Genomic DNA, 144,179 nt, shown 5'->3' on the forward strand with positions numbered 1-144,179 from the left:
GTGGGATGTATATTCTACCCACACACATTTGGAACTCTACTCGGGTACCCTCACACATATTATTCCCTCATTTAGTGGATATTTTCACAAAAAAGGGAAATTTTCAAAAATTCAGAAAATTGGCTGAAAACAACTAAATATCAAAGACTCATCGGGCGAATCGCTCTGGAACTGAAATCGGAAGGCTCACTGACATTTCCCCTATCTGAAAGTCTGATAAACACCGGAAAAATGACTAAGTCCCAAAAAAATTTTTTTTAAACTTGTTTCAATTTTACCCCCGTGGGATGTATATTCTACCCACACACATTTGGAACTCTACTCGGGTACCCTCACACATATTATTCCCTCATTTAGTGGATATTTTCACAAAAAAGTGAAATTTTCAAAAATTCTGAAAATTGGCTAAAAACGCCTAAATATGAAGGACTCATCGGGCGAATCGCTCTGGAACTGAAATCGGAATGCTCACTGACATTTCGCCTATCTGAAAGCCTGATAAACGCCGGAAAAATGACTAAGTCGAAAAAAAAATATTTTTCAGCTTTTTTCAATTTTACCCCCGTGGGATAAATATTCTACCCACACACATTTGGAACTCTCCTGGGGTACCCTCACAAATATTATTCCCTCATTTAGTGGATATTTTCACAAAAAAGTGAAATTTTCAAAATTTCTGAAAATTGGCTGAAGACGCATAAATATGAAGCACTCGTCGGGCGAATCGCTCGGGAACTGAAATCGGAACGCTCACTGACATTTCCCCTATCTGAAGGTCTGATAAACGCCGGAAAAATGACTAAGTCCAAACAAAATATTTTTTCAACTTTTTTCAATTTTACCCCCGTGGGATAAATATTCTACCCACACACATTTGGAACTCTCCTGGGGAACCCTCACACATATTATTCCCTCATTTAGTGGATATTTTCACAAAAAAGGGAAATTTTCAAAAATTCTGAAATATGGCTGAAAACGACTAAATATCAAAGACTCATCGGGCGAATCGCTCTGGAACTGAAATCGGAATGCTCAATGACATTTCCCCTTTCTGAAAGTCTGATAAACGTCGGAAAAATGACTAAGTCCAAAAAAAAATTTTTTTTAACTTTTTTAAATTTTACCCACGTGGGATAAATATTCTACCCACACACATTTGGAACTCTCCTGGGGTACGCTCACACATATTATTCCCTCATTTAGTGGATAATTTCACTTAAAAGTGAAATTTTCAAAAATTCAGAAAATTTGCTAAAAACGACTAAATATGAAGGACTAATCGGTCGAATCGCTCTGGAACTGAAATTAGAATGCTCACTGACATTTCCCCTATCTGAAAGCCTGATAAACGCCGGAAAAATGACTAAGTCCAAACAAAATATTTTTTCAACTTTTTTCAGTTTTACCCCCGTGGGATATATATTCTACCCACACACATTTGGAACTCTCCTGGGGTACACTCACACATATTATTCCCTCATTTAGTGGATATTTTCACAAAAAAGGGAAATTTTCAAAAATTCAGAAAATTGGCTGAAAACAACTAAATATCAAAGACTCATCGGGCGAATCGCTCTGGAACTGAAATCGGAAGGCTCACTGACATTTCCCCTATCTGAAAGTCTGATAAACACCGGAAAAATGACTAAGTCCCAAAAAAATTTTTTTTAAACTTGTTTCAATTTTACCCCCGTGGGATGTATATTCTACCCACACACATTTGGAACTCTACTCGGGTACCCTCACACATATTATTCCCTCATTTAGTGGATATTTTCACAAAAAAGTGAAATTTTCAAAAATTCTGAAAATTGGCTAAAAACGCCTAAATATGAAGGACTCATCGGGCGAATCGCTCTGGAACTGAAATCGGAATGCTCACTGACATTTCGCCTATCTGAAAGCCTGATAAACGCCGGAAAAATGACTAAGTCGAAAAAAAAATATTTTTCAGCTTTTTTCAATTTTACCCCCGTGGGATAAATATTCTACCCACACACATTTGGAACTCTCCTGGGGTACCCTCACAAATATTATTCCCTCATTTAGTGGATATTTTCACAAAAAAGTGAAATTTTCAAAATTTCTGAAAATTGGCTGAAGACGCATAAATATGAAGCACTCGTCGGGCGAATCGCTCGGGAACTGAAATCGGAACGCTCACTGACATTTCCCCTATCTGAAGGTCTGATAAACGCCGGAAAAATGACTAAGTCCAAACAAAATATTTTTTCAACTTTTTTCAATTTTACCCCCGTGGGATAAATATTCTACCCACACACATTTGGAACTCTCCTGGGGAACCCTCACACATATTATTCCCTCATTTAGTGGATATTTTCACAAAAAAGGGAAATTTTCAAAAATTCTGAAATATGGCTGAAAACGACTAAATATCAAAGACTCATCGGGCGAATCGCTCTGGAACTGAAATCGGAATGCTCAATGACATTTCCCCTTTCTGAAAGTCTGATAAACGTCGGAAAAATGACTAAGTCCAAAAAAAAATTTTTTTTAACTTTTTTAAATTTTACCCACGTGGGATAAATATTCTACCCACACACATTTGGAACTCTCCTGGGGTACGCTCACACATATTATTCCCTCATTTAGTGGATAATTTCACTTAAAAGTGAAATTTTCAAAAATTCAGAAAATTTGCTAAAAACGACTAAATATGAAGGACTAATCGGTCGAATCGCTCTGGAACTGAAATTAGAATGCTCACTGACATTTCCCCTATCTGAAAGCCTGATAAACGCCGGAAAAATGACTAAGTCCAAACAAAATATTTTTTCAACTTTTTTCAGTTTTACCCCCGTGGGATATATATTCTACCCACACACATTTGGAACTCTCCTGGGGTACACTCACACATATTATTCCCTCATTTAGTGGATATTTTCACAAAAAAGTGAAATTTACAAAAATTCTGAAAATTGGCTGAAAACAACTAAATATCAAAGACTCATCGGGCGAATCGCTCTGGAACTGAAATCGGAACGCTCACTGACATTTCCCCTATCTGAAAGCCTGATAAACGCTGGAAAAATGACTAAGTCCAAAAAAAAATTTTTTTAAACTTTTTTCAATTTTACCCCCGTGGGATATATATTCTACCCACACACATTTGGAACTCTCCTGGGGTACCCTCACACTTATTATTCCCTCATTTAGTGGATATTTTCACAAAAAAGTGAAATTTTCAATAATTCTAAAAATTGGCTGAAAACGACTAAATATCAAATACTCATCGGGCGAATCGCTCTGGAACTGAAATCGGAACGCTCACCGACATTTCCCCTATCTGAAAGTCTGATAAACGCCGGAAAAATGACTAAGTCCAAAAAAAAAATTTTTTTGACTTTTTTAAATTTTACCCCCGTGGGATAAATATTCTACCCACACACATTTGGAACTCTCCTGGGGTACCCTCACACATATTTTTCCCTCATTTAGTGGATATTTTCACAAAAAAGTGAAATTTTCAAAAATTCTGAAAATTGGCTGATAACGACTAAATATGAAGGACTAATCGGTCGAATCGCTCTGGAACTGAAATCGGAATGCTCACTGACATTTCCACTATCTGAAAGTCTGATAAACGTCGGAAAAATGACTAAGTCCCCAAAAAAAATTTTTCAACTTTTTTCACTTTTACCCCCGTGGGATATATATTCTACCCACACACATTTGGAACTCTCCTGGGGTACACTCACACATATTATTCCCTCATTTAGTGGATATTTTCACAAAAAAGTGAAATTTTCAAGAAATCTAAAAATTGGCTGAAAACGACTAAATATCAAGGACTAATCGGGCAAATCACTCTGAAACTGAAATCGGAATGCTCACTGACATTTCCACTATCTGAAAGTCTGATAAACGTCGGAAAAATGACTAAGTCCCCAAAAAAAATGTTCAACTTTTTTCACTTTTACCCCCGTGGGATATATATTCTACCCACACACATTTGGAACTCTCCTGGGGTACACTCACACATATTATTCCCTCATTTAGTGGATATTTTCACAAAAAAATGAAATTTACAAAAATTCTGAAAATTGGCTGAAAACGACTAAATATCAAAGACTCATCGGGCGAATCGCTCTGGAACTGAAATCGGAACGCTCACTGACATTTCCCCTCTCTGAAAGTCTGATAAACGCCGGAAAAATGAATCAGTCCCCAAAAAATTTTTTTTCAACTTTTTTCAATTTTACCCCCGTGGGATAAATATTCTACCCACACACATTTGGGGTACCCTCTCACATATTATTCCTTCATTTAGTGGATATTTTCACAAAAAAGTGAAATTTTCAAAAATTCAGAACATTTGCTGAATACGACTAAATATCAAGGTCTAATCGGGCGAATCGCTCTGGAACTGAAATCGGAATGTTCACTGACATTTCCCCTATCTGAAAGTCTGATAAACGCCGGAAAAATGACTAAGTCCCAAAAAATTTTTTTTTCAACTTTTTTCAATTTTATCCCCGTGGGATATACATTCTACCTACACACATTTGGTACTCTCCTGGGGTACCCTCTCACATATTATTCCCTCATTTAGTGGATATTTTCACAAAAAATAAAATTTTCAAAAATTCAGAAAATTGGCTGAAAACGACTAAATATCAAGGACTAATCGGGCGAATCGCTCTATAACTGAAATCGGAACGCTCACTGACATTTCCCCTATCTGAAAGTCTGATAAACGCCGGAAAAATGACTAAGTCCAAAAAAAATTTTTTCAACTTTTTTAAATTTTACCCCCTTGGGATAAATATTCTACCCACACACATTTGGAACTCTCCTGGGGTACCATCACACATGTTATTCCCTCATTTAGTGGATATTTTCACAAAAAAGCGAAATTTTCAAAAATTCTGAAAATTTGATGATAGTGACTAAATATCAAGGACTAATCGGGCGAATCGCTCTGGAACTGAAATCAGAATGCTCACTGACATTTCCCCTATCTGAAAGTCTGATAAACGTCGGAAAAATGACTAAGTCCACAAAAAAAAATTTTTCAACTTTTTTAAATTTTACCCCCGTGGGATAAATATTCTACCCACACACATTTGGAACTCTCCTGGGGTACCCTCTCACATATTATTCCTTCATTGAGTGAATATTTTCATAAAAAAAGTGACATTTTCAAGAATTCTAAAAATTGGCTGAAAATGACTAAATATCAAAGACTCATCGGGCGAATCGCTCTGGAACTGAAATCGGAATGCTCACTGACATTTCCCCTATCTGAAAGTCTGATAAACGCCGGAAAAATGACTCAGTCCCAAAAAAATAATTTTTCAACTTTTTTCAATTTTACCCCCGTGGGATAAATATTCTACCCACACACATTTGGAACTCTCCTGGGGTACCCTCTCACATATTATTCCTTCATTGAGTGAATATTTTCATAAAAAAAGTGAAATTTTCAAGAATTCTAAAAATTGGCTGAAAACGACTAAATATCAAAGACTCATCGGGCAAATCGCTCTTTAACTGAAATCGGAATGCTCACTGACATTTCCCCTATCTGAAAGTCTGATAAACGCCGGAAAAATGACTAAGTCCCCAAAAAATTTTTTTTCAACTTTTTTCAATTTTCCCCCGTGGGATAAATATTCTACCCACACACATTTGAAACTCTCCTGGGGTACCCTCTCACATATTATTCCTTCATTTAGTGAATATTTTCACAAAAAAAGTGAAATTTTCAAGAATTCTAAAAATTGGCCGAAAACGACTAAATATCAAGGAGTAATCGGGCGAATCGCTCGGGAACTGAAATCGGAATGCTCACTGATATCTCCCATATCTGAAAGTCTGATAAAATTCGGAAAAATGACTAAGGCCAAAAAAAAAATTTTTTCAACTTTTTTAAATTTTACCCCCGTGGGATAAATATTCTACCCACACACATTTGGAACTCTCCTGGGGTACCCTCACACATATTATTCGCTCATTTAGTGGATATTTTCACAAAAAAGTGAAATTTTCAAAAACTCTGAAAGTTGGCTGAAAATGACTAAATATCAAGGACTAATCGAGCGAATCGTTCTGGAACTGAAATGGGAATGCTCACTGACATTTCCCCGATCTGAAAGTCTGATAAACGCCGGAAAAATGACTAAGTCCAAAAAAATTTTTTTTCCACTTTTTTCACTTTTACCCCTGTGGGAAATATATTCTACCCACACACATTTGGAACTCTCCTGGGGTACCCTCACACATATTATTCCCTCATTTAGTGGATATTTTCACAAAAAAGTAAAATTGTCAAAAATTCAGAAAATTTGCTGAAAATGACTAAATATCAAGGACTAATCGGGCGAATCGCTCTGGAACTGAAATCGGAATGCTCACTGACATTTCCCCTATCTGAAAGTCTGATAAACGCCGGAAAAATGACTAAGTCCAAAAAAAATTTTTTTTCAACTTTTTTCAATTTTACCCCCGTGGGATATACATTCTACCTACACATTTGGTACTCTCCTGGGGTACCCTCTCACATATTATTCCCTCATTTAGTGGATATTTTCCCAAAAAAGCGAAATTTTCAAAAATTCTGAAAATTTGATGATAGTGACTAAATATCAAGGACTAATCGGGCGAATCGCTCTGGAACTGAAATCGGAATACTCACTGACATTTCCCCTATCTGAAAGTTTGATAAACGTCAGAAAAATGACTAAGTTCCCCAAAAAATTTTTTTCAACTTTTTTCAATTTTACCCCTTGTGGGATATACATTCTACCCACACACATTTGATACTCTCCTGGGGTACACTCACACATATTATTCCCTCATTTAGAGGATATTTTCACAAAAAAGTGAAATTTTCAAGAATTCTAAAAATTGGCTGAAAACGACTAAATATCAAAGACTCATCGGGCGAATCGCTCTGGAACTGAAATCGGAATGCTCACTGACATTTCCCCTATCTGAAAGTCTGATAAACGCTGGAAAAATGACTAAGTCCAAAAAAAATTTTTTTTAAACTTCTTTCAATTTTACCCCCGTGGGATATATATTCTACCCACACACATTTGCAACTCTCCTGGGGTACCCTCACACATATTATTCCCTCATTTAGTGGATATTTTCACAAAAAAAGTGAAATTTTCAAAAATTCAGAAAATTGGCTGAAAAAAATTAAATATGAAGAACTCATCGGGTGAATCGCTCTGGAACTGAAATCAGAACGCTCACTGACATTTCCCCTATCTGAAAGTCTGATAAACGCTGGAAAAATGACTAAGTCCAAAAAAAATTTTTTTAAAACTTTTTTCAATTTTACCCCCGTGGGATATATATTCTACCCACACACATTTGTAACTCTCCTGGGGTACCCTCACACATATTATTCCCTCATTTAGTGGATATTTTCACAAAAAAGTGAAATTTTCAAAAATTCTGAAAATTGGCTGAAAACAACTAAATATCAAAGACTCATCGGGATAATCGCTCTGGTAATGAAATCGGAATGCTCACTGACATTTCCTCTATCTGAAAGACTGATAAACGCCGGAACAATGACTTGTCCAAAAAAACTTTTTTTTCAACTTTTTTCAATTTTACCCCCCTGGGATATATATTCTACCCACACAAATTTGGAACTCTCCAGGGGGACTCTCACACATATTATTACCTCATTTAGTGGATATTTTCACAAAAAAGTGAAATTTTCAAAAATTCTGAAAATTGGCTGAAAAGAACTAAATATCACGGACCTATCGGGCGAATCGCTGTGAAACTGAAATCAGAATGCTCACTGACATTTCCCCTATCTGAAAGTCTGATAAACGCTGGAAAAATGACTAAGTCCAAAAAAAAATTTTTTTAAACTCTTTTCAATTTTACACCCGTGGGATATATATTCTACCCACACACATTTGGAACTCTCCTGGGGTACCCTCACACATATTATTCCCTCATTTAGTGGATATTTTCACAAAAAAGTGAAATTTTCAAAAATTCAGAAAATTGGCTGAAAATGACTAAATATGAAGTACTCATCGGGCGAATCGCTCTGGAACTGAAATCGGAACGCTCACTGACATTTCCCCTATCTGAAAGTCTGATAAACGCCGGAGAAATGACTAAGTCAAAAAAAAAATTTTTTTCAATTTTTTTCAATTTTACCCCCGTGGGATATATATTCTACCCACACACATTTTGAACTCTCCATGGGGGACCCTCACACATATTATTCCCTCATTTAGTGGATATTTTCCCAAAAAAGTGAAATTTTCAAAAATTCTGAAAATTGGCTGAAAACAACTAAATATCAAAGAGTCATCGGGCTAATCACTGTGGAACTGAAATCGGAATGCTCACTGACATTTCCCCTATCTGAAAGTCTGATAAAAGCCGGAACAATGACTAAGTCCAAAAAAAAAAATTTTTTCAACTTTTTTCAATTTTACCCCCGTGGGATATAAATTCTACCCACACACATTTTGAACTCTCCAGGGGGACCCTCACACATATTATTCCCTCATTTAGTGGATATTTTCCCAAAAAAGTGAAATTTTCAAAAATTCTGAAAATTGGCTGAAAACAACAAAATATCAAAGAGTCATCGGGCTAATCACTCTGGAACTGAAATCGGAATGCTCACTGACATTTCCCCTATCTGAAAGTCTGATAAACGCCGGAACAATGACTAAGTCCAAAAAAAATTTTTTTCAACTTTTTTCAATTTTACCCCCGTGGGATATATATTCTACCCACACACATTTGGAACTCTCCTGGGGTACCCTCACACACATTATTCCCTCATTTAGTGGATATTTTCCCAAAAAAGTGAAATTTTCAAAAATTCTGAAAATTGGCTGAAAACGACTAAATATGAAGGACTCATCGGGCGATTCGCTCTGGAACTGAAATCGGAACGCTCACTGACATTTCTCCTATCTGAAAGTCTGATAAACACTGGAAAAATGACTAAGTCCAAAAAAAATTTTTTTCAACTTTTTTCAATTTTACCCCCGTGGGATATATATTCTACCCACACACATTTGGAACTCTCCTGGGGTACCCTCACACACATTATTCCCTCATTTAGTGGATATTTTCACAAAAAAGGGAAATTTTCAAAAATTCTGAAAATTGGCTGAAAACTATTAAATATGAAGGACTCATCAGGCGAATCGCTCTGGAAGTGAAATCGGAACACTCACTGACATTTCCCATATCTGAAAGTCCGATAAACGCCGGAAAAAAGACTAAGTCCCAAAAAAAATTTTTTTCAACTTTTTTCAATTTTACCCCCGTGGGATATATATTCTACCCACACACATTTGGAACTCTCCCGAGGTACCCTCACACATATTATTCCCTCATTTAGTGGATATTTTCACAAAAAAGTGAAATTTTCAAAAATTCTGAAAATTTGCTGAAAACGCCAAAATATGAAGGACTCATCGGGCGAATCGCTCTGGAACTGAAATCGGAATGCTCACTGACATTTCTCCTATCTGAAAGACTGATAAACACTGGAAAAATGACTAAGTCCAAAAAAAATTTTTTTCAACTTTTTTCAATTTTACCCCCGTGGGATATATATTCTACCCACACACATTTGGAACTCTCCCGAGGTACCCTCACACATATTATTCCCTCATTTAGTGGATATTTTCACAAAAAAAGTGAAATTTTCAAAAATTCTGAAAATTTGCTGAAAACGCCAAAATATGAAGGACTCATCGGGCGAATCGCTCTGGAACTGAAATCGGAATGCTCACTGACATTTCCCCTATCTGAAAGTCTGATAAACGCCGGAACAATGACTAAGTCCAAAAAAAAAATTTTTTTCAACTTTTTTCAATTTTACCCCCGTAGGATATATATTCTACCCACACACATTTGGAACTCTCCTGGGGTACCCTCACACATATTATTCCCCCATTTAGTGGATATTTTCACAAAAAAGTGAAATTTTCAAAAATTCAGAAAATTGGCTGAAAACGACTAAATATGAAGTACTCATTGGGCGAATCGCTCTGGAACTGAAATCGGAACGCTCACTGACATTTCCCCTATCTGAAAGTCTGATAAACGCCGGAGAAATGACTAAGTCCAAAAAAAAAAAAATTTTTCAACTTTTTTCAATTTTACCCCCGTGGGATATATATTCTACCCACACACATTTTGAACTCTCCAGGGGGACCCTCACACATATTATTCCCTCATTGAGTGGATATTTTCCCAAAAAAGTGAAATTTTCAAAAATTCTGAAAATTGGCTGAAAACAACTAAATATCAAAGAGTCATCGGGCTAATCACTGTGGAACTGAAATCGGAATGCTCACTGACATTTCCCCTATCTGAAAGTCTGATAAAAGCCGGAACAATGACAAAGTCCAAAAAAAAAATTTTTTTCAACTTTTTTCAATTTTACCCCCGTGGGATATAAATTCTACCCACACACATTTTGAACTCTCCAGGGGGACCCTCACACATATTATTCCTTCATTTAGTGGATATTTTCCCAAAAAAGTGAAATTTTCAAAAATTCTGAAAATTGGCTGAAAACAACTAAATATCAAAGAGTCATCGGGCTAATCACTCTGGAACTGAAATCGGAATGCTCACTGACATTTCCCCTATCTGAAAGTCTGATAAACGCCGGAACAATGACTAAGTCCAAAAAAAAAAATTTTTTCAACTTTTTTCAATTTTACCCCCGTAGGATATATATTCTACCCACACGCATTTTGAACTCTCCTGGGGTACCCTCACACATTTTATTCCCTCATTTAGTGGATATTTTCACAAAAAAAGTGAAATTTTCAAAAATTCTGAAAATTGGCTGAAAACAACTAAATATGAAGGACTCATCGGGCGATTCGCTCTGGAACTGAAATCGGAACGCTCACTGACATTTCTCCTATCTGAAAGTCTGATAAACACTGGAAAAATGACTAAGTTCAAAAAAAAATTTTTTCAACTTTTTTCAATTTTACCCCCGTGGGATATATATTCTACCCACACACATTTGGAACTCTCCTGGGGTACCCTCACACACATTATTCCCTCATTTAGTGGATATTTTCACAAAAAAGGGAAATTTTCAAAAATTCTGAAAATTGGCTGAAAACTATTAAATATGAAGGACTCATCAGGCGAATCGCTCTGGAAGTGAAATCGGAACACTCACTGACATTTCCCATATCTGAAAGTCCGATAAACACTGGAAAAATGACTAAGTTCAAAAAAAAATTTTTTCAACTTTTTTCAATTTTACCCCCGTGGGATATATATTCCACCCACACACATTTGGAACTCTCCTGGGGTACCCTCACACACATTATTCCCTCATTTAGTGGATATTTTCACAAAAAAGTGAAATTTTCAAAAATTCAGAAAATTGGCTGAAAACGACTAAATATGAAGTACTCATCGGGCGAATCGCTCTGGAACTGAAATCGGAACGCTCACTGACATTTCCCCTATCTAAAAGTCTGATAAACGCCGGAGAAATGACTAAGTCCAAAAAAAAAAAATTTTTCAACTTTTTTCAATTTTACCCCCATGGGATATATATTCTACCCACACACATTTTGAACTCTCCAGGGGGACCCTCACACATATTATTCCCTCATTTAGTGGATATTTTCCCAAAAAAGTAAAATTTTCAAAAATTCTGAAAATTGGCTGAAAACAACTAAATATCAAAGAGTCATCGGGCTAATCACTCTGGAACTGAAATCGGAATGCTCACTGACATTTCCCCTATCTGAAAGTCTGATAAATGCCGGAACAATGACTAAGTCCAAAAAAAAAAATTTTTTCAACTTTTTTCAATTTTACCCCCGTACGATATATATTCTACCCACACGCATTTGGAACTCTCCTGGGGTACCCTCACACATATTATTCCCTCATTTAGTGGATATTTTCACAAAAAAAGTGAAATCTTCAAAAATTCTGAAAATTTGCTGAAAACGCCAAAATATGAAGGACTCATCGGGCGAATCGCTCTGGAACTGAAATCGGAACGCTCACTGACATTTCCCCTATATGAAAGTCTGATAAACGCTGGAAAAATTACTAAGTCCAAAAACAAATTTTTTTCAACTCTTTTCAATTTTACCCCCGTGGGATATATATTCTACCCACACACATTTGGAACTCTCCTGGGGTACCCTCACACACATTATTCCCTCATTTAGTGGATATTTTCACAAAAAAGGGAAATTTTCAAAAATTCTGAAAATTGGCTGAAAAGTATTAAATATGAAGGACTCATCAGGCGAATCGCTCTGGAAGTGAAATCGGAACGCTCACTGACATTTCCCATATCTGAAAGTCCGATAAACGCCGGAAAAAAGACTAAGTCCCAAAAAGAAATTTTTTCAACTTTTTTCAATTTTACCCCTGTGGGATATATATTCTACCCACACACATTTGGAACTCTCCTGGGGTACCCTCACACACATTATTCCCTCATTTAGTGGATATTTTCACAAAAAAGTGAAATTTTCAAAAATTCTGAAAATTGGCTGAAAACGACTAAATATGAAGGACTCATCGGGAGAATTGCTCTGGAACTGAAATCGAAACGCTCACTGACATTTCCCCTATCTGAAAGTCTGATAAACGCCGGAAAAATGACTAAGTCCAAAAAAACTATTTTTCAGCTTTTTTCAATTTTACCTCCATGGGATATATATTCTACCCACACAAATTTGGAACTCTCCAGGGGGACTCTCACACATATTATTCCCTCATTTAGTGGATATTTTCACAAAAAAGTGAAATTTTCAAAAATTCTGAAAATTGGCTGAAAACGACTAAATATGTAGTTTTCATCGGGCGAATCGCTCTGGAACTGAAATCGGAATGCTCACTGACATTTCCCCTATCTGAAAGTCTGATAAACGTCGGAACAATGACTAAGTCCAAAAAAAATTTTTTTTCAACTTTTTTCAATTTTACCCCCGTGGGATATATATTCTACCCACACACATTTGGAACTTTCCTGTGGTACCCTCACACATATTATTCCCTCATTTAGTGGATATTTTCACAAAAAAGTGAAATTTTCAAAAATTCTGAAAATAGGCTGAAAACGACTAAATATGAAGGACTCATCGGGCGAATCGCTCTGGAACTGAAATCGGTACGCTCACTGACATTTCCCCTATCTGAAAGTCTGATAAACGGCGGAAAAATGACTTGTCCAAAAAAAAAATTTTTTTCAACTTTTTTCAATTTTACCCCCGTGGGATATATAATCTACCCTCACACATTTGGAGCTCTCCTGGGGTACCCTCACACATATTATTCCCTCATTTGGTGGATATTTTCACAAAAAAAGTGAAATTTTCAAAAATTCTGAAAATTGGCTGAAAACGACTAAATATGAAGGACTCATCAGGCGAATCACTCTGGAACTGAAATCGGAAAGCTCACTGACATTTCCCCTCTCTGAAAGTCTGATAAACGGCGGAAAAATGACTTGTCCAAAAAAAATAATTTTTTCAACTTTTTTCAATTTTACCCCCGTGGGATATATATTCTACCCACACGCATTTGGAACTCTCCTGGGGTACCCTCACACATATTATTCCCTCATTTAGTGGATATTTTCACAAAAAAAGTGAAATTTTCAAAAATTCTGAAAATTGGCTGAAAATGACTAAATATGAAGGACTCATCGGGCGAATCGCTCTGGAACTGAAATCGGAACGCTCACTGACATTTCCCTTATCTCAAATTCTGATAAACGCCGGAAAAATGACTAAGTCAAAAAAAAAAATTTTTTTCAACTTTTTTCAATTTTACCCCCATGGGACATATATTGTACCCACACACATTTGAAACTCTCCTGGTGTACCCTCACACATGTTTATCCGTCATTTAGTGGATATTTTCACAAAAAAGTGAAATTTTCAAAAATTCTGAAAATTTGCTGAAAACGACTAAATATGAAGGACTTATCGGGCGAATCACTCTGGAACTGAAATCAGAACGCTCACTGACATTTCCCCTATCTGAAAGTCTGATAAACGCCGGAACAATGACTAAGTCCAAAAAAAAAAATGTTTCAACTTTTTTCAATTTTACCCCCATGGGATATATATTCTACCCACATACATTTGGAACTCTCCTGGGGTACCCTCACACATATTATTCCCTCATTTAGTGGATATTTTCACAAAAAAGTGAAATTTTCAAAAATTCAGAAAATTGGCTGAAAACGACTAAATATGAAGTACTCATCGGGCGAATCACTCTGGAACTGAAATCGGAATGCTCACTGACATTTCCCCTATCTGAAAGTCTGATAAACGCCGGAACAATGACTAAGTCGAAAAAAAAATTTTTTTCAACTTTTTTCAATTTTACCCCTGTGGGATATATATTCTACCCACACACATTTGGAACTTTCCTGGGGTACCCTCACACGTATTATTCCCTCATTTAGTGGATATTTTCACAAAAAAGTGAAATTTTCAAAAATTCTGAAAATTGGCTGAAAACGACTAAATATGAAGGACTCATCGGGAGAATTGCTCTGGAACTGAAATCGAAACGCTCACTGACATTTCCCCTATCTGAAAGTCTGATAAACGCCGGAAAAATGACTAAGTCCAAAAAAACTTTTTTTCAGCTTTTTTCAATTTTACCTCCGTGGGATATATATTCTACCCACACAAATTTGGAACTCTCCAGGGGGACTCTCACACATATTATTCCCTCATTTAGTGGATATTTTCACAAAAAAGTGAAATTTTCAAAAATTCTGAAAATAGGCTGAAAACGACTAAATATGAAGGACTCATCGGGCGAATCGCTCTGGAACTGAAATCGGTATGCTCACTGACATTTCCCCTATCTGAAAGTCTGATAAACGGCGGAAAAATGACTTGTCCAAAAAAAAAATTTTTTTCAACTTTTTTCAATTTTACCCCCGTGGGATATATAATCTACCCTCACACATTTGGAGCTCTCCTGGGGTACCCTCACACATATTATTCCCTTATTTGGTGGATATTTTCACAAAAAAAGTGAAATTTTCAAAAATTCAGAAAATTGGCTGAAAACGACTAAATATGAAGGACTCATCAGGCGAATCGCTCTGGAACTGAAATCGGAAAGCTCACTGACATTTCCCCTCTCTGAAAGTCTGATAAACGGTGGAAAAATGACTTGTCCAAAAAAAATAATTTTTTCAACTTTTTTCAATTTCACCCCCGTGGGATATATATTCTACCCACACGCATTTGGAACTCTCCTGGGGTACCCTCACACATATTATTCCCTCATTTAGTGGATATTTTCACAAAAAAAGTGAAATTTTCAAAAATTCTGAAAATTGGCTGAAAATGACTAAATATGAAGGACTCATCGGGCGAATCGCTCTGGAACTGAAATCGGAACGCTCACTGACATTTCCCTTATCTCAAATTCTGATAAACGCCGGAAAAATGACTAAGTCAAAAAAAAAAAATTTTTTCAACTTTTTTCAATTTTACCCCCATGGGACATATATTGTACCCACACACATTTGAAACTCTCCTGGTGTACCCTCACACATGTTTATCCGTCATTTAGTGGATATTTTCACAAAAAAGTGAAATTTTCAAAAATTCTGAAAATTTGCTGAAAACGACTAAATATGAAGGACTTATCGGGCGAATCACTCTGGAACTGAAATCGGAACGCTCACTGACATTTCCCCTATCTGAAAGTCTGATAAACGCCGGAACAATGACTAAGTCCAAAAAAAATTTTTTTTCAACTTTTTTCAATTTTACCCCTGTGGGATATATATTCTACCCACACACATTTGGAACTTTCCTGGGGTACCCTCACATGTATTATTCCCTCATTTAGTGGATATTTTCACAAAAAAGTGAAATTTTCAAAAATTCTGAAAATTGGCTGAAAACGACTAAATATGAAGGACTCATCGGGAGAATTGCTCTGGAATTGAAATCGAAACGCTCACTGACATTTCCCCTATCTGAAAGTCTGATAAACGCCGGAAAAATGACTAAGTCCAAAAAAACTTTTTTTCAGCTTTTTTCAATTTTACCTCCGTGGGATATATATTCTACCCACACAAATTTGGAACTCTCCAGGGGGACTCTCACACATATTATTCCCTCATTTAGTGGATATTTTCACAAAAAAGTGAAATTTTCAAAAATTCTGAAAATTGGCTGAAAACGACTAAATATGTAGTACTCATCGGGCGAATCGCTCTGGAACTGAAATCGGAATGCTCACTGACATTTCCCCTATCTGAAAGTCTGATAAACGTCGGAACAATGACTAAGTCCAAAAAAAATTTTTTTTCAACTTTTTTCAATTTTACCCCCGTGGGATATATATTCTACCCACACACATTTGGAACTCTCCTGGGGTACCCTCACACATATTATTCCCTCATTTAGTGGATATTTTCACAAAAAAGTGAAATTTTCAAAAATTCTGAAAATAGGCTGAAAACGACTAAATATGAAGGACTCATCGGGCGAATCGCTCTGGAACTGAAATCGGTATGCTCACTGACATTTCCCCTATCTGAAAGTCTGATAAACGGCGGAAAAATGACTTGTCCAAAAAAAAAATTTTTTTCAACTTTTTTCAATTTTACCCCCGTGGGATATATAATCTACCCTCACACATTTGGAGCTCTCCTGGGGTACCCTCACACATATTATTCCCTTATTTGGTGGATATTTTCACAAAAAAAGTGAAATTTTCAAAAATTCAGAAAATTGGCTGAAAACGACTAAATATGAAGGACTCATCAGGCGAATCGCTCTGGAACTGAAATCGGAAAGCTCACTGACATTTCCCCTCTCTGAAAGTCTGATAAACGGTGGAAAAATGACTTGTCCAAAAAAAATAATTTTTTCAACTTTTTTCAATTTCACCCCCGTGGGATATATATTCTACCCACACGCATTTGGAACTCTCCTGGGGTACCCTCACACATATTATTCCCTCATTTAGTGGATATTTTCACAAAAAAAGTGAAATTTTCAAAAATTCTGAAAATTGGCTGAAAATGAATAAATATGAAGGACTCATCGGGCGAATCGCTCTGGAACTGAAATCGGAACGCTCACTGACATTTCCCTTATCTCAAATTCTGATAAACGCCGGAAAAATGACTAAGTCAAAAAAAAAAAATTTTTTCAACTTTTTTCAATTTTACCCCCATGGGACATATATTGTACCCACACACATTTGAAACTCTCCTGGTGTACCCTCACACATGTTTATCCGTCATTTAGTGGATATTTTCACAAAAAAGTGAAATTTTCAAAAATTCTGAAAATTTGCTGAAAACGACTAAATATGAAGGACTTATCGGGCGAATCACTCTGGAACTGAAATCGGAACGCTCACTGACATTTCCCCTATCTGAAAGTCTGATAAACGCCGGAACAATGACTAAGTCCAAAAAAAATTTTTTTTCAACTTTTTTCAATTTTACCCCTGTGGGATATATATTCTACCCACACACATTTGGAACTTTCCTGGGGTACCCTCACACGTATTATTCCCTCATTTAGTGGATATTTTCACAAAAAAGTGAAATTTTCAAAAATTCTGAAAATTGGCTGAAAACGACTAAATATGAAGGACTCATCGGGAGAATTGCTCTGGAACTGAAATCGAAACGCTCACTGACATTTCCCCTATCTGAAAGTCTGATAAACGCCGGAAAAATGACTAAGTCCAAAAAAACTTTTTTTCAGCTTTTTTCAATTTTACCTCCGTGGGATATATATTCTACCCACACAAATTTGGAACTCTCCAGGGGGACTCTCACACATATTATTCCCTCATTTAGTGGATATTTTCACAAAAAAGTGAAATTTTCAAAAATTCTGAAAATTGGCTGAAAACGACTAAATATGTAGTACTCATCGGGCGAATCGCTCTGGAACTGAAATCGGAATGCTCACTGACATTTCCCCTATCTGAAAGTCTGATAAACGTCGGAACAATGACTAAGTCCAAAAAAAATTTTTTTTCAACTTTTTTCAATTTTACCCCCGTGGGATATATATTCTACCCACACACATTTGGAACTCTCCTGGGGTACCCTCACACATGTTTATCCGTCATTTAGTGGATATTTTCACAAAAAAGTGAAATTTTCAAAAATTCTGAAAATTTGCTGAAAACGACTAAATATGAAGGACTTATCGGGCGAATCACTCTGGAACTGAAATCGGAACGCTCACTGACATTTCCCCTATCTGAAAGTCTGATAAACGCCGGAACAATGACTAAGTCCAAAAAAAAAAATTTTTCAACTTTTTTCAATTTTACCCCCATGGGATATATATTCTACCCACACACATTTTGAACTCTCCTGGGGTACCCTCACACATATTATTCCCTCATTTAGTGGATATTTTCACAAAAAAGTGAAATTTTCAAAAATTCTGAAAATTGGCTGAAAATGACTAAATATGAAGGACTAATCGGGCGAATCACTCTGGAACTGAAATCGGAATGCTCACTGACATTTCCCCAATCTGAAAGTCTGATAAACGTCGGAAAAATTACTAAGTCCAAAAAAAAATTTTTAAGACCAAGCCATTTTCCCCGTCGCCACCATTTTCTCACTGCTGCAGCTGCGTGTTAGACGGCACCGCTGTTGCTGTGTGCTCTATACTTTGTTAATTTCAAGCCAATTTTCGCACAAATCTACAGATAGCTTTGGAGTAGGGAATAGTTGTGATTGCAGTCCTTTTAAGTACTAGGTTACAGCATTTCCTACGACTTTTATCAGGCAGGTCTGTGCTCTTAGATAGATAGGTTGTGGGAGTAAAGACTAATTGTAATTGCAGTCCTTTTCAGGACTAGGTTACATCAGTTCCTATCAGTTTTTGCCAGGCAGGTCTGTGCCAGTGCTGTGCAAGTTTTTTTCACAGCATTTGGCTGAATCTAGCAAAGCTAATCCTTTTTGGCCTATTGCAGAGTGTGTTAGTCAGTGGAGTAGCCTATCTGTGTTGCAATATATACCACCTGTGTATAGAATACCAATTTTTTTACTGCACCTAGTGAAGCAAAATCTTTTGGGCATAGCATCATTCTATTAGTCCATCTATACTGACCTCCATCTGGTTGCAAATTGAATATATTTTTTTTCTGCATCTAGCTCTGAAAAAATATTTGGGCTTCTAGCAGTGTGTGTGACTTGCTCTATTAGTCCATCTATACTGACCTCCATCAGGTTGCAAACTGAATATAATTTTTTTCTGCTTCTAGCTCTGAAAAAATATTTGGGCTTCTAACAGTGTGTGGGACTTGTTCTATTAGTCCATCTATACTGACCTCCATCAGGTTGCAAACTGAATATAATTTTTTTCTGCATCTAGCTCTGAAAAAATATTTGGCCTTCTAGCAGTGTGTGGGACTTTCTCTATTAGTCCATCTATACTGACCTCCATCAGGTTGCAAACTGAATATAATTTTTTTCTGCATCTAGCTCTGAAAAAATATTTGGCCTTCTAGCAGTGTGTGGGACTTTCTCTATTAGTCCATCTATGCTGACCTCCATCAGGTTGCAAATTAAAAATAATTTTTTGTCTGCATCTAGCTCTGAAAAAATATTTGGCCTTCTAGCAGTGTGTGGGACTTTCTCTATTAGTCCATCTATACTGACCTCCATCAGGTTGCAAATTAAAAATAATTTTTTGTCTGCATCTAGCTCTGAAAAAATATTTGGCCTTCCAGCAGTGTGTGGTTCTTTCTCTATTAGTCCATCTATACTGACCTCCATCAGGTTGCAAACTGAATATAATGTTTTTCTGCATCTAGCTCTGAAAAAATATTTGGCCTTCTAGCAGTGTGTGGGACTTGTTCTATTAGTCCTTCTATACTGACCTCCATCAGGTTGCAAATTCAAAATAATTTTTTGTCTGCATCTAGCTCTGAAAAAATATTTGGCCTTCTAGCAGTGTGTGGGACTTTCTCTATTAGTCCATCTATACTGACCTCCATCAAGTTGCAAACTGAATATAATTTTTTTCTGCATCTAGCTCTGAAAAAATATTTGGCCTTCTAGCAGTGTGTGGGACTTTCTCTATTAGTCCATCTATACTGACCTCCATCAGGTTGCAAAGTGAATATATTTTTTTTCTGCATCTAACCCAGCCAATAGTTTTGGCCTAATACCACAGTTTGGCCACTCAGCTCTGCTCGGTTCCCATCCATTGTTTTTTTGTGCAAACAACTCCAGAGTTGTGAATTAGTTAACCACCAAAATGAGTGGAAAAAGGCCTGCTGCTGGTGGAAAGGGGAATAGGCGTGTTGGGAAGGGGAAAAAAGGTTGTGTCCGTGGGGTAGGTGTTAAAGCAACAGTAACATCTGCAGAAGAAAGGCCATCTTCCAGCCAAACTAAAATGTCTACTTCTTTTAGCGGACAATGTGATAAGATCCCTTTCTTACGGCCACGCCAATCGCTACAAATTCCAGATGAGGCACAAAAACAGCAGGTGCTTCAACGGATATCAAGTGTTCCTTTAAGTGGGCTCTCCTCCACATCAACTTCAACATCACAAATACTCCAGTCCTCAAAGGTGTCACCCCAATCGCACTTGCTTCCTCACAGCTCCCAAATCTCCAGCTGCCCGTCTGAGTATGAGGTAGAACAGATGGTTGAGTCTGCAGAGCTGTTTACTCATACTATAGCCTGGGAATCAGAAGGTCGACTCCAGCGCTTCTGTGAATCCAGACGAGGAAATGATCTGCACTGATGCCCAGAATCTTTATGAGTCGGATCCAGGACCAGACGCAGAAGGTTCTGACCATAATGTGGACCCTCATTCCCAAACTGTAACTCCTGTTGGTGGAGACAATGAGGAAGACGATGATGAGACTCAAATACCTGATTGGAGCGACAACTTTAGTTTTTTGTCAGGGCAGGAACAGGTTGGCTCTGAGGACGACGGGTGTGATAACGCACAGGGTGATGATGATGAGGTTGGAGATCCCACTTACTGTCAACACACAGTCAGCCAGTCGATGAGGTCAGCAGAGGAGGTGGAGGAGGATGCTAGTGACGACGAGGTCAGGTTGCGCCTTCCTGGACAGAGACGTAGTACTGGAAGCACGTCAACAACTGCATCCTCAAACACAACTCTGCCTCTCACCACAAGTCGAGGTGGCTTTTCAGGTCACATGGGTGCTAAGCCTTGCATAGCCTGGGCATTTTTTCAGATCGATAAAGATAACCCAACTCGTGTAATCTGTAACATTTGTCAGCAAAAGCTAAGTAGAGGCCAAAAAATACATAGTTTGAGTACTTCATGCATGAACCGGCACATGGACATGAAGCATAAGTTGCAGTGGGAAGCTCACTGTGCTACAATGCGGCCTAGCCGGCCGGGCCAACCACCGTCTGCAATATCTTGTGCATTCGCGGCCTCTTCATCCTCTGTGACTGGGGGGACAGCAGTCACACCTGTTTTGGGGCGCAGACCTGCCACCTCTTTACCCGCAACAGCCAGCGTGATTGGCAGGTCATCATTTTCTTTGGAGGTGGTAACACCAGCTGGTGTTGAGCGCTGTCCGACATCGATAGCACCACCTTTGGATCAAGTCAACCTAACATGTCCGCCTGCATCTTCCTCACAGACCGGCAGTTTGCCGGGGACACCCTTATCAACCCCGTCTAAGCACAATAGCCAGCCCTTGGTCCCTCAGATGTGGACAAGTAAAAGACCATTTCCTCCTAGCCATGAGAAAGCTAAGAGGTTGAATTTCACTATCTGCAAGCTCCTGGCTACAGAAATGCTGCCTTTCCGCCTGGTGGACTTTCGAGACCTTATGTCCGTCGCAGTGCCCCAGTACCAGATGCCCAGTCGGCACTACTTCTCAAAGAAAGGTGTGCCTGCGCTCCACCAGCATGTCGCACACAACATCACCGCTTCTTTGAGAAACTCTGTGTGTGACAGGGTGCATTTCACCACAGACACTTGGACGATTAGGCATGGACAGGGGCGTTACATGTCGCTGACTGGGCACTGGGTAACTATAGTGACAGCAGTACAAGGGGCTGCTGTCCAAGTCTTGCCGTCCCCACGAGTTATGCGTCAATCCTCTTTATCTCAAAGTTTCTCCACTGCTTCTGCCTCCTCAACCTCCTCTCGGTCCTCCACCTGCACCCAAAGCCTGTCTGGTCATGCCACAAGCTTTCTAACTGCGCAGAAGGGATCCTGCACTTTTCCTTACTATGCTGGCAGTAGGGCTCAACGTCATCAGGCGGTTTTTACTTTGAAATGTCTGGGAAATGTGAGTCACACAGCTGAGGAGTTGTGGTCAGCTCTGGAGAACCAATTTCATGAATGGTTGTCTCCACTGGACCTGAAACCAGGGAAGGCCGTGTGCGACAATGCTGCAAACCTGGGTGCGGCCCTTCGCCGGGGCAGTGTCACACACGTGCCTTGTATGGCTCAAGTGTTGTACCTGGTTGTCCAGCAATTTTTAGCCCACTATCCCGGACTAGATGGCCTTCTGCAGAGGGCACAGTCGCTGTGTGCTCACTTCCGCCGTTCGCATCCCGCAGCTCAGCGACTTACATCTCTACAGAAGTCGTTGGGCCTGCCACTTCACCGGCTAAAATACGATGTGCCTACCCGGTGGAATTCAACTCTGCACATGTTGCAGCGACTGTGGCAGCACCGACAAGCCCTGGTGCAATATGTTCTGACGTATAGCCTGGGCCAACGAGATCCAGAGGTGGGGCAAATCACGCTGGAGGAGTGGTCTCAGATCAGGGACCTATGCACCCTTCTGCACAGTTTTGAAATGGCGACGAAGATGTTTAGTGCTGATGATGCCATTATCAGCATGACTATTCCGGTGATTTACATGCTGGAGCACATGTTAAACAGAATTCGGAGTCAGGTGGTGGCACAAGAGGAGGTGGAGGAAGTAGAGGAGGAGGAGTTGTATGCGGAAGGGCTAACATCTGCAAGCTCCAGACGGTCGGCAGCACCAAGGCGGCAGGCATGTGAGGGTGGGGGAGATGGTTTTACCAGGGCGCATGGTAGCAGCCAAACAAGTGAGGAAGGTGCAGGAGCCCAGGAAGAAGTGGAGGGCGAACTGATGGATGACTCATCAGATGAGGGAGACCTTGATCACATTTCTGTTGAGCGAGGTTGGGGGGAGAGGACAGAGGAAGGAAGCATGATTGTTACCTCGCCACCAACACAACAGGGACTTGGTGCTCCTGGATGCGCAAGACACATGAGTGCCTTCTTGCTGCACTACCTGCAACATGACCCTCGAATTGTGAAAATTAGAAATAATCCTGACTACTGGGTTGCCACACTGTTAGATCCCCGGTACAAAAGTAAATTTGCAGAAATTATTCCTGCCATAGAAAGGGATGCACGCATGCAGGAGTATCAGCAGAGACTGTTGCAGAATCTTACATGTGCTTTTCCACAAAACACCAGTGGTGCACGTAGTGAATCTCACAGTTCCAACTTGCCAACCGTGGGACCGTCGAGTGTTCAGCACTCAAACCGTAACAGAACCACAGTATCTGCTGGTAACATCAATTTTGTGGAATCATTTCACCACTTTTTTAGCCCATCCTTTGCAAGGCCACAGGAGACAAGAAGTCTGACACACAGTCAATGCCTAGAGACGATGGTACAGGAGTATCTCCAAGTAAACATTGAAGCCATGACTGTGTCACTGGACCCTTGCTTTTTTTGGGCTTCCAATCTGGATAAATGGCCGGAGCTAGCCACTTACGCCTTGGAGATCTTGTCATGCCCCGCAGCCAGCGTTCTGTCTGAACGTGTGTTCAGCGCTGCTGGTGGTGTGCTGACAGATAAGCGCACACGGCTCTCCACTGATAATGTAGACAGACTCATGTTCATAAAGATGAACAAATCATGGATCCGAAACTACTTTTCTACCCCTGGGTCATCCTTGGGAGAGTAAAAGCTTGATGATTGGTTAAAATCACCTCACCAACCGTTTTAAGCTTTCAAATTACTAATCATGTTTATCTGTATCTTGGCTGGAAAATATTTTGGGCTTTGTAGCAGTGTGCAGCACTGATTCTATTAGGCCATCTATAATAAGCTCCACCAGATTTAAAATTACTAATCATGTTTATCTGTTTCTTGGCTGGAAAATAATTTGGGCTTTGCAGCAGTGTGCAGTACTGATTCTATTAGGCCATCTACACTAAGCTCCACCAGATTTAAAATTATTAATAATTTTTAGCTGCATCTAGCCCGGAAAATAATTTTGGGGCTCCGAGATGCGCAAGACACATAAGTGCCTACTTGCTGCACTACCTGCAACATGACCCTCATATTGTCAGAATTTAAAGTAATCCTGACTACTGGGTTGCCACACTCTTAGATCCCCCAAACTTTTCGATCAACCTTTTCATTTTAATAAAGACCAAAAAAATGGTCATTTTTGAAATTATAAGCATTAGCAGGTTATTAGAAACTGAAATCAAACAGTTTTCAACTCAAAACTTTATTCTAGGTGATGTTACATTTTCACATAGGACCCCTTGTTCGAAAGGAGCTTCTGAACTCTCTCGTCCATTGAATTTGTCAGGTTTTGGATGGTTTCTGCTTCAATTGTTTTGCATGAGGACAGAATACCCTCCCAGAGCTGTTGCTTAGATGTGAACTGCCTCCCGCCATCATAGACACTCCTTTTGATGATGCTCCAGAGGTTCTGAATGGGGTACAGGTCAGGGGAGCATGGGGGTCACACCATAAGTTTGTCCCCTTTTATGCCCATATCAGCCAGAGATGCAGATCTTTTATGTGCAGCATGAGATGGTGCATTATCATGCATAAAAATGATCTTGCTGTGGAATACATGGTTCTTCTTCTTGAACCATGGCAGGAAGTGCTGTTTGAGAAACTCCACATACATTATGGAGTTCATCTTTACCCCTTCAGGGATCCTAAAGGGGCCGACAATCTCTCTCCCCATGATTCCAGCCCAAAACATTACTCCACCTCCTCCTTGTTGGCACTGTAGCCGTGTTTGCGGTGGGGTGTCCATCAACCAGCCATCCTCCACTCCATCCATCTGGACCATCGAGCGTTGCACGGCACTCATCCGTGAACAAAACAGTTTTAAAATCAGTCTTCATGTAATGTTTGGCCCACTGGAGCCGTTTCTGCTTGCGTGAAGTGGATAGAGGAGGTCGACAGGATGGCGTATGCACAGCTGCAAACCTCTGAAGGACCCTGCATCTTGTTGTTCGGGGGACGTTGGAGGCACCAGCAGCTTCAAAAACTTGTCTGCTGCTATGACAAGGCTTTTTTGCCGCTGCTCTTTTAACCTGACGTAATTGCCTGTAGGAAAGAGTCCTCAATTTGCCCTTATCAGCACGCACACGTGTGTACTGTGAATCAGCTACATACTTCTTGATTGCCAAGACACTTCATCCTGATCATCGCACCATGTTGATTGTAGTCATGCCTTGACCTAAACACTCCACAATTTGTTGCTTCTCAGCAGCCGACACATCCTTTTTCTTTCCCATTTTGGCAGAAAATGTAGGCTGCTTAATAATGTGGGACAGCCTTATTAAGTAGTCTTGCCTTCATTGGACACACCTGCCAAACTAATTAGCACAGGTGTCTGCAATTACTTACAGTGATATAAAGAGCCCTGACACACATCACCATCAATGAGTTTAACTGACAAACAAACAAATTCTTCCCTTATCACTCCTAAACACTTTTTGCATAATAATTTGGAACACAGTGTACATGTGCTTTTCCACAAAACACCAGTGGTTCACGTAGTGAATCTTACAGTTCTAACTTGCCAACCGTGGTCTGTATGGAGTTGTTCAATAAAGGGCCCAAAATTAAGATAACATAGATGGGAGAGGTCTCTATGAATAGGAATTCCTAAGTATTTGATACCCTGTGAGGGCCAGGCAAAAGGAAAGTTGGACTGGATGGAATCCTGTATGGATTTGGGGAGGGAGACATCGAGGGCCTCAGACTTCGCTGCATTGATTTTAAAATTTGACCATGTAACAAAGTGATCTATTTCAGCCATAACAGCATGGATGGATATATGTGATTGAGTGATATATACTTGGACATCATCAGCAAATAGAGAGCACTTGTACTCGGTGCCTCCCACCTCAATCCACCTAATATTGGGGTTATGACGAATTGATGAGAGCAGGTGCTCCGTCACTAGGATGTATAAGAGAGGGGACAGAGGACATCCTTGCCTTGTCCCATTGGTGATTGTGAAAGGTGATGAAAATGTTCTGATGCACCCCCTGGGCCTTGGGACACCCGGAGCCGGACCCTTTTTGGTGAATGCTGGTGGTTGTAGTCTCCGTGGCGGCGACCCGGTTCTGTGGCTCAGGGCGGTCAAACCAGTGGCGGAACTATTTATGTGGTTTTGATGTTTAAATGTCCGACTACGCCACCCGTGGATTTCGGTCAGAGTGAACCGCCGCTGCAGGCAGACCGCTGAGGCTGGTGTTGTGGGTGCAGCAGAGCATAGCATAACTCCCCACGGGAGGAGTATAGCCTCAGGGCAGTGTATGCGGAGGATGGGGGTGATGGTGCAGGGCAGCAGCAGTAACGACACGGAGTCAGTGATGCAGTCCAGGGCCTTTACTCACAGTTCTTATTATCCAGACCACGTCTGCAGGTAACGGCTGCCCACGTCGTACTGTGCTCACCAGGTGAGGGGCTCAGACAACACCCAGATAACTTTGGAGCGCTTCACAGGACCCCCTTTGTGTGTCCTTTGTCTGGCCTTTCTTACCAACCCTTCTGTCCCGCTGCCTCGGGCCTCCTCTTGGTAAACTTTGCGCCAGTTTCCCTGACCCTATGTGGTGCCTTCCTAGCGGGTGTAGCGAGGGGCTGCGCCACATAAAATGTCACAGCCTCCGGTTTCAAGCTGAGGGTCGTTTCCTGCCTCCACTAGTTTCGGGGACCGGTCTCCCCCTTTGGCCTGACCCCTCCACGCAGGTGGATTCGGGCGTGCGGTGGCGACTCGCCCGTCCGCACCCCTGGGATCCCTTCGTTCCTCGTTCCTGGAGCCTTCTCCACTCCTCTTCCTTCTTTCTCCCTCTTCCAGGCCTGGGCCTCTGTTACTAGGCCCGCCTCCGGAGCAGAGCTCATGCAGAGCCCCTGCTCCCTGTCACTTCTGCTCAGACTTCTCTGCACTGAACTAAGGTGGTGCCCACCTTTTATACTCCCTTCTCAATGTACCCAGGAACTGCTTCCTCCCTGCTCCTGCACTATAGGGTTCCCCTTCCTCAGTGTTCCCTCCCCCCACTCCAGCCAGGGACAGGGACTGTCGTGCCCATCTCAGGGGCATATTGGTCGCCCTGCCCCACGGCAATGTGGTGTAATGCATGCAGGTGTCGGGTCCTGATCCACACTCCATCCTTACCTGAGAGTGAGATATCACACCTCTGGGTGAGGTGCAATACCTCTGTAGCAACCGAGCCCTCAGGGTGCTACAGTTCCATTTATCTTCAGCCTAGGTGACGTATTGCAATACAGGGCCGTGATTTTGGCTATAAAAGGGTCCCCTAGACCCCTACCCCAAGCTTTTTAAGAGAATCATATATGGCGTGCCAGGAGACTCTATGGAATGCTTTCTCAGCATCCAACGAGAGTATCTAATTGCAAATTTTTAACTGCATCTAGCCCAGGAAATACTTTGTGCCTAGTAGCAGTGTCTGCTAGTCAGCGGATTATCCCGGCTGTTAAGCAAGCTACACCACCTGTAGTTTGGACACTTCATTTTTTCAAAGGAAATGCTTCGGGACCACGGGATACTCAGTGAAGAGCATCAGGAGGCACCCCAAGGCATAGGGGCTGGGACTGGCAGTAGGATGCCTTGCGGTGGACAGCCGGGCTCGATCCTTATAAAATCTTTTTAACTGCAGCAGCTTTAGTGGACGCTACTGGAGCTGGAATTACGCGGCTGCTGGCATGAGACTTGCCCTCCAATAGATCCTTGTAAATGGATTTAAAGTGTATTCATTCAAATTAGAGAGACAATTTAAATTAAAAAGCTTAGAGCTGCCTCCACCACAGGGGGGCTCGCTCGACCCACCAGCGGACAGGCACCAGTATTGGGAGAGGGGGGCTGGCCGTCAGGGTTCACCGCGGCTCTGGCACAAACCCCGCGACACGGAGGTGGCACGGGCAGGAGCGGACTGGCCGTGTCGGCTTCTCACTTTTTGGATTTTAGAAGGGCATGACATGCCTATATCTGTGTCTCCCCCTCCTTTTACTCCTCCACCCATGACTATATGTACTTGTCACTTTTCCATGTGTTAGTTGTGTCTTCTGACCAGTTTGTCAGCTTTTGGACACCTTTGAAGGTGTTTTCTATGTGTTTCTATGTGTTTTTGTTTGCCTGCCATTGGTTTTAACGGTGTTCGAAGGTGTTCGACGAACAGTTCGACGAACAGCTCGGCGAACACACGGGTGTTCGACGAACCGAACCGAACCCGAACACTACGGGGGTGGCTCAACACTAATATTTATCCCTCATTTAGTGGATATTTTCACAAAAAAGTGAAATTTTCAAAAATTCAGAAAATTTGCTGAAAGTGACTAAATATCAAGGACTAATCGGGCGAATCGCTCTGGAACTGAAATCGGAATGCTCACTGACATTTCCCCTATCTGAAAGTCTGATAAACGCCGGAAAAATGACAGTCCAAAAAAAAAAATGTTTTCAACTTTTTTCAATTTTAACCCCGTGGGATATATATTCTACCCATACACATGTGGAACTCTCCTGGGGTACCCTCACACATATTATTCCCTCATTTAGTGGATATTTTCACAAAAAAGTGAAATTTTCAAAAATTCTGAAAATTGGCTGAAAATGCCTAAATATGAAGGACTCATCGGGCGAATCGCTCTGGAACTGAAATCGGAACGCTCAATGACATTTCCCCTATCTAACAGTCTGATAAACGGCGGAAAAATGACTAAGTCCAAAAAAAAATTTTTTTAAACTTTTTTCAATTTTACCCCCGTGGGATATATATTCTACCCACACACATTTGGAACTCTCCTGGGGTACCCTCGCATATATTATTCCCTCATTTAGTGGATATTTTCACAAAAAAGTGAAATTTTCAAAAATTCTGAAAATTGGCTGAAAACAACTAAATATCAAAGACTCATCGGGTGAATCGCACTGGAACTGAAATTGGAATGCTCACTGACATTTCCCCTATCTGAAAGTCTGATAAACGTCGGAAAAATGACTAAGTCCAAAAAAAAATTTTTTTCAACTTTTTTAAATTTTACCCCCGTGGTATATATATTCTACCCACACACATTTGGATCTTTCCTGGGGTGCCCTCACACATATTATTCCCTCATTTAGTGGATATTTTCACAAAAAAGTGAAATTTTCAAAAATTCTGAAAATTGGCTGAAAACGACTAAATATCAAAGACTCATTGGGCGAATCGCTCTGGAACTGAAATCGGAACGCTCACTGACATTTCCCCTATCTGAAAGTCTGATAAACGCCGGAAAAATGACTTAGTCCAAAAAAAAACTTTTTTCAATTTTACCCCCGTGGGATATATATTCTACCCACACACATTTGGAACTCTCCTGGGGTACCCTCGCATATATTATTCCCTCATTTAGTGGATATTTTCACAAAAAAGTGAAATTTTCAAAAATTCTGAAAATTGGCTGAAAACAACTAAATATCAAAGACTCATCGGGTGAATCGCACTGGAACTGAAATTGGAATGCTCACTGACATTTCCCCTATCTGAAAGTCTGATAAACGTCGGAAAAATGACTAAGTCCAAAAAAAAATTTTTTTCAACTTTTTTAAATTTTACCCCCGTGGTATATATATTCTACCCACACACATTTGGATCTTTCCTGGGGTGCCCTCACACATATTATTCCCTCATTTAGTGGATATTTTCACAAAAAAGTGAAATTTTCAAAAATTCTGAAAATTGGCTGAAAACGACTAAATATCAAAGACTCATTGGGCGAATCGCTCTGGAACTGAAATCGGAACGCTCACTGACATTTCCCCTATCTGAAAGTCTGATAAACGCCGGAAAAATGACTTAGTCCAAAAAAAAATTTTTTTCAACTTTTTTCAATTTTACCCCTGTGGGATATATATTCTACCCAAACACATTTGGAACTCTCCTGGGGTACCCTCACACATATTATTCCCTCATTTAGTGGATATTTTCACAAAAAAGTTAAATTTTCAAAAATTCAGAAAATTGGCTGAAAACGACTAAATAACAAGGACTAATCGGGCGAATCGCTCTGGAACTGAAATCGGAATGCTCACTGACATTTCCCCTATCTGAAAGTCTGAAAAACGCTGGAAAAATGACTAAGTCCCCAAAAGAATATTTTTTTCAACTTTTTTCAATTTTACCCCCGTGGGATATATATTCTACCCACACACATTTGTATCTCTCCTGGGGTACCCTCACAAATATTATTTCCTCATTTAATGGATATTTTCACAAAAAAGTGAAAATTTCAAAAATTCTGAAAATTGGCTGAAAAAGACTAAATATCAAAGACTCATCAGGCCAATCGCTCTGGAACTGAAATCGGAACGCTCACTGCCATTTCCCCTATCTGAAAGTCTGATAAGCGCCGGAAGAATGACTATGTCCCAAAAAAAATGTTTTCAACTTTTTTCAATTTTACCCCCGTGGGATATATATTCTACCCACACACATTTGGAACACTCCAGGGGTACCCTCACACATATTATTCCCTCATTTAATGGATATTTTCACAAAAAAGTGAAATTTTCAAATATTCTGAAAATTGGCTGAAAACGACTAAATATCAAAGACTCATCGGGTGAATCGCTCTGGAACTGAAATCGGAACGCTCACTGACATTTCCCCTATCTGAAAGTGTGATAAACGCCGGAAAAATGACTAAGTCAAAAAAAAATTTTTTTTCAACTTTTTTCAATTTTACCCCCGTGGGATATATATTCTACCCACACACATTTGGAACTCTCCAGGGGTACCCTCACACATATTATTCCCTCATTTAGTGGATATTTTCACAAAAAAAGTGAAATTTTCAAAAATTCAGAAAATTGGCTGAAAACGCCTAAATATGAAGGACTCATCCGGCGAATCGCTCTGGAACTGAAATCGGAACGCTCACTGACATTTCCCCTATCTGAAAGTCTGATATACGCCGGAAAAATGACTAAGTCCCCTAAAAAATTTTTTTTAAAACTTTTTTCAATTTTACCACCGTGGGAAATATATTCTACCCACACACATTTGAAACTTTCCTGGGGTACCCTCACACATATTATTCCCTTATTTAGTGGATATTTTCACAAAAAAGTGAAATTTTCAAAAATTCAGAAAATTGGCTGAAAACGACTAAATATCAAAGACACATCGGGCCAATCGCTCTGGAACTGAAATCGGAACGCTCACTGACATTTCCCCTATCTGAAAGGTTGATAAACGCTGGAAAAATGACTAAGTCCCCCAAAAAATTTTGTAAAACTTTTTTCTACTTTACCACCGTGGGATATATATTCTACCCACACACATTTGGAACTCTCCTGGGGTACCCTCACACATATTATTCCCACATTTAGTGGATATTTTCACAAAAAAGTGAAATTTTCAAAAATTCTGAAAATTGGCTAAAAACGACTAAATATCAAAGAGTCATCGGGCGAATCGCTCTGGAACTGAAATCGGAATGCTCACTGACATTTCCCCTATCTGAAAGTCTGATAAACGCCGGAAAAATGACTAAGTCTAAAAAAAAATTTTTTTCAACTTTTTTAAATTTTACCCCCGTGGGATATATATTCTACCCACACACATTTGGAACTTTCCTGGGGTACTCTCACCCATATTATTCCCTCATTTAGTGGATATTTTCACAAAAAAGTAACATTTTCAAAAATTCAGAAAATTGTCTGAAAACGACTAAATATCAAGGACTCATCAGGCGAATCGCTCTGGAACTGAAATCGGAACGCTCACTGACATTTCCCCTATCTGAAAGTCTGGTAAACGCCTGAAAAATGACTAAGTCCAAAAAAAAAAGTATTTCAACTTTTTTCAAGTTTACCCCCATGGGATATATATTCTACCCACACACATTTGGAACTTTCCTGGGGTACCCTCACACATATTATTCCCTCATTTAGTGGATATTTTCACAAAATAGCGAAATTTTCAAAAATTCTGAAAATTGGCTGAAAACGCCTAAATATGAAGGACTCATCGGGCAAACCGCTCTGGAACTGAAATCGGAACGCTCACTGACATTTCCCCTATCTGAAAGTCTGATAAACGCCGGAAAAACGACTAAGTCCCAAAAATTTTTTTTTCAACTTTTTTCTATTTTACCCACGTGTGATAAATATTCTACCCACACACATTTGTAACTCTCCTGGGGTACCCTCAACACATATTATTCCCTCATTTAGTGGATATTTTCACAAAAAAGTGAAATTTTCAAAAATTCTGAAAATTGCCTGAAAACGACTAAATATCAAAGACTCATCAGGCGAATCGCTCTGGAACTGAAATCGGAATGCTCACTGACATTTCCCCTATCTGAAAGTCTGATAAACGCCGGAAAAATGACGAAGTCCAAAAAAATTTTTTTCAACTTTTTTAAATTTTACCCCGTGGGATAAATATTCTACCCACACACATTTGGAGCTTTCCTTTGGTACCCTCACACATATTATTCCCTCATTTAGTGGATATTTTCACAAAAAAGTGAAATTTTCAAAAATTCTGAAAATTGGCTGAAAACGACTAAATATCATGGACTGATCGGGCGAATCGCTCTGGAACTGAAATCGAAATGCTCACTGACATTTCCCCTATCTGAAAGTCTGATAAACGCCGGAAAAATGACTAAGTCCAAAAAAAATAATTTTTCAACTTTTTTCAAGTTTACCCCCGTGGGATATATATTTTACCCACACACATTTGGAACTTTCCTGGGGTACCCTCACACATACTATTCCCTCATTTAGTGGATATTTTCACAAAAAAATGAAATTTTCAAAAATTCTGAAAATTGGCTGAAAACGACTAAATATCAAGGACTAATCGGGCGAATCGCTCTGGAACTGAAATCGGAATGCTCACTGACATTTCCCCTATCTGAAAGTCTGATAAACGTCGGAAAAATGACTAAGTCCAAAAAAAAAATTTTTTTTAACTTTTTTAAATTTTACCCCGAGGGATAAATATTCTACCCACACACATTTGGAGCTTTCTTGAGGTACCCTCACACATATTATTCCCTCATTTAGTGGATATTTTCACAAAAAAGTGAAATTTTCAAAAATTCTGAAAATTGGCTAAAAACGCCTAAATATGAAGGACTCATCGTGCGAATCGCTCTGGAACTGAAATCGGAACGCTCACTGACATTTCCCCTATCTGAAAGTCTGATAAACGCCGGAAAAATGACTAAGTTCAAAAAAAATTTTTTTTCAACTTTTTTCAATTTTACTCCCGTGGGATATATATTCTACCCACACACATTTAGAACTTTCCTGGGGTACCCTCACACATATTATTCCCTCATTTAGTGGATATTTTCACAAAAAAATGAAATTTTCAAAAATTCTGAAAATTGGCTGAACACGACTAAATATCAAGGACTCATCGGGCGAATCGCTCTGGAACTGAAATCGGAACGCTCACTGACATTTCCCCTATCTGAAAGCCTGATAAACGCCGGAAAAATGACAAAGTCCAAAAAAAAATAATTTTTCAACTTTTTTCAAGTTTACATCCCGAGGGATATATATTCTACCCAAACACATTTAGAACTTTCCTGGGGTACCCTCACACATATTGTTCCCTCATTTAGTGGATATTTTCACAAAAAAAGTGAAATTTTCAAAAATTCTGAAAATTGGCTGAAAACGACTAAATATCAAAGACTCATCGGGCGAATCACTCTGGAACTGAAATCGGAATGCTCACTGACATTTCCCCTATCTGAAAGTCTGATAAACGCCGGAAAAATGACTAAGTCCAAAAAAAATTTTTTTTCAACTTTTTTCAATTTTACCCCCGTGGGATATATATTCTACCCACACACATTTGGATATCTCCTGGGGTACCCTCACACATATTATTCCCTCATTTAATGGAATTTTTCGCAAAATTAAAATTTTCAAAAATTCAGAAAATTGGCTGAAAACGACTAAATATCAATGACTCATCGGGCGAATCGCTCTGGAACTGAAATCGGAACGCTCACTGACATTTCCCCTATCTGAAAGTCTGATAAACGCCGGAAAAATGACTACGTTTAAAAAAAATATATTTTTCAACTTTTTTCAATTTTACCCCCGTGGGATATATATTCTACACACACACATTTGGAACTCTCCTGGGGTACCCTCACACATATCATTCCCTCATTTAGTGGATATTTTCACAAAAAAATGACATTTTCAAAAATTCTGAAAATTGGCTGAAAACGACTAAATATCAAGGACTAATCGGGCGAATCGCTCTGGAACTGAAATCGGAATGCTCATTGACATTTCCCCTATCTGAAAGTCTGATGAACGCCGGAAGAATGAATAAGTCCCCCCAAAAAAATTTTTCAACTTTTTTCAATTTTACCCCCGTGGGATATATATTCAACCCACACACATTTGGAACTCTCATGGGGTACCCTCACACATATTATTCCCTCATTTAGTGGATATTTTCACAAAAAAGTGAAATTTTCAAAAAATTCTGTAAATTGGCTGAAAACGACTAAATATCAAAGACTCATCGGGCGAATCGCTCTTGAACTGAAATCGGAACACTCACTGACATTTCCCCTATCTGAAAGTCTGATAAACGCCGGAAAAATGACTAAGTCCAAAAAAACTTTTTTTTAAACTCTTTTCAATTTTACCCCGGTGGGATATATGTTCTTCCCACACACATTTGTAACTCTCCTAGGGTACCCTCACATATATTATTCCCTCATTTAGTGGATATTTTCACAAAAAAGTGAAATTTTCAAAAATTCAGAAAATTGGCTGAAAACGACTAAATATGAAGGACTCATCAGGTGAATCGCTCTGGAACTGAAATCGGAACGCTCACTGACATTTCCCCTATCTGAAAGTCTGATAAAAACCGGAAGAATGACTAACTCCCAAAAAAAAATGTTTCAATTTTTTTCAATTTTACCCCCATGGGATATATATTCTATCCACACACATTTGGAACTCTCCTGGGGTACCCTCACACATATTATTCCCTCATTTAGTGGATATTTTCACAAAAAAGTGCAATTTTCAAAAAATTCGGAAAATTGGCTGAAAACGACTAAATATCAAAGAATCATTGGGCGAATCACTCTGGAACTGAAATTGGAATGCTCACTGACATTTCCCCTATCTGAAAGTCTGATAAACGTCGGAAAAATGACTAAGTCAAAAAATTTTTTTTTTTAACTTTTTCCAATTTTTCCCCTGTGGGATATATATTCTACCCACACACATTTGGAACTCTCCTGGCGTACCCTCAGACATATTATTCCCTCATTTAGTGGATATTTTCACAATAAAGTGAAATTTTCAAAAATTCTGAAAATTGTCTGAAAACGACTAAATATCAAAGACTCATCGGGCGAATGGCTCTGGAACTGAAATCGGAACGCTCACTGACATTTCCCCTCTCTGAAAGTCTGATAAACGTCGGAAAAATGACTAAGTCCCAAAAAAAAACATTTTTTCAACTTTTTTCAATTTTACCCCCGTAGTATATATATTCTACCCACACACATTTGGAACTCTCCTGGGGTACCCTCACACATTTTTTTCCCTCATTTAGTGGATATTTTCACAAAAAAGTGAAATTTTCAAAAATTCAGAAAATTGGCTGAAAACGACTAAATATGAAGGACTCATCAGGCGAATCGCTCTGGAACTGAAATCGGAACGCTCACTGACATTTCCCCTATCTGAAAGTCTGATAAAAACCGGAAGAATGACTAACTCCAAAAAAAAAATGTTTCAATTTTTTTCAATTTTACCCCCATGGGATATATATTCTATCCACACACATTTGAAACTGTCCTGGGGTACCCTCACACATATTATTCCCTCATTTAGTGGATATTTTCACAAAAAAGTGAAATTTTCAAAAATTCTGAAAATTGTCGGAAAATGACTAAATATCAAAGACTCTTTGGGCGAATTGCTCTGGAACTGAAATTGGGATGCTCACTGACATTTCCCCTATCTGAAAGTCTGATAAACGTCGGAAAAATGACTAAGTCCAAAAAAAAAATTTTTTTTAACTTTTTTAAATTTTACCCTTGTGGCATAAATATTCTACCCACACACATTTGGAACTCTCCTGCGGTACCCTCACATATTATTCCCTAATTTAGTGGATATTTTCACAAAAAAGTGAAATTTTCAAAAATTCTGAAAATTGGCTGAAAACGCCTAAATATGAAGGACACATCGGGCGAATCGTTCTGGAACTGAAATCGGAATGCTCACTGAAATTTCCCCTATCTGAAAGTCTGATAAACGCCGGAAAAATGACTAAGTCCAAAAAAAAATTTATTTTACTTTTTTAAATTTTACCCACGTGGGATAAATATTCTACTCACACACATTTGGAACTCTCCTGGGGTACCCTCACACATATTATTCCCTCATTTAGTGGATATTTTCACAAAAAAGTGAAATTTTCAAAAATTCTGAAAATTGTCTGAAAACGACTAAATATCAAAGACTCATCGGGCGAATCGCTCTGAAACTAAAATTGGAACGCTCACTGACATTTCCCCTATCTGAAAGTCTGATAAACATCGGAAAAAATGAGTGAGTACAAAAAAATTTTTATTTCAACTTTTTAAATTTTACCCCCGTGGGCTAAATATTCTACCCACACACATTTGGAACTCTCCTGGGGTGCCCTCACACATATTATTCCCTCATTTAGTGGATATTTTCACAAAAAAGTGAAAATTTCAAAAATTCTGAAAATGGGCTGAAAACGAATAGATATCAAGGAATAATCGGGCGAATCGCTCTGGAACTGAAATCGGAATGCTCACTGACATTTTCCCTATCTGAAAGTCTGATAAACGCCGGAAAAATGACTAAGTCCAAAAAAATATATTTTTTAACTTGTTTAAATTTTACCCCCGTGGGATAAATATTCTAACCACACACATTTGGAACTCGCCTGGCGTACCCTCACATATTATTCCCTAATTTAATGGATATTTTCACAAAAAAGTGAAATTTTCAAAAATTCTGAAAATTGGCTGAAAACGCCTAAATATGAACGACTCATCGGACGAATCGTTCTGGAACTGAAATCGGAATGCTCACTGACATTTCCCCAATCTGAAAGTCTGATAAACACCGGAAAAATGACTAAGTCCAAAAAAAAATATTTTTTTACTTTTTTAAATTTTACCCACGTGGGATAAATATTCTACTCACACACATTTGGAACTCTCCTGGGATACCCTCACACATATTATTCCCTCATTTAGTGGATATTTTCACAAAAAAGTGAAATTTTCAAAAATTCTGAAAATTGTCTGAAAGAGACTAAATATCAAAGAATAATCGGGGGAATCGCTCTGGAACTGAAATCGGAATGCTCACTGACATTTCCCCAATCTGAAAGTCTGATAAACACTGGAAAAATGAATAAGTCCAAAAAAAATTTTTTTTTTACTTTTTTCAATTTTACCCCCGTGGGATATATATTCTACCCACACACATTTGGAACTCTCCTGGGGTACCCTCACACATATTATTCCCTCATTTAGTGGATATTTTCACAAAAAAGTGAAATTCTCCAAAATTCTGAAAATTGGCTGAAAACGCCTAAATATGAAGGACTCATTGGGCGAGTCACTCTGGAACTGAAATCGGAACGCTCACTGACATTTCCCCTATCTGAAAGTCTGATAAACGCCGGAAAAATGACTAAGTCCAAAAAAAAATTTTTTTTAACTTGTTTAAATTTTACCCCCGTGGGATAAATATTCTAACCACACACATTTGGAATTCTCCTGGGGTACCCTCACATATTATTCCCTAATTTAGTGGATATTTTCACAAAAAAGTGAAATTTTCAAAAATTCTGAAAATTGGCTGAAAATGCCTAAATATAAGCACCTAAACAAAATATCACATGAGGGGCCTAATAAATAGAGACAACCAGCAGACACATAGCCCCCCTAAAAAATAACTTTTATTAATAATCTCTAAAAAGGACCTAAAAGTCCATAGACAAACAACAATAATACTCTAAATGATAGGACATATAGAATCAGGTAATACACCGACCGGGAGGGAATACAGATTCAAGCTGTCCCTGTTATGTCCCTAAATCCTGTCCCTACCTGACAGCGGAGGTTGGCACCCTAATTTGTACTTCGTGGCGCCCCCGCTCAACGTCGGTATCCCTAATGTCCCTACAAGGACCCTTGTCTTAAATTAAACAAAACCACAATAGTGAGAAAGGGTAGAAAAAGTGAACGTATAAATACAGAAGCCGATAATAGGTCAATGATTATAGATGGCCAAATTCATTTGGTCGGGTAAACATAAATGCTCTAGGGTAGAGGAGCACAGTGCTTGTTTCTCCATAGCCAAAACAAATCAAATAGCAGCCAGAGCAATCAAATATGGACAAATGCTACACTTTGATAGTCCAGCTATATACCTCAAAAGGGGGCTCAGAAAGCAAAATCCCACCCAGGTAGATGGAATTTAAGTATTGGTATTTGAAAAAGCATAATATCTATATCAAAGTATCAGGTCCAGACTCTGTCTGTCATAGATGTACATAATAGTAGACAGAAAGAAGGACACTTATCATTATTAGTCCCTATACCTTTTCAAAGAGAGACACTCATCATTATTAGTCCCTATTCCTTTTCAAAAGACCAGAAAATGGCAATCAGAATATACATTTTCATTAGTAAAAAAAAAAAAAACAATAACACTAAAACCTTAATGGTCCCCAATTCCAGCAGTCAGAAAGTAGATATCATTAGTAAGTAAAAAAATGACACTTATCCTTAGTAGTCCCAACGCGTTTCCCCCTAGTTTCCACCAGGGTTCATCAGGGGATCTGGGGAAGACCTCAATCCCTCACCCCAGATTGCCAGACAATGCTGCATGTGTAGGAAATTCTTGCACATATACCTCCCTTATAAACTCAGCTCAGCCCCATAATTAGTGATAATCGCAAACGCCTGTGTACTGCTGTCATCGTACACATGCCCGGCGTCCACCGCCAAATGTAAGTCCGTGGACCGCACATGGAACGCACGCACCCGGAAATGACGATATGCTAATGACGCCCACCGGAAATGACGTCACCAGACTGCATCAGAGTATCTGAAGCGCATCTGGAACGCACACACCCGGAAGTAACGGTGTCTAACTAGCGTCCATCGGGATATGATGTCATCCAAATGTGGCGGTACATGGTTAGGAGGCAAAGTCTACACCCATCCCCATATACGTTTGTCAGTAATTATCATGGTAGCCAGCAATGCAAACACCGGCCAGACGGGCATACCTCCCACCAACATACCCCATATATTTAAAGTGCCATAGACGGACAGGTCGGCACCAGGGCTAAGATGTCCAAAAGTTATTCAGCGCAAAATAAATGTACACGCTGTACACCGGAGGACAAAGGCATTCAGTATATAATAAATAGGAAGGTTGGAGTCTGACTATTATATAATTAAAGTGTTATCCACATATTACAATGTTGTTTATCATCCACAGAGTATTTAACGCTGTTAGAATAGGAGAAAAATAAGTCCCAAACATATAAATACATATTTAGCCACAATGGGTATATACATATGGTGATCATTAGTCCAATACCATATAGGCTGGTTCTATTCGGCCCCTAATATCACATTCTTGGAATCAGATAAAACTCGAGAAGCTCAACTGTTCATTAATGCCCCCAGGGGCCATTGACTCCATCCAAAAGATCCAACGGGCCTCCCGTTGGAGTATTTTTTTATTCCAGTCACCCTGCCTGATTGACCGTGCCACAACCTCCAAAACCCTAAATGAAATGCATCTCACATCACCCCCATGTTTAGATATTATATGTCTGGCGAGTGGTGTATCCCTGCCATGCCTAACGTCTCCAAGGTGCTCGCCTATCCGGACGCGTAATTCACGTTTCGTTTTCCCGATATAATCCATTGGACACGTACACGTGCAGAGGTACACCACTCCTGACGTTTTGCAGTTGGCGAAATCTTTCATCTCGTATGTGCGTTTAGTCACTGCACTCACAAAACTCTTTGAAGGTGTGACAAATTTACAGAAGGAGCAGTGACCACATCTGAACGTACCCTTAGACCTACTTCTCAACCATGTGATCTCCTTCATCTGAGGCGTAAAGTGACTATGTACGACTGTATCCTTCACGGATCTCCCCCTCCTATATGTAACCGAAGGTGTTTTTGGGACCAAGCCCACCACATCCGGATCTGTTCGTAGGATCCCCCAGTATTTTTCAAGAATGCCCATTACTTTTCTTGACTGATCATCATAGGTGCCTATCAGTCGTGTGATGGACTCAGAGTTACATCTATCTCTTGGAGTGAGGAGGGACGATCTATCTGTCATCCTTGCCTGTTGATATGCCTTGTCTATTACTCCTTCAGGATAACCCCTAGTTCTAAGCCTATGAGATAGATTACACGACTCAGATTGAAAGTCATTCCACGAGGAACAGTTCCTCCGCACCCTAAGGAACTGTCCCTTAGGAATGCCTCTTTTTAGAGGCGGAGGATGGAAACTCCCCCACTCTAGAAGGCTATTGGTCGCAGAAGGTTTACGATACAGTGAAGTTTTTAAAGTACCATCACCATTTCTTGAGATTTTTAAATCCAGGAAGGAGATCTCGTCCACTCCCACCTCACAAGTGAAGGATAGTCCAAAAGGGTTAACATTCAGATGTGCCACGAACGTCCGAAAAGATGCCTCATCCCCTGCCCACAGGACGAGGATGTCGTCAATATATCTGCCCCAGAAAAGTATCCGTGGGGCCCAGACGACATCCTCGTCTCTGAACATAACAGTATCCTCCCACCAACCCAGGAGTAAATTGGCCTACGTAGGGGCACAAGGGCTCCCCATCGCTTTGCCCCTGAGTTGGTGGTAGTATCTCCCATTGTATAGAAAATAATTATGTCGTAATACAAAATCCAAAGGTTCCAGGAGAAATTTATTGTGTGGCCTCAGGTGTGTCCCTCTACTTTTCAAATAGTATTCGACGGCTGTTAAACCCACTTCGTGTCGAATACTACTATATAGAGCCTCAACATCAATTGAGGCCAAAATCGTATTGGAATCAATGGACACACCTTCTAATTTGTTCAAAAGGTCCATAGTATCCCTCAGATATGATGGGAGGGCTAGGACAAATGGTCTCAAGACCTTATCCAAATACACACTCGAATTTTGGCATAGGGCATCAATCCCTGCAACAATAGGTCTTCCCTTGAGGGGGCTGATGCCCTTGTGTATCTTGGGAAGTGCATAGAAAGTCGCTGTTACAGGCCATTTCGGAATGAGGAAATCATATTCATTTTTCGAGAGCAGATTCATTGTCAGTGCACATGACAGAATCTTAGATAGTCCCACCATATATTCACTGCTGGGATCCTTCCGTAAGACTTCGTATGTTTACACATCTGATAGGAGACCCTGACACATTTCAATATACTGGGTGTCGTCCAAGACAACAATGTTGCCGCCCTTATCAGAGGGCTTCAGCACTACTGCATAATTAGCACCCAGGGATTCCAACGCCCTTTTTTCCCCCAAAGACAAATTAGTGTTAGAACCTTGCTGTTAGGTTTTTTTTCCTTTGCTGGTCACATGACCTTGTTGGCCTATTTAGTCCTGCTCCGCCCTTCTGGCTTTGCTGGACTTCATTGTATATCTACTTTCTAGCTAGCCTGTGCTCTGTATCTAACTCTGTTAGTTTGCTTGGTCTACGGACCTCTATGTTCTATCTATTTTGTTTGTTCGTCTGTCTGCTACTATTTCTGTTAGGAGGTGTCCCATATTCCTCCCAGTCCTTAGTACTTGTAGGGATTCCCTCCCCACATCTATAGGTCTTCGTACAGACTAGATTAGGACTTTAGCAGGTCTGATCGCAGGATCAGGTTCCCTGTTTCATCGTAGGGATTCAGCTGAGTCTCATAGTAGGGACAGATCTCCTCTCTTTCCTTAGCTTTGGTAGCAGAACATAACAGTAAGTCCAGACAGCAAATTCTCTAAGGAAAGATTTTTCTGTTCCATCATGGTGTCGGTTCAGGATTTGGCTCATCGCCTGCAGGGACTCTCTCTGGAGGTGGCCGAGCTCCGTCAGCACGTGAGTAACTGTCCTGGAGCACATTTCTTGGAGCCTAAGGTATGTTTGCCGGATTTGTTTTTTGGTGAACACCGAGAATTTTTTTCATTTAAAAATGCTTGCTTATTGTATTTTCGTTTGAGACCTAAGTCCTCTGGGGATGAATCCCAGCGCGTAGGGTTCATAATGTCACTTTTGCGCAAAGAGCCTCAGGAGTGGGCCTTTTCTTTGCAACCTAGTGATTCATGCTTCAGATCAGTGGATAGTTTTTTTTCTGCTTTGGGACTATTATATGATGATCCTGACCGTGTCGCATCAGCTGAGACTGAGTTGAGACGTCTAAAACAAGGATCGGGTAATGTGGAAAAATATTGTACACATTTTCGTCGTTGGTCCACTCAAACAGGGTGGAACGATTCTGCTCTGAAAAGTCTATTTCTTGCTGGGCTCAGTGAAAGGGTTAAAGACCTGCTAATTGCTTATCCTACACCTGAAGATTTGCAACAGGCTATGCAATTAGCTATACGGGTGGATAGAAGACTGCGTGCTAGGGTTAATGAGAGCAAATCCTCTGCTATGTCAGTTTCTGGTTATGATAATGTGTGTACTAACAGTGGTGAACCGATGGAGATTGGATCGGTGGCACCTCGCTCTCAAGAAAAAGACCGTCGTTTTTCGCAAGGCTTGTGTTTCTACTGCGGAAAATCTGGTCATTTGATTAAAGGCTGTGAGCTTCGTATGAAGAAAGAAAAAAAAATGGTCAGTCACGCCCGTATTGCCTGTTTAAATTCCAAGGGTATATTTTTAGCTGCTTCCACGATTGCTCAGGAAAAATTAATGGAATTTCGGGTGTTTGTTGATTGCGGGTCTACACTGAATGTAATTGATGGGGGATTCGTGGAAAAACTCAATTTAAAACCTGAACCTTTGTCATCCCCCATTGCTGTGGTTTCTGTGGATGGCTCCCCTTTGAAGAATATTACTCTCAAGGTCAGTGAATTTCCTCTCACTATTAATGGTGTTCACCATGAGAAATTGGATTTGGTAGTGTTGAATAACTTGCCTTCTCCAGTAATATTGGGTTTGCCCTGGTTAAAATTTCACAATCCTGTACTGGATTGGTCTACCAGTGAAATTAAATCCTGGAGCCATAAATGTTATGACAAGTGTTGTAACGGGCGTATTGCAGCTGTGGATAGGGGGGAATTGCCTGTTCCTATTCAGGATTTTTGGAGAGTTTTTTCTGAGAAGGAATCGCAGGTTTTGCCTCCCCATAGAGACTATGATTGTTCTATTGAATTTGTCCCTGGAGCGACTCTTCCTAAGAGTCGTTTATTTAACCTTACTATTCCTGAGAGGAAGGCTTTGGAGGAATACATACAGACAAGCTTGGCCGCCGGTCACATTAGGCCCTCTAAGTCTCCTGTGGCGGTTGGATTTTTTTTTGTAAAAAAAAAGGACGGCGGTTTACGTCCTTGTCTGGATTTTCGTGAGATTAACAAAATTACGGTACGCAATCCTTACCCACTGCCATTGATTCCTGATCTGTTTAACCAGTTATTGGGGGCCAAGTGGTTCTCTAAAATTGACCTTAAGGGGGCATACAATCTGTTGCGCATGAAGGAGGGTGATGAATGGAAGACTGCTTTTAACACTCCTGTGGGTCATTTTGAGAATCTGGTTATGCCTTTTGGTCTCACTAATGCTCCTGCATTTTTTCAGAATCTGATTAATGACATCCTTAGACCTTTGATCGGTAAAAATGTGGTTGTGTATTTGGATGACATTTTGATTTATTCGCCAGATCTGGAGTCTCATTGGCGGAGCGTGCGTGAGGTATTACAGTTATTAATGGACAATTCGCTTTTTGCTAAGCTGGAGAAATGTGAGTTCGCTGTACAGAGAATTAGTTTTTTGGGCTACATTATCTCCAGCAAAGGTTTTGAGATGGATCCGGTTAAGGTTCAGGCTGTGCAGGAATGGCCTAGGCCTATTGGTTTGAAATCGATACAGAGGTTTTTGGGTTTCGCCAATTACTATAGAAAGTTCATAAAAAATTTTTCTAGTATTGTCAAACCTCTGACTGATCTCACCAGGAAAGGTGCTGATGCGGTTCAGTGGTCTTCTGAGGCCATTGAAGCTTTTGTGTATCTCAAGGAGAGGTTCACCTCTGCTCCCATCCTTATGCAGCCTGATGTTACTAGGCCGTTTTTGGTTGAGGTTGATGCTTCCTCTGTGGGGGTTGGCGCAGTATTGTCTCAGGATAACGGGGATGGATTACATCCCTGTGCCTTTTTTTCAAAAAAATTTTCGGAGACTGAATTGAATTACGATATTGGTAATCGGGAATTATTGGCTATTAAACTCGCATTTGAACACTGGCGCCACTTCTTGGAAGGTGCGGAATTTCCCGTTCAGGTTCTTACGGATCATAAAAATCTGATATATCTTGATGCTGCCAAGCGCCTGAATGCCCGTCAGGCTAGGTGGGCACTGTTTTTCTCGCGGTTTAATTTCTCCGTTACTTACATCCCTGGTACTAAGAATGTTAAGGCGGATGCCTTGTCTCGCAGTTTTTCTCCCATAGTCGGTGCTGAGAAAGAGGAAAACATTTTACAAGAAGGTGTTGTGATAGCTGCTTTAGACTCCGTTTTGGAAGATGAGATTCTTAAAGCTCAGGAGAATGCCCCATCTAACACTCCTCATGGGAGGTTGTTTGTGCCTGAGACCTTTAGGAGAGATTTGTTTGTTGAGTGTCACGAATCTCGGTTGGCAGGTCATCCCGGAATCTCTGAGACCAAGAGACTGGTGGGTCGCAGTTTTTGGTGGCCTGGATGGCAGAAGGAAGTCATTAAGTGGGTGCGCCAATGTACTATATGTGCTAGATCTAAGTCCTCACATACTCCTGCTGCGGGGTTGCTTTGTCCTTTGGAGGTCCCCAGTGCTCCTTGGACACATTTGGCTATGGACTTTATAACTGACCTTCCCCCCTCTGAGGGTTTTACTGTCATCTGGGTGGTCGTGGACCGCTTTAGCAAGATGTGTCACTTGGTTCCCTTCGTCAAACTGCCCTGCGCTAAAACTCTCGCTAAGGCCTTTGTCAAGGAAATTGTCAGACTTCATGGCGTTCCTACTGACATTGTTTCTGATAGGGGTCCTCAGTTCGTGGCTCGTTTTTGGCGTGCCTTTTGTGACAGGTTGGGAATTCATTTGTCGTTTTCGTCCGGATATCATCCTGAATCTAATGGCCAGACAGAAAGGAAAAACCAGGATGTTGAGCAGTTCTTGCGTTGTTTTGTGGCAGACAATCAAGAGGGGTGGTCTGAGTTTCTGCCACTTGCCGAATTTGCTCTGAACAATCATACATCTTCTTCTGCTGGTTGTTCGCCTTTTTTTTGTTGTTCTGGGAGACATCCGTCGTTTGGGTCGTTCTCCAAGTTGGGATCTGCCGTGCCTGAGGAGGAGAATTTTTCCGGTGATTTGGAAAGAGTTTGGACGGATGTGCGTGGTAATCTTCAGGAGGCCAACAGAAAATCTAAAGACTACTTTGATAGGAAACGACAGGAGGTTTTGTTCGCTGTTGGTGACATGGTTTGGTTGTCCTCTAGGAATCTGCGGTTGAGGATTCCTTCTAAGAAATTGGGTCCCAAGTTTGTAGGGCCCTTTAAGGTGCTTCAGGTTGTCAACCAATCTGCTGTTAGGTTGGAGGTTCCTACCTCCTGGAGAATTAATCCGGTCTTTCATGTCTCTCTGTTAAAAAAAGCTGTTGTGTCGGATGGTGACGCCTCTGCCTCTGTTCCTCCGGTGGTGGAGGACGGGGAATATGAAATTTCTCGCATCCTTGACTCTAGACGGTATAGAGGTAGTTTGCAGTATCTTGTGGCCTGGAAAGGTTTCGGACCCGAGGATAACTCTTGGGTGAGGTCAGATGATGTTTCCGCGTCCAGACTTATCAGAGCGTTTCACAGGAGATTTCCTGATAAGCCTGGTCCTAGGGGATCCGGAGGATCCTCTTAGAAGGGGGGGTACTGTTAGAACCTTGCTGTTAGTTTTTTTTTCCTTTGCTGGTCACATGACCTTGTTGGCCTATTTAGTCCTGCTCCGCCCTTCTGGCTTTGCTGGACTTCATTGTATATCTACTTTCTACCTAGCCTGTGCTCTGTATCTAACTCTGTTAGTTTGCTTGGTCTACGGACCTCTATGTTCTATCTATTTTGTTTGTTCGTCTGTCTGCTACTATTTCTGTTAGGAGGTGTCCCATATTCCTCCCAGTCCTTAGTACTTGTAGGGATTCCCTCCCCACATCTATAGGTCTTCGTACAGACTAGATTAGGACTTTAGCAGGTCTGATCGCAGGATCAGGTTCCCTGTTACATCGTAGGGATTCAGCTGAGTCTCATAGTAGGGACAGATCTCCTCTCTTTCCTTAGCTTTGGTAGCAGAACATAACAATTAGAACGTGCTGGTTCATGTCTTGGGTTAATATTACGGATATCTTCAGAAACCAATTTAAGGAAGATATCTATGCCCCCTATGTCACCGACTGGGGGCATCCTAGAGCTCCTAGGTTTCAGATCAGAGAAGGGTCCGAGGCCAGGACTCCTCTGTCCCTCCTCTGATAATTCTGATAATGTTAACACATCCGGGAGATCCTCCAGGGATATGCCCAAATGTTGGCACTTCAATCTGTCATTGTGCAGAAAAAACTTTCTCCATTTTAATTTTCTGGTAAAGAGGTTAATATCTTTTATCCAAGAAAAAGGGTCAAATCTCGTTGTTGGAACAAATGTGAGGCCTTTCCGGAGGACAGACCTCTCGCAATCAGACAAAGCATAAGAAGATATATTAATTATCGGGTTTTCATTATCCTCTGGAAGATCATTTGTCCTATAGCCCATTACCTGTGTGTTTGGGGCCCAGTGCGTATTTTACCCACACACATTTGGAACTCTCCTGGAGTACCCTCACACATATTATTCCCTCATTTAGTGGATATTTTCACAAAAAAAGCGAAATTTTCAATAATTCTGAAAAGTAGCTGAAAATGCCTAAATATGAAGGACTCATCAGGTGAATCGTTCTGGAACTGAAATCGGAACGCTCACTGACATTTCCCCTATCTGAAAGTCTGAAAAACTCCGGAAAAATGAATAAGTCCAAAAAAAATTTTTTTTTTACTTTTTTCAATTTTACCCCCGTGGGATATATATTCTACCCACACACATTTGGAACTCTCCTGGGGTACCCTTACACATATTATTCCCTCATTTAGTGGATATTTTCACAAAAAAGTGAAATTTTCAAAAATTCTAAAAATTGGCTGAAAATGACTAAATATCAAAGACTCATCGGGCGAATCGCTATGGAACTAAAATTGGAACGCTCATTGACATTTCCTCTACCTGAAAGTCTGATAAACGCAGGAAAAATTACTAAGCCCCAAAAAAAATTTTTTTTAACTTTTTTCAATTTTACCCCCGTGGTATATATATTCTACCCACACACATTTGGTACTCTCCTGGGGTACCCTCACACATATTATTCCCTCATTTAGTGGATATTTTAACAAAAAAGTGAAATTTTCAAAAATTCTAAAAATTGGCTGAAAACGACTAAATATCAAAGACTCATCGGGCGAATCGCTATGGAACTAAAATTGGAACGCTCACTGACATTTCCTCTATCTGAAAGTCTGATAAACGACGGAAAAATGACTAAGCCCCCAAAAAAATTTTTATTAACTTTTTTCAATTTTACACTTGTGGGATAAATATTCTACCCACACACATTTGGAACTCTCCTGGGGTACCCTCACACATATTATTCCCTCATTTAGTGGATATTTTCACAAAAAAGTGAAATTTTCAAAAATTCTGAAAATAGTCTGAAAAAGACTAAATATCAAAGACTCATCGGGCGAATCGCTGTGGAACTAAAACTGGAACGCTCACTGACATTTCCCCTATCTGAAAATCTGATAAACGGCGGAAAAATGACTAAGTCCAAAAAAATTTTTTTTAACTTTTTTCAATTTTACCCCCGTGGGATATATATTCTACCCACACACATTTATAACTCTCCTGGGGTACCCTAACACATATTATTCCCTCATTTAGTGGATATTTTCACAAAAAAGTGAAAATTTCAAAAATTCTGATAATTGGCTGAAAACGCCTAAATATGAAGGACGCATCGGTCGAATCGCTCTGGAACTGACATCGGAACGCTCACTGACATTTCCCCTATCTGAAAGTCTGATAAACACCGGAAAAATGACTAAGTCCAAAAAAAAATTTTTTTTAACTTGTTTAAATTTTACCCCCGTGGGATAAATATTCTAACCACACACATTTGGAATTCTCCTGGGGTACCCTCACATATTATTCCCTAATTTAGTGGATATTTTCACAAAAAAGTGAAATTTTCAAAAATTCTGAAAATTGGCTGAAAATGCCTAAATATGAAGGACTCATCGGGTGAATCGTTCTGGAACTGAAATCGGAACGCTCACTGACATTTCCCCTATCTGAAAGTCTGAAAAACTTAGGAAAAATGAATAAGTCCCAAAAAAATTTTTTTTTAACTTTTTTCAATTTTACCCCCGTGGGATATATATTCTACCCACACACATTTGGAACTCTCCTGGGGTACTCTCATACATATTATTCCCTCATTTAGTGGATATTTTCACAAAAAAAGGAAATTTTCAAAAATTCTGAAAATTGCCTGAAAATGACTAAATATCAAAGACTCATCGTGCGAATCGCTCTCAAACTGAAATCGGAACGCTCATTGACATTTCCCCTATCTGAAAGTCTGATAAACGCCGGAAAAATGACTAAGTCCAAAAAAAAATTTTTTTTTACTTTTTTAAATTTTACCCCCGTGGGATAAATATTCTACCCACACACATTTGGAACTCTCCTGGGGTACCCTCACACATATTATTCCCTCATTTAGTGGATATTTTCACAAAAAAGTGAAATTTTCAAAAATTCTCAAAAATTTGCTGAAAACGAATAAATATCAAAGACTCATCGGGCGAATCGCTCTGGAACTAAAATTGGAACGCTCACTGACATTTCTCCTATCTGAAAGTCTGATAAATGCTGTAAAAATTAATAAGTCCCGTAAAACAATTTTTCAACTTTTTTCAATTTTACCCACGTGGGATAAATATTCTAACCACACACATTTGGAACTCTCCTGGGGTACCCTCACACATATTATTCCCTCATTTAGTGGATATTTTCACAAAAAAGTGAAATTTTCAAAAATTCTCAAAAATTGGCTGAAAACGAATAAATATCAAAGACTCATCGGGCGAATCGCTCTGGAACTAAAATTGAAACGCTCACTGACATTTCCCCTATCTGAAAGTCTGATAAATGCTGTAAAAATTAATAAGTCCCGTAAAACAATTTTTCAACTTTTTTCAAGTTTACCCACGTGGGATAAATATTCTAACCACACACATTTGGAACTCTCCTGGGGTACCCTCACACATATTATTCCCTCATTTAGTGGATATTTTCACAAAAAAGTGAAATTTTCAAAAATTCTCAAAAATTGGCTGAAAACGAATAAATATCAAAGACTCATCAGGCGAATCGCTCTGGAACTAAAATTGGAACGCTCACTGACATTTCCCCTATCTGAAAGTCTGATAAATGCTGTAAAAATTAATAAGTCCCGTAAAACAATTTTTCAACTTTTTTCAATTTTACCCACGTGGGATAAATATTCTAACCACACACATTTGGAACTCTCCTGGGGTACCCTCACACATATTATTCCCTCATTTAGTGGATATTTTCACAAAAAAGTGAAATTTTCAAAAATTCTGAAAATTGGCTGAAAACGCCTAAATATGAAGGACTCATCGGGCGTATCACTCTGGAACTGAAATCGGAACTCTCACTGACATTTCCCCTATCTGAAAGTCTGATAAACGCCGGAAAAATGACTAAGTCCAAAAAATTTTTTTTTTTACTTTTTTCAATTTTACCCACGTGGGATAAATATTCTAACCAAACACGTTTGGAACTCCCCTGGGGTACCCTCACACATATTATTCCCTCATTTAGTGGATATTTTCACAGAAAAGTGATATTTACAAAAATTCTGAAAATTGTCTGAAAACGACTAAATATCAAAGACTCATCGGGTGAATCGCTCTGGAACTAAAATTGGAACGCTCACTGACATTTCCCCTATCTGAAAGTCTGATAAACGCCGGAAATATGACTAAGTCCCAAAAAAATCTTTTTTCAACTTTTTTCAATTTTACCCACGTGGGATAAATATTCTACCCACACACATTTGGAACTCTCCTGGGGTACCCTCACACATATTATTCCCTCATTTAGTGGATATTTTCACAAAAAAAAGAAATTTTAAAAAATTCAGAAAATTGGCTGAAAACGACTAAATATGAAGGACTGATCGGGCGAATCGCTCTGGAACTGAAATCGTAACTCTCACTGACATTTTCCCTATCTGAAAGTCTGATAAAGGCCGTAAAAATGACTAAGTCCCAAAAAAACATTTTTTAACTTTTTTCAATTTTACCCCCGTGGGATATATATTCTACCCACACACATTTGGAACTCTCCTGGGGTACCCTCACACATATTATTCCCTCATTTAGTGGATATTTTCACAAAAAAGTGAAATTTTCAAAAATTCTGAAAATTTTCTGAAAACGACTAAATATCAAAGACTCATCGGGCGAATCGCTCTTTAACTAAAATTGGAATGCTCACTGACATTTCCCCTATCTGAAAGTCTGATAAACATCGGAAAAATGACTAAGTCCAAAAAAAAATTTTTTAAAACTTTTTAAAATTTTACCCCCGTGGGCTAAATATTGTACCCATACACATTTGGAACTCTCCTGGGGTACCCTCACACATATTATTCCCTCATTTAGTGGATATTTTCACAAAAAAGTAAAATTTTCAAAAATTCTAAAAATTGGCTGAAAACGACTAAATATCAAAGACTCATCGGGCAAATCGCTCTGGAACTAAAATTGGAACGCTCACTGACATTTCCCCTATCTGAAAGTCTGATAAATGCCGTAAAAATTAATAAGTCCCGAAAAACAATTTTTCAACTTTTTTCAATTTTACCCCCGTGGGATATATATTCTACCCACACACATTTGGAACTCTCCTGGGGTACCCTCACACATATTATTCCCTCATTTAGTGGATATTTTCAGAAAAAAGTGAAATTTTCAAAAATTCTGAAAATTGTCTGAAAACGACTAAATATCAAAGACTCATCGGGCGAATCGCTCTTGAAAAAAAATTGGAACGCTCACTGACATTTCCCCTATCTGAAAGTCTGATAAACGCCGTAAAAATGACTAAGTCCCAAAAAAACATTTTTTAACTTTTTTCAATTTTACCCCCGTGGGATATATATTCTACCCACACACATTTGGAACTCTCCTGGGGTACCCTCACACATATTATTCCCTCATTTAGTGGATATTTTCACAAAAAAGTGAAATTTTCAAAAATTCAGAAAATTGGCTGAAAACGACTAAATATGAACGACTGATCGGGCGAATCATTCTGGAACTGAAATTGGAACTCTCACTGACATTTCCCCTATCTGAAAGTCTGATAAACGCCGGAAAAATGACTAAGTCCAAAAAAATTTTTTTTTTTACTTTTTTCAATTTTACCCACGTGGGATAAATATTCTAACCACACACATTTGGAACTCTCCTGGGGTACCCTCACACATATTATTTCCTCATTTAGTGGATATTTTCACAAAAAAGTGAAATGTTCAAAAATTCGGAAAATTGGCTGAAAACGACTAAATATGAAGGACTCATCGGGCGAATCGGTCTGGAACTGAAATCGGAACGCTCACTGACATTTCCCCTATCTGTAAGTCTGATAAACGGCGGAAAAATGATTAAGTCCAAAAAAAAATTTTTTTCAAATTTTTTAAATTTTACACCCGTGGGATAAATATTCTACCCACACACATTTAGAACTCTCCTGGGGTACGCTCACACATATTATTCTCTCATTTAGTGAATATTTTCACAAAAAAGTGAAATTTTCAAAAATTCCGAAAATTGGCTGAAAACGACTAAATATGAAGGACTCATCGGGTGAATCGCTCTGGAACTGAAATCGGAATGCTCACTGACATTTCCCCTATCTGAAAGTGTGATAAACGCCGGAAAAATGACTAAGTCCAAAAAAAAATTTTTTTTCACCTTTTTTCAATTTTACCCACTTAGGATATATATTCTACCCACACACATTTGGAACGCTCCTGGGTTACCCTCACACATATTATTCCCTCATTTAGTGGATATTTTTAAAAAAAAGTGAAATTTTCAAAAATCTGAAAATTGGCTGAAAACGCCTAAATATGAAGGACTCATTGGGCGAATAGCTCTGGAACTGAAATCGGAACACTCGCTAACTTTTCCCCTATCTGAAAGTCTGAAAAACGCCGGAAAAATGACTAAGTCCAAAAAAATATTTTTTTCAACTTTTTTCAATTTTACCCACGTGGGATATATATTCTACCCACACACATTTGGAACCCTCCTGGTGTACCCTCACATATTATTCCCTCATTTAGTGGATATTTTCACAAAAAAGTGAAATTTTCAAAAATTCTGAAAATTGGCTGAAGACGCCTAAATATGAAGGACTCATCGGGCGAATCGCTCTGGAACTGAAATCCGAACGCTCACTGACATTTCCCCTATCTGAAAGTCTGATAAACGCCGGAAAAATGACTAAGTCCAAAAAAATATTTTTTTCAACTTTTTTCAATTTTACCCACGTGGGATAAATATTCTACCCACACACATTTGGAACCCTCCTGGTGTACCCTCACATACTATTCCCTCATTTAGTGGATATTTTCACAAAAAAGTGAAATTTTCAAAAATTCTGAAAATTGGCTGAAAACGCCAAAATATGAAGGACTCATCGGGCGAATCGCTCTGGAACAGAAATCGGAATGCTCACTGACATTTCCCCTATCTGAAAGTCTGATAAACGCCGGAAAAATGACTAAGTCCAAAAAAAAATTTTTTTCAACTTTTTGCAATTTTACCCACGTGGGATAAATATTCTACCCACACACATTTGGAACTCTCCTGGGGTACCCTCACACATATTATTCCCTCATTTAGTGGATATTTTCACAAAAAAAGTGACATTTTCAAAAATTCTGAAAATTGGCTGAAAACGCCTAAATATGAAGGACTCAATGGGTGAATCACTCTGGAACTGAAATCGGAACGCTCACTGACATTTCCCCTATCTGAAAGTCTGATAAACGGCGGAAAAATGACTAAATCCAAATAAAAAATTTTTTTCAACTTTTTTCAATTTTACACCCGTGGGATAAATATTCTACCCACACACATTTGGAACTCTCCTGGGGTACCCTCACACATATTATTCCCTCATTTAGTGGATATTTTCACAAAAAAGTGAAATTTTCAAAAATTCTCAAAAATTGGCTGAAAACGAATAAATATCAAAGACTCATCGGGCGAATCGCTCTGGAACTAAAATTGGAACGCTCACTGACATTTCTCCTATCTGAAAGTCTGATAAATGCTGTAAAAATTAATAAGTCCCGTAAAACAATTTTTCAACTTTTTTCAATTTTACCCACGTGGGATAAATATTCTACCCACACACATTTGGAACTCTCCTGGTGTACCCTCACATATTATTCCCTCATTTAGTGGATATTTTCACAAAAAAGTGAAATTTTCAAAAATTCTCAAAAATTGGCTGAAAACGAATAAATATCAAAGACTCATCGGGCGAATCGCTCTGGAACTAAAATTGGAACGCTCACTGACATTTCTCCTATCTGAAAGTCTGATAAATGCTGAAAAAATTAATAAGTCCCGTAAAACAATTTTTCAACTTTTTTCAATTTTACCCACGTGGGATAAATATTCTAACCACACACATTTGGAACTCTCCTGGGGTACCCTCACACATATTATTCCCTCATTTAGTGGATATTTTCACAAAAAAGTGAAATTTTCAAAAATTCTCAAAAATTAGCTGAAAACGAATAAATATCAAAGACTCATCGGGTGAATCGCTCTGGAACTAAAATTGAAACGCTCACTGACATTTCCCCTATCTGAAAGTCTGATAAATGCTGTAAAAATTAATAAGTCCCGTAAAACAATTTTTCAACTTTTTTCAATTTTACCCACGTGGGATAAATATTCTAACCACACACATTTGGAACTTTCCTGGGGTACCCTCACACATATTATTCCCTCATTTAGTGGATATTTTCACAAAAAAGTGAAATTTTCAAAAATTCTCAAAAATTGGCTGAAAACGAATAAATATCAAAGACTCATCGGGCGAATCGCTCTGGAACTAAAATTGGAACGCTCACTGACATTTCCCCTATCTGAAAGTCTGATAAATGCTGTAAAAATTAATAAGTCCCGTAAAACAATTTTTCAACTTTTTTCAATTTTACCCACGTGGGATAAATATTCTAACCACACACATTTGGAACTCTCCTGGGGTACCCTCACACATATTATTCCCTCATTTAGTGGATATTTTCACAAAAAAGTGAAATTTTCAAAAATTCTCAAAAATTGGCTGAAAACGAATAAATATCAAAGACTCATCGGGCGAATCGCTCTGGAACTAAAATTGGAACGCTCACTGACATTTCTCCTATCTGAAAGTCTGATAAATGCTGTAAAAATTAATAAGTCCCGTAAAACAATTTTTCAACTTTTTTCAATTTTACCCACGTGGGATAAATATTCTAACCACACACATTTGGAACTCTCCTGGGGTACCCTCACACATATTATTCCCTCATTTAGTGGATATTTTCACAAAAAAGTGAAATTTTCAAAAATTCTCAAAAATTAGCTGAAAACGAATAAATATCAAAGACTCATCGGGTGAATCGCTCTGGAACTAAAATTGAAACGCTCACTGACATTTCCCCTATCTGAAAGTCTGATAAATGCTGTAAAAATTAATAATTCCCGTAAAACAATTTTTCAACTTTTTTCAATTTTACCCACGTGGGATAAATATTCTAACCACACACATTTGGAACTCTCCTGGGGTACCCTCACACATATTATTCCCTCATTTAGTGGATATTTTCACAAAAAAGTGAAATTTTCAAAAATTCTCAAAAATTGGCTGAAACCGAATAAATATCAAAGACTCATCGGGCGAATCGCTCTGGAACTAAAATTGGAACGCTCACTGACATTTCCCCTATCTGAAAGTCTGATAAATGCTGTAAAAATTAATAAGTCCCGTAAAACAATTTTTCAACTTTTTTCAATTTTACCCACGTGGGATAAATATTCTAACCACACACATTTGGAACTCTCCTGGGGTACCCTCACACATATTATTCCCTCATTTAGTGGATATTTTCACAAAAAAGTGAAATTTTCAAAAATTCTCAAAAATTGGCTGAAAACGAATAAATATCAAAGACTCATCGGGCGAATCGCTCTGGAACTAAAATTGGAACGCTCACTGACATTTCCCCTATCTGAAAGTCTGATAAATGCTGTAAAAATTAATAAGTCCCGTAAAACAATTTTTCAACTTTTTTCAATTTTACCCACGTGGGATAAATATTCTAACCACACACATTTGGAACTCTCCTGGGGTACCCTCACACATATTATTCCCTCATTTAGTGGATATTTTCACAAAAAAGTGAAATTTTCAAAAATTCTGAAAATTGGCTGAAAACGCCTAAATATGAAGGACTCATCGGGCATATCACTCTGGAACTGAAATCGGAACTCTCACTGACATTTCCCCTATCTGAAAGTCTGATAAACGCCGGAAAAATGACTAAGTCCAAAAAATTTTTTTTTTTACTTTTTTCAATTTTACCCACGTGGGATAAATATTCTAACCACACACGTTTGGAACTCCCCTGGGGTACCCTCACACATATTATTCCCTCATTTAGTTGATATTTTCACAGAAAAGTGAAATTTACAAAAATTCTGAAAATTGTCTGAAAACGACTAAATATCAAAGACTCATCGGGTGAATCGCTCTGGAACTAAAATTGGAACGCTCACTGACATTTCCCCTATCTGAAAGTCTGATAAACGCCGTAAAAATTAATAAGTCCCAAAAAAATCTTTTTTCAACTTTTTTCAATTTTACCCACGTGGGATAAATATTCTACCCACACACATTTGGAACTCTCTGGGGTACCCTCACACATATTATTCCCTCATTTAGTGGATATTTTCACAAAAAAAAGACATTTTAAAAAATTCAGAAAATTGGCTGAAAACGACTAAATATGAAGGACTGATCGGGCGAATCGCTCTGGAACTGAAATCGTAACTCTCACTGACATTTTCCCTATCTGAAAGTCTGATAAAGGCCGTAAAAATGACTAAGTCCCAAAAAAACATTTTTTTACTTTTTTCAATTTTACCCCCGTGGGATATATATTCTACCCACACACATTTGGAACTCTCCTGGGGTACCCTCACACATATTATTCCCTCATTTAGTGGATATTTTCACAAAAAAGTAAAATTTTCAAAAATTCTAAAAATTGGCTGAAAACGACTAAATATCAAAGACTCATCGGGCAAATCGCTCTGGAACTAAAATTGGAACGCTCACTGACATTTCCCCTATCTGAAAGTCTGATAAATGCCGTAAAAATTAATAAGTCCCGAAAAACAATTTTTCAACTTTTTTCAATTTTACCCCCGTGGGATATATATTCTACCCACACACATTTGGAACTCTCCTGGGGTACCCTCACACATATTATTCCCTCATTTAGTGGATATTTTCACAAAAAGTGAAATTTTCAAAAATTCTGAAAATTGGCTGAAAACTCATAAATATGAAGGACTCATCGGGCGAATCGCTCTGGAACTGAAATCGGAATGCTCACTGACATTTCCCCTATCTGAAAGTCTGATAAACGCCGGAAAAATGACTAAGTCCAAAAAAATATTTTTTTCACCTTTTTTCAATTTTACCCACGTGGGATATTTATTCTACCCACACACATTTGGAACCCTCCTGGTGTACCCTCACATATTATTCCCTCATTTAGTGGATATTTTCACAAAAAAGTGAAATTTTCAAAAATTCTGAAAATTGGCTGAAGACGCCTAAATATGAAGGACTCATCGGGCGAATCGCTCTGGAACTGAAATCCGAACGCTCACTGACATTTCCCCTATCTGAAAGTCTGATAAACGCCGGAAAAATGACTAAGTCAAAAAAAAAACATATTTTCAACTTTTTTCAATTTTACCCACGTGGGATAAATATTCTACCCACACACATTTGGAACTCTCCTGGTGTACCCTCACATATTATTCCCTCATTTAGTGGATATTTTCACAAAAAAGTGAAATTTTCAAAAATTCTGAAAATTGGCTGAAGACGCCTAAATATGAAGGACTCATCGGGTGAATCGCTCTGGAACTGAAATCGGAACGCTCACTGCCATTTCCCCTATCTGAAAGTCTGATAAACGCCGGAAAAATGACTAAGTCAAAAAAAAAAATATTTTCAACTTTTTTCAATTTTACCCACGTGGGATAAATATTCTACCCACACACATTTGGAACTCTCTTGGGGTACCCTCACACATATTATTCCCTCATTTAGTGGATATTTTCACAATAAAGTGAAATTTTCAAAAATTCCGAAAATTGGCTGAAAACGAATAAATATGAAGGACTCATCGGGCGATTCGCTCTGGAACTGAAATCGGAACGCTCACTGACATTTCCCCTATCTGAAAGTCTGATAAACGCCGGAAAAATGACTAAGTCCCCAAAAAAATTTTTTTGAACTTTTTTCAATTTTACCCACGTGGGATATATATTCTACCCACACACATTTGGAACTCTCCTGGTGTACCCTCACATATTATTCCCTCATTTAGTGGATATTTTCACAAAAAAGTGAAATTTTCAAAAATTCTGAAAATTGGCTGAAAGCGACTAAATATGAAGGACTCATCGAGCGAATCGCTCTAGAACTGAAACCGGAATGCTCACTGACATTTCCCCTATCTGAAAGTCTGATAAACGCCGGAAAAATGACTAAGTCCAAAAAAATATTTTTTTCAACTTTTTTCAATTTTACCCACGTGGGATAAATATTCTACCCACACACATTTGGAACCCTCCTGGTGTACCCTCACATATTATTCCCTCATTTAGTGGATATTTTCACAAAAAAGTGAAATTTTCAAAAATTCTGAAAATTGGCTGAAGACGCCTAAATATGAAGGACTCATCGGGCGAATCGCTCTGGAACTGAAATCGGAATGCTCACTGACATTTCCCCTATCTGAAAGTCTGATAAACGCTGGAAAAATGACTAAGTAAAAAAAATATATATTTTCAACTTTTTTCAATTTTACCCACGTGGGATAAATATTCTACCCACACACATTTGGAACTATCCTGGGGTACCCTCACACATATTATTCCCTCATTTAGTGGATATTTTCACAAAAAAGTGAAATTTTCAAAAATTCTGAAAATTGGCTGAAGACGCCTAAATATGAAGGACTCATCGGGCGAATCGCTCTGGAACTGAAATCGGAACGCTCACTGACATTTCCCCTATCTGAAAGTCTGATAAACGCTGGAAAAATGACTAAGTAAAAAAAATATATATTTTCAACTTTTTTCAATTTTACCCACGTGGGATAAATATTCTACCCACACACATTTGGAACTATCCTGGGGTACCCTCACACATATTATTCCCTCATTTAGTGGATATTTTCACAAAAAAGTGAAATTTTTAAAAATTCTGAAAATTGGCTGAAAACGCCAAAATATGAAGGACTCATCGGGCGAATCGCTCTGGAACAGAAATCGGAATGCTCACTGACATTTCCCCTATCTGAAAGTCTGATAAACGCCGGAAAAATGACTAAGTCCAAAAAAATATTTTTTTCAACTTTTTTCAATTTTACCCACGTGGGATATATATTGTACCCACACACATTTGGAACCCTCCTGGTGTACCCTCACATATTATTCCCTCATTTAGTGGATATTTTCACAAAAAAGTGAAATTTTCAAAAATTCTGAAAATTGGCTGAAGACGAATAAATATGAAGGACTCATCGGGTGAATCGCTCTGGAACTGAAATCGGAACGCTCACTGACATTTCCCCTATCTGAAAGTCTGATAAACGCTGGAAAAATGACTAAGTCAAAAAAAAAAATATTTTCAACTTTTTTCAATTTTACCCACGTGGGATAAATATTCTACCCACACACATTCGGAACTCTCCTGGTGTACCCTCACATAGTATTCCCTCATTTAGTGGATATTTTCACAATAAAGTGAAATTTTCAAAAATTCCGAAAATTGGCTGAAAACGAATAAATATGAAGGACTCATCGGGCGATTCGCTCTGGAACTGAAATCGGAACGCTCACTGACATTTCCCCTATCTGAAAGTCTGATAAACGCCGGAAAAATGACTAAGTCCCCAAAAAAATTTTTTTGAACTTTTTTCAATTTTACCCACGTGGGATAAATATTCTACCCACACACATTTGGAACTCTCTTGGGGTACCCTCACACGTATTATTCCCTCATTTAGTGGATATTTTCACAAAAAAGTGAAATGTTCAAAAATTCGGAAAATTGTCTGAAAACGACTAAATATGAAGGACTCATCGGGCGAATCGCTCTGGAACTGAAATCGGAACGCTCACTGACATTTCCCCTATCTGAAAGTCTGATAAACGCCGGAAAAATGACTAAGTCAAAAAAAAAAATATTTTCAACTTTTTTCAATTTTACCCACGTGGGATAAATATTCTACCCACACACATTTGGAACTCTCCTGGTGTACCCTCACATATTATTCCCTCATTTAGTGGATATTTTCACAAAAAAGTGATATTTTCAAAAATTCTGAAAATTGGCTGAAGACGCCTAAATATGAAGGACTCATCGGGTGAATCGCTCTGGAACTGAAATCGGAACGCTCACTGACATTTCCCCTATCTGAAAGTCTGATAAACGCCGGAAAAATGACTAAGTCAAAAAAATATATATTTTCAACTTTTTTCAATTTTACCCATGTGGCATAAATATTCTACCCACACACATTTGGAACTCTCCTGGTGTACCCTCACATATTATTCCCTCATTTAGTGGATATTTTCACAAAAAAGTGAAATTTTCAAAAATTCTGAAAATTGGCTGAAGACGCCTAAATATGAAGGACTCATCGGGTGAATCGCTCTGGAACTGAAATCGGAACGCTCACTGACATTTCCCCTATCTGAAAGTCTGATAAACGCCGGAAAAATGACTAAGTCAAAAAAAAAAATATTTTCAACTTTTTTCAATTTTACCCATGTGGCATAAATATTCTACCCACACACATTTGGAACTCTCCTGGTGTACCCTCACATATTATTCCCTCATTTAGTGGATATTTTCACAAAAAAGTGAAATTTTCAAAAATTCTGAAAATTGGCTGAAAGCGACTAAATATGAAGGACTCATCGAGCGAATCGCTCTAGAACTGAAACCGGAATGCTCACTGACATTTCCCCTATCTGAAAGTCTGATAAACGCTGGAGAAATGACTAAGTAAAAAAAAAAAATTTTTTCAACTTTTTTCAATTTTACCCTCTTGGGATAAATATTCTTCCCACACACATTTGGAACTCTCCTGGGGTACCCTCACACATATTATTCCCTCATTTAGTGGATATTTTCACAAAAAAGTGAAATTTTCAAAAATTCTGAAAATTGGCTGAAAACGCCTAAATATGAAGGACTCATCGGGTGAATCGCTCTGGAACTGAAATCGGAACGCTCACTGACATTTCCCCTATCTGAAAGTCTGATAAACGCCGGAAAAATGACTAAGTCAAAAAAAAAAATATTTTCAACTTTTTTCAATTTTACCCACGTGGGATAAATATTCTACCCACACACATTTGGAACTCTCCTGGTGTACCCTCACATATTATTCCCTCATTTAGTGGATATTTTCACAAAAAAGTGATCTTTTCAAAAATTCTGAAAATTGGCTGAAGACGCCTAAATATGAAGGACTCATCGGGTGAATCGCTCTGGAACTGAAATCGGAACGCTCACTGACATTTCCCCTATCTGAAAGTCTGATAAACGCCGGAAAAATGACTAAGTCAAAAAAATATATATTTTCAACTTTTTTCAATTTTACCCATGTGGCATAAATATTCTACCCACACACATTTGGAACTCTCCTGGTGTACCCTCACATATTATTCCCTCATTTAGTGGATATTTTCACAAAAAAGTGAAATTTTCAAAAATTCTGAAAATTGGCTGAAGACGCCTAAATATGAAGGACTCATCGGGTGAATCGCTCTGGAACTGAAATCGGAACGCTCACTGACATTTCCCCTATCTGAAAGTCTGATAAACGCCGGAAAAATGACTAAGTCAAAAAAAAAAATATTTTCAACTTTTTTCAATTTTACCCATGTGGCATAAATATTCTACCCACACACATTTGGAACTCTCCTGGTGTACCCTCACATATTATTCCCTCATTTAGTGGATATTTTCACAAAAAAGTGAAATTTTCAAAAATTCTGAAAATTGGCTGAAAGCGACTAAATATGAAGGACTCATCGAGCGAATCGCTCTAGAACTGAAACCGGAATGCTCACTGACATTTCCCCTATCTGAAAGTCTGATAAACGCTGGAGAAATGACTAAGTAAAAAAAAAAAATTTTTTCAACTTTTTTCAATTTTACCCTCTTGGGATAAATATTCTTCCCACACACATTTGGAACTCTCCTGGGGTACCCTCACACATATTATTCCCTCATTTAGTGGATATTTTCACAAAAAAGTGAAATTTTCAAAAATTCTGAAAATTGGCTGAAAACGCCTAAATATGAAGGACTCATCGGGCGAATCGCTCTGGAACAGAAATCGGAATGCTCACTGACATTTCCCATATCTGAAAGTCTGATAAACGCCGGAAAAATGACTAAGTCCAAAAAAAATTTTTTTTCACCTTTTTTCAATTTTACCCACGTGGGATATATATTCTACCCACACACATTTGGAACTCTCCTGGTGTACCCTCACATATTATTCCCTCATTTAGTGGATATTTTCAAAAAAAATGAAATTTTCAAAAATTCTGAAAATTGGCTGAAGACGCCTAAATATGAAGGACTCATCGGGCGAATCGCTCTGGAACAGAAATCGGAATGCTCACTGACATTTCCCCTATCTGAAAGTCTGATAAACGCCGGAAAAATGACTAAGTCCAAAAAAAAATTTTTTTCAACTTTTTTCAATTTTACCCACGTGGGATATATATTCTACCCACACACATTTGGAACTCTCCTGGTGTACCCTCATATATTATTCCCTCATTTAGTGGATATTTTCACAAAAAAGTGAAATTTTCAAAAATTCTGAAAATTGGCTGAAGACTCCTAAATATGAAGGACTCATTGGGCGAGTCGCTCTGGAACTGAAATCGGAATGCTCACTGACATTTCCCCTATCTGGAAGTCTGATAAACGCCGGAAAAAAGACTAAGTCCCAAGAAAAAATTTTTCAACTTTTTTCAATTTTACCCACGTGGGATAAATATTCTACCCACACACATTTGGAACTCTCTTGGGGTACCCTCACACATATTATTCCCTCATTTAGTGGATATTTTCACAAAAAAGTGAAATTTTCAAAAATTATGAAAATCGGCTGAAAACGACTAAATATGAAGGACTCATCGGGCAAATCGCTCTGGAACTGAAATCGGAACGCTCACTTACATTTCCCCTATCTGAAAGTCTGATGAACGCCGGAAAAATGATTAAGTCCAAAAAAATAATTTTTTTCAACTTTTTTCAATTTTCCACCCGTGGGATAAATATTCTACCCACACACATTTGGAACTCTCCTGGGGTACCCTCACACATATTATTCCCTCATTTAGTGGATATTTTCACAATAAAGTGAAATTTTCAAAAATTCCGAAAATTGGCTGAAAACGAATAAATATGAAGGACTCATCGGGCGATTCGCTCTGGAACTGAAATCGGAACGCTCACTGACATTTCCCCTATCTGAAAGTCTGATAAACGCCGGAAAAATGACTAAGTCAAAAAAATATATATTTTCAACTTTTTTCAATTTTACCCATGTGGCATAAATATTCTACCCACACACATTTGGAACTCTCCTGGTGTACCCTCACATATTATTCCCTCATTTAGTGGATATTTTCACAAAAAAGTGAAATTTTCAAAAATTCTGAAAATTGGCTGAAGACGCCTAAATATGAAGGACTCATCGGGTGAATCGCTCTGGAACTGAAATCGGAACGCTCACTGACATTTCCCCTATCTGAAAGTCTGATAAACGCCGGAAAAATGACTAAGTCAAAAAAAAAAATATTTTCAACTTTTTTCAATTTTACCCATGTGGCATAAATATTCTACCCACACACATTTGGAACTCTCTTGGGGTACCCTCACACGTATTATTCCCTCATTTAGTGGATATTTTCACAAAAAAGTGAAATGTTCAAAAATTCGGAAAATTGTCTGAAAACGACTAAATATGAAGGACTCATCGGGCGAATCGCTCTGGAACTGAAATCCGAACGCTCACTGACATTTCCCCTATCTGAAAGTCTGATAAACGCCGGAAAAATGACTAAGTCAAAAAAAAAAATATTTTCAACTTTTTTCAATTTTACCCACGTGGGATAAATATTCTACCCACACACATTTGGAACTCTCCTGGTGTACCCTCACATATTATTCCCTCATTTAGTGGATATTTTCACAAAAAAGTGATATTTTCAAAAATTCTGAAAATTGGCTGAAGACGCCTAAATATGAAGGACTCATCGGGTGAATCGCTCTGGAACTGAAATCGGAACGCTCACTGACATTTCCCCTATCTGAAAGTCTGATAAACGCTGGAAAAATGACTAAGTAAAAAAAATATATATTTTCAACTTTTTTCAATTTTACCCACGTGGGATAAATATTCTACCCACACACATTTGGAACTATCCTGGGGTACCCTCACACATATTATTCCCTCATTTAGTGGATATTTTCACAAAAAAGTGAAATTTTCAAAAATTCTGAAAATTGGCTGAAGACGCCTAAATATGAAGGACTCATCGGGCGAATCGCTCTGGAACTGAAATCGGAACGCTCACTGACATTTCCCCTATCTGAAAGTCTGATAAACGCTGGAAAAATGACTAAGTAAAAAAAATATATATTTTCAACTTTTTTCAATTTTACCCACGTGGGATAAATATTCTACCCACACACATTTGGAACTATCCTGGGGTACCCTCACACATATTATTCCCTCATTTAGTGGATATTTTCACAAAAAAGTGAAATTTTTAAAAATTCTGAAAATTGGCTGAAAACGCCAAAATATGAAGGACTCATCGGGCGAATCGCTCTGGAACAGAAATCGGAATGCTCACTGACATTTCCCCTATCTGAAAGTCTGATAAACGCCGGAAAAATGACTAAGTCCAAAAAAATATTTTTTTCAACTTTTTTCAATTTTACCCACGTGGGATATATATTCTACCCACACACATTTGGAACTATCCTGGGGTACCCTCACACATATTATTCCCTCATTTAGTGGATATTTTCACAAAAAAGTGAAATTTTCAAAAATTCTGAAAATTGGCTGAAGACGCCTAAACATGAAGGACTCATCGGGCGAATCGCTCTGGAACTGAAATCGGAACGCTCACTGACATTTCCCCTATCTAAAAGTCTGATAAACGCTGGAAAAATGACTAAGTAAAAAAAATATATATTTTCAACTTTTTTCAATTTTACCCACGTGGGATATATATTCTACCCACACACATTTGGAACCCTCCTGGTGTACCCTCACATATTATTCCCTCATTTAGTGGATATTTTCACAAAAAAGTGAAATTTTCAAAAATTCTGAAAATTGGCTGAAGACTCCTAAATATGAAGGACTCATCGGGCGAATCGCTCTGGAACTGAAATCGGAACGCTCACTGACATTTCCCCTATCTGAAAGTCTGATAAACGCTGGAAAAATGACTAAGTCAAAAAAAAAAATATTTTCAACTTTTTTCAATTTTACCCACGTGGGATAAATATTCTACCCACACACATTTGGAACTCTCCTGGTGTACCCTCACATATTATTCCCTCATTTAGTGGATATTTTCAAAAAAAGTGAAATTTTCAAAAATTCTGAAAATTGGCTGAAGACGCCTAAATATGAAGGACTCATCGGGCGAATCGCTCTGGAACAGAAATCGGAATGCTCACTGACATTTCCCCTATATGAAAGTCTGATAAACGCCGGAAAAAAGGCTAAGTCCCAAGAAAAAATTTTTCAACTTTTTTCAATTTTACCCACGTGGGATAAATATTCTACCCACACACATTTGGAACTCTCTTGGGGTACCCTCACACATATTATTCCCTCATTTAGTGGATATTTTCACAAAAAAGTGAAATTTTCAAAAATTATGAAAATCGGCTGAAAACGACTAAATATGAAGGACTCATCGGGCAAATCGCTCTGGAACTGAAATCGGAACGCTCACTTACATTTCCCCTATCTGAAAGTCTGATGAACGCCGGAAAAATGATTAAGTCCAAAAAAATAATTTTTTTCAACTTTTTTCAATTTTCCACCCGTGGGATAAATATTCTACCCACACACATTTGGAACTCTCCTGGGGTACCCTCACACATATTATTCCCTCATTTAGTGGATATTTTCACAATAAAGTGAAATTTTCAAAAATTCCGAAAATTGGCTGAAAACGAATAAATATGAAGGACTCATCGGGCGATTCGCTCTGGAACTGAAATCGGAACGCTCACTGACATTTCCCCTATCTGAAAGTCTGATAAACGCCGGAAAAATGACTAAGTCCCCAAAAAAATTTTTTTGAACTTTTTTCAATTTTACCCACGTGGGATAAATATTCTACCCACACACATTTGGAACTCTCTTGGGGTACCCTCACACGTATTATTCCCTCATTTAGTGGATATTTTCACAAAAAAGTGAAATGTTCAAAAATTCGGAAAATTGTCTGAAAACGACTAAATATGAAGGACTCATCGGGCGAATCGCTCTGGGACTGAAATCGGAACGCTCACTGACATTTCCCCTATCTGAAAGTCTGATAAACGCCGGAAAAATGACTAAGTCAAAAAAAAAAATATTTTCAACTTTTTTCAATTTTACCCACGTGGGATAAATATTCTACCCACACACATTTGGAACTCTCCTGGTGTACCCTCACATATTATTCCCTCATTTAGTGGATATTTTCACAAAAAAGTGATATTTTCAAAAATTCTGAAAATTGGCTGAAGACGCCTAAATATGAAGGACTCATCGGGTGAATCGCTCTGGAACTGAAATCGGAACGCTCACTGACATTTCCCCTCTCTGAAAGTCTGATAAACGCCGGAAAAATGACTAAGTCAAAAAAAAAAATATTTTCAACTTTTTTCAATTTTACCCATGTGGCATAAATATTCTACCCACACACATTTGGAACTCTCCTGGTGTACCCTCACATATTATTCCCTCATTTAGTGGATATTTTCACAAAAAAGTGAAATTTTCAAAAATTCTGAAAATTGGCTGAAGACGCCTAAATATGAAGGACTCATCGGGTGAATCGCTCTGGAACTGAAATCGGAACGCTCACTGACATTTCCCCTATCTGAAAGTCTGATAAACGCCGGAAAAATGACTAAGTCAAAAAAAAAAATATTTTCAACTTTTTTCAATTTTACCCATGTGGCATAAATATTCTACCCACACACACTTGGAACTCTCCTGGTGTACCCTCACATATTATTCCCTCATTTAGTGGATATTTTCACAAAAAAGTGAAATTTTCAAAAATTCTGAAAATTGGCTGAAAGCGACTAAATATGAAGGACTCATCGAGCGAATCGCTCTAGAACTGAAACCGGAATGCTCACTGACATTTCCCCTATCTGAAAGTCTGATAAACGCTGGAGAAATGACTAAGTAAAAAAAAAAAATTTTTTCAACTTTTTTCAATTTTACCCTCTTGGGATAAATATTCTTCCCACACACATTTGGAACTCTCCTGGGGTACCCTCACACATATTATTCCCTCATTTAGTGGATATTTTCACAAAAAGTGAAATTTTCAAAAATTCTGAAAATTGGCTGAAAACGCCAAAATATGAAGGACTCATCGGGCGCATCGCTCTGGAACAGAAATCGGAATGCTCACTGACATTTCCCATATCTGAAAGTCTGATAAACGCCGGAAAAATGACTAAGTCCAAAAAAAAATTTTTTTCACCTTTTTTCAATTTTACCCACGTGGGATATATATTCTACCCACACACATTTGGAACTCTCCTGGTGTACCCTCACATATTATTCCCTCATTTAGTGGATATTTTCAAAAAAAGTGAAATTTTCAAAAATTCTGAAAATTGGCTCAAGACGCCTAAATATGAAGGACTCATCGGGCGAATCGCTCTGGAACAGAAATCGGAATGCTCACTGACATTTCCCCTATCTGAAAGTCTGATAAACGCCGGAAAAATGACTAAGTCCAAAAAAAAATTTTTTTCAACTTTTTTCAATTTTACCCACGTGGGATATATATTCTACCCACACACATTTGGAACTCTCCTGGTGTACCCTCATATATTATTCCCTCATTTAGTGGATATTTTCACAAAAAAGTGAAATTTTCAAAAATTCTGAAAATTGGCTGAAGACTCCTAAATATGAAGGACTCATCGGGCGAGTCGCTCTGGAACTGAAATCGGAATGCTCACTGACATTTCCCCTATCTGGAAGTCTGATAAACGCCGGAAAAAAGACTAAGTCCCAAGAAAAAATTTTTCAACTTTTTTCAATTTTACCCACGTGGGATAAATATTCTACCCACACACATTTGGAACTCTCTTGGGGTACCCTCACACATATTATTCCCTCATTTAGTGGATATTTTCACAAAAAAGTGAAATTTTCAAAAATTATGAAAATCGGCTGAAAACGACTAAATATGAAGGACTCATCGGGCAAATCGCTCTGGAACTGAAATCGGAACGCTCACTTACATTTCCCCTATCTGAAAGTCTGATGAACGCCGGAAAAATGATTAAGTCCAAAAAAATAATTTTTTTCAACTTTTTTCAATTTTCCACCCGTGGGATAAATATTCTACCCACACACATTTGGAACTCTCCTGGGGTACCCTCACACATATTATTCCCTCATTTAGTGGATATTTTCAAAAAAAGTGAAATTTTCAAAAATTCTGAAAATTGGCTGAAAACGAATAAATATGAAGGACTCATCGGGCGATTCGCTCTGGAACTGAAATCGGAACGCTCACTGACATTTCCCCTATCTGAAAGTCTGATAAACGCCGGAAAAATGACTAAGTCCCCAAAAAAATTTTTTTGAACTTTTTTCAATTTTACCCACGTGGGATAAATATTCTACCCACACACATTTGGAACTCTCTTGGGGTACCCTCACACGTATTATTCCCTCATTTAGTGGATATTTTCACAAAAAAGTGAAATGTTCAAAAATTCGGAAAATTGTCTGAAAACGACTAAATATGAAGGACTCATCGGGCGAATCGCTCTGGAACTGAAATCCGAACGCTCACTGACATTTCCCCTATCTGAAAGTCTGATAAACGCCGGAAAAATGACTAAGTCAAAAAAAAAAATATTTTCAACTTTTTTCAATTTTACCCACGTGGGATAAATATTCTACCCACACACATTTGGAACTCTCCTGGTGTACCCTCACATATTATTCCCTCATTTAGTGGATATTTTCAAAAAAAGTGAAATTTTCAAAAATTCTGAAAATTGGCTGAAGACTCCTAAATATGAAGGACTCATCGGGCGAGTCGCTCTGGAACTGAAATCGGAATGCTCACTGACATTTCCCCTATCTGAAAGTCTGATGAACGCCGTAAAAATGATTAAGTCCAAAAAAATAATTTTTTTCAACTTTTTTCAATTTTCCACCCGTGGGATAAATATTCTACCCACACACATTTGGAACTCTCCTGGGGTACCCTCACACATATTATTCCCTCATTTAGTGGATATTTTCACAATAAAGTGAAATTTTCAAAAATTCCGAAAATTGGCTGAAAACGAATAAATATGAAGGACTCATCGGGCGATTCGCTCTGGAACTGAAATCGGAATGCTCACTGACATTTCCCCTATCTGAAAGTCTGATAAACGCCGGAAAAATGACTAAGTCCCCAAAAAAATTTTTTTGAACTTTTTTCAATTTTACCCACGTGGGATAAATATTCTGCCCACACACATTTGGAACTCTCTTGGGGTACCCTCACACGTATTATTCCCTCATTTAGTGGATATTTTCACAAAAAAGTGAAATGTTCAAAAATTCGGAAAATTGTCTGAAAACGACTAAATATGAAGGACTCATCGGGCGAATCGCTCTGGAACTGAAATCGGAACGCTCACTGACATTTCCCCTATCTGAAAGTCTGATAAACGCCGGAAAAATGACTAAGTCCAAAAAAATATTTTTTTCAACTTTTTTCAATTTTACCCACGTGGTATATATATTCTACCCACACACATTTGGATCCCTCCTGGTGTACCCTCACATATTATTCCCTCATTTAGTGGATATTTTCACAAAAAATTGAAATTTTCAAAAATTCTGAAAATTGGCTGAAGACGCCTAAATATGAAGGACTCATCGGGCGAATCGCTCTGGAACTGAAATCCGAACGCTCACTGACATTTCCCCTATCTGAATGTCTGATAAACGCCGGAAAAATGACTAAGTCAAAAAAAAAATATTTTCAACTTTTTTCAATTTTACCCACGTGGGATAAATATTCTACCCACACACATTTGGAAATCTCCTGGTGTACCCTCACATATTATTCCCTCATTTAGTGGATATTTTCACAAAAAAGTGAAATTTTCAAAAGTTCTGAAAATTGGCTGAAGACGCCTAAATATGAAGGACTCATCGGGTGAATAGCTCTGGAACTGAAATCGGAACGCTCACTGACATTTCCCCTATCTGAAAGTCTGATAAACGCCGGAAAAATGACTAAGTCAAAAAAAAAAATATTTTCAACTTTTTTCAATTTTACCCATGTGGCATAAATATTCTACCCACACACATTTGGAACTCTCCTGGTGTACCCTCACATATTATTCCCTCATTTAGTGGATATTTTCACAAAAAAGTGAAATTTTCAAAAATTCTGAAAATTGGCTGAAGACGAATAAATATGAAGTACTCATCGGGCGAATCGCTCTGGAACTGAAATCGGAACGCTCACTGACATTTCCCCTATCTGAAAGTCTGATAAACGCTGGAAAAATGACTAAGTCAAAAAAAAAAATATTTTCAACTTTTTTCAATTTTACCCACGTGGGATAAATATTCTACCCACACACATTCGGAACTCTCCTGGTGTACCCTCACATAGTATTCCCTCATTTAGTGGATATTTTCACAAAAAAGTGAAATTTTCAAAAATTCTGAAAATTGGCTGAAGACTCCTAAATATGAAGGACTCATCGGGCGAGTCGCTCTGGAACTGAAATCGGAATGCTCACTGACATTTCCCCTATCTGGAAGTCTGATAAACACCGGAAAAAAGACTAAGTCCCAAGAAAAAATTTTTCAACTTTTTTCAATTTTACCCACGTGGGATAAATATTCTACCCACACACATTTGGAACTCTCTTGGGGTACCCTCACACATATTATTCCCTCATTTAGTGGATATTTTCACAAAAAAGTGAAATTTTCAAAAATTGTTAAAATCGGCTGAAAACGACTAAATATGAAGGACTCATCGGGCAAATCGCTCTGGAACTGAAATCGGAACGCTCACTTACATTTCCCCTATCTGAAAGTCTGATGAACGCCGGAAAAATGATTAAGTCCAAAAAAATAATTTTTTTCAACTTTTTTCAATTTTCCACCCGTGGGATAAATATTCTACCCACACACATTTGGAACTCTCCTGGGGTACCCTCACACATATTATTCCCTCATTTAGTGGATATTTTCACAATAAAGTGAAATTTTCAAAAATTCCGAAAATTGGCTGAAAACGAATAAATATGAAGGACTCATCGGGCGATTCGCTCTGGAACTGAAATCGGAACGCTCACTGACATTTCCCCTATCTGAAAGTCTGATAAACGCCGGAAAAATGACTAAGTCCCCAAAAAAAATTTTTTGAACTTTTTTCAATTTTACCCACGTGGGATAAATATTCTGCCCACACACATTTGGAACTCTCTTGGGGTACCCTCACACGTATTATTCCCTCATTTAGTGGATATTTTCACAAAAAAGTGAAATGTTCAAAAATTCGGAAAATTGTCTGAAAACGACTAAATATGAAGGACTCATCGGGCGAATCGCTCTGGAACTGAAATCGGAACGCTCACTGACATTTCCCCTATCTGAAAGTCTGATAAACGCCGGAAAAATGACTAAGTCCAAAAAAATATTTTTTTCAACTTTTTTCAATTTTACCCACGTGGTATATATATTCTACCCACACACATTTGGATCCCTCCTGGTGTACTCTCACATATTATTCCCTCATTTAGTGGATATTTTCACAAAAAATTGAAATTTTCAAAAATTCTGAAAATTGGCTGAAGACGCCTAAATATGAAGGACTCATCGGGCGAATCGCTCTGGAACTGAAATCCGAACGCTCACTGACATTTCCCCTATCTGAATGTCTGATAAACGCCGGAAAAATGACTAAGTCAAAAAAAAAAATATTTTCAACTTTTTTCAATTTTACCCACGTGGGATAAATATTCTACCCACACACATTTGGAACTCTCCTGGTGTACCCTCACATATTATTCCCTCATTTAGTGGATATTTTCACAAAAAAGTGAAATTTTCAAAAATTCTGAAAATTGGCTGAAGACGCCTAAATATGAAGGACTCATCGGGTGAATCGCTCTGGAACTGAAATCGGAACGCTCACTGACATTTCCCCTATCTGAAAGTCTGATAAACGCCGGAAAAATGACTAAGTCAAAAAAAAAATATTTTCAACTTTTTTCAATTTTACCCATGTGGCATAAATATTCTACCCACACACATTTGGAACTCTCCTGGTGTACCCTCACATATTATTCCCTCATTTAGTGGATATTTTCACAAAAAAGTGAAATTTTCAAAAATTCTGAAAATTGGCTGAAGACGCCTAAATATGAAGGACTCATCGGGTGAATCGCTCTGGAACTGAAATCGGAACGCTCACTGACATTTCCCCTATCTGAAAGTCTGATAAACGCCGGAAAAATGACTAAGTCAAAAAAAAATATATTTTCAACTTTTTTCAATTTTACCCATGTGGCATAAATATTCTACCCACACACATTTGGAACTCTCCTGGTGTACCCTCACATATTATTCCCTCATTTAGTGGATATTTTCACAAAAAAGTGAAATTTTCAAAAATTCTGAAAATTGGCTGAAGACGAATAAATATGAAGGACTCATCGGGCGAATCGCTCTGGAACTGAAATCGGAACGCTCACTGACATTTCCCCTATCTGAAAGTCTGATAAACGCTGGAAAAATGACTAAGTCAAAAAAAAAAATATTTTCAACTTTTTTCAATTTTACCCACGTGGGATAAATATTCTACCCACACACATTCGGAACTCTCCTGGTGTACCCTCACATAGTATTCCCTCATTTAGTGGATATTTTCACAAAAAAGTGAAATTTTCAAAAATTCTGAAAATTGGCTGAAGACTCCTAAATATGAAGGACTCATCGGGCGAGTCGCTCTGGAACTGAAATCGGAATGCTCACTGACATTTCCCCTATCTGGAAGTCTGATAAACACCGGAAAAAAGACTAAGTCCCAAGAAAAAATTTTTCAACTTTTTTCAATTTTACCCACGTGGGATAAATATTCTACCCACACACATTTGGAACTCTCTTGGGGTACCCTCACACATATTATTCCCTCATTTAGTGGATATTTTCACAAAAAAGTGAAATTTTCAAAAATTGTTAAAATCGGCTGAAAACGACTAAATATGAAGGACTCATCGGGCAAATCGCTCTGGAACTGAAATCGGAACACTCACTTACATTTCCCCTATCTGAAAGTCTGATGAACGCCGGAAAAATGATTAAGTCCAAAAAAATAATTTTTTTCAACTTTTTTCAATTTTCCACCCGTGGGATAAATATTCTACCCACACACATTTGGAACTCTCCTGGGGTACCCTCACACATATTATTCCCTCATTTAGTGGATATTTTCACAATAAAGTGAAATTTTCAAAAATTCCGAAAATTGGCTGAAAACGAATAAATATGAAGGACTCATCGGGCGATTCGCTCTGGAACTGAAATCGGAACGCTCACTGACATTTCCCCTATCTGAAAGTCTGATAAACGCCGGAAAAATGACTAAGTCCCCAAAAAAAATTTTTTGAACTTTTTTCAATTTTACCCACGTGGGATAAATATTCTGCCCACACACATTTGGAACTCTCTTGGGGTACCCTCACACGTATTATTCCCTCATTTAGTGGATATTTTCACAAAAAAGTGAAATGTTCAAAAATTCGGAAAATTGTCTGAAAACGACTAAATATGAAGGACTCATCGGGCGAATCGCTCTGGAACTGAAATCGGAACGCTCACTGACATTTCCCCTATCTGAAAGTCTGATAAACGCCGGAAAAATGACTAAGTCCAAAAAAATATTTTTTTCAACTTTTTTCAATTTTACCCACGTGGTATATATATTCTACCCACACACATTTGGATCCCTCCTGGTGTACTCTCACATATTATTCCCTCATTTAGTGGATATTTTCACAAAAAATTGAAATTTTCAAAAATTCTGAAAATTGGCTGAAGACGCCTAAATATGAAGGACTCATCGGGCGAATCGCTCTGGAACTGAAATCCGAACGCTCACTGACATTTCCCCTATCTGAATGTCTGATAAACGCCGGAAAAATGACTAAGTCAAAAAAAAATATATTTTCAACTTTTTTCAATTTTACCCACGTGGGATAAATATTCTACCCACACACATTTGGAACTCTCCTGGTGTACCCTCACATATTATTCCCTCATTTAGTGGATATTTTCACAAAAAAGTGAAATTTTCAAAAATTCTGAAAATTGGCTGAAGACGCCTAAATATGAAGGACTCATCGGGTGAATCGCTCTGGAACTGAAATCGGAACGCTCACTGACATTTCCCCTATCTGAAAGTCTGATAAACGCCGGAAAAATGACTAAGTCAAAAAAAAAATATTTTCAACTTTTTTCAATTTTACCCATGTGGCATAAATATTCTACCCACACACATTTGGAACTCTCCTGGTGTACCCTCACATATTATTCCCTCATTTAGTGGATATTTTCACAAAAAAGTGAAATTTTCAAAAATTCTGAAAATTGGCTGAAGACGCCTAAATATGAAGGACTCATCGGGTGAATCGCTCTGGAACTGAAATCGGAACGCTCACTGACATTTCCCCTATCTGAAAGTCTGATAAACGCCGGAAAAATGACTAAGTCAAAAAAAAATATATTTTCAACTTTTTTCAATTTTACCCATGTGGCATAAATATTCTACCCACACACATTTGGAACTCTCCTGGTGTACCCTCACATATTATTCCCTCATTTAGTGGATATTTTCACAAAAAAGTGAAATTTTCAAAAATTCTGAAAATTGGCTGAAGACGAATAAATATGAAGGACTCATCGGGCGAATCGCTCTGGAACTGAAATCGGAACGCTCACTGACATTTCCCCTATCTGAAAGTCTGATAAACGCTGGAAAAATGACTAAGTCAAAAAAAAAAATATTTTCAACTTTTTTCAATTTTACCCACGTGGGATAAATATTCTACCCACACACATTCGGAACTCTCCTGGTGTACCCTCACATAGTATTCCCTCATTTAGTGGATATTTTCACAAAAAAGTGAAATTTTCAAAAATTCTGAAAATTGGCTGAAGACTCCTAAATATGAAGGACTCATCGGGCGAGTCGCTCTGGAACTGAAATCGGAATGCTCACTGACATTTCCCCTATCTGGAAGTCTGATAAACACCGGAAAAAAGACTAAGTCCCAAGAAAAAATTTTTCAACTTTTTTCAATTTTACCCACGTGGGATAAATATTCTACCCACACACATTTGGAACTCTCTTGGGGTACCCTCACACATATTATTCCCTCATTTAGTGGATATTTTCACAAAAAAGTGAAATTTTCAAAAATTGTTAAAATCGGCTGAAAACGACTAAATATGAAGGACTCATCGGGCAAATCGCTCTGGAACTGAAATCGGAACGCTCACTTACATTTCCCCTATCTGAAAGTCTGATGAACGCCGGAAAAATGATTAAGTCCAAAAAAATAATTTTTTTCAACTTTTTTCAATTTTCCACCCGTGGGATAAATATTCTACCCACACACATTTGGAACTCTCCTGGGGTACCCTCACACATATTATTCCCTCATTTAGTGGATATTTTCACAATAAAGTGAAATTTTCAAAAATTCCGAAAATTGGCTGAAAACGAATAAATATGAAGGACTCATCGGGCGATTCGCTCTGGAACTGAAATCGGAACGCTCACTGACATTTCCCCTATCTGAAAGTCTGATAAACGCCGGAAAAATGACTAAGTCCCCAAAAAAAATTTTTTGAACTTTTTTCAATTTTACCCACGTGGGATAAATATTCTGCCCACACACATTTGGAACTCTCTTGGGGTACCCTCACACGTATTATTCCCTCATTTAGTGGATATTTTCACAAAAAAGTGAAATGTTCAAAAATTCGGAAAATTGTCTGAAAACGACTAAATATGAAGGACTCATCGGGCGAATCGCTCTGGAACTGAAATCGGAACGCTCACTGACATTTCCCCTATCTGAAAGTCTGATAAACGCCGGAAAAATGACTAAGTCCAAAAAAATATTTTTTTCAACTTTTTTCAATTTTACCCACGTGGTATATATATTCTACCCACACACATTTGGATCCCTCCTGGTGTACTCTCACATATTATTCCCTCATTTAGTGGATATTTTCACAAAAAATTGAAATTTTCAAAAATTCTGAAAATTGGCTGAAGACGCCTAAATATGAAGGACTCATCGGGCGAATCGCTCTGGAACTGAAATCCGAACGCTCACTGACATTTCCCCTATCTGAATGTCTGATAAACGCCGGAAAAATGACTAAGTCAAAAAAAAAAATATTTTCAACTTTTTTCAATTTTACCCACGTGGGATAAATATTCTACCCACACACATTTGGAACTCTCCTGGTGTACCCTCACATATTATTCCCTCATTTAGTGGATATTTTCACAAAAAAGTGAAATTTTCAAAAATTCTGAAAATTGGCTGAAGACGCCTAAATATGAAGGACTCATCGGGTGAATCGCTCTGGAACTGAAATCGGAACGCTCACTGACATTTCCCCTATCTGAAAGTCTGATAAACGCCGGAAAAATGACTAAGTCAAAAAAAAAATATTTTCAACTTTTTTCAATTTTACCCATGTGGCATAAATATTCTACCCACACACATTTGGAACTCTCCTGGTGTACCCTCACATATTATTCCCTCATTTAGTGGATATTTTCACAAAAAAGTGAAATTTTCAAAAATTCTGAAAATTGGCTGAAGACGCCTAAATATGAAGAACTCATCGGGTGAATCGCTCTGGAACTGAAATCGGAACGCTCACTGACATTTCCCCTATCTGAAAGTCTGATAAACGCCGGAAAAATGACTAAGTCAAAAAAAAAAATATTTTCAACTTTTTTCAATTTTACCCATGTGGCATAAATATTCTACCCACACACATTTGGAACTCTCCTGGTGTACCCTCACATATTATTCCCTCATTTAGTGGATATTTTCACAAAAAAGTGAAATTTTCAAAAATTCTGAAAATTGGCTGAAGACTCCTAAATATGAAGGACTCATCGGGCGAGTCGCTCTGGAACTGAAATCGGAATGCTCACTGACATTTCCCCTATCTGGAAGTCTGATAAACACCGGAAAAAAGACTAAGTCCCAAGAAAAAATTTTTCAACTTTTTTCAATTTTACCCACGTGGGATAAATATTCTACCCACACACATTTGGAACTCTCTTGGGGTACCCTCACACATATTATTCCCTCATTTAGTGGATATTTTCACAAAAAAGTGAAATGTTCAAAAATTCGGAAAATTGTCTGAAAACGACTAAATATGAAGGACTCATCGGGCGAATCGCTCTGGAACTGAAATCCGAACGCTCACTGACATTTCCCCTATCTGAAAGTCTGATAAACGCCGGAAAAATGACTAAGTCAAAAAAAAAAATATTTTCAACTTTTTTCAATTTTACCCACGTGGGATAAATATTCTACCCACACACATTTGGAACTCTCCTGGTGTACCCTCACATATTATTCCCTCATTTAGTGGATATTTTCACAAAAAAGTGATATTTTCAAAAATTCTGAAAATTGGCTGAAAACGACTAAATATGAAGGACTCATCGGGCAAATCGCTCTGGAACTGAAATCGGAACGCTCACTTACATTTCCCCTATCTGAAAGTCTGATGAACGCCGGAAAAATGATTAAGTCCAAAAAAATAATTTTTTTCAACTTTTTTCAATTTTCCACCCGTGGGATAAATATTCTACCCACACACATTTGGAACTCTCCTGGGGTACCCTCACACATATTATTCCCTCATTTAGTGGATATTTTCACAAAAAAGTGAAATTTTCAAAAATTCCGAAAATTGTCTGAAAACGACTAAATATGAAGGACTCATCGGGCGAATCGCTCTGGAACTGAAATCGGAACGCTCACTGACATTTCCCCTATCTGAAAGTCTGATAAACGCCGGAAAAATGACTAAGTCCAAACAAATATTTTTTTCAACTTTTTTCAATTTTACCCATGTGGCATAAATATTCTACCCACACACATTTGGAACTCTCCTGGTGTACCCTCACATATTATTCCCTCATTTAGTGGATATTTTCACAAAAAAGTGAAATTTTCAAAAATTCTGAAAATTGGCTGAAGACGCCTAAATATGAAGGACTCATCGGGTGAATCGCTCTGGAACTGAAATCGGAACGCTCACTGACATTTCCCCTATCTGAAAGTCTGATAAACGCCGGAAAAATGACTAAGTCAAAAAAAAAAATATTTTCAACTTTTTTCAATTTTACCCATGTGGCATAAATATTCTACCCACACACATTTGGAACTCTCCTGGTGTACCCTCACATATTATTCCCTCATTTAGTGGATATTTTCACAAAAAAGTGAAATTTTCAAAAATTCTGAAAATTGGCTGAAGACGAATAAATATGAAGGACTCATCGGGCGAATCGCTCTGGAACTGAAATCGGAACGCTCACTGACATTTCCCCTATCTGAAAGTCTGATAAACGCTGGAAAAATGACTAAGTCAAAAAAAAAAATATTTTCAACTTTTTTCAATTTTACCCACGTGGGATATATATTCTACCCACACACATTCGGAACTCTCCTGGTGTACCCTCACATAGTATTCCCTCATTTAGTGGATATTTTCACAAAAAAGTGAAATTTTCAAAAATTCTGAAAATTGGCTAAAAATGCCTAAATATGAAGGACTCATCGGGCGAATCGCTCTGGAACAGAAATCGGAATGCTCACTGACATTTCCCATATCTGAAAGTCTGATAAACGCCGGAAAAATGACTAAGTCCAAAAAAAAATTTTTTTCACCTTTTTTCAATTTTACCCACGTGGGATATATATTCTACCCACACACATTTGGAACTCTCCTGGTGTACCCTCACATATTATTCCCTCATTTAGTGGATATTTTCAAAAAAAGTGAAATTTTCAAAAATTCTGAAAATTGGCTGAAGACGCCTAAATATGAAGGACTCATCGGGCGAATCACTCTGGAACAGAAATCGGAATGCTCACTGACATTTCCCCTATCTGAAAGTCTGATAAACGCCGGAAAAATGACTAAGTCCAAAAAAAAATTTTTTTCAACTTTTTTCAATTTTACCCACGTGGGATATATATTCTACCCACACACATTTGGAACTCTCCTGGTGTACCCTCATATATTATTCCCTCATTTAGTGGATATTTTCACAAAAAAGTGAAATTTTCAAAAATTCTGAAAATTGGCTGAAGACTCCTAAATATGAAGGACTCATCGGGCGAGTCGCTCTGGAACAGAAATCGGAATGCTCACTGACATTTCCCCTATCTGAAAGTCTGATAAACGCCGGAAAAATGACTAAGTCCAAAAAAATATTTTTTTCAACTTTTTTCAATTTTACCCACGTGGGATAAATATTCTACCCACACACATTTGGAACCCTCCTGGTGTACCCTCACATATTATTCCCTCATTTAGTGGATATTTTCAAAAAAAGTGAAATTTTCAAAAATTCTGAAAATTGGCTGAAGACTCCTAAATATGAAGGACTCATCGGGCGAGTCGCTCTGGAACTGAAATCGGAATGCTCACTGACATTTCCCCTATCTGGAAGTCTGATAAACGCCGGAAAAAAGACTAAGTCCCAAGAAAAAATTTTTCAACTTTTTTCAATTTTACCCACGTGGGATAAATATTCTACCCACACACATTTGGAACTCTCTTGGGGTACCCTCACACATATTATTCCCTCATTTAGTGGATATTTTCACAAAAAAGTGAAATTTTCAAAAATTATGAAAATCGGCTGAAAACGACTAAATATGAAGGACTCATCGGGCAAATCGCTCTGGAACTGAAATCGGAATGCTCACTTACATTTCCCCTATCTGAAAGTCTGATGAACGCCGGAAAAATGATTAAGTCCAAAAAAATAATTTTTTTCAACTTTTTTCAATTTTCCACCCGTGGGATAAATATTCTACCCACACACATTTGGAACTCTCCTGGGGTACCCTCACACATATTATTCCCTCATTTAGTGGATATTTTCACAAAAAAGTGAAATTTTCAAAAATTCCGAAAATTGGCTGAAAACGAATAAATATGAAGGACTCATCGGGCGATTCGCTCTGGAACTGAAATCGGAACGCTCACTGACATTTCCCCTATCTGAAAGTCTGATAAACGCCGGAAAAATGACTAAGTCCCCTAAAAAATTTTTTTGAACTTTTTTCAATTTTACCCACGTGGGATAAATATTCTACCCACACACATTTGGAACTCTCTTGGGGTACCCTCACACGTATTATTCCCTCATTTAGTGGATATTTTCACAAAAAAGTGAAATGTTCAAAAATTCGGAAAATTGTCTGAAAACGACTAAATATGAAGGACTCATCAGGCGAATCGCTCTGGAACTGAAATCGGAACGCTCACTGACATTTCCCCTATCTGAAAGTCTGATAAACGCCGGAAAAATGACTAAGTCCAAACAAATATTTTTTTCAACTTTTTTCAATTTTACCCATGTGGCATAAATATTCTACCCACACACATTTGGAACTCTCCTGGTGTACCCTCACATATTATTCCCTCATTTAGTGGATATTTTCACAAAAAAGTGAAATTTTCAAAAATTCTGAAAATTGGCTGAAGACGCCTAAATATGAAGGACTCATCGGGTGAATCGCTCTGGAACTGAAATCGGAACGCTCACTGACATTTCCCCTATCTGAAAGTCTGATAAACGCCGGAAAAATGACTAAGTCAAAAAAAAAAATATTTTCAACTTTTTTCAATTTTACCCATGTGGCATAAATATTCTACCCACACACATTTGGAACTCTCCTGGTGTACCCTCACATATTATTCCCTCATTTAGTGGATATTTTCACAAAAAAGTGAAATTTTCAAAAATTCTGAAAATTGGCTGAAGACGAATAAATATGAAGGACTCATCGGGCGAATCGCTCTGGAACTGAAATCGGAACGCTCTCTGACATTTCCCCTATCTGAAAGTCTGATAAACGCTGGAAAAATGACTAAGTCAAAAAAAAAAATATTTTCAACTTTTTTCAATTTTACCCACGTGGGATATATATTCTACCCACACACATTCGGAACTCTCCTGGTGTACCCTCACATAGTATTCCCTCATTTAGTGGATATTTTCACAAAAAAGTGAAATTTTCAAAAATTCTGAAAATTGGCTGAAAACGCCTAAATATGAAGGACTCATCGGGCGAATCGCTGTGGAACAGAAATCGGAATGCTCACTGACATTTCCCATATCTGAAAGTCTGATAAACGCCGGAAAAATGAATAAGTCCAAAAAAAAATTTTTTTCACCTTTTTTCAATTTTACCCACGTGGGATATATATTCTACTCACACACATTTGGAACTCTCCTGGTGTACCCTCACATATTATTCCCTCATTTAGTGGATATTTTAAAAAAAAGTGAAATTTTCAAAAATTCTGAAAATTGGCTGAAGACTCCTAAATATGAAGGACTCATCGGGCGAGTCGCTCTGGAACTGAAATCGGAATGCTCACTGACATTTCCCCTATCTGGAAGTCTGATAAACGCCGGAAAAAAGACTAAGTCCCAAGAAAAAATTTTTCAACTTTTTTCAATTTTACCCACGTGGGATAAATATTCTACCCACACACATTTGGAACTCTCTTGGGGTACCCTCACACATATTATTCCCTCATTTAGTGGATATTTTCACAAAAAAGTGAAATTTTCAAAAATTATGAAAATCGGCTGAAAACGACTAAATATGAAGGACTCATCGGGCAAATCGCTCTGGAACTGAAATCGGAACGCTCACTTACATTTCCCCTATCTGAAAGTCTGATGAACGCCGGAAAAATGACTAAGTAAAAAAAAAAAATATTTTCAACTTTTTTCAATTTTACCCACGTGGGATAAATATTCTACCCACACACATTTGGAACTCTCCTGGTGTACCCTCACATATTATTCCCTCATTTAGTGGATATTTTCACAAAAAAGTGATATTTTCAAAAATTCTGAAAATTGGCTGAAAACGCCAAAATATGAATGACTCATCGGGCGAATCGCTCTGGAACAGAAATCGGAATGCTCACTGACATTTCCCCTATCTGAAAGTCTGATAAACGCCGGAAAAATGACTAAGTCCAAAAAAATATTTTTTTCAACTTTTTTCAATTTTACCCACGTGGGATAAATATTCTACCCACACACATTTGGAACCCTCCTGGTGTACCCTCACATATTATTCCCTCATTTAGTGGATATTTTCAAAAAAAGTGAAATTTTCAAAAATTCTGAAAATTGGCTGAAGACGCCTAAATATGAAGGACTCATCGGGCGAATCGCTCTGGAACAGAAATCGGAATGCTCACTGACATTTCCCCTATCTGAAAGTCTGATAAACGCCGGAAAAATGACTAAGTCCAAAAAAAAATTTTTTTCAACTTTTTTCAATTTTACCCACGTGGGATATATATTCTACCCACACACATTTGGAACTCTCCTGGTGTACCCTCATATATTATTCCCTCATTTAGTGGATATTTTCACAAAAAAGTGAAATTTTCAAAAATTCTGAAAATTGGCTGAAGACTCCTAAATATGAAGGACTCATCGGGCGAGTCGCTCTGGAACTGAAATCGGAATGCTCACTGACATTTCCCCTATCTGGAAGTCTGATAAACACCGGAAAAAAGACTAAGTCCCAAGAAAAATTTTTTCAACTTTTTTCAATTTTACCCACGTGGGATAAATATTCTACCCACACACATTTGGAACTCTCTTGGGGTACCCTCACACATATTATTCCCTCATTTAGTGGATATTTTCACAAAAAAGTGAAATTTTCAAAAATTATGAAAATCGGCTGAAAACGACTAAATATGAAGGACTCATCGGGCAAATCGCTCTGGAACTGAAATCGGAACGCTCACTTACATTTCCCCTATCTGAAAGTCTGATGAACGCCGGAAAAATGATTAAGTCCAAAAAAATAATTTTTTTCAACTTTTTTCAATTTTCCACCCGTGGGATAAATATTCTACCCACACACATTTGGAACTCTCCTGGGGTACCCTCACATATATTATTCCCTCATTTAGTGGATATTTTCACAATAAAGTGAAATTTTCAAAAATTCCGAAAATTGGCTGAAAACGAATAAATATGAAGGACTCATCGGGCGATTAGCTCTGGAACTGAAATCGGAACGCTCACTGACATTTCCCCTATCTGAAAGTCTGATAAACGCCGGAAAAATGACTAAGTCCCCAAAAAAATTTTTTTGAACTTTTTTCAATTTTACCCACGTGGGATAAATATTCTACCCACACACATTTGGAACTCTCTTGGGGTACCCTCACACGTATTATTCCCTCATTTAGTGGATATTTTCACAAAAAAGTGAAATGTTCAAAAATTCGGAAAATTGTCTGAAAACGACTAAATATGAAGGACTCATCGGGCGAATCGCTCTGGAACTGAAATCGGAACGCTCACTGACATTTCCCCTATCTGAAAGTCTGATAAACGCCGGAAAAATGACTAAGTCCAAAAAAATATTTTTTTCAACTTTTTTCAATTTTACCCACGTGGTATATATATTCTACCCACACACATTTGGATCCCTCCTGGTGTACCCTCACATATTATTCCCTCATTTAGTGGATATTTTCACAAAAAATTGAAATTTTCAAAAATTCTGAAAATTGGCTGAAGACGCCTAAATATGAAGGACTCATCGGGCGAATCGCTCTGGAACTGAAATCCGAACGCTCACTGACATTTCCCCTATCTGAATGTCTGATAAACGCCGGAAAAATGACTAAGTAAAAAAAAAATATATTTTCAACTTTTTTTAATTTTACCCACGTGGGATAAATATTCTACCCACACACATTTGGAACTCTCCTGGTGTACCCTCACATATTATTCCCTCATTTAGTGGATATTTTCACAAAAAAGTGAAATTTTCAAAAATTCTGAAAATTGGCTGAAGACGCCTAAATATGAAGGACTCATCGGGTGAATCGCTCTGGAACTGAAATCGGAACGCTCACTGACATTTCCCCTATCTGAAAGTCTGATAAACGCCGGAAAAATGACTAAGTCAAAAAAAAAATATTTTCAACTTTTTTCAATTTTACCCATGTGGCATAAATATTCTACCCACACACATTTGGAACTCTCCTGGTGTACCCTCACATATTATTCCCTCATTTAGTGGATATTTTCACAAAAAAGTGAAATTTTCAAAAATTCTGAAAATTGGCTGAAGACGCCTAAATATGAAGGACTCATCGGGTGAATCGCTCTGGAACTGAAATCGGAACGCTCACTGACATTTCCCCTATCTGAAAGTCTGATAAACGCCGGAAAAATGACTAAGTCAAAAAAAAAAATATTTTCAACTTTTTTCAATTTTACCCATGTGGCATAAATATTCTACCCACACACATTTGGAACTTTCCTGGTGTACCCTCACATATTATTCCCTCATTTAGTGGATATTTTCACAAAAAAGTGAAATTTTCAAAAATTCTGAAAATTGGCTGAAGACGAATAAATATGAAGGACTCATCGGGCGAATCGCTCTGGAACTGAAATCGGAACGCTCACTGACATTTCCCCTATCTGAAAGTCTGATAAACGCTGGAAAAATGACTAAGTCAAAAAAAAATATATTTTCAACTTTTTTCAATTTTACCCACGTGGGATAAATATTCTACCCACACACATTTGGAACTCTCTTGGGGTACCCTCACACATATTATTCCCTCATTTAGTGGATATTTTCACAAAAAAGGGAAATTTTCAAAAATTCAGAAAATTGGCTGAAAACGACTAAATATGAAGTAATCATCGGGCGAATCGCTCTGGAACTGAAATCGGAACGCTCACTGACATTTCCCCTATCTGAAAGTCTGATAAACGCCGGAAAAATGACTAAGTCCAAAAAAAAATTTTTTTCAACTTTTTTCAATTTTACCCCCGTGGGATATATATTCTACCCACACACATTTGGAACTCTCCTGGCGTACCCTCACACATATTATTCCCTCATTTAGTGGATATTTTCACAAAAAAGTGAAATTTTCAAAAATTCTGAAAATTGGCTGAAAACGACTAAATATGAAGGATTCATCGGGCGAATCGCTCTGGAACTGAAATCGGAATGCTCACTGACATTTCCCCTATCTGAAAGTCTGATAAACGCCGGAAAAATGACTAAGTCAAAAAAAAAAATATTTTCAACTTTTTTCAATTTTACCCTCGTGGGATAAATATTCTTCCCACACACATTTGGAACTCTCCTAGGGTACCCTCACACATATTATTCCCTCATTTAGTGGATATTTTCACAAAAAAGTGAAATTTTCAAAAATTCTGAAAATTGGCTGAAAACGCCAAAATATGAAGGACTCATCGGGCGAATCGCTCTGGAACAGAAATCGGAATGCTCACTGACATTTCCCCTATCTGAAAGTCTGATAAACGCCGGAAAAATGACTAAGTCCAAAAAAATATTTTTTTCAACTTTTTTCAATTTTACCCACGTGGGATAAATATTCTACCCACACACATTTGGAACCCTCCTGGTGTACCCTCACATATTATTCCCTCATTTAGTGGATATTTTCAAAAAAAGTGAAATTTTCAAACATTCTGAAAATTGGCTGAAGACGCCTAAATATGAAGGACTCATCGGGCGAATCGCTCTGGAACAGAAATCGGAATGCTCACTGACATTTCCCCTATCTGAAAGTCTGATAAACGCCGGAAAAATGACTAAGTCCAAAAAAAAATTTTTTTCAACTTTTTTCAATTTTACCCACGTGGGATATATATTCTACCCACACACATTTGGAACTCTCCTGGTGTACCCTCATATATTATTCCCTCATTTAGTGGATATTTTCACAAAAAAGTGAAATTTTCAAAAATTCTGAAAATTGGCTGAAGACTCCTAAATATGAAGGACTCATCGGGCGAGTCGCTCTGGAACTGAAATCGGAATGCTCACTGACATTTCCCCTATCTGGAAGTCTGATAAACACCGGAAAAAAGACTAAGTCCCAAGAAAAAATTTTTCAACTTTTTTCAATTTTACCCACGTGGGATAAATATTCTACCCACACACATTTGGAACTCTCTTGGGGTACCCTCACACATATTATTCCCTCATTTAGTGGATATTTTCACAAAAAAGTGAAATTTTCAAAAATTATGAAAATCGGCTGAAAACGACTAAATATGAAGGACTCATCGGGCAAATCGCTCTGGAACTGAAATGGGAACGCTCACTTACATTTCCCCTATCTGAAAGTCTGATGAACGCCGGAAAAATGATTAAGTCCAAAAAAATATTTTTTTCAACTTTTTTCAATTTTACCCACGTGGTATATATATTCTACCCACACACATTTGGATCCCTCCTGGTGTACCCTCACATATTATTCCCTCATTTAGTGGATATTTTCACAAAAAAGTGAAATGTTCAAAAATTCGGAAAATTGGCTGAAGACGCCTAAATATGAAGGACTCATCGGGCGAATCGCTCTGGAACTGAAATCCGAACGCTCACTGACATTTCTCCTATCTGAAAGTCTGATAAACGCCGGAAAAATGACTAAGTCAAAAAAAAAAATATTTTCAACTTTTTTCAATTTTACCCACGTGGGATAAATATTCTACCCACACACATTTGGAACTCTCCTGGTGTACCCTCACATATTATTCCCTCATTTAGTGGATATTTTCACAAAAAAGTGAAATTTTCAAAAATTCTGAAAATTGGCTGAAGACGCCTAAATATGAAGGACTCATCGGGTGAATCGCTCTGGAACTGAAATCGAAACGCTCACTGACATTTCCCCTATCTGAAAGTCTGATAAACGCCGGAAAAATGACTAAGTCAAAAAAAAAATATTTTCAACTTTTTTCAATTTTACCCATGTGGCATAAATATTCTACCCACACACATTTGGAACTCTCCTGGCGTACCCTCACATATTATTCCCTCATTTAGTGGATATTTTCACAAAAAAGTGAAATTTTCAAAAATTCTGAAAATTGGCTGAAAACGACTAAATATGAAGGATTCATCGGGCGAATCGCTCTGGAACTGAAATCGGAATGCTCACTGACATTTCCCCTATCTGAAAGTCTGATAAACGCCGGAAAAATGACTAAGTCCAAAAAAAAATTTTTTTAAACTTTTTTCAATTTTACCCCCGTGGGATATATATTCTACCCACACACATTTGGAACTCTCCTGGCGTACCCTCACACATATTATTCCCTCATTTAGTGGATATTTTCACAAAAAAGTGAAATTTTCAAAAATTCAGAAAATTGGCTGAAAACGCCTAAATATGAAGAAATCATCGGGCGAATCGCTCTGGAACTGAAATCGGAACGCTCACTGACATTTCCCCTATCTGAAAATCTGATAAACACCGGAAAAATGACTAAGTCCCCAAAAAATTTTTTTTCAACTTTTTTCAATTTTACCCCCGTGGGATATATATTCTACCCACACACATTTGGAACTCTCCTGGCGTACCCTCACACATATTATTCCCTCATTTAGTGGATATTTTCACAAAAAAGTGAAATTTTCAAAAATTCAGAAAATTGCTGAAAACGACTAAATATGAAGGATTCATCGGGAAAATCGCTCTGGAACTGAAATCGGAAAGCTCACTGACATTTCCCCTATCTGAAAGTCTGATAAACGCCGGAAAAATGACTAAGTCCAAAAAAAAATTTTTTTAAACTTTTTTCAATTTTACCCCCGTGGGATATATATTCTCCCCACACACATTTGGAACTCTCCTGGCGTACCCTCACACATATTATTCCCTCATTTAGTGGATATTTTCACAAAAAAGTGAAATTTTCAGAAAATTGGCTGAAAACGACTAAATATGAAGTAATCATCGGGCGAATCGCTCTGGAACTGAAATCGGAACGCTCACTGACATTTCCCCCATCTGAAAGTCTGATAAACGCCGGAAAAATGACTAAGTCCAAAAAAAATTTTTTTTCAATTTTACCCCCGTGGTATATATATTCTACCCACTCACATTTGGAACTCTCCTGGCATACCCTCACACATATTATTCCCTCATTTAGTGGATATTTTCACAAAAAAGTGAAATTTTCAAAAATGCAGAAAATTGCTGAAAACGACTAAATATGAAGGATTCATCGGGCGAATCGCTCTGGAACTGAAATCGGAACGCTCACTGACATTTCCCCTATCTGAAAGTCTGATAAACGCCGGAAAAATGACTCAGTCCAAAAAAAATTTTTTTTAAACTTTTTTCAATTTTACCCCCGTGGGATATATATTCTCCCCACACACATTTGGAACTCTCCTGGCGTACCCTCACACATATTATTCCCTCATTTAGTGGATATTTTCACAAAAAAGTGAAATTTTCAAAAATGCAGAAAATTGCTGAAGACGACTAAATATGAAGGATTCATCGGGCGAATCGCTCTGGAACTGAAATCGGAATGCTCACTGACATTTCCCCTATCTGAAAGTCTGATAAACGCCGGAAAAATGACTCAGTCCAAAAAAATTTTTTTTTCAACTTTTTTCAATTTTACCCCCGTGGGATATATATTCTACCCACACACATTTGGAACTCTCCTGGCGTACCCTCACACATATTATTCCCTCATTTAGTGGATATTTTCACAAAAAAGTGAAATTTTCAAAAATTCTGAAAATTGGCTGAAAACGACTAAATATGAAGGATTCATCGGGCGAATCGCTCTGGAACTGAAATCGGAATGCTCACTGACATTTCCCCTATCTGAAAGTCTGATAAACGCCGGAAAAATGACTAAGTCCAAAAAAAAATTTTTTTAAACTTTTTTCAATTTTACCCCCGTGGGATATATATTCTACCCACACACATTTGGAACTCTCCTGGCGTACCCTCACACATATTATTCCCTCATTTAGTGGATATTTTCACAAAAAAGTGAAATTTTCAAAAATTCAGAAAATTGGCTGAAAACGCCTAAATATGAAGAAATCATCGGGCGAATCGCTCTGGAACTGAAATCGGAACGCTCACTGACATTTCCCCTATCTGAAAATCTGATAAACACCGGAAAAATGACTAAGTCCCCAAAAAATTTTTTTTCAACTTTTTTCAATTTTACCCCCGTGGTATATATATTCTACCCACTCACATTTGGAACTCTCCTGGCATACCCTCACACATATTATTCCCTCATTTAGTGGATATTTTCACAAAAAAGTGAAATTTTCAAAAATGCAGAAAATTGCTGAAAACGACTAAATATGAAGGATTCATCGGGCGAATCGCTCTGGAACTGAAATCGGAACGCTCACTGACATTTCCCCTATCTGAAAGTCTGATAAACGCCGGAAAAATGACTCAGTCCAAAAAAATTTTTTTTTAAACTTTTTTCAATTTTACCCCCGTGGGATATATATTCTACCCACACACATTTGGAACTCTCCTGGCGTACCCTCACACATATTATTCCCTCATTTAGTGGATATTTTCACAAAAAAGTGAAATTTTCAAAAATTGGCTGAAAACGACTAAATATGAAGGATTCATCGGGCGAATCGCTCTGGAACTGAAATCGGAATGCTCACTGACATTTCCCCTATCTGAAAGTCTGATAAATGCCGGAAAAATGACTAAGTCCAAAAAAAAATTTTTTTAAACTTTTTTCAATTTTACCCCCGTGGGATATATATTCTACCCACACACATTTGGAACTCTCCTGGCGTACCCTCACACATATTATTCCCTCATTTAGTGGATATTTTCACAAAAAAGTGAAATTTTCAAAAATTCTGAAAATTGGCTGAAAACGACTAAATATGAAGGATTCATCGGGCGAATCGCTCTGGAACTGAAATCGGAATGCTCACTGACGTTTCCCCTATCTGAAAGTCTGATAAACGCCGGAAAAATGACTAAGTTCAAAAAAAAAATTTTTTAAACTTTTTTCAATTTTACCCCCGTGGGATATATATTCTACCCACACACATTTGGAACTCTCCTGGCGTACCCTCACACATATTATTCCCTCATTTAGTGGATATTTTCACAAAAAAGTGAAATTTTCAAAAATTCAGAAAATTGGCTGAAAACGACTAAATATGAAGGATTCATCGGGCGAATGGCTCTGGAACTGAAATCGGAATGCTCACTGACATTTCCCCTATCTGAAAGTCTGATAAACGCCGGAAAAATGACTAAGTCCAAAAAAAATTTTTTTTTAACTTTTTTCAATTTTAACCCCGTGGGATATATATTCTACCCACACACATTTGGAACTCTCTTGGAGTACCCTCACACATATTATTCCCTCATTTAGTGGATATTTTCACAAAAAAGTGAAATTTTCAAAAATTCAGAAAATTGGCTGAAAACGCCTAAATATGAAGTAATCATCGGGCGAATCGCTCTGGAACTGAAATCGGAACGCTCACTGACATTTCCCCTATCTGAAAATCTCATAAACACCGGAAAAATGACTAAGTCCCCAAAAAATATTTTTTCAACTTTTTTCAATTTTACCCCCGTGGGATATATATTCTACCCACACACATTTGGAACTCTCCTGGCGTACCCTCACACATATTATTCCCTCATTTAGTGGATATTTTCACAAAAAAGTGAAATTTTCAAAAATTCAGAAAATTGCTGAAAACGACTAAATATGAAGGATTCATCGGGAGAATCGCTCTGGAACTGAAATCGGAACGCTCACTGACATTTCCCCTATCTGAAAGTCTGATAAACGCCGGAAAAATGACTCAGTCCCAAAAAATTTTTTTTTCAACTTTTTTCAATTTTACCCCCGTGGGATATATATTCTACCCACACACATTTGGAACTCTCCTGGCGTACCCTCACACATATTATTCCCTCATTTAGTGGATATTTTCACAAAAAAGTGAAATTTTCAAAAATTCAGAAAATTGCTGAAAACGACTAAATATGAAGGATTCATCGGGCGAATCGCTCTGGAACTGAAATCGGAACGCTCACTGACATTTCCCCTATCTGAAAGTCTGATAAACGCCGGAAAAATGACTCAGTCCAAAAAAATTTTTTTTTCAACTTTTTTCAATTTTACCCCCGTGGGATATATATTTTACCCACACACATTTGGAACTCTCCTGGCGTACCCTCACACATATTATTCCCTCATTTCGTGGATATTTTCACAAAAAAGTGAAATTTTCAAAAATTCAGAAAATTGCTGAAAACGACTAAATATGAAGGATTCATCGGGTGAATCGCTCTGGAACTGAAATCGGAATGCTCACTGACATTTCTCCTATCTGAAAGTCTGATAAACGATGAAAAAATGACTAAGTCGAAAAAAAAATTTTTTTAAACTTTTTTCAATTTTACCCCCGTGGGATATATATTCTCCCCACACACATTTGGAACTCTCCTGGCGTACCCTCACACATATTATTCCCTCATTTAGTGGATATTTTCACAAAAAAGTGAAATTTTCAAAAATTCAGAAAATGGCTGAAAACGACTAAATATGAAGGATTCATCGGACGAATCGCTCTGGAACTGAAATCGGAACGCTCACTGACATTTCCCCTATCTGAAAGTCTGATAAACGCCGGAAAAATGACTCAGTCCAAAAAAATTTTTTTTTCAACTTTTTTCAATTTTACCCCCGTGGGATATATATTCTACCCACACACATTTGGAACTCTCCTGGCGTACCCTCACACATATTATTCCCTCATTTAGTGGATATTTTCACAAAAAAGTGAAATTTTCAAAAATTGGCTGAAAACGACTAAATATGAAGGATTCATCGGGCGAATCGCTCTGGAACTGAAATCGGAATGCTCACTGACATTTCCCCTATCTGAAAGTCTGATAAATGCCGGAAAAATGACTAAGTCCAAAAAAAATTTTTTTTAAACTTTTTTCAATTTTACCCCCGTGGGATATATATTCTACCCACACACATTTGGAACTCTTCTGGCGTACCCTCACACATATTATTCCCTCATTTAGTGGATATTTTCACAAAAAAGTGAAATTTTCAAAAATTCGGAAAATTGGCTGAAAACGACTAAATATGAAGGATTCATCGGGCGAATGGCTCTGGAACTGAAATCGGAATGCTCACTGACATTTCCCCTATCTGAAAGTCTGATAAACGCCGGAAAAATGACTAAGTCCAAAAAAAATTTTTTTTTAACTTTTTTCAATTTTAACCCCGTGGGATATATATTCTACCCACACACATTTGGAACTCTCTTGGCGTACCCTCACACATATTATTCCCTCATTTAGTGGATATTTTCACAAAAAAGTGAAATTTTCAAAAATTCAGAAAATTGGCTGAAAACGCCTAAATATGAAGTAATCATCGGGCGAATCGCTCTGGAACTGAAATCGGAACGCTCACTGACATTTCCCCTATCTGAAAATCTCATAAACACCGTTAAAATGACTAAGTCCCCAAAAAATATTTTTTCAACTTTTTTCAATTTTACCCCCGTGGGATATATATTCTACCCACACACATTTGGAACTCTCCTGGCGTACCCTCACACATATTATTCCCTCATTTAGTGGATAGTTTCACAAAAAAGTGAAATTTTCAAAAATGCAGAAAATTGCTGAAAATGACTAAATATGAAGGATTCATCGGGCGAATCGCTCTGGAACTGAAATCGGAACGCTCACTGACATTTCCCCTATCTGAAAGTCTGATAAACGCCGGAAAAATGACTCAGTCCAAAAAAATTTTTTTTTAAACTTTTTTCAATTTTACCCCCGTGGGATATATATTCTACCCACACACATTTGGAACTCTCCTGGCGTACCCTCACACATATTATTCCCTCATTTCGTGGATATTTTCACAAAAAAGTGAAATTTTCAAAAATTCAGAAAATTGCTGAAAACGACTAAATATGAAGGATTCATCGGGTGAATCGCTCTGGAACTGAAATCGGAACGCTCACTGACATTTCTCCTATCTGAAAGTCTGATAAACGATGAAAAAATGACTAAGTCGAAAAAAAAATTTTTTTAAACTTTTTTCAATTTTACCCCCGTGGGATATATATTCTCCCCACACACATTTGGAACTCTCCTGGCGTACTCTCACACATATTATTCCCTCATTTAGTGGATATTTTCACAAAAAAGTGAAATTTTCAAAAATGCAGAAAATTGCTGAAGACGACTAAATATGAAGGATTCATCGGGCGAATCGCTCTGGAACTGAAATCGGAACGCTCACTGACATTTCCCCTATCTGAAAGTCTGATAAACGCCGGAAAAATTACTCAGTCCAAAAAAATTTTTTTTTCAACTTTTTTCAATTTTACCCCCGTGGGATATATATTCTACCCACACACATTTGGAACTCTCCTGGCATACCCTCACACATATTATTCCCTCATTTAGTGGATATTTTCACAAAAAAGTGAAATTTTCAAAAATTCTGAAAATTGGCTGAAAACGCCTAAATATGAAGAAATCATCGGGCGAATCGCTCTGGAACTGAAATCGGAAAGCTCACTGACATTTCCCCTATCTGAAAATCTGATAAACACCGGAAAAATGACTAAGTCCCCAAAAATTTTTTTTTCAACTTTTTTCAATTTTACCCCCGTGGGATATATATTCTACCCACACACATTTGGAACTCTCCTGGCGTACCCTCACACATATTATTCCCTCATTTAGTGGATATTTTCACAAAAAAGTGAAATTTTCAAAAATTCAGAAAATTGCTGAAAACGACTAAATATGAAGGATTCATCGGGCGAATCGCTCTGGAACTGAAATCGGAACGCTCACTGACATTTCCCCTATCTGAAAGTCTGATAAACGCCGGAAAAATGACTCAGTCCAAAAAAATTTTTTTTTCAACTTTTTTCAATTTTACCCCCGTGGGATATATATTCTACCCACACACATTTGGAACTCTCCTGGCGTACCCTCACACATATTATTCCCTCATTTAGTGGATATTTTCACAAAAAAGTGAAATTTTCAAAAATTGGCTGAAAACGACTAAATATGAAGGATTCATCGGGCGAATCGCTCTGGAACTGAAATCGAAATGCTCACTGACATTTCCCCTATCTGAAAGTCTGATAAATGCCGGAAAAATGACTAAGTCCAAAAAAAAATTTTTTTAAACTTTTTTCAATTTTACCCCCGTGGGATATATATTCTACCCACACACATTTGGAACTCTTCTGGCGTACCCTCACACATATTATTCCCTCATTTAGTGGATATTTTCACAAAAAAGTGAAATTTTCAAAAATTCGGAAAATTGGCTGAAAACGACTAAATATGAAGGATTCATCGGGCGAATCGCTCTGGAACTGAAATCGGAATGCTCACTGACATTTCCCCTATCTGAAAGTCTGATAAACGCCGGAAAAATGACTAAGTCCAAAAAAAAAATTTTTTAAACTTTTTTCAATTTTACCCCCGTGGGATATATATTCTACCCACACACATTTGGAACTCTCCTGGCGTACCCTCACACATATTATTCCCTCATTTAGTGGATATTTTCACAAAAAAGTGAAATTTTCAAAAATTCAGAAAATTGGCTGAAAACGACTAAATATGAAGTAATCATCGGGCGAATCGCTCTGGAACTGAAATCGGAACGCTCACTGACATTTCCCCCATCTGAAAGTCTGATAAACGCCGGAAAAATGACTAAGTCCAAAAAAAATTTTTTTTCAACTTTTTTCAATTTTACCCCCGTGGTATATATATTCTACCCACTCACATTTGGAACTCTCCTGGCATACCCTCACACATATTATTCCCTCATTTAGTGGATATTTTCACAAAAAAGTGAAATTTTCAAAAATGCAGAAAATTGCTGAAAACGACTAAATATGAAGGATTCATCGGGCGAATCGCTCTGGAACTGAAATCGGAACGCTCACTGACATTTCCCCTATCTGAAAGTCTGATAAACGCCGGAAAAATGACTCAGTCCAAAAAAAATTTTTTTTAAACTTTTTTCAATTTTACCCCCGTGGGATATATATTCTACCCACACACATTTGGAACTCTCCTGGCGTACCCTCACACATATTATTCCCTCATTTAGTGGATATTTTCACAAAAAAGTGAAATTTTCAAAAATTCAGAAAATTGCTGAAAACGACTAAATATGAAGGATTCATCGGGTGAATCACTCTGGAACTGAAATCGGAACGCTCACTGACATTTCTCCTATCTGAAAGTCTGATAAACGATGAAAAAATGACTAAGTCGAAAAAAAAATTTTTTTAAACTTTTTTCAATTTTACCCCCGTGGGATATATATTCTCCCCACACACATTTGGAACTCTCCTGGCGTACCCTAACACATATTATTCCCTCATTTAGTGGATATTTTCACAAAAAAGTGAAATTTTCAAAAATGCAGAAAATTGCTGAAGACGACTAAATATGAAGGATTCATCGGGCGAATCGCTCTGGAACTGAAATCGGAACGCTCACTGACATTTCCCCTATCTGAAAGTCTGATAAACGCCGGAAAAATGACTCAGTCCAAAAAAATTTTTTTTTCAACTTTTTTCAATTTTACCCCCGTGGGATATATATTCTACCCACACACATTTGGAACTCTCCTGGCGTACCCTCACACATATTATTCCCTCATTTAGTGGATATTTTCACAAAAAAGTGAAATTTTCAAAAATTCAGAAAATTGCTGAAAACGACTAAATATGAAGGATTCATCGGGCGAATCGCTCTGGAACTGAAATCGGAAAGCTCACTGACATTTCCCCTATCTGAAAGTCTGATAAACGCCGGAAAAATGACTCAGTCCAAAAAAATTTTTTTTTCAACTTTTTTCAATTTTACCCCCGTGGGATATATATTCTACCCACACACATTTGGAACTCTCCTGGCGTACCCTCACACATATTATTCCCTCATTTAGTGGATATTTTCACAAAAAAGTGAAATTTTCAATAATTGGCTGAAAACGACTAAATATGAAGGATTCATCGGGCGAATCGCTCTGGAACTGAAATCGGAATGCTCACTGACATTTCCCCTATCTGAAAGTCTGATAAATGCCGGAAAAATGACTAAGTCCAAAAAAAAATTTTTTTAAACTTTTTTCAATTTTACCCCCGTGGGATATATATTCTACCCACACACATTTGGAACTCTCCTGGCGTACCCTCACACATATTATTCCCTCATTTAGTGGATATTTTCACAAAAAAGTGAAATTTTCAAAAATTCTGAAAATTGGCTGAAAACGACTAAATATGAAGGATTCATCGGGCGAATCGCTCTGGAACTGAAATCGGAATGCTCACTGACATTTCCCCTATCTGAAAGTCTGATAAACGCCGGAAAAATGACTAAGTCCAAAAAAAAAATTTTTTAAACTTTTTTCAATTTTACCCCCGTGGGATATATATTCTACCCACACACATTTGGAACTCTCCTGGCGTACCCTCACACATATTATTCCCTCATTTAGTGGATATTTTCACAAAAAAGTGAAATTTTCAAAAATTCAGAAAATTGCTGAAAACGACTAAATATGAAGGATTCATCGGGCGAATCGCTCTGGAACTGAAATCGGAACGCTCACTGACATTTCCCCTATCTGAAAGTCTGATAAACGCCGGAAAAATGACTCAGTCCAAAAAAATTTTTTTTTCAACTTTTTTCAATTTTACCCCCGTGGGATATATATTCTACCCACACACATTTGGAACTCTCCTGGCGTACCCTCACACATATTATTCCCTCATTTAGTGGATATTTTCACAAAAAAGTGAAATTTTCAAAAATTGGCTGAAAACGACTAAATATGAAGGATTCATCGGGCGAATCGCTCTGGAACTGAAATCGAAATGCTCACTGACATTTCCCCTATCTGAAAGTCTGATAAATGCCGGAAAAATGACTAAGTCCAAAAAAAAATTTTTTTAAACTTTTTTCAATTTTACCCCCGTGGGATATATATTCTACCCACACACATTTGGAACTCTTCTGGCGTACCCTCACACATATTATTCCCTCATTTAGTGGATATTTTCACAAAAAAGTGAAATTTTCAAAAATTCGGAAAATTGGCTGAAAACGACTAAATATGAAGGATTCATCGGGCGAATCGCTCTGGAACTGAAATCGGAATGCTCACTGACATTTCCCCTATCTGAAAGTCTGATAAACGCCGGAAAAATGACTAAGTCCAAAAAAAAAATTTTTTAAACTTTTTTCAATTTTACCCCCGTGGGATATATATTCTACCCACACACATTTGGAACTCTCCTGGCGTACCCTCACACATATTATTCCCTCATTTAGTGGATATTTTCACAAAAAAGTGAAATTTTCAAAAATTCAGAAAATTGGCTGAAAACGACTAAATATGAAGTAATCATCGGGCGAATCGCTCTGGAACTGAAATCGGAACGCTCACTGACATTTCCCCCATCTGAAAGTCTGATAAACGCCGGAAAAATGACTAAGTCCAAAAAAAATTTTTTTTCAACTTTTTTCAATTTTACCCCCGTGGTATATATATTCTACCCACTCACATTTGGAACTCTCCTGGCATACCCTCACACATATTATTCCCTCATTTAGTGGATATTTTCACAAAAAAGTGAAATTTTCAAAAATGCAGAAAATTGCTGAAAACGACTAAATATGAAGGATTCATCGGGCGAATCGCTCTGGAACTGAAATCGGAACGCTCACTGACATTTCCCCTATCTGAAAGTCTGATAAACGCCGGAAAAATGACTCAGTCCAAAAAAATTTTTTTTTAAACTTTTTTCAATTTTACCCCCGTGGGATATATATTCTACCCACACACATTTGGAACTCTCCTGGCGTACCCTCACACATATTATTCCCTCATTTAGTGGATATTTTCACAAAAAAGTGAAATTTTCAAAAATTCAGAAAATTGCTGAAAACGACTAAATATGAAGGATTCATCGGGTGAATCACTCTGGAACTGAAATCGGAACGCTCACTGACATTTCTCCTATCTGAAAGTCTGATAAACGATGAAAAAATGACTAAGTCGAAAAAAAAATTTTTTTAAACTTTTTTCAATTTTACCCCCGTGGGATATATATTCTCCCCACACACATTTGGAACTCTCCTGGCGTACCCTAACACATATTATTCCCTCATTTAGTGGATATTTTCACAAAAAAGTGAAATTTTCAAAAATGCAGAAAATTGCTGAAGACGACTAAATATGAAGGATTCATCGGGCGAATCGCTCTGGAACTGAAATCGGAACGCTCACTGACATTTCCCCTATCTGAAAGTCTGATAAACGCCGGAAAAATGACTCAGTCCAAAAAAATTTTTTTTTCAACTTTTTTCAATTTTACCCCCGTGGGATATATATTCTACCCACACACATTTGGAACTCTCCTGGCGTACCCTCACACATATTATTCCCTCATTTAGTGGATATTTTCACAAAAAAGTGAAATTTTCAAAAATTCAGAAAATTGCTGAAAACGACTAAATATGAAGGATTCATCGGGCGAATCGCTCTGGAACTGAAATCGGAAAGCTCACTGACATTTCCCCTATCTGAAAGTCTGATAAACGCCGGAAAAATGACTCAGTCCAAAAAAATTTTTTTTTCAACTTTTTTCAATTTTACCCCCGTGGGATATATATTCTACCCACACACATTTGGAACTCTCCTGGCGTACCCTCACACATATTATTCCCTCATTTAGTGGATATTTTCACAAAAAAGTGAAATTTTCAATAATTGGCTGAAAACGACTAAATATGAAGGATTCATCGGGCGAATCGCTCTGGAACTGAAATCGGAATGCTCACTGACATTTCCCCTATCTGAAAGTCTGATAAACGCCGGAAAAATGACTAAGTCCAAAAAAAAAATTTTTTAAACTTTTTTCAATTTTACCCCCGTGGGATATATATTCTACCCACACACATTTGGAACTCTCCTGGCGTACCCTCACACATATTATTCCCTCATTTAGTGGATATTTTCACAAAAAAGTGAAATTTTCAAAAATTCAGAAAATTGGCTGAAAACGATTAAATATGAAGGATTCATCGGGCGAATGGCTCTGGAACTGAAATCGGAATGCTCACTGACATTTCCCCTATCTGAAAGTCTGATAAACGCCGGAAAAATGACTAAGTCCAAAAAAAATTTTTTTTTAACTTTTTTCAATTTTAACCCCGTGGGATATATATTCTACCCACACACATTTGGAACTCTCTTGGCTTACCCTCACACATATTATTCCCTCATTTAGTGGATATTTTCACAAAAAAGTGAAATTTTCAAAAATTCAGAAAATTGGCTGAAAACGCCTAAATATGAAGTAATCATCGGGCGAATCGCTCTGGAACTGAAATCGGAACGCTCACTGACATTTCCCCTATCTGAAAATCTCATAAACACCGGAAAAATGACTAAGTCCCCAAAAAATATTTTTTCAACTTTTTTCAATTTTACCCCCGTTGGATATATATTCTACCCACACACATTTGGAACTCTCCTGGCGTACCCTCACACATATTATTCCCTCATTTAGTGGATATTTTCACAAAAAAGTGAAATTTTCAAAAATTCAGAAAATTGCTGAAAACGACTAAATATGAAGGATTCATCGGGAGAATCGCTCTGGAACTGAAATCGGAACGCTCACTGACATTTCCCCTATCTGAAAGTCTGATAAACGCCGGAAAAATGACTCAGTCCCCAAAAATTTTTTTTTCAACTTTTTTCAATTTTACCCCCGTGGGATATATATTCTACCCACACACATTTGGAACTCTCCTGGCGTACCCTCACACATATTATTCCCTCATTTAGTGGATATTTTCACAAAAAAGTGAAATTTTCAAAAATTCAGAAAATTGCTGAAAACGACTAAATATGAAGGATTCATCGGGCGAATCGCTCTGGAACTGAAATCGGAATGCTCACTGACATTTCCCCTATCTGAAAGTCTGATAAACGCCGGAAAAATGACTCAGTCCAAAAAAATTTTTTTTTCAACTTTTTTCAATTTTACCCCCGTGGGATATATATTCTACCCACACACATTTGGAACTCTCCTGGCGTACCCTCACACATATTATTCCCTCATTTAGTGGATATTTTCACAAAAAAGTGAAATTTTCAAAAATTCAGAAAATTGGCTGAAAACGACTAAATATGAAGGATTCATCGGGCGAATGGCTCTGGAACTGAAATCGGAATGCTCACTGACATTTCCCCTATCTGAAAGTCTGATAAACGCCGGAAAAATGACTAAGTCCAAAAAAATTTTTTTTTTAACTTTTTTCAATTTTAACCCCGTGGGATATATATTCTACCCACACACATTTGGAACTCTCTTGGCTTACCCTCACACATATTATTCCCTCATTTAGTGGATATTTTCACAAAAAAGTGAAATTTTCAAAAATTCAGAAAATTGGCTGAAAACGCCTAAATATGAAGTAATCATCGGGCGAATCTCTCTGGAACTGAAATCGGAACGCTCACTGACATTTCCCCTATCTGAAAATCTCATAAACACCGGAAAAATGACTAAGTCCCCAAAAAATATTTTTTCAACTTTTTTCAATTTTACCCCCGTTGGATATATATTCTACCCACACACATTTGGAACTCTCCTGGCGTACCCTCACACATATTATTCCCTCATTTAGTGGATATTTTCACAAAAAAGTGAAATTTTCAAAAATTCAGAAAATTGCTGAAAACGACTAAATATGAAGGATTCATCGGGAGAATCGCTCTGGAACTGAAATCGGAACGCTCACTGACATTTCCCCTATCTGAAAGTCTGATAAACGCCGGAAAAATGACTCAGTCCCCAAAAATTTTTTTTTCAACTTTTTTCAATTTTACCCCCGTGGGATATATATTCTACCCACACACATTTGGAACTCTCCTGGCGTACCCTCACACATATTATTCCCTCATTTAGTGGATATTTTCACAAAAAAGTGAAATTTTCAAAAATTCAGAAAATTGCTGAAAACGACTAAATATGAAGGATTCATCGGGCGAATCGCTCTGGAACTGAAATCGGAATGCTCACTGACATTTCCCCTATCTGAAAGTCTGATAAACGCCGGAAAAATGACTCAGTCCAAAAAAATTTTTTTTTCAACTTTTTTCAATTTTACCCCCGTGGGATATATATTCTACCCACACACATTTGGAACTCTCCTGGCATACCCTCACACATATTATTCCCTCATTTAGTGGATATTTTCACAAAAAAGTGAAATTTTCAAAAATTCAGAAAATTGGCTGAAAACGCCTAAATATAAAGAAATCATCGGGCGAATCGCTCTGGAACTGAAATCGGAACGCTCACTGACATTTCCCCTATCTGAAAATCTGATAAACACCGGAAAAATGACTAAGTCCCCAAAAAATTTTTTTTCAACTTTTTTCAATTTTACCCCCGTGGGATATATATTCTACCCACACACATTTGGAACTCTCCTGGCGTACCCTCACACATATTATTCCCTCATTTAGTGGATATTTTCACAAAAAAGTGAAATTTTCAAAAATTCAGAAAATTGCTGAAAACGACTAAATATGAAGGATTCATCGGGCGAATCGCTCTGGAACTGAAATCGGAACGCTCACTGACATTTCCCCTATCTGAAAGTCTGATAAACGCCGGAAAAATGACTCAGTCCAAAAAAATTTTTTTTTCAACTTTTTTCAATTTTACCCCCGTGGGATATATATTCTACCCACACACATTTGGAACTCTCCTGGCGTACCCTCACACATATTATTCCCTCATTTAGTGGATATTTTCACAAAAAAGTGAAATTTTCAAAAATTCAGAAAATTGCTGAAAACGGCTAAATATGAAGGATTCATCGGGCGAATCGCTCTGGAACTGAAATCGGAAAGCTCACTGACATTTCCCCTATCTGAAAGTCTGATAAACGCCGGAAAAATGACTCAGTCCAAAAAAATTTTTTTTTCAACTTTTTTCAATTTTACCCCCGTGGGATATATATTCTACCCACACACATTTGGAACTCTCCTGGCGTACCCTCACACATATTATTCCCTCATTTAGTGGATATTTTCACAAAAAAGTGAAATTTTCAATAATTGGCTGAAAACGACTAAATATGAAGGATTCATCGGGCGAATCGCTCTGGAACTGAAATCGGAATGCTCACTGACATTTCCCCTATCTGAAAGTCTGATAAATGCCGGAAAAATGACTAAGTCCAAAAAAAAATTTTTTTAAACTTTTTTCAATTTTACCCCCGTGGGATATATATTCTACCCACACACATTTGGAACTCTCCTGGCGTACCCTCACACATATTATTCCCTCATTTAGTGGATATTTTCACAAAAAAGTGAAATTTTCAAAAATTCTGAAAATTGGCTGAAAACGCCTAAATATGAAGAAATCATCGGGCGAATCGCTCTGGAACTGAAATCGGAACGCTCACTGACATTTCCCCTATCTGAAAATCTGATAAACACCGGAAAAATGACTAAGTCCCCAAAAAATTTTTTTTCAACTTTTTTCAATTTTACCCCCGTGGGATATATATTCTACCCACACACATTTGGAACTCTCCTGGCGTACCCTCACACATATTATTCCCTCATTTAGTGGATATTTTCACAAAAAAGTGAAATTTTCAAAAATTCAGAAAATTGCTGAAAACGACTAAATATGAAGGATTCATCGGGCGAATCGCTCTGGAACTGAAATCGGAACGCTCACTGACATTTCCCCTATCTGAAAGTCTGATAAACGCCGGAAAAATGACTCAGTCCAAAAAAATTTTTTTTTCAACTTTTTTCAATTTTACCCCCGTGGGATATATATTCTACCCACACACATTTGGAACTCTCCTGGCGTACCCTCACACATATTATTCCCTCATTTAGTGGATATTTTCACAAAAAAGTGAAATTTTCAAAAATTCAGAAAATTGCTGAAAACGACTAAATATGAAGGATTCATCGGGCGAATCGCTCTGGAACTGAAATCGGAAAGCTCACTGACATTTCCCCTATCTGAAAGTCTGATAAACGCCGGAAAAATGACTCAGTCCAAAAAAATTTTTTTTTCAACTTTTTTCAATTTTACCCCCGTGGGATATATATTCTACCCACACACATTTGGAACTCTCCTGGCGTACCCTCACACATATTATTCCCTCATTTAGTGGATATTTTCACAAAAAAGTGAAATTTTCAATAATTGGCTGAAAACGACTAAATATGAAGGATTCATCGGGCGAATCGCTCTGGAACTGAAATCGGAATGCTCACTGACATTTCCCCTATCTGAAAGTCTGATAAATGCCGGAAAAATGACTAAGTCCAAAAAAAAATTTTTTTAAACTTTTTTCAATTTTACCCCCGTGGGATATATATTCTACCCACACACATTTGGAACTCTCCTGGCGTACCCTCACACATAGTATTCCCTCATTTAGTGGATATTTTCACAAAAAAGTGAAATTTTCAAAAATTCTGAAAATTGGCTGAAAACGACTAAATATGAAGGATTCATCGGGCGAATCGCTCTGGAACTGAAATCGGAATGCTCACTGACATTTCCCCTATCTGAAAGTCTGATAAACGCCGGAAAAATGACTCAGTCCCAAAAAATTTTTTTTTCAACTTTTTTCAATTTTACCCCCGTGGGATATATATTCTACCCACACACATTTGGAACTCTCCTGGCGTACCCTCACACATATTATTCCCTCATTTAGTGGATATTTTCACAAAAAAGTGAAATTTTCAAAAATTCAGAAAATTGGCTGAAAACGACTAAATATGAAGGATTCATCGGGCGAATCGCTCTGGAACTGAAATCGGAATGCTCACTGACATTTCCCCTATCTGAAAGTCTGATAAACGCCGGAAAAATGACTCAGTCCAAAAAAATTTTTTTTTCAACTTTTTTCAATTTTACCCCCGTGGGATATATATTCTACCCACACACATTTGGAACTCTCCTGGCGTACCCTCACACATATTATTCCCTCATTTAGTGGATATTTTCACAAAAAAGTGAAATTTTCAAAAATTCAGAAAATTGCTGAAAACGACTAAATATGAAGGATTCATCGGGCGAATCGCTCTGGAACTGAAATCGGAAAGCTCACTGACATTTCCCCTATCTGAAAGTCTGATAAACGCCGGAAAAATGACTCAGTCCAAAAAAATTTTTTTTTCAACTTTTTTCAATTTTACCCCCGTGGGATATATATTCTACCCACACACATTTGGAACTCTCCTGGCGTACCCTCACACATATTATTCCCTCATTTAGTGGATATTTTCACAAAAAAGTGAAATTTTCAATAATTGGCTGAAAACGACTAAATATGAAGGATTCATCGGGCGAATCGCTCTGGAACTGAAATCGGAATGCTCACTGACATTTCCCCTATCTGAAAGTCTGATAAATGCCGGAAAAATGACTAAGTCCAAAAAAAAATTTTTTTAAACTTTTTTCAATTTTACCCCCGTGGGATATATATTCTACCCACACACATTTGGAACTCTCCTGGCGTACCCTCACACATAGTATTCCCTCATTTAGTGGATATTTTCACAAAAAAGTGAAATTTTCAAAAATTCTGAAAATTGGCTGAAAACGACTAAATATGAAGGATTCATCGGGCGAATCGCTCTGGAACTGAAATCGGAATGCTCACTGACATTTCCCCTATCTGAAAGTCTGATAAACGCCGGAAAAATGACTAAGTCCAAAAAAAAAATTTTTTAAACTTTTTTCAATTTTACCCCCGTGGGATATATATTCTACCCACACACATTTGGAACTCTCCTGGCGTACCCTCACACATATTATTCCCTCATTTAGTGGATATTTTCACAAAAAAGTGAAATTTTCAAAAATTCAGAAAATTGGCTGAAAACGACTAAATATGAAGGATTCATCGGGCGAATGGCTCTGGAACTGAAATCGGAATGCTCACTGACATTTCCCCTATCTGAAAGTCTGATAAACGCCGGAAAAATGACTCAGTCCCAAAAAATTTTTTTTTCAACTTTTTTCAATTTTACCCCCGTGGGATATATATTCTACCCACACACATTTGGAACTCTCCTGGCGTACCCTCACACATATTATTCCCTCATTTAGTGGATATTTTCACAAAAAAGTGAAATTTTCAAAAATTCAGAAAATTGGCTGAAAACGACTAAATATGAAGGATTCATCGGGCGAATCGCTCTGGAACTGAAATCGGAATGCTCACTGACATTTCCCCTATCTGAAAGTCTGATAAACGCCGGAAAAATGACTAAGTCCAAAAAAAAATTTTTTTAAACTTTTTTCAATTTTACCCCCGTGGGATATATATTCTACCCACACACATTTGGAACTCTCCTGGCGTACCCTCACACATATTATTCCCTCATTTAGTGGATATTTTCACAAAAAAGTGAAATTTTCAAAAATTCAGAAAATTGGCTGAAAACGCCTAAATATGAAGAAATCATCGGGCGAATCGCTCTGGAACTGAAATCGGAACGCTCACTGACATTTCCCCTATCTGAAAATCTGATAAACACCGGAAAAATGACTAAGTCCCCAAAAAATTTTTTTTCAACTTTTTTCAATTTTACCCCCGTGGGATATATATTCTACCCACACACATTTGGAACTCTCCTGGCGTACCCTCACACATATTATTCCCTCATTTAGTGGATATTTTCACAAAAAAGTGAAATTTTCAAAAATTCAGAAAATTGCTGAAAACGACTAAATATGAAGGATTCATCGGGCGAATCGCTCTGGAACTGAAATCGGAACGCTCACTGACATTTCCCCTATCTGAAAGTCTGATAAACGCCGGAAAAATGACTCAGTCCAAAAAAATTTTTTTTTCAACTTTTTTCAATTTTACCCCCGTGGGATATATATTCTACCCACACACATTTGGAACTCTCCTGGCGTACCCTCACACATATTATTCCCTCATTTAGTGGATATTTTCACAAAAAAGTGAAATTTTCAATAATTGGCTGAAAACGACTAAATATGAAGGATTCATCGGGCGAATCGCTCTGGAACTGAAATCGGAATGCTCACTGACATTTCCCCTATCTGAAAGTCTGATAAATGCCGGAAAAATGACTAAGTCCAAAAAAAAATTTTTTTAAACTTTTTTCAATTTTACCCCCGTGGGATATATATTCTACCCACACACATTTGGAACTCTCCTGGCGTACCCTCACACATATTATTCCCTCATTTAGTGGATATTTTCACAAAAAAGTGAAATTTTCAAAAATTCTGAAAATTGGCTGAAAACGACTAAATATGAAGGATTCATCGGGCGAATCGCTCTGGAACTGAAATCGGAATGCTCACTGACATTTCCCCTATCTGAAAGTCTGATAAACGCCGGAAAAATGACTAAGTCCAAAAAAAAAATTTTTTAAACTTTTTTCAATTTTACCCCCGTGGGATATATATTCTACCCACACACATTTGGAACTCTCCTGGCGTACCCTCACACATATTATTCCCTCATTTAGTGGATATTTTCACAAAAAAGTGAAATTTTCAAAAATTCAGAAAATTGGCTGAAAACGACTAAATATGAAGGATTCATCGGGCGAATGGCTCTGGAACTGAAATCGGAATGCTCACTGACATTTCCCCTATCTGAAAGTCTGATAAACGCCGGAAAAATGACTAAGTCCAAAAAAAATTTTTTTTTAACTTTTTTCAATTTTAACCCCGTGGGATATATATTCTACCCACACACATTTGGAACTCTCTTGGCGTACCCTCACACATATTATTCCCTCATTTAGTGGATATTTTCACAAAAAAGTGAAATTTTCAAAAATTCAGAAAATTGGCTGAAAACGCCTAAATATGAAGTAATCATCGGGCGAATCTCTCTGGAACTGAAATCGGAACGCTCACTGACATTTCCCCTATCTGAAAATCTCATAAACACCGGAAAAATGACTAAGTCCCCAAAAAATATTTTTTCAACTTTTTTCAATTTTACCCCCGTAGGATATATATTCTACCCACACACATTTGGAACTCTCCTGGCGTACCCTCACACATATTATTCCCTCATTTAGTGGATATTTTCACAAAAAAGTGAAATTTTCAAAAATTCAGAAAATTGCTGAAAACGACTAAATATGAAGGATTCATCGGGAGAATCGCTCTGGAACTGAAATCGGAATGCTCACTGACATTTCCCCTATCTGAAAGTCTGATAAACGCCGGAAAAATGACTCAGTCCCAAAAAATTTTTTTTTCAACTTTTTTCAATTTTACCCCCGTGGGATATATATTCTACCCACACACATTTGGAACTCTCCTGGCGTACCCTCACACATATTATTCCCTCATTTAGTGGATATTTTCACAAAAAAGTGAAATTTTCAAAAATTCAGAAAATTGCTGAAAACGACTAAATATGAAGGATTCATCGGGCGAATCGCTCTGGAACTGAAATCGGAACGCTCACTGACATTTCCCCTATCTGAAAGTCTGATAAACGCCGGAAAAATGACTCAGTCCAAAAAAATTTTTTTTTCAACTTTTTTCAATTTTACCCCCGTGGGATATATATTCTACCCACACCCATTTGGAACTCTCCTGGCGTACCCTCACACATATTATTCCCTCATTTAGTGGATATTTTCACAAAAAAGTGAAATTTTCAAAAATTCAGAAAATTGGCTGAAAACGCCTAAATATGAAGTAATCATCGGGCGAATCGCTCTGGAACTGAAATCGGAACGCTCACTGACATTTCCCCTATCTGAAAATCTCATAAACACCGGAAAAATGACTAAGTCCCCAAAAAATATTTTTTCAACTTTTTTCAATTTTACCCCCGTGGGATATATATTCTACCCACACACATTTGGAACTCTCCTGGCGTACCCTCACACATATTATTCCCTCATTTAGTGGATATTTTCACAAAAAAGTGAAATTTTCAAAAATTCAGAAAATTGCTGAAAACGACTAAATATGAAGGATTCATCAGGAGAATCGCTCTGGAACTGAAATCGGAATGCTCACTGACATTTCCCCTATCTGAAAGTCTGATAAACGCCGGAAAAATGACTCAGTCCCAAAAAATTTTTTTTTCAACTTTTTTCAATTTTACCCCCGTGGGATATATATTCCACCCACACACATTTGGAACTCTCCTGGCGTACCCTCACACATATTATTCCCTCATTTAGTGGATATTTTCACAAAAAAGTGAAATTTTCAAAAATTCAGAAAATTGCTGAAAACGACTAAATATGAAGGATTCATCGGGCGAATCGCTCTGGAACTGAAATCGGAACGCTCACTGACATTTCCCCTATCTGAAAGTCTGATAAACGCCGGAAAAATGACTCAGTCCAAAAAAATTTTTTTTTCAACTTTTTTCAATTTTACCCCCGTGGGATATATATTCTACCCACACCCATTTGGAACTCTCCTGGCGTACCCTCACACATATTATTCCCTCATTTAGTGGATATTTTCACAAAAAAGTGAAATTTTCAAAAATTCAGAAAATTGGCTGAAAACGACTAAATATGAAGGATTCATCGGGCGAATGGCTCTGGAACTGAAATCGGAATGCTCACTGACATTTCCCCTATCTGAAAGTCTGATAAACGCCGGAAAAATGACTAAGTCCAAAAAAAATTTTTTTTTAACTTTTTTCAATTTTAACCCCGTGGGATATATATTCTACCCACACACATTTGGAACTCTCTTGGCGTACCCTCACACATATTATTCCCTCATTTAGTGGATATTTTCACAAAAAAGTGAAATTTTCAAAAATTCAGAAAATTGGCTGAAAACGCCTAAATATGAAGTAATCATCGGGCGAATCGCTCTGGAACTGAAATCGGAACGCTCACTGACATTTCCCCTATCTGAAAATCTCATAAACACCGGAAAAATGACTAAGTCCCAAAAAAATATTTTTTCAACTTTTTTCAATTTTACCCCCGTGGGATATATATTCTACCCACACACATTTGGAACTCTCCTGGCGTACCCTCACACATATTATTCCCTCATTTAGTGGATATTTTCACAAAAAAGTGAAATTTTCAAAAATTCAGAAAATTGCTGAAAACGACTAAATATGAAGGATTCATCGGGAGAATCGCTCTGGAACTGAAATCGGAACGCTCACTGACATTTCCCCTATCTGAAAGTCTGATAAACGCCGGAAAAATGACTCAGTCCCAAAAAATTTTTTTTTCAACTTTTTTCAATTTTACCCCCGTGGGATATATATTCTACCCACACACATTTGGAACTCTCCTGGCGTACCCTCACACATATTATTCCCTCATTTAGTGGATATTTTCACAAAAAAGTGAAATTTTCAAAAATTCAGAAAATTGCTGAAAACGACTAAATATGAAGGATTCATCGGGCGAATCGCTCTGGAACTGAAATCGGAATGCTCACTGACATTTCCCCTATCTGAAAGTCTGATAAACGCCGGAAAAATGACTCAGTCCAAAAAAATTTTTTTTTCAACTTTTTTCAATTTTACCCCCGTGGGATATATATTCTACCCACACACATTTGGAACTCTCCTGGCGTACCCTCACACATATTATTCCCTCATTTAGTGGATATTTTCACAAAAAAGTGAAATTTTCAAAAATTGGCTGAAAACGACTAAATATGAAGGATTCATCGGGCGAATCGCTCTGGAACTGAAATCGGAATGCTCACTGACATTTCCCCTATCTGAAAGTCTGATAAACGCCGGAAAAATGACTAAGTCCAAAAAAAAATTTTTTTAAACTTTTTTCAATTTTACCCCCGTGGGATATATATTCTCCCCACACACATTTGGAACTCTCCTGGCGTACCCTCACACATATTATTCCCTCATTTAGTGGATATTTTCACAAAAAAGTGAAATTTTCAAAAATGCAGAAAATTGCTGAAAACGACTAAATATGAAGGATTCATCGGGCGAATCGCTCTGGAACTGAAATCGGAACGCTCACTGACATTTCCCCTATCTGAAAGTCTGATAAACGCCGGAAAAATGACTCAGTCCAAAAAAATTTTTTTTTCAACTTTTTTCAATTTTACCCCCGTGGGATATATATTCTACCCACACACATTTGGAACTCTCCTGGCGTACCCTCACACATATTATTCCCTCATTTAGTGGATATTTTCACAAAAAAGTGAAATTTTCAAAAATTGGCTGAAAACGACTAAATATGAAGGATTCATCGGGCGAATCGCTCTGGAACTGAAATCGGAATGCTCACTGACATTTCCTCTATCTGAAAGTCTGATAAACGCCGGAAAAATGACTAAGTCCAAAAAAAAATTTTTTTAAACTTTTTTCAATTTTACCCCCGTGGGATACATATTCTCCCCACACACATTTGGAACTCTCCTGGCATACCCTCACACATATTATTCCCTCATTTAGTGGATATTTTCACAAAAAAGGGAAATTTTCAAAAATTCAGAAAATTGCTGAAAACGACTAAATATGAAGGATTCATCGGGAGAATCGCTCTGGAACTGAAATCGGAACGCTCACTGACATTTCCCCTATCTGAAAGTCTGATAAACGCCGGAAAAATGACTCAGTCCAAAAAAATTTTTTTTTCAACTTTTTTCAATTTTACCCCCGTGGGATATATATTCTACCCACACACATTTGGAACTCTCCTGGCGTACCCTCACACATATTATTCCCTCATTTAGTGGATATTTTCACAAAAAAGTGAAATTTTCAAAAATTTTGAAAATTGGCTGAAAACGACTAAACATGAAGGATTCATTGGGCGAATCGCTCTGGAACTGAAATCGGAATGCTCACTGACATTTCCCCTATCTGAAAGTCTTATGAACGCCGGAAAAATGACTAAGTCCAAAAAAAAATTTTTTTAAACTTTTTTCAATTTTACCCCGTGGGATATATATTCTACCCACACACATTTGGAACACTCCTGGCGTACCCTCACACATATTATTCCCTCATTTAGTGGATATTTTCACAAAAAAGTGAAATTTTCAAAAATTCAGAAAATTGGCTGAAAACGCCTAAATATGAAGTAATCATCGGGCGAATCGCTCTGGAACTGAAATCGGAATGCTCACTGACATTTCCCCTATCTGAAAATCTGATAAACACCGGAAAAATTACTAAGTCCCCAAAAAAATTTTTTTCAACTTTTTTCAATTTTACCCCCGTGGGATATATATTCTACCCACACACATTTGGAACTCTCCTGGCGTACCCTCACACATATTATTCCCTCATTTAGTGGATATTTTCACAAAAAAGTGAAATTTTCAAAAATTCAGAAAATTGCTGAAAACGACTAAATATGAAGGATTCATCGGGTGAATCGCTCTGGAACTGAAATCGGAACGCTCACTGACATTTCCCCCATCTGAAAGTCTGATAAACGCCGGAAAAATGACTCAGTCCAAAAAAATTTTTTTTTCAACTTTTTTCAATTTTACCCCCGTGGTATATATATTCTACCCACTCACATTTGGAACTCTCCTGGCATACCCTCACACATATTATTCCCTCATTTAGTGGATATTTTCACAAAAAAGGGAAATTTTCAAAAATTCAGAAAATTGGCTGAAAACGACTAAATATGAAGTAATCATCGGGCGAATCGCTCTGGAACTGAAATCGGAACGCTCACTGACATTTCCCCCATCTGAAAGTCTGATAAACGCCGGAAAAATGACTCAGTCCAAAAAAATTTTTTTTTCAACTTTTTTCAATTTTACCCCCGTGGTATATATATTCTACCCACTCACATTTGGAACTCTCCTGGCATACCCTCACACATATTATTCCCTCATTTAGTGGATATTTTCACAAAAAAGGGAAATTTTCAAAAATTCAGAAAATTGGCTGAAAACGACTAAATATGAAGTAATCATCGGGCGAATCGCTCTGGAACTGAAATCGGAACGCTCACTGACATTTCCCCCATCTGAAAGTCTGATAAACGCCGGAAAAATGACTCAGTCCAAAAAAATTTTTTTTTCAACTTTTTTCAATTTTACCCCCGTGGTATATATATTCTACCCACTCACATTTGGAACTCTCCTGGCATACCCTCACACATATTATTCCCTCATTTAGTGGATATTTTCACAAAAAAGTGAAATTTTCAAAAATTCAGAAAATTGCTGAAAACGACTAAATATGAAGGATTCATCGGGTGAATCGCTCTGGAACTGAAATCGGAACGCTCACTGACATTTCTCCTATCTGAAAGTCTGATAAACGCTGAAAAAATGACTAAGTCGAAAAAAAATTTTTTTTAAACTTTTTTCAATTTTACCCCCGTGGGATATATATTCTCCCCACACACATTTGGAACTCTCCTGGCGTACCCTCACACATATTATTCCCTCATTTAGTGGATATTTTCACAAAAAAGGGAAATTTTCAAAAATTCAGAAAATTGGCTGAAAACGACTAAATATGAAGGACTCATCGGGCGAATCGCTCTGGAACTGAAATCGGAACGCTCACTGACATTTCCCCTATCTGAAAGTCTGATAAACGCCGGAAAAATGACTAAGTCCAAAAAATTTTTTTTTTCTACTTTTTTCAATTTTACCCCCGTGGGATATATATTCTACCCACACACATTTGGAACTCTCCTGGCGTACCCTCACACATATTATTCCCTCATTTAGTGGATATTTTTACAAAAAAGTGACATTTTCAAAAATTCTGAAAATTGGCTGAAAACGACTAAATATGAAGTATTCATTGGGCGAATCGCTCTGGAACTGAAATCGGAACGCTCACTGACATTTCCCCTCTCTGAAAGTCTGATAAACACCGGAAAAATGACTAAGTCCAAAAAAACATTTTTTTCAACTTTTTTCAATTTTACCCCCGTGGGATATATATTCTCCCCACACACATTTGGAACTCTCCTGGCATACCCTCACACATATTATTCCCTCATTTAGTGGATATTTTCACAAAAAAGGGAAATTTTCAAAAATTCAGAAAATTGCTGAAAACGACTAAATATGAAGGATTCATCGGGAGAATCGCTCTGGAACTGAAATCGGAACGCTCACTGACATTTCCCCTATCTGAAAGTCTGATAAACGCCGGAAAAATGACTCAGTCCAAAAAAATTTTTTTTTCAACTTTTTTCAATTTTACCCCCGTGGGATATATATTCTACCCACACACATTTGGAACTCTCCTGGCGTACCCTCACACATATTATTCCCTCATTTAGTGGATATTTTCACAAAAAAGTGAAATTTTCAAAAATTCTGAAAATTGGCTGAAAACGACTAAACATGAAGGATTCATTGGGCGAATCGCTCTGGAACTGAAATCGGAATGCTCACTGACATTTCCCCTATCTGAAAGTCTTATGAACGCCGGAAAAATGACTAAGTCCAAAAAAAAATTTTTTTAAACTTTTTTCAATTTTACCCCGTGGGATATATATTCTACCCACACACATTTGGAACACTCCTGGCGTACCCTCACACATATTATTCCCTCATTTAGTGGATATTTTCACAAAAAAGTGAAATTTTCAAAAATTCAGAAAATTGGCTGAAAACGCCTAAATATGAAGTAATCATCGGGCGAATCGCTCTGGAACTGAAATCGGAATGCTCACTGACATTTCCCCTATCTGAAAATCTGATAAACACCGGAAAAATGACTCAGTCCAAAAAAATTTTTTTTTCAACTTTTTTCAATTTTACCCCCGTGGTATATATATTCTACCCACTCACATTTGGAACTCTCCTGGCATACCCTCACACATATTATTCCCTCATTTAGTGGATATTTTCACAAAAAAGGGAAATTTTCAAAAATTCAGAAAATTGGCTGAAAACGACTAAATATGAAGTAATCATCGGGCGAATCGCTCTGGAACTGAAATCGGAACGCTCACTGACATTTCCCCCATCTGAAAGTCTGATAAACGCCGGAAAAATGACTCAGTCCAAAAAAATTTTTTTTTCAACTTTTTTCAATTTTACCCCCGTGGTATATATATTCTACCCACTCACATTTGGAACTCTCCTGGCATACCCTCACACATATTATTCCCTCATTTAGTGGATATTTTCACAAAAAAGTGAAATTTTCAAAAATTCAGAAAATTGCTGAAAACGACTAAATATGAAGGATTCATCGGGTGAATCGCTCTGGAACTGAAATCGGAACGCTCACTGACATTTCTCCTATCTGAAAGTCTGATAAACGCTGAAAAAATGACTAAGTCGAAAAAAAAATTTTTTTAAACTTTTTTCAATTTTACCCCCGTGGGATATATATTCTCCCCACACACATTTGGAACTCTCCTGGCGTACCCTCACACATATTATTCCCTCATTTAGTGGATATTTTCACAAAAAAGGGAAATTTTCAAAAATTCAGAAAATTGGCTGAAAACGACTAAATATGAAGGACTCATCGGGCGAATCGCTCTGGAACTGAAATCGGAACGCTCACTGACATTTCCCCTATCTGAAAGTCTGATAAACGCCGGAAAAATGACTAAGTCCAAAAAATTTTTTTTTTCTACTTTTTTCAATTTTACCCCCGTGGGATATATATTCTACCCACACACATTTGGAACTCTCCTGGCGTACCCTCACACATATTATTCCCTCATTTAGTGGATATTTTTACAAAAAAGTGACATTTTCAAAAATTCTGAAAATTGGCTGAAAACGACTAAATATGAAGTATTCATCGGGCGAATCGCTCTGGAACTGAAATCGGAACGCTCACTGACATTTCCCCTCTCTGAAAGTCTGATAAACACCGGAAAAATGACTAAGTCCAAAAAAACATTTTTTTCAACTTTTTTCAATTTTACCCCCGTGGGATATATATTCTCCCCACACACATTTGGAACTCTCCTGGCATACCCTCACACATATTATTCCCTCATTTAGTGGATATTTTCACAAAAAAGGGAAATTTTCAAAAATTCAGAAAATTGCTGAAAACGACTAAATATGAAGGATTCATCGGGAGAATCGCTCTGGAACTGAAATCGGAACGCTCACTGACATTTCCCCTATCTGAAAGTCTGATAAACGCCGGAAAAATGACTCAGTCCAAAAAAATTTTTTTTTCAACTTTTTTCAATTTTACCCCCGTGGGATATATATTCTACCCACACACATTTGGAACTCTCCTGGCGTACCCTCACACATATTATTCCCTCATTTAGTGGATATTTTCACAAAAAAGTGAAATTTTCAAAAATTCTGAAAATTGGCTGAAAACGACTAAACATGAAGGATTCATTGGGCGAATCGCTCTGGAACTGAAATCGGAATGCTCACTGACATTTCCCCTATCTGAAAATCTGATAAACACCGGAAAAATTACTAAGTCCCCAAAAAAATTTTTTTCAACTTTTTTCAATTTTACCCCCGTGGGATATATATTCTACCCACACACATTTGGAACTCTCCTGGCGTACCCTCACACATATTATTCCCTCATTTAGTGGATATTTTCACAAAAAAGTGAAATTTTCAAAAATTCAGAAAATTGCTGAAAACGACTAAATATGAAGGATTCATCGGGTGAATCGCTCTGGAACTGAAATCGGAACGCTCACTGACATTTCCCCCATCTGAAAGTCTGATAAACGCCGGAAAAATGACTCAGTCCAAAAAAATTTTTTTTTCAACTTTTTTCAATTTTACCCCCGTGGTATATATATTCTACCCACTCACATTTGGAACTCTCCTGGCATACCCTCACACATATTATTCCCTCATTTAGTGGATATTTTCACAAAAAAGGGAAATTTTCAAAAATTCAGAAAATTGGCTGAAAACGACTAAATATGAAGTAATCATCGGGCGAATCGCTCTGGAACTGAAATCGGAATGCTCACTGACATTTCCCCCATCTGAAAGTCTGATAAACGCCGGAAAAATGACTCAGTCCAAAAAAATTTTTTTTTCAACTTTTTTCAATTTTACCCCCGTGGTATATATATTCTACCCACTCACATTTGGAACTCTCCTGGCATACCCTCACACATATTATTCCCTCATTTAGTGGATATTTTCACAAAAAAGGGAAATTTTCAAAAATTCAGAAAATTGGCTGAAAACGACTAAATATGAAGTAATCATCGGGCGAATCGCTCTGGAACTGAAATCGGAACGCTCACTGACATTTCCCCCATCTGAAAGTCTGATAAACGCCGGAAAAATGACTCAGTCCAAAAAAAATTTTTTTTCAACTTTTTTCAATTTTACCCCCGTGGTATATATATTCTACCCACTCACATTTGGAACTCTCCTGGCATACCCTCACACATATTATTCCCTCATTTAGTGGATATTTTCACAAAAAAGTGAAATTTTCAAAAATTCAGAAAATTGCTGAAAACGACTAAATATGAAGGATTCATCGGGTGAATCGCTCTGGAACTGAAATCGGAACGCTCACTGACATTTCTCCTATCTGAAAGTCTGATAAACGCTGAAAAAATGACTAAGTCGAAAAAAAATTTTTTTTAAACTTTTTTCAATTTTACCCCCGTGGGATATATATTCTCCCCACACACATTTGGAACTCTCCTGGCGTACCCTCACACATATTATTCCCTCATTTAGTGGATATTTTCACAAAAAAGGGAAATTTTCAACAATTCAGAAAATTGGCTGAAAACGACTAAATATGAAGGACTCATCGGGCGAATCGCTCTGGAACTGAAATCGGAACGCTCACTGACATTTCTCCTATCTGAAAGTCTGATAAACGCTGAAAAAATGACTAAGTCGAAAAAAAAAATTTTTTTAACTTTTTTCAATTTTACCCCCGTGGGATATATATTCTCCCCACACACATTTGGAACTCTCCTGGCGTACCCTCACACATATTATTCCCTCATTTAGTGGATATTTTCACAAAAAAGGGAAATTTTCAAAAATTCAGAAAATTGGCTGAAAACGACTAAATATGAAGGACTCATCGGGCGAATCGCTCTGGAACTGAAATCGGAACGCTCACTGACATTTCCCCTATCTGAAAGTCTGATAAACGCCGGAAAAATGACTAAGTCCAAAAAATTTTTTTTTTCTACTTTTTTCAATTTTACCCCCGTGGGATATATATTCTACCCACACACATTTGGAACTCTCCTGGCGTACCCTCACACATATTATTCCCTCATTTAGTGGATATTTTTACAAAAAAGTGACATTTTCAAAAATTCTGAAAATTGGCTGAAAACGACTAAATATGAAGTATTCATCGGGCGAATCGCTCTGGAACTGAAATCGGAACGCTCACTGACATTTCCCCTCTCTGAAAGTCTGATAAACACCGGAAAAATGACTAAGTCCAAAAAAACATTTTTTTCAACTTTTTTCAATTTTACCCCCGTGGGATATATATTCTCCCCACACACATTTGGAACTCTCCTGGCATACCCTCACACATATTATTCCCTCATTTAGTGGATATTTTCACAAAAAAGGGAAATTTTCAAAAATTCAGAAAATTGCTGAAAACGACTAAATATGAAGGATTCATCGGGAGAATCGCTCTGGAACTGAAATCGGAACGCTCACTGACATTTCCCCTATCTGAAAGTCTGATAAACGCCGGAAAAATGACTCAGTCCAAAAAAATTTTTTTTTCAACTTTTTTCAATTTTACCCCCGTGGGATATATATTCTACCCACACACATTTGGAACTCTCCTGGCGTACCCTCACACATATTATTCCCTCATTTAGTGGATATTTTCACAAAAAAGTGAAATTTTCAAAAATTCTGAAAATTGGCTGAAAACGACTAAACATGAAGGATTCATTGGGCGAATCGCTCTGGAACTGAAATCGGAATGCTCACTGACATTTCCCCTATCTGAAAATCTGATAAACACCGGAAAAATTACTAAGTCCCCAAAAAAATTTTTTTCAACTTTTTTCAATTTTACCCCCGTGGGATATATATTCTACCCACACACATTTGGAACTCTCCTGGCGTACCCTCACACATATTATTCCCTCATTTAGTGGATATTTTCACAAAAAAGTGAAATTTTCAAAAATTCAGAAAATTGCTGAAAACGACTAAATATGAAGGATTCATCGGGTGAATCGCTCTGGAACTGAAATCGGAACGCTCACTGACATTTCCCCCATCTGAAAGTCTGATAAACGCCGGAAAAATGACTCAGTCCAAAAAAATTTTTTTTTCAACTTTTTTCAATTTTACCCCCGTGGTATATATATTCTACCCACTCACATTTGGAACTCTCCTGGCATACCCTCACACATATTATTCCCTCATTTAGTGGATATTTTCACAAAAAAGGGAAATTTTCAAAAATTCAGAAAATTGGCTGAAAACGACTAAATATGAAGTAATCATCGGGCGAATCGCTCTGGAACTGAAATCGGAATGCTCACTGACATTTCCCCCATCTGAAAGTCTGATAAACGCCGGAAAAATGACTCAGTCCAAAAAAATTTTTTTTTCAACTTTTTTCAATTTTACCCCCGTGGTATATATATTCTACCCACTCACATTTGGAACTCTCCTGGCATACCCTCACACATATTATTCCCTCATTTAGTGGATATTTTCACAAAAAAGGGAAATTTTCAAAAATTCAGAAAATTGGCTGAAAACGACTAAATATGAAGTAATCATCGGGCGAATCGCTCTGGAACTGAAATCGGAACGCTCACTGACATTTCCCCCATCTGAAAGTCTGATAAACGCCGGAAAAATGACTCAGTCCAAAAAAAATTTTTTTTCAACTTTTTTCAATTTTACCCCCGTGGTATATATATTCTACCCACTCACATTTGGAACTCTCCTGGCATACCCTCACACATATTATTCCCTCATTTAGTGGATATTTTCACAAAAAAGTGAAATTTTCAAAAATTCAGAAAATTGCTGAAAACGACTAAATATGAAGGATTCATCGGGTGAATCGCTCTGGAACTGAAATCGGAACGCTCACTGACATTTCTCCTATCTGAAAGTCTGATAAACGCTGAAAAAATGACTAAGTCGAAAAAAAATTTTTTTTAAACTTTTTTCAATTTTACCCCCGTGGGATATATATTCTCCCCACACACATTTGGAACTCTCCTGGCGTACCCTCACACATATTATTCCCTCATTTAGTGGATATTTTCACAAAAAAGGGAAATTTTCAACAATTCAGAAAATTGGCTGAAAACGACTAAATATGAAGGACTCATCGGGCGAATCGCTCTGGAACTGAAATCGGAACGCTCACTGACATTTCTCCTATCTGAAAGTCTGATAAACGCTGAAAAAATGACTAAGTCGAAAAAAAAATTTTTTTTAACTTTTTTCAATTTTACCCCCGTGGGATATATATTCTCCCCACACACATTTGGAACTCTCCTGGCGTACCCTCACACATATTATTCCCTCATTTAGTGGATATTTTCACAAAAAAGGGAAATTTTCAAAAATTCAGAAAATTGGCTGAAAACGACTAAATATGAAGGACTCATCGGGCGAATCGCTCTGGAACTGAAATCGGAACGCTCACTGACATTTCCCCTATCTGAAAGTCTGATAAACGCCGGAAAAATGACTAAGTCCAAAAAATTTTTTTTTTCTACTTTTTTCAATTTTACCCCCGTGGGATATATATTCTACCCACACACATTTGGAACTCTCCTGGCGTACCCTCACACATATTATTCCCTCATTTAGTGGATATTTTTACAAAAAAGTGACATTTTCAAAAATTCTGAAAATTGGCTGAAAACGACTAAATATGAAGTATTCATCGGGCGAATCGCTCTGGAACTGAAATCGGAACGCTCACTGACATTTCCCCTCTCTGAAAGTCTGATAAACACCGGAAAAATGACTAAGTCCAAAAAAACATTTTTTTCAACTTTTTTCAATTTTACCCCCGTGGGATATATATTCTACCCACACACATTTGGAACTCTCCTGGCGTACCCTCACACATATTATTCCCTCATTTAGTGGATATTTTCACAAAAAAGTGAAATTTTCAAAAATTCAGAAAATTGGCTGAAAGCGACTAAATATGAAGGATTCATGGGGTGAATCGCTCTGGAACTGAAATCGGAACGCTCACTGACATTTCCCTATCTGAAAGTCTGATAAACGCCGGAAAATGACTAAGTCCAAAAAAAATTTTTTTTCAACTTTTTTCAATTTTACCCCCGTGGGATATATATTCTACCCACACACATTTGGAACTCTCCTGGCGTACCCTCACACATATTATTCCCTCATTTAGTGGATATTTTCACAAAAAAGTGAAATTTTCAAAAATTCTGAAAATTGGCTGAAAACGACTAAATATGAAGGATTCATCGGGCGAATCGCTCTGGAACTGAAATCGGAATGCTCACTGACATTTCCCCTATCTGAAAGTCTGATAAACGCCGGAAAAATGACTAAGTCCAAAAAAAAAATTTTTTAAACTTTTTTCAATTTTACCCCCGTGGGATATATATTCTACCCACACACATTTGGAACTCTCCTGGCGTACCCTCACACATATTATTCCCTCATTTAGTGGATATTTTCACAAAAAAGTGAAATTTTCAAAAATTCTGAAAATTGGCTGAAAACGACTAAATATGAAGGATTCATCGGGCGAATCGCTCTGGAACTGAAATCGGAATGCTCACTGACATTTCCCCTATCTGAAAGTCTGATAAACGCCGGAAAAATGACTAAGTCCAAAAAAAAAATTTTTTTAACTTTTTTCAATTTTACCCCCGTGGGATATATATTCTACCCACACACATTTGGAACTCTCCTGGCGTACCCTCACACATATTATTCCCTCATTTAGTGGATATTTTCACAAAAAAGTGAAATTTTCAAAAATTCAGAAAATTGGCTGAAAACGACTAAATATGAAGGATTCATCGGGCGAATGGCTCTGGAACTGAAATCGGAATGCTCACTGACATTTCCCCTATCTGAAAGTCTGATAAACGCCGGAAAAATGACTAAGTAAAAAAAAAAATTTTTTTAAACTTTTTTCAATTTTAACCCCGTGGGATATATATTCTACCCACACACATTTGGAACTCTCTTGGCGTACCCTCACACATATTATTCCCTCATTTAGTGGATATTTTCACAAAAAAGTGAAATTTTCAAAAATTCAGAAAATTGGCTGAAAACGCCTAAATATGAAGTAATCATCGGGCGAATCGCTCTGGAACTGAAATCGGAACGCTCACTGACATTTCCCCTATCTGAAAATCTCATAAACACCGGAAAAATGACTAAGTCCCCAAAAAATTTTTTTTCAACTTTTTTCAATTTTACCCCCGTGGGATATATATTCTACCCACACACATTTGGAACTCTCCTGGCGTACCCTCACACATATTATTCCCTCATTTAGTGGATATTTTCACAAAAAAGTGAAATTTTCAAAAATTCAGAAAATTGCTGAAAACGACTAAATATGAAGGATTCATCGGGAGAATCGCTCTGGAACTGAAATCGGAATGCTCACTGACATTTCCCCTATCTGAAAGTCTGATAAACGCCGAAAAAATTACTCAGTCCAAAAAAAAATTTTTTTAAACTTTTTTCAATTTTACCCCCGTGGGATATATATTCTAACCACACACATTTGGAACTCTCCTGGCGTACCCTCACACATATTATTCCATCATTTAGTGGATATTTTCACAAAAAAGTGAAATTTTCAAAAATTCAGAAAATTGGCTGAAAACGCCTAAATATGAAGAAATCATCGGGCGAATCGCTCTGGAACTGAAATCGGAATGCTCACTGACATTTCCCCTATCTGAAAATCTGATAAACACCGGAAAAATGACTAAGTCCCCCAAAAAATTTTTTTCAACTTTTTTCAATTCTACCCCCGTGGGATATATATTCTACCCACACACATTTGGAACTCTCCTGGCGTACCCTCACACATATTATTCCCTCATTTAGTGGATATTTTCACAAAAAAGTGAAATTTTCAAAAATTCAGAAAATTACTGAAAACGACTAAATATGTAGGATTCATCGGGCGAATCGCTCTGGAACTGAAATCGGAACGCTCACTGACATTTCCCCTATCTGAAAGTCTGATAAACGCCGGAAAAATGACTCAGTCCAAAAAAATTTTTTTTTCAACTTTTTTCAATTTTACCCCCGTGGGATATATATTCTACCCACACACATTTGGAACTCTCCTGGCGTACCCTCACACATATTATTCCCTCATTTAGTGGATATTTTCACAAAAAAGTGAAATTTTCAAAAATTCAGAAAATTGCTGAAAACGACTAAATATGAAGGATTCATCGGGAGAATCGCTCTGGAACTGAAATCGGAATGCTCACTGACATTTCCCCTATCTGAAAGTCTGATAAACGCCGAAAAAATTACTCAGTCCAAAAAAAAATTTTTTTAAACTTTTTTCAATTTTACCCCCGTGGGATATATATTCTAACCACACACATTTGGAACTCTCCTGGCGTACCCTCACACATATTATTCCATCATTTAGTGGATATTTTCACAAAAAAGTGAAATTTTCAAAAATTCAGAAAATTGGCTGAAAACGCCTAAATATGAAGAAATCATCGGGCGAATCGCTCTGGAACTGAAATCGGAATGCTCACTGACATTTCCCCTATCTGAAAATCTGATAAACACCGGAAAAATGACTAAGTCCCCCAAAAAATTTTTTTCAACTTTTTTCAATTCTACCCCCGTGGGATATATATTCTACCCACACACATTTGGAACTCTCCTGGCGTACCCTCACACATATTATTCCCTCATTTAGTGGATATTTTCACAAAAAAGTGAAATTTTCAAAAATTCAGAAAATTACTGAAAACGACTAAATATGTAGGATTCATCGGGCGAATCGCTCTGGAACTGAAATCGGAACGCTCACTGACATTTCCCCTATCTGAAAGTCTGATAAACGCCGGAAAAATGACTCAGTCCAAAAAAATTTTTTTTTCAACTTTTTTCAATTTTACCCCCGTGGGATATATATTCTACCCACACACATTTGGAACTCTCCTGGCGTACCCTCACACATATTATTCCCTCATTTAGTGGATATTTTCACAAAAAAGTGAAATTTTAAAAAATTGGCTGAAAACGACTAAATATGAAGGATTCATCGGGCGAATCGCTCTGGAACTGAAATCGGAATGCTCACTGACATTTCCCCTATCTGAAAGTCTGATAAACGCCGGAAAAATGACTAAGTCCAAAAAAAAATTTTTTAAAACTTTTTTCAATTTTACCCCCGTGGGATATATATTCTCCCCACACACATTTGGAACTCTCCTGGCATACCCTCACACATATTATTCCCTCATTTAGTGGATATTTTCACAAAAAAGGGAAATTTTCAAAAATTCAGAAAATTGCTGAAAACGACTAAATATGAAGGATTCATCGGGAGAATCGCTCTGGAACTGAAATCGGAACGCTCACTGACATTTCCCCTATCTGAAAGTCTGATAAACGCCGGAAAAATGACTCAGTCCAAAAAAATTTTTTTTTCAACTTTTTTCAATTTTACCCCCGTGGGATATATATTCTACCCACACACAATTGGAACTCTCCTGGCGTACCCTCACACATATTATTCCCTCATTTAGTGGATATTTTCACAAAAAAGTGAAATTTTCAAAAATTCAGAAAATTGCTGAAAACGACTAAATATGAAGGATTCATCGGGCGAATCGCTCTGGAACTGAAATCGGAACGCTCACTGACATTTCCCCTATCTGAAAGCCTGATAAACGCCGGAAAAATGACTCAGTCCAAAAAAATTTTTTTTTAAACTTCTTTCAATTTTACCCCCGTGGGATATATATTCTCCCCACACACATTTGGAACTCTCCTGGCGTACCCTCACACATATTATTCCCTCATTTAGTGGATATTTTCACAAAAAAGTGAAATTTTCAAAAATGCAGAAAATTGCTGAAAACGACTAAATATGAAGGATTCATCGGGCGAATCGCTCTGGAACTGAAATCAGAACGCTCACTGACATTTCCCCTATCTGAAAGTCTGATAAACGCCGGAAAAATGACTCAGTCCAAAAAAATTTTTTTTTCAACTTTTTTCAATTTTACCCCCGTGGGATATATATTCTACCCACACACATTTGGAACTCTCCTGGCGTACCCTCACACATATTATTCCCTCATTTAGTGGATATTTTCACAAAAAAGTGAAATTTTCAAAAATTCAGAAAATTGGATGAAAACGACTAAATATGAAGGATTCATCGGGCGAATCGCTCTGGAACTGAAATCGGAATGCTCACTGACATTTCCCCTATCTGAAAGTCTGATAAACGCCGGAAAAATGAGTAAGTCCCAAAAAAAATTTTTTTAAACTTTTTTCAATTTTACCCCCGTGGGATATATATTCAACCCACACACATTTGGAACTCTCCTGGCATACCCTCACACATATTATTCCCTCATTTAGTGGATATTTTCACAAAAAAGTGAAATTTTCAAAAATTCAGAAAATTGCTGAAAACGACTAAATATGAAGGACTCATCGGGCGAATCGCTCTGGAACTGAAATCGGAACGCTCACTGATATTTCCCCTATCTGAAAGTCTGATAAACGCCGGAAAAATGACTAAGTCCAAAAAAATTTTTTTTACTACTTTTTTCAATTTTACCCCCGTGGGATATATATTCTACCCACACACATTTGGAACTCTCCTGGCATACCCTCACACATATTATTCCCTCATTTAGTGGATATTTTCACAAAAAAGTGAAATTTTCAAAAATTCAGAAAATTGGCTGAAAACGACTAAATATGAAGGATTCATTGGGTGAATCGCTCTGGACCTGAAATCGGAATGCTCACTGACATTTCCCCTATCTGAAAGTCTGATGAACGCTGAAAAAATGACTAAGTGCAAAAAAAATTTTTTTTCAACTTTTTTCAATTTTACCCCCGTGGGATATATATTCTACCCACACACATTTGGAACTCTCCTGGCGTACCCTCACACATATTATTCCCTTATTTAGTGGATATTTTCACAAAAAAGTGAAGTTTTCAAAAATTCAGAAAATTGGCTGAAAACGACTAAATATGAAGGATTCATCGGGCGAATCGCTCTGGAACTGAATTCGGAACGCTCACTGACATTTCCCCTATCTGAAAGTCTGATAAACGCCGGAAAACTGACTAAGCCCAAAAAAAATTTTTTTTCAACTTTTTTCAATTTTACCCCCGTGGGATATATATTCTACCCACACACATTTGGAACTCTCCTGGCGTACCCTCACACATATTATTCCCTTATTTAGTGGATATTTTCACAAAAAAGTGAAATTTTCAAAAATTCAGAAAATTGTCTGAAAATGACTAAATATGAAGGATTCATCATGCGAATCGCTCTGGAACTGAAATCGGAAAACTCACTGACATTTCCCCTATCTGAAAATCTGATAAACGCCGAAAAAATGACTAAGTCCAAAAAAAATCTTTTCAACTTTTTTCAATTTTACCCCCGTGGGATATATATTCTACCCACACACATTTGGAACTCTCCTGTGATACCCTCACACATATTATTCCCTCATTTAGTGGATATTTTCACAAAAATTGAAATTTTCAAAAATTTTGAAAATTGGCTGAAAACGACTAAATATGAAGGACTCATCGGTCGAATCGCTCTGGAACTGAAATCGGAACGCTCACTGACATTTCCCCTATCTGAAAGTCTGATAAACGTCGGAAAAATTACTAAGTCCAAAAAAAAATTTTTTCAACTTTTTTCAATTTTACCACCGTGGGATATATATTCTACCCACACACATTTGGAACTCTCCTGGCGTACCCTCACACATATTATTCCCTCATTTAGTGGACATTTTCACAAAAAAGTGAAATTTTCAAAAATTCTGAAAATTGGCTGAAAACGACTAAATATGAAGTAATCATCGGGCGAATCGCTCTGGAACTGAAATGGGAATGCTCACTGACATTTCCCCTATCTGAAAGTCTGATAAACGCCGGAAAAATGACTAAGTCCAAAAAAAATTTTTTTTCAACTTTTTTCAATTTTACCCCCGTGGTATATATATTCTACCCACTCACATTTGGAACTCTCCTGGCATACCCTCATACATATTATTCCCTCATTTAGTGGATATTTTCACAAAAAAGTGAAATTTTCAAAAATGCAGAAAATTGCTGAAAACGACTAAATATGAAGGATTCATCGGGCGAATCGCTCTGGAACTGAAATCAGAACGCTCACTGACATTTCCCCTATCTGAAAGTCTGATAAACGCCGGAAAAATGACTCAGTCCAAAAAAATTTTTTTTTCAACTTTTTTCAATTTTACCCCCGTGGGATATATATTCTACCCACACACATTTGGAACTCTCCTGGCGTACCCTCACACATATTATTCCCTCATTTAGTGGATATTTTCACAAAAAAGTGAAATTTTCAAAAATTCAGAAAATTGGATGAAAACGACTAAATATGAAGGATTCATCGGGCGAATTGCTCTGGAACTGAAATCGGAATGCTCACTGACATTTCCCCTATCTGAAAGTCTGATAAACGCCGGAAAAATGACTAAGTCCCAAAAAAAATTTTTTTAAACTTTTTTCAATTTTACCCCCGTGGGATATATATTCAACCCACACACATTTGGAACTCTCCTGGCATACCCTCACACATATTATTCCCTCATTTAGTGGATATTTTCACAAAAAAGTGAAATTTTCAAAAATTCAGAAAATTGCTGAAAACGACTAAATATGAAGGACTCATCGGGCGAATCGCTCTGGAACTGAAATCGGAACACTCACTGACATTTCCCCTATCTGAAAGTCTGATAAACGCCGGAAAAATGACTAAGTCCAAAAAAATTTTTTTTACTACTTTTTTCAATTTTACCCCCGTGGGATATATATTCTACCCACACACATTTGGAACTCTCCTGGCGTACCCTCACACATATTATTCCCTTATTTAGTGGATATTTTCACAAAAAAGTGAAGTTTTCAAAAATTCAGAAAATTGGCTGAAAACGACTAAATATGAAGGATTCATCGGGCGAATCGCTCTGGAACTGAATTCGGAACGCTCACTGACATTTCCCCTATCTGAAAGTCTGATAAACGCCGGAAAACTGACTAAGCCCAAAAAAAATTTTTTTTCAACTTTTTTCAATTTTACCCCCGTGGGATATATATTCTACCCACACACATTTGGAACTCTCCTGGCGTACCCTCACACATATTATTCCCTCATTTAGTGGATATTTTCACAAAAAAGGGAAATTTTCAAAAATTCAGAAAATTGGCTGAAAACGACTAAATATGAAGTAATCATCGGGCGAATCGCTCTGGAACTGAAATGGGAACGCTCACTGACATTTCCCCTATCTGAAAGTCTGATAAACGCCGGAAAAATGACTAAGTCCAAAAAAAATTTTTTTTCAACTTTTTTCAATTTTACCCCCGTGGTATATATATTCTACCCACTCACATTTGGAACTCTCCTGGCATACCCTCATACATATTATTCCCTCATTTAGTGGATAGTTTCACAAAAAAGTGAAATTTTCAAAAATGCAGAAAATTGCTGAAAACGACTAAATATGAAGGATTCATCGGGCGAATCGCTCTGGAACTGAAATCAGAACGCTCACTGACATTTCCCCTATCTGAAAGTCTGATGAACGCCGGAAAAATGACTCAGTCCAAAAAAATTTTTTTTTCAACTTTTTTCAATTTTACCCCCGTGGGATATATATTCTACCCACACACATTTGGAACTCTCCTGGCGTACCCTCACACATATTATTCCCTCATTTAGTGGATATTTTCACAAAAAAGTGAAATTTTCAAAAATTCAGAAAATTGGATGAAAACGACTAAATATGAAGGATTCATCGGGCGAATCGCTCTGGAACTGAAATCGGAATGCTCACTGACATTTCCCCTATCTGAAAGTCTGATAAACGCCGGAAAAATGAGTAAGTCCCAAAAAAAATTTTTTTAAACTTTTTTCAATTTTACCCCCGTGGGATATATATTCTACCCACACACATTTGGAACTCTCCTGGCATACCCTCACACATATTATTCCCTCATTTAGTGGATATTTTCACAAAAAAGTGAAATTTTCAAAAATTCAGAAAATTGGCTGAAAACGACTAAATATGAAGGATTCATTGGGTGAATCGCTCTGGACCTGAAATCGGAATGCTCACTGACATTTCCCCTATCTGAAAGTCTGATAAACGCCGGAAAAATGACTAAGTCCCAAAAAAAATTTTTTTAAACTTTTTTCAATTTTACCCCCGTGGGATATATATTCAACCCACACACATTTGGAACTCTCCTGGCATACCCTCACACATATTATTCCCTCATTTAGTGGATATTTTCACAAAAAAGTGAAATTTTCAAAAATTCAGAAAATTGCTGAAAACGACTAAATATGAAGGACTCATCGGGCGAATCGCTCTGGAACTGAAATCGGAACACTCACTGACATTTCCCCTATCTGAAAGTCTGATAAACGCCGGAAAAATGACTAAGTCCAAAAAAATTTTTTTTACTACTTTTTTCAATTTTACCCCCGTGGGATATATATTCTACCCACACACATTTGGAACTCTCCTGGCGTACCCTCACACATATTATTCCCTCATTTAGTGGATATTTTTACAAAAAAGTGACATTTTCAAAAATTCTGAAAATTGGCTGAAAACGACTAAATATGAAGGATTCATGGGGCGAATCGCTCTGGAACTGAAATCGGAACGCTCACTGACATTTCCCTATCTGAAAGTCTGATAAACGCCGGAAAATGACTAAGTCCAAAAAATATTTTTTTTCAACTTTTTTCAATTTTACCCCCGTGGGATATATATTCTACCCACACACATTTGGAACTCTCCTGGCGTACCCTCACACATATTATTCCCTTATTTAGTGGATATTTTCACAAAAAAGTGAAGTTTTCAAAAATTCAGAAAATTGGCTGAAAACGACTAAATATGAAGGATTCATCGGGCGAATCGCTCTGGAACTGAATTCGGAACGCTCACTGACATTTCCCCTATCTGAAAGTCTGATAAACGCCGGAAAACTGACTAAGCCCAAAAAAAATTTTTTTTCAACTTTTTTCAATTTTACCCCCGTGGGATATATATTCTACCCACACACATTTGGAACTCTCCTGGCGTACCCTCACACATATTATTCCCTTATTTAGTGGATATTTTCACAAAAAAGTGAAATTTTCAAAAATTCAGAAAATTGTCTGAAAATGACTAAATATGAAGGATTCATCATGCGAATCGCTCTGGAACTGAAATCGGAAAACTCACTGACATTTCCCCTATCTGAAAATCTGATAAACGCCGAAAAAATGACTAAGTCCAAAAAAAATCTTTTCAACTTTTTTCAATTTTACCCCCGTGGGATATATATTCTACCCACACACATTTGGAACTCTCCTGTGATACCCTCACACATATTATTCCCTCATTTAGTGGATATTTTCACAAAAATTGAAATTTTCAAAAATTTTGAAAATTGGCTGAAAACGACTAAATATGAAGGACTCATCGGTCGAATCGCTCTGGAACTGAAATCGGAACGCTCACTGACATTTACCCTATCTGAAAGTCTGATAAACGTTGGAAAAATTACTAAGTCCAAAAAAAAATTTTTTTAAACTTTTTTCAATTTTACCCCCGTGGGATATATATTCAACCCACACACATTTGGAACTCTCCTGGCATACCCTCACACATATTATTCCCTCATTTAGTGGATATTTTCACAAAAAAGTGAAATTTTCAAAAATTCAGAAAATTGCTGAAAACGACTAAATATGAAGGACTCATCGGGCGAATCGCTCTGGAACTGAAATCGGAACACTCACTGACATTTCCCCTATCTGAAAGTCTGATAAACGCCGGAAAAATGACTAAGTCCAAAAAAATTTTTTTTACTACTTTTTTCAATTTTACCCCCGTGGGATATATATTCTACCCACACACATTTGGAACTCTCCTGGCGTACCCTCACACATATTATTCCCTTATTTAGTGGATATTTTCACAAAAAAGTGAAGTTTTCAAAAATTCAGAAAATTGGCTGAAAACGACTAAATATGAAGGATTCATCGGGCGAATCGCTCTGGAACTGAATTCGGAACGCTCACTGACATTTCCCCTATCTGAAAGTCTGATAAACGCCGGAAAACTGACTAAGCCCAAAAAAAATTTTTTTTCAACTTTTTTCAATTTTACCCCCGTGGGATATATATTCTACCCACACACATTTGGAACTCTCCTGGCGTACCCTCACACATATTATTCCCTCATTTAGTGGATATTTTCACAAAAAAGGGAAATTTTCAAAAATTCAGAAAATTGGCTGAAAACGACTAAATATGAAGTAATCATCGGGCGAATCGCTCTGGAACTGAAATGGGAACGCTCACTGACATTTCCCCTATCTGAAAGTCTGATAAACGTTGGAAAAATTACTAAGTCCAAAAAAAAATTTTTTCAACTTTTTTCAATTTTACCACCGTGGGATATATATTCTACCCACACACATTTGGAACTCTCCTGGCGTACCGTCACACATATTATTCCCTCATTTAGTGGACATTTTCACAAAAAAGTGAAATTTTCAAAAATTCTGAAAATTGGCTGAAAACGACTAAATATGAAGGATTCATCGGGCGAATCGCTCTGGAATTGAAATCGGAACGCTCACTGACATTTCCCCTATCTGAAAGTCTGATAAACGCCGGAAAAATGACTAAGTCCAAAAAAAAATTTTTTTCAACTTTTTTCAATTTTACCCCCGTGGGATATATATTCTACCCACACACATTTGGAACTCTACTGGTATACCCTTACACATATTATTCCCTCATTTAGTGGATATTTTCACAAAAAAGTGAAATTTTCAAAAATTCTGAAAATTGGCTGAAAACGACTTAATATGAAGGATTCATCGGGCGAATCGCTCTTGAACTGAAATCGGAACGCTCACTGACATTTCCCCTATCTGAAAGTCTTGTAAACTCTGAAAAAATGACTAAGTCCAAAGAAAAAATCTTTTCAACTTTTTTCAATTTTACCCCCGTGGGATGTATATTCTACCCACACATATTTGGAACTCTCCTGGCGTACCCTCACACATATTATTCCCTCATTTAGTGGATATTTTCACAAAAAAGTGAAATTTTCAAAAATTCAGAAAGTTGGCTGAAAACGACTAAATATGAAGGATTCATCAGGCGAATCGCTCTGGAACTGAAATCGGAACGCTCACTGACATTTCCCCTATCTGAAAGTCTGATAAACGCCGGAAAAATGACTAAGTCCAAAAAAATTTTTTTTTCTACTTTTTTCAATTTTACCCCCGTGGGATATATATTCTACCCACACACATTTGGAACTCTCCTGGCGTACCCTCACACATATTATTCCCTCATTTAGTGGATATTTTTACAAAAAAGTGACATTTTCAAAAATTCTGAAAATTGGCTGAAAACGACTAAATATGAAGGATTCATGGGGCGAATCGCTCTGGAACTGAAATTGGAATGCTCACTGACATTTCCCCTCTCTGAAAGTCTGATAAACACCGGAAAAATGACTAAGTCCAAAAAAACATTTTTTTCAACTTTTTTCAATTTTACCACCGTGGGATATATATTCTACCCACACACATTTGGAACTCTCCTGGCGTACCCTCACACATATTATTCCCTCATTTAGTGGATATTTTCACAAAAAAGTGAAATTTTCAAAAATTCAGAAAATTGGCTGAAAGCGACTAAATATGAAGGATTCATGGGGTGAATCGCTCTGGAACTGAAATCGGAACGCTCACTGACATTTCCCCTATCTGAAAGTCTGATAAACGCTGAAAAAATGACTAAGTGCAAAAAAAATTTTTTTTCAACTTTTTTCAATTTTACCCCCGTGGGATATATATTCTACCCACACACATTTGGAACTCTCCTGGCGTACCCTCACACATATTATTCCCTTATTTAGTGGATATTTTCACAAAAAAGTGAAGTTTTCAAAAATTCAGAAAATTGGCTGAAAACGACTAAATATGAAGTAATCATCGGGCGAATCGCTCTGGAACTGAAATTGGAATGCTCACTGACATTTCCCCTCTCTGAAAGTCTGATAAACACCGGAAAAATGACTAAGTCCAAAAAAACATTTTTTTCAACTTTTTTCAATTTTACCACCGTGGGATATATATTCTACCCACACACATTTGGAACTCTCCTGGCGTACCCTCACACATATTATTCCCTCATTTAGTGGATATTTTCACAAAAAAGTGAAATTTTCAAAAATTCAGAAAATTGGCTGAAAGCGACTAAATATGAAGGATTCATGGGGTGAATCGCTCTGGAACTGAAATCGGAACGCTCACTGACATTTCCCCTATCTGAAAGTCTGATAAACGCTGAAAAAATGACTAAGTGCAAAAAAAATTTTTTTTCAACTTTTTTCAATTTTACCCCCGTGGGATATATATTCTACCCACACACATTTGGAACTCTCCTGGCGTACCCTCACACATATTATTCCCTTATTTAGTGGATATTTTCACAAAAAAGTGAAGTTTTCAAAAATTCAGAAAATTGGCTGAAAACGACTAAATATGAAGTAATCATCGGGCGAATCGCTCTGGAACTGAAATGGGAACGCTCACTGACATTTCCCCTATCTGAAAGTCTGATAAACGCCGGAAAAATGACTCAGTCCAAAAAAATTTTTTTTTCAACTTTTTTCAATTTTACCCCCGTGGGATATATATTCTACCCACACACATTTGGAACTCTCCTGGCGTACCCTCACACATATTATTCCCTCATTTAGTGGATATTTTCACAAAAAAGTGAAATTTTCAAAAATTCAGAAAATTGGATGAAAACGACTAAATATGAAGGATTCATCGGGCGAATCGCTCTGGAACTGAAATCGGAATGCTCACTGACATTTCCCCTATCTGAAAGTCTGATAAACGCCGGAAAAATGACTAAGTCCCAAAAAAAATTTTTTTAAACTTTTTTCAATTTTACCCCCGTGGGATATATATTCAACCCACACACATTTGGAACTCTCCTGGCATACCCTCACACATATTATTCCCTCATTTAGTGGATATTTTCACAAAAAAGTGAAATTTTCAAAAATTCAGAAAATTGCTGAAAACGACTAAATATGAAGGACTCATCGGGCGAATCGCTCTGGAACTGAAATCGGAACGCTCACTGACATTTCCCCTATCTGAAAATCTGATAAACGCCGAAAAAATGACTAAGTCCAAAAAAAATCTTTTCAACTTTTTTCAATTTTACCCCCGTGGGATATATATTCTACCCACACACATTTGGAACTCTCCTGTGATACACTCACACATATTATTCCCTCATTTAGTGGATATTTTCACAAAAAATGAAATTTTCAAAAATTTTGAAAATTGGCTGAAAACGACTAAATATGAAGGACTCATCGGTCGAATCGCTCTGGAACTGAAATCGGAACGCTCACTGACATTTCCCCTATCTGAAAGTCTGATAAACGTCGGAAAAATTACTAAGTCCAAAAAAAAATTTTTTCAACTTTTTTCAATTTTACCACCGTGGGATATATATTCTACCCACACACATTTGGAACTCTCCTGGCGTACCCTCACACATATTATTCCCTCATTTAGTGGACATTTTCACAAAAAAGTGAAATTTTCAAAAATTCTGAAAATTGGCTGAAAACGACTAAATATGAAGGATTCATCGGGCGAATCGCTCTGGAATTGAAATCGGAACGCTCACTGACATTTCCCCTATCTGAAAGTCTGATAAACGCCGGAAAAAAGACTAAGTCCAAAAAAAAATTTTTTTCAACTTTTTTCAATTTTACCCCCGTGGGATATATATTCTACCCACACACATTTGGAATTCTCCTGTGGTACCCTCACACATATTATTCCCTCATTTAGTGGATATTTTCACAAAAATTGAAATTTTCAAAAATTCTGAAAATTGGCTGAAAACGACTAAATATGAAGGATTCATCGGGCAAATCGCTCTGGAATTGAAATCGGAATGCTCACTGACATTTCCCCTATCTGAAAGTCTTGTAAACTCTGAAAAAATGACTAAGTCCAAAGAAAAAATCTTTTCAACTTTTTTCAATTTTACCCCCGTGGGATGTATATTCTACCCACACATATTTGGAACTCTCCTGGCGTACCCTCACACATATTATTCCCTCATTTAGTGGATATTTTCACAAAAAAGTGAAATTTTCAAAAATTCAGAAAGTTGGCTGAAAACGACTAAATATGAAGGATTCATCGGGCGAATCGCTCTGGAACTGAAATCGGAACGCTCACTGACATTTCCCCTATCTGAAAGTCTGATAAACGCCGGAAAAATGACTAAGTCCAAAAAAATTTTTTTTTCTACTTTTTTCAATTTTACCCCCGTGGGATATATATTCTACCCACACACATTTGGAACTCTCCTGGCGTACCCTCACACATATTATTCCCTCATTTAGTGGATATTTTTACAAAAAAGTGACATTTTCAAAAATTCTGAAAATTGGCTGAAAACGACTAAATATGAAGGATTCATGGGGCGAATCGCTCTGGAACTGAAATCGGAACGCTCACTGACATTTCCCCTCTCTGAAAGTCTGATAAACACCGGAAAAATGACTAAGTCCAAAAAAACATTTCTTTCAACTTTTTTCAATTTTACCCCCGTGGGATATATATTCTACCCACACACATTTGGAACTCTCCTGGCGTACCCTCACACATATTATTCCCTCATTTAGTGGATATTTTCACAAAAAAGTGAAATTTTCAAAAATTCAGAAAGTTGGCTGAAAACGACTAAATATGAAGGATTCATCGGGCGAATCTCTCTGGAACTGAAATCGGAACGCTCACTGACATTTCCCCTATCTGAAAGTCTGATAAACGCCGGAAAAATGACTAAGTGCAAAAAAAATTTTTTTTCAACTTTTTTCAATTTTACCCCCGTGGGATATATATTCTACCCACACACATTTGGAACTCTCCTGGCGTACCCTCACACATATTATTCCCTTATTTAGTGGATATTTTCACAAAAAAGTTAAATTTTCAAAAATTCAGAAAATTGGCTGAAAACGACTAAATATGAAGGATTCATCGGGCGAATCGCTCTGGAACTGAAATCGGAACGCTCACTGACATTTCGCCTATCTGAAAGTCTGATAAACGCCGGAAAACTGACTAAGTCCAAAAAAAAATTTTTTTCAACTTTTTTCAATTTTACCCCCGTGGGAAATATATTCTACCCACACACATTTGGAACTCTCCTGGCGTACCCTCACACATATTATTCCCTTATTTAGTGGATATTTTCACAAAAAAGTGAAATTTTCAAAAATTCAGAAAATTGTCTGAAAATGACTAAATATGAAGGATTCATCATGCGAATCGCTCTGGAACTGAAATCGGAAAACTCACTGACATTTCCCCTATCTGAAAATCTGATAAACGCCGAAAAAATGACTAAGTCCAAAAAAAATCTTTTCAACTTTTTTCAATTTTACCCCCGTGGGATATATATTCTACCCACACACATTTGGAACTCTCCTGTGATACCCTCACACATATTATTCCCTCATTTAGTGGATATTTTCACAAAAATTGAAATTTTCAAAAATTTTGAAAATTGGCTGAAAACGACTAAATATGAAGGACTCATCGGTCGAATCGCTCTGGAACTGAAATCGGAACGCTCACTGACATTTCCCCTATCTGAAAGTCTGATAAACGTCGGAAAAATTACTAAGTCCAAAAAAATATTTTTTCAACTTTTTTCAATTTTACCACCGTGGGATATATATTCTACCCACACACATTTGGAACTCTCCTGGCGTACCCTCACACATATTATTCCCTCATTTAGTGGACATTTTCACAAAAAAGTGAAATTTTCAAAAATTCTGAAAATTGGCTGAAAACGACTAAATATGAAGGATTCATCGGGCGAATCGCTCTGGAATTGAAATCGGAACGCTCACTGACATTTCCCCTATCTGAAAGTCTGATAAACGCCGGAAAAAAGACTAAGTCCAAAAAAAAATTTTTTTCACCTTTTTTCAATTTTACCCCCGTGGGATATATATTCTACCCACACACATTTGGAATTCTCCTGTGGTACCCTCACACATATTATTCCCTCATTTAGTGGATATTTTCACAAAAATTGACATTTTCAAAAATTCTGAAAATTGGCTGAAAACGACTAAATATGAAGGATTCATCGGGCAAATCGCTCTGGAATTGAAATCGGAATGCTCACTGACATTTCCCCTATCTGAAAGTCTGATAAACGCCGGAAAAATGACTAAGTCCAAAAAAAAATTTTTTTCAACTTTTTTCAATTTTACCCCCGTGGGATATATATTCTACCCACACACATTTGGAACTCTACTGGTATACCCTTACACATATTATTCCGTCATTTAGTGGATATTTTCACAAAAAAGTGAAATTTTCAAAAATTCTGAAAATTGGCTGAAAATGACTTAATATGAAGGATTCATCGGGCGAATCGCTCTTGAACTGAAATCGGAACGCTCACTGACATTTCCCCTATCTGAAAGTCTTGTAAACTCTGAAAAAATGACTAAGTCCAAAGAAAAAATCTTTTCAACTTTTTTCAATTTTACCCCCGTGGGATGTATATTCTACCCACACATATTTGGAACTCTCCTGGCGTACCCTCACACATATTATTCCCTCATTTAGTGGATATTTTCACAAAAAAGTGAAATTTTCAAAAATTCAGAAAGTTGGCTGAAAACGACTAAATATGAAGGATTCATCGGGCGAATCGCTCTGGAACTGAAATCGGAATGCTCACTGACATTTCCCCTATCTGAAAATCTGATAAACGCCGAAAAAATGACTAAGTCCAAAAAAAAAATCTTTTCAACTTTTTTCAATTTTACCCCCGTGGGATATATATTCTACCCACACACATTTGGAATTCTCCTGTGTACCCTCACACATATTATTCCCTCATTTAGTGGATATTTTCACAAAAAAGTGAAATTTTCAAAAATTCTGAAAATTGTCTGAAAACGACTAAATATGAAGGATTCATCGGGCGAATCGCTCTGGAATTGAAATCGGAACGCTCACTGACATTTCCCCTATCTGAAAGTCTGATAAACGCCGGAAAAAAGACTAAGTCCAAAAAAAAATTTTTTTCAACTTTTTTCAATTTTACCCCCTTGGGATATATATTCTACCCAAACACATTTGGAACTCTACTGGTATACCCTCACACATATTATTCCCTCTTTTAGTGGATATTTTCACAAAAAAGTGAAATTTTCAAAAATTCAGAAAATTGGCTGAAAACGACTAAATATGAAGGATTCATCGGGCAAATCGCTCTGGAACTGAAATCGGAACGCTCACTGACATTTCCCCTATCTGAAAGTCTTGTAAACGCTGAAAAAATGACTAAGTCCAAAAAAAAAATCTTTTCAACTTTTTTCAATTTTACCCCCGTGGGATATATATTCTACCCACACACATTTGGAATTCTCCTGTGGTACCCTCACACATATTATTCCCTCATTTAGTGGATATTTTCACAAAAAAGTGAATTTTCAAAAATTCAGAAAATTGGCTGAAAACGAATAAATATGAAGGATTCATCGGGCGAATCGCTCTGGAACTGAAATCGGAACGCTCACTGACATTTCCCCTATCTGAAAGTCTTGTAAATGCTGAAAAAATGACTAAGCGCAAAAAAAAAATGTTTTCAACTTTTTTCAATTTTACCCCCGTGGGATATATATTCTACCCACACACATATGGAACTCTCCTGGCATACCCTCACACATATTATTCCCTCATTTAGTGGACATTTTCACAAAAAAGTGAAATTTTCCAAAATTCTGAAAATTGACTGAAAACGACTAATTATGAAGGATTCATCGGGCGAATCGCTCTGGAACTGAAATCGGAAAGCTCACTGACATTTCCCCTATCTGAAAATCTGATAAACGCCGAAAAAATGACTAAGTCCAAAAAAAAAATCTTTTCAACTTTTTTCAATTTTACCCCCGTGGGATATATATTCTACCCACACACATTTGGAACTCTCCTGTGGTACCCTCACACATATTATTCCCTTATTTAGTGGATATATTCACAAAAAAGTGAAATTTTCAAAAATTCAGAAAATTGGCTGAAAACGACAAAATATGAAGGATTCATCGGGTGAATCGCTCTGGAACTGAAATCGGAACGCTCACTGACATTTCCCCTATCTGAAAGTCTTGTAAATGCTGAAAAAATGACTAAGCGCAAAAAAAAAATGTTTTCAACTTTTTTCAATTTTACCCCCGTGGGATATATATTCTACCCACACACATATGGAACTCTCCTGGCATACCCTCACACATATTATTCCCTCATTTAGTGGACATTTTCACAAAAAAGTGAAATTTTCCAAAATTCTGAAAATTGACTGAAAACGACTAAATATGAAGGATTCATCGGGCGAATCGCTCTGGAACTGAAATCGGAACGCTCACCGACATTTCCCCTATCTGAAAATCTGATAAACGCCGAAAAAATGACTAAGTCCAAAAAAAAAATCTTTTCAACTTTTTTCAATTTTACCCCCGTGGGATATATATTCTACCCACACACATTTGGAACTCTCCTGTGGTACCCTCACACATATTATTCCCTTATTTAGTGGATATATTCACAAAAAAGTGAAATTTTCAAAAATTCAGAAAATTGGCTTAAAACGACTAAATATGAAGGATTCATCGGGCGAATCGCTCTGGAACTGAAATCGGAACGCTCACTGACATTTCCCCTATCTGAAAGTCTTGTAAACGCTGAAAAAATGACTAAGTCCAAAAAAAATTTTTTTTCAACTTTTTTCAATCTTACCACCGTGGGATATATATTCTACCCACACACATTTGGAACTCTCCTGTGGTACCCTCACACATATTATTCCCTTATTTAGTGGATATTTTCACAAAAAAGTGAAATTTTCAAAAATTCTGAAAATTGGCTGAAAACGACTAAATATGAAGGATTCATCGGGCGAATCGCTCTGGAACTGAAATCGGAACGCTCACTGACATTTCCCCTATCTGAAAATCTGATAAACGCCGGAAAAATGACTAAGTACAAAAAAAAAATTTTTTCAACTTTTTTCAATTTTACCCCCGTGGGATATATATTCTACCCACACACATTTGGAACTCTACTGGCATACCCTCACACATATTATTCCCTCGTTTAGTGGATATTTTCACAAAAAAGTGAAAATTTCAAAAATTCAGAAACTTGGCTGAAAACGACTAAATATGAAGGATTCATCGGGCGAATCGCTCTGAAACTGAAATCGGAACGCTCAATGACATTTCCCCTATCTGAAAGTCTTGTAAACACTGAAAAAATGACTAAGTCCAAAGAAAAAATCTTTTCAACTTTTTTCAATTTTACCCCCGTGGGATGTATATTCTACCCACACATATTTGGAACTCTCCTGGCGTACCCTCACACATATTATTCCCTCATTTAGTGGATATTTTCACAAAAAAGTGAAATTTTCCAAAATTCAGAAAATTGGCTGAAAACGACTAAATATGAAGGATTCATCGGGCGAATCGCTCTGGAACTGAAATCGGAATGCTCACTGACATTTCCCTTATCTAAAAGTCTGATAAACGCCGGAAAAATGACTAAGTCCAAAAAAAAATTTTTTTCAACTTTTTTCAATTTTACCCCCGTGGGAAATATATTCTACCCACACACATTTCGAACTCTCCTGGCGTACCCTCACACATATTATTCCCTTATTTAGTGGATATTTTCACAAAAAAGTGAAATTTTCAAAAATTCAGAAAATTGGCTGAAAACGACTAAATATGAAGGATTCATCGGGCGAATCGCTCTGGAACTGAAATCGGAATTCTCACTGACATTTCCCCTATCTGAAAGTCTTGTAAACGCTGAAAAAATGACTAAGTCCAAAAAAAAAATCTTTTCAACTTTTTTCAATCTTACCACCGTGGTATATATATTCTACCCACACACATTTGGAACTCTCCTGGCGTACCCTCACACATATTATTCCCTCATTTAGTGGATATTTTCACAAAAAAGTGAAATTTTGAAAAATTCTGAAAATTGTCTGAAAACGACTAAATATGAAGGATTCATCGGGCGAATCGCTCTGGAACTGAAATCGGAACGCTCACCGACATTTCCCCTATCTGAAAATCTGATAAACGCCGAAAAAATGACTAAGTCCAAAAAAAAAATCTTTTCAACTTTTTTCAATTTTACCCCCGTGGGATTTATATTCTACCCACACACATTTGGAACTCTCCTGGCGTACCCTCACACATATTATTCCCTTATTTAGTGGATATTTTCACAAAAAAGTGAAATTTTCAAAAATTCTGAAAATTGGCTGAAAACGACTAAATATGAAGGATTCATCAGGCGAATCGCTCTGGAACTGAAATCGGAACGCTCACTGACATTTCCCCTATCTGAAAGTCTGATAAACGCCGGAAAAATGACTAAGTACAAAAAAAAATTTTTTTCAACTTTTTTCAATTTTACCCCCGTGGGATATATATTCTACCCACACACATTTGGAACTCTACTGGCATACCCTCACACATATTATTCCCTCATTTAGTGGATATTTTCACAAAAAAGTGACATTTTCAAAAATTCAGAAAATTTGCTGAAAACGACCAAATATGAAGGATTCATCGGGCGAATCGCTCTGGAACTGAAATCGGAATTCTCACTGACATTTCCCCTATCTGAAAGTCTTGTAAACGCTGAAAAAATGACTAAGTCCAAAAAAAAAATCTTTTCAACTTTTTTCAATCTTACCACCGTGGTATATATATTCTACCCACACACATTTGGAACTCTCCTGTGGTACCCTCACACATATTATTCCCTTATTTAGTGGATATTTTCACAAAAAAGTGAAATTTTCAAAAATTCTGAAAATTGGCTGAAAACGACTAAATATGAAGGATTCATCGGGCGAATCGCTCTGGAACTGAAATCGGAACGCTCAATGACATTTCCCCTATCTGAAAGTCTTGTAAACGCTGAAAAAATGAATAAGTCCAAAAAAAAAATCTTTTCAATTTTTTCAATTTTACCCCCGTGGGATATATATTCTACCCACACACATTTGGAACTCTCCTGTGGTACCCTCACACATATTATTCCCTTATTTAGTGGATATTTTCACAAAAAAGTGACATTTTCAAAAATTCAGAAAATTGGCTGAAAATGACTAAATATGAAGGATTCATCGGGCGAATCGCCCTGGAACTGAAATCGGAACGCTCACTGACATTTCCCCTATCTGAAAATCTGATAAACGCCGAAAAAATGACTAAGTTCAAAAAAAAAAATCTTTTCAACTTTTTTCAATTTTACCCCCGTGGGATATATATTCTACCCACACACATTTGGAACTCTCCTGTGGTTCCCTTACACATATTATTCCCTTATTTAGTGGATATTTTCACAAAAAAGTGAAATATTCAAAAATTCAGAAAATTGGCTGAATATGACTAAATATGAAGGATTCATCGGGCGAATCGCTCTGGAACTGAAATCGGAATGCTCACTGATATTTCCCCTATCTGAAAGTCTTGTAAACGCTGAAAAAATGACTAAGTGCAAAAAAAAATTTTTTTCAACTTTTTTCAATTTTACCCCCGTGGGATATATATTCTACCCACACACATTTGGAACTCTCCTGGCATACCCTCACACATATTATTCCCTCATTTAGTGGACATTTTCACAAAAAAGTGAAATTTTCAAAAATTCTGAAAATTGTCTGAAAACGACAAAATATGAAGGATTCATCGGGCGAATCGCTCTGGAACTGAAATCGGAATGCTCACTGATATTTCCCCTATCTGAAAGTCTGATAAACGCCGGAAAAATGACTAAGTCCAAAAGAAAATTTTTTTCAACTTTTTTCAATTTTACCCCCGTGGGATATATATTCTACCCACACACATTTGGAACTCTCCTGGCGTACCCTCACACATATTATTCCCTCATTTAGTGGATATTTTCACAAAAAAGTGAAATTTTGAAAAATTCTGAAAATTGTCTGAAAACGACTAAATATGAAGGATTCATCGGGCGAATCGCTCTGGAACTGAAATCGGAACGCTCACTGACATTTCCCCTATCTGAAAATCTGATAAACGCCAAAAAAATGACTAAGTTCAAAAAAAAAATCTTTTCAACTTTTTTCAATTTTACCCCCGTGGGATATATATTCTACCCACACACATTTGGAACTCTCCTGTGGTACCCTCACACATATTATTCCCTTATTTAGTGGATATTTTCACAAAAAAGTGAAATTTTCAAAAATTCAGAAAATTGTCTGAAAACGACTAAATATGAACGATTCATCGGGGGCGAATCGCTCTGGAACTGAAATCGGAACGCTCACCGACATTTCCCCTATCTGAAAATCTGATAAACGCCGAAAAAATGACTAAGTCCAAAAAAAAAATCTTTTCAACTTTTTTCAATTTTACCCCCGTGGCATATATATTCTACCCACACACATTTGGAACTCTACTAGCGTACCCTCACACATATTATTCCCTCATTTAGTGGATATTTTCACAAAAAAGTGACATTTTCAAAAATTCAGAAAATTGGCTGAAAACGACTAAATATGAAGGATTCATCGGGCGAATCGCTCTGGAACTGAAATCGGAATGCTCACTGACATTTTCCCTATCTGAAAGTCTTGTAAACGCTGAAAAAATGACTAAGTCCAAAAAAAAAATCTTTTCAAATTTTTTCAATCTTACCACCGTGGTATATATATTCTACCCACACACATTTGGAACTCTCCTGTGGTACCCTCACACATATTATTCCCTTATTTAGTGGATATTTTCACAAAAAAGTGAAATTTTCAAAAATTCTGAAAATTGGCTGAAAATGACTAAATATGAAGGATTCATCGGGCGAATCGCTCTGGAACTGAAATCGGAACGCTCACTGACATTTCCCCTATCTGAAAGTCTGATAAACGCTGAAAAAATGACTAAGTGCAAAAAAAATTTTTTTTCAACTTTTTTCAATTTTACCCCCGTGGGATATATATTCTACCCACACACATTTGGAACTCTCCTGTGGTACCCTCACACATATTATTCCCTTATTTAGTGGATATTTTCACAAAAAAGTGAAATTTTCAAAAATTCTGAAAATTGGCTGAAAACGACTAAATATGAAGGATTCATCGGGCGAATTGCTCTGGAACTGAAATCGGAATGCTCACTGACATTTCCCCTATCTGAAAGTCTGAT

Source organism: Phyllobates terribilis, unplaced genomic scaffold (genome assembly GCF_046119375.1).
Source record: "Phyllobates terribilis strain yellow unplaced genomic scaffold, ASM4611937v1 Scaffold_8__6_contigs__length_399053987, whole genome shotgun sequence".
In the NCBI taxonomy this organism is placed as follows: Eukaryota; Metazoa; Chordata; class Amphibia; order Anura; family Dendrobatidae; genus Phyllobates; species Phyllobates terribilis.